The 144179-nt window shown below is 40.9% G+C and overlaps 2 protein-coding genes across 20 annotated transcripts; one reads left to right on the top strand and one right to left on the bottom strand.

Annotated features, from left to right (window-relative positions):
• The first annotated feature begins 42573 nt into the window (after nucleotides 1-42573).
• MAP7D3 (MAP7 domain containing 3) lies at nucleotides 42574-72988 on the top strand. Of its 9 annotated transcripts, none has more exons than XM_019714694.3 (19): nucleotides 42574-42732; nucleotides 47848-47946; nucleotides 48036-48119; nucleotides 49222-49385; nucleotides 53162-53276; nucleotides 53809-53913; nucleotides 56874-56969; nucleotides 58041-58169; nucleotides 60952-61685; nucleotides 62250-62374; nucleotides 62636-62844; nucleotides 64077-64206; nucleotides 66006-66144; nucleotides 67141-67245; nucleotides 68266-68319; nucleotides 69521-69626; nucleotides 70780-70975; nucleotides 71874-72148; nucleotides 72754-72988. In XM_019714694.3, exons 1-19 carry the CDS (start codon nucleotides 42672-42674, stop codon nucleotides 72759-72761), a joined length of 2934 nt encoding a protein of 977 aa, XP_019570253.2. In that variant the 5' UTR covers nucleotides 42574-42671; the 3' UTR covers nucleotides 72762-72988. The 9 variants fall into 9 exon arrangements, with proteins under 9 accessions (XP_019570253.2, XP_019570255.2, XP_019570256.2 ...); XM_019714696.3 differs by having other exon boundaries at nucleotides 42575-42732; nucleotides 56874-56966; XM_019714697.3 differs by having other exon boundaries at nucleotides 42575-42732; nucleotides 62639-62844.
• Nucleotides 72989-77564: 4576 nt separating this feature from the next.
• FHL1 (four and a half LIM domains 1) lies at nucleotides 77565-137112 on the bottom strand. Of its 11 annotated transcripts, none has more exons than XM_019714673.2 (8): nucleotides 136878-137017; nucleotides 116572-116641; nucleotides 82270-82451; nucleotides 81653-81827; nucleotides 80872-81041; nucleotides 80220-80406; nucleotides 79455-79654; nucleotides 77565-79078 (listed from the first exon to the last, which is right to left on the bottom strand). In XM_019714673.2, exons 3-8 carry the CDS (start codon nucleotides 82423-82425, stop codon nucleotides 78995-78997), a joined length of 972 nt encoding a protein of 323 aa, XP_019570232.1. In that variant the 5' UTR covers nucleotides 82426-82451; nucleotides 116572-116641; nucleotides 136878-137017; the 3' UTR covers nucleotides 77565-78994. The 11 variants fall into 11 exon arrangements, with proteins under 11 accessions (XP_019570232.1, XP_074180226.1, XP_019570235.1 ...); XM_074324125.1 differs by lacking the exon at nucleotides 136878-137017 and adding an exon at nucleotides 136654-136797; XM_019714676.2 differs by lacking the exon at nucleotides 79455-79654 and having other exon boundaries at nucleotides 136878-137112.
• Between the last annotated feature and the right edge of the window lie 7067 nt (nucleotides 137113-144179).

The following is a 144179-nucleotide window of genomic DNA, read 5'->3' as shown; positions in this document are numbered from 1 at the left end:
AAGATGAAATGCAACTTAAATTTACAGTGCTGTAAGAGGGCCAGAGTGAGAATCCGTAACTAGCTTTGAGACTGTATTTCTGTTTCTTCATTTCCCTGGGCCTCAGTTTCCTTATCTGTAAAAATGGAGATAATAATCTGCCTATTTCCCAGAACTGCTATAGAAGAGGATCGAATGAGGTGATTTCAAAGGTAATTTTCAAAGTATAAAGTGCTATAGAAATGGATATGATTACTATCTATAAAATGGGATTTTCAGCAGCAAACGATCCAACTTACATTTTCTTGCATTTTCTCTAAACTTTTATAACAATTCCAAGGTATGTTTCAAAAAGTTACCTGGCACTTAATAAATAAATCATGGGGCATTCACACTACAGAATATTATGCAGCCATTAAAAGGAATAAGGTAAATCTATATGCCTGTCAGGCATGAAAAGGTGGATTGAGGAAGGGGGTGGGTACTGAGGATCTTTCATTTTTGTGCCGTGCAATTCTCTATTTCTTGATTATTTTAAAATTATCATATGTTACCTATGTAATTTTTTAAAAATGAAAGAAAGGAAGAAAGGGAGGGCTGGAAGAGGGGACAGAAGGCAGTAAGGAAGGGGACAAGAAACATAGGAAGGAAGGATGGGAATTAAATAAGTTTCCTTTACACCTCATACCATTCTGTACTGTTTGATTATTTTACAATGAGCATGCATTCCTTTTATAATTTTTCAGAAATGAAAGAAATAAGGACAGGAGGAAAAGAAAGAAATAGAGAAAGGAGAGTAAAGATTAAGAACTTTTATATTATACCTCATACAATTATATGCAATTTGGCCCTTTTATGATGACTATTTGTTACTTTTATAATTTAAAAAAATAAAGGAAGGAAGGAAAGAGGGAGGGAGGGAAGCAGAAAGGATGGGAGAAAGGGAGGAAGAGAAGAAGAAAGGCACTCACCTGAGAATTGGATTCCTTTAACTTCCCACCTCCGTGTCACTGTGGGATCCAGAAGAAGAGTTTGCTTTACAAATAAGCAGATCTGGTCTCTAAACCCCTAGGTTTGATGTGAAATGGAACGAGTGAAAAGCAGCAGGCTCATTATTTGCTGGCCATGCCTCAGTCACCTCCTGTTCTGGATCAAACCAGCGTCTCTGCTCTTTGCTTTATGGGGCTTATTGACCAGGGCAGATCCTCTTTTTGTGGCTCACAGCACGTCATGAGATTGCTCTCCCGAGCATGAAATCAGCATGAGCAAAGTTCTCAGATTATTACATACCTGCAACAACCCATTAATTTGAGGACTCTTTCCCAGTTTTTATTAAGAATTATCTTCGGTTGCTAGCTGATTATCACTTTAATTCAACTGGATGTGTTAAGTGGGTACTTGCTCAATTAACTAAGGCTCATTTCACTTTATTGAGAAAACGGGGAGGAGGGGAGTGTTCAGAACTAAGAACAGAAAGCAGAGGCCAAGGAAGTATTAACATGTTCACATCTCACACTGTCAACAAGGTGAAGCCAGCTGTTTACATTCACTGTAGATCCATTCTTCAAATTGCTTTCAAAATAAATAGTTATCGAACTGGTTTTGTGTCATTCTCAGGAGGGGGGGTGTAGTTTTAGCTCCAGAAGGTGTCATTACAGTCCTTTTGGGATGATTGAAACATCATCAAATCCCACCAAGCATCCAGAGATGATCCCTGCCAGCCTCTGCATTTCCAAGAGCAGGATCCTGAGGTCCCAAGGGTGGAACGACTTGCTCAAGGTCATAGAGCTTATGAGAGACAGAGCAGAAAGTAGGACTGAGGGCTCCTAACTCCCAGACCAATATGATTTCCTCTCCATGTCACATCTTAAATGGAAAAATTCAGTCTAATAAAAGGCTGAGAGTGAAACTATTATCTGTAGGCCAGCGATTCTCCAGGGGGGAGGAGGGATGGAGGAGGTGTATCAGAATCACCCATTACTCAACCCTAAGCCCAGAAACTGTCATCAGTATGGTGGATGAGAGACCAGGCTTTACAGAAAGATGTATTTGAGTTTGAATCTCAGTTGTGTGATTTAGGGCCAGTCCCGTAACATCTCTGGAGCCCCCCGTGTCCTCGTTTGTAAAATGTAGATAATGACACTCACTTCATATCACTGTGAATATTACGTGGGACAGTGGGTATAAACGACTTAGCCTATGGCCTGGCACAGGTTCCAGTGCCACTGCTCCTGCCTAGAATTCCACTGCTGTCCTTTCCCACTAGGTGCCAGGCTTAGCTTTTGTGACCTGCTCCCCTCATGGGGTCACACAAATTACAAGGAGATATGGGGCAATTGCCAAGAATCACCTTGTCACTTTCCTGGCATTGGTTTATATTTCTCACCATGCCTGCTCATTGGTCTGCCCATACCCCCCATAACACGATAAGCTCTGGAAGGGCAGGAGCTTGGTGTTATTCAGCGGTTCACACAATTCCTGGCACATAGAGAGTGTTCAATCAATATTTGATAAATGAATGGCTATGACTTTCTCCCCTATTAAAGCGTGCACTTACTGAAGACAGGGAAACTCATCTCTGTTCTCCTCGTGCCCTGCCCCAGGAGTTAACACAATGCCTGGCATGCAGTAAGTGCTAAGTGAATATTTGCTGAATAGAAAAAGAATATAGAGGAAAATATATTCATATGTAGGTGGATACATTAAGAAAATCTTCTAAATAAGTCAGACAGAAAAAGTAGAGAACCATATGATTTCACTGATATGTGGTATATAAAACTGAAAACAACAAAAGAACAAGACAAAAAAAATGAAGGAACAAAAACTCACAGACACAGACAATAGTTTAGGGGTTACCAGAGGGTAAGGGGGGAAGGGGATTGTAGAAGAGGGTAAACGGGGTCAAATATATGGTGATGGAAGGAGAACTGACTCTGGGTGGTGAACACACAATGGGATTTATAGATGATGTAATACAGACTTGTACACCTGAAATCTATGTAACTTTACTAATAATTGTCACTCCAATAAACTTTAATTTTTTAAAAAAAGGAAGATCTTCTGGAATGAGACCCTGGTGAGAATAGCTCATTTGAGAAAAAGAGACTGAGAGGTCTTGGATGGGAAGGAAACTTACTTTTCTCTGCATATGCTTTTGTACTGTTCGAATTTTAATTATCTGCATGTGTTACTTTTTCAAAGAAAAGCACTGTGTTTATTTTTTTAAATCCAATGTAGTACGAATAATTGGAAAATGAAACGTGCAGAAAAATGAAGAGGTTGGAATTCTGGTCAGGAAAAAATACCACCTGAAGAGTGAGGGCTTCAATGGGTATCTTCCATTCTCTGAAAGGTCATAAGGAGAATGTTGACCATCTGTTCTCCATATCTACAGAGTAATAGGAAATGGACTGAAATTGCAATGAGAGATGTGAGTTAAACATAAATAAGTCATTATTGACGATAGGAGCTGGTAAACACCAGAAAAGGCTATCACGGGATGTTATGAGCCATCCAGCCCTGGAAACTCAAAGGTCTAGATAGCCATATGGCTCTGCTGATTGATGTGTCCTCCCACAGAGAGAGAGGGGGCAGAACTTGTTGAGATTCTGTCCTGCTTTCTGACACTAGAAGAAACCCTTAACCTGGTGACAGTCCAGGTTATCACCGTTCCTTCTTCTCTTTCCTGGTGTGAGCATCCCACCAGGCCAAATGGGAGTCTGATGACTTCCACACAACATGGCCTCCAACTGCAAGCCCACTATTGAATGCAGAGATCAATGTGAATTCAGTGAAAGGATCTGATACTAGAGGGAAATTCATCTGTGTTGGTGACTTCCTAAGAGCTCTTCAAGGACAATTTTGATTATATTTGATTGCCACCCTAAACTCTACCAACCATCCAATTTCTTGCTGGTTGTCATTACCATGCATAATTTCATACCCTTGCTGCATATGTGGGCATCCCTTAACAATATTTTGTATAATAATACTACATGTTCTTAAATATCACACAAGTGTGCATGCTTTTAAATGTGATATAAAAGATATCATACTACAAGAGAGGCAGCACGGCATAGTAGCTAATAAGATAGACTCTGAAGCCAGACTGTTTGTGTTCCTTCATGGCTCAATGTCTCAGCTTCTTCATCTGCAAAATGGGCGTGATGATGATGATGATGACGATGATGATGATGATGATGATAAAGGTATCCACCTATAGTGCTGTTATGGTACAAATAAGATAATATATGTAAAGCGCTTAGAACATTGCATGGTGCATAATAAATGTATAAGTATTAGCTATTAATAGGTGTTCTTTTGCAACTTATTTAGTCAGAAATATTTGATAATTCTAAGATGCTGGGGATTCAGCAGTGAACAAAACAGATAACGCTCTCTCCTCATAAAGTTTATGTTCTGATGGAAGAAGACAAACAGCAAGCAAGAAAAATAAAACATATATTAGAAGGTGATAAATGCCATAGAGAAAAATGGAGTTGGAAAGGATTTCTGGAAGAAGGGTGGAGAAAGCAACTGCAAATAAGATGATCAAGGATGTCCTCACTGATAAAATAACTTTTTTTTTAAATACACTTGAATAGAACCTTCTCCAGATGAGACACACAAGTGGTCAACAAGCACAGTAAGATGTTCCATATCCTCAGTCCTGATGCAAATGCGAATGAAAACCACAGTGTGATCCCCCCTCACACACACTACCATCACTATAAATCCAGAAAACTAAAACTAACAAGGTGCAGCAACAATGTAGAGAAATCAGAACCCTAAAACATTGCTTGAAAAAAATTAAAATGGTGTGGCCTCTGCATACAATACTTTGAAATTTCCACCGCGCCAAAAAAAAAAAAATCCCAATGTGGTTCAATAAATCCACTTCTAGGAATATACCCCCCTAGACACAGATTGAAAATAGGGTGAAAAGCTAATACCTGAATCCGCAGCAACGCTGTCCACAGCAGCAAAGACATGTAAGCAACCCAAATGTCTAGCTTAATCTGTAGTGAAAACTAAGCAAGCAATTGTGCAGTGACACCAGGATTCTTTACATTGATATAATTATGAATATATTTAATAATTTCTAGAAATATGTTTCCCCATAGCACACAAAAAATTGAAATGTGGCAGAAGACATGTTTACTAATACACCCAAATATATTTAGCTCCTCTACAATAGCAAAAAGTTGATAAATTTATGTTCAGTAATTAGTGTTTCATTATTCTCCTAGATAAAATAACATTTAAACAGAGACCTGAAGGAAACGAGAGAGTGAGCCAGGGGGACACCTGACGAAAGAACATTCCAGACAGGGAGAAATACCCAGAGTACTACAGACAGAGCACGTGAAACCTTTCTGGAAACAGTACTGACGTCAATGTGCCAGGAGCAGACTGAGCTAAGGAGAAGACAGTGAGAGAGGAGGTACGAGACTTCATGAAGGGCCAAATCACACGGGGTCTGGTGGACCATTTTAAGAAACATGGCATACTCTGGAGAAATGGGGAGCCATTGCAGGGTTTTAAAAAACTCTTTTAATTTTGAAATATCATCAAACTTACAGAAGAGTTATAAGAAAAGTCCAAAGAACTCTCACCACATCGGGACACACATGATGTCAGTTTGTCCCATTATTGCAAATGTTAACTTTGATTACTTGGTTAAGGTGAAGTCCACCAGAATTTTTCACTGTAAAGATACAATTTTTCCATTTGTAATTCATAAGTGATCTGTGGGAAAATAATTAAAGTCTGTGTAAATAACCTCTTCCTCCTTGTTTTAGTTCATTTGAGCTGCTATAACAAATTACCATAGACCTGGTGGCTTAAACAACAAACATTTATTTCTCACAGTTCTGGAGGCTGGACAGTCTAAGATCAAGGTACCGGGCAATTCGGTGTCTGGTGAGGACCAGCTTCCTGGTTTATGGCTGTCTTCTCTCCGTGTCCTCACATGACAGAAGCGGTGAGAAAGCTCTCCAAGGGCACTACTCCACTGATGAGGGCTCCATTCCCATGACATAAGCACCTCCCCAAAACCTCACCTCCAAATACCATCACATTGGAGACTAGGTTTCAACATATAAATTTTGCGTGTACACAAATATTCAGTGTATAGCACTCCTCAAACCTTGAACTAATAATAGTTTTAGTAGTCACTGCCAAACTTTGCCTGATGGTTAGTTATCTGTTTCTATCAGTTTTCCTACATTTATTAGTCAGCTTTCTACAAAAAAGAGTTTTCCCTTCTCCCACATTTGTTAGTTCATGCATTTTTGTCAGTATGGACATCTGGATTCTTATTTTATTCAGTGGGTTACAATCTATTATTATTATTACTTTTAAGCTCCAACTGTCTGAGATGTAACAAATTGTCCAACAGGAACCCTTTCAAGCTGGCTTTCGTGTCCTTTTGTCACATCCCCATGATTCTTTGAGTACTTCCTTACTTTCTTGCACAAGACAGCCCAGGTTTATCTTGAATTTTCCATTCCTCATACCTAGAATCCACTATTTCTCCTAGGACCCCTGGTTCTATTTAGTGGATAATGGTGTCTGGAAACCAAGATCTGGGTCATGACAGAGTTTTGAGCATAAGAATAACGTGATCTGACATGTTTTAAAAGGCTCACTCAGGCTGCCGTGCTAAAAATCGACTCTAAAAGGACTGAGGAGAAAGTAGGAAGATGCATCAGTGCTGACAGAGTTCTTTCTCTGCAAATCTAACCATGTGGTTCTTCCACCAAAACTTTTAAACAGATAGTGTCATTTATAGTTAAAACCCTGTTGCCTTGCAAAGAAAGCTCTTCCACGGCCTGGTCCCTGCAGACTTCTTTTTCATCCCCCACTGATCAAAATGTCCTTTGGTAGATGAATGAATAAAGAAATTGTGGTATATGTACACAATGGAATACTATTTGGCGGTAAGAAAAGATGAAATAGGAACATTTGTGACAATGTGGATGGATCTTGAGAGTATAATGCTAAGCGAAATAAGTCAGAAAGAAGAAGCAGGGAACCATATGATTTCACTGATATGTGGTATATAAACCAAAAACAACAAAAGAACAAGACAAACAAATGAGAAACAAAAACTCATAGACACAGACAATAGTTTAGTGGTTGTCAGAGGGTAATGGGGGAGAGGGAAGATAGATGAGGGTAAAGGGGATAAGTTTATGGTGATGGAAGGAGAACTGACTCTGGGTGGTGAACACACAATGGGATTTATAGATGATGTAATACAGAATTGTACACCTGAAATCTATGCAACTTTACTAACAGTTGTCACCCCAATAAACTAATTTTTTTTAAAAAATTCGTGAACTCAACCTAGAAAAAAAAAATCCTATATTTTGCCCATAGTGAACCATTTCAAGTTCCCAAAATGCACCATTCTGTTTCATCCTTCGGTGCTTTTGCAAATGTTCTTCCTTTTCCCTAAAATATTCTTTCCACAGACTGCCCCTCATCCCTTGACTATCTCACAATTTTCTACTCATCGTTCAAGACTCAACACAGCTACTTTTTTTTCCTCTGTGAAGACTTCCCTGAGCAATTCCTTCCACTTACATTCCATCCCAGGTATAAGTCATCATTCAAGCCATTGTAGGAAGATATCACCTCTCCTTCATCGTGGGAACATAATACCTCTCCTTCAGTCACCTTTCTGGATTCCTAAGAGCGATAAAATCACCTTTCAGTTTCCTTTTGTCCTAATGTGTCAAGGGTAATGATTGGCCCTGTTGGTATGAGGCCCTAGGAAGCTCAGGTTCCCTAAGGCCTGTCCCCATCACACAAGGAAGCCCCAAGGTTGAGGTACCAGAGTCCTTGAGACTAAACAGGGGTAGTAGAACTTCCGGGAGAGCAGAGGCCCCCAGACAACCCTGGGGATATGGGTAGGCCAGAATTCAAAGAACCTGGGGCAAGGGAAGAGAGAAGTAGGCTTGGCTAACTAGAAGACACAACTAAGTTGAATTTTGAGGCTTCTATAAGAATGTGCCCCTTCCCTTAGTGCCCTCCAAATCTTATTGAAGCCCACAATAATCTCTTTTTTCTTATCTGACAGTGAGCTAAGGTAGTCCAAGTAGGTCATACCCTTTAAGCTGGAAAATTGTATAAGATACCTTAACTTAGTCCTCCTGCAAAGGTCTAGCTTTCTGAAACATTTCCTTCAGGGTCTTGGAGATGAGTCTCATGAGCAACTCTTGGGTCCCATTGAAGTTCTCTAGTGTCAACACCCTCCAGTCAAAGAGCACCAGGAATACATTTATAGTTGAACAAGTTGAGTTTATTATTTGCTACAACAAAAGAGAACACACAGCATGGGAAACCATGAGGTATCTCAGAAAGAGGAAATTATTACTTATGACTGGATTTGGGCTTTGACTGGGTAATTTGGAGAGGGTTTAAGGAAGCAAGGGTTTGCTTTAGATTAGGTGCTGGCAAAAAGCAGGGCAATTTTATCATTGGGCATCTCAGTAAATCTTATCTATAGGGAGAACAGACTAGAAGGAGGATAAAGCTGTAACTGGTAAAAAAGCAGCAGTCACTCATATTAGCCAGGAGAGGGAGATGTTTGGCATTCTGTGGGCTGCACGATGACCTTGTATTTGTCTGCACTTAACAAAATTATGAAGTGACCTTGTTTTGCCTTACTTTATCATGGTCTTGGAGTAATCTTGTCTGACACTGGTGTTCTGTAACACTGTTTATGTCTAACAGGGACATAACATGATCTAGCTGTGAGTACCAAGCCAGCTTTTACCAACACTGAGACCTATCTGTGAGCATCAGACCACTTCCTGGATGTCAGGGCTGCTTCTTTTCAGTTTCTTTTGGCCAGGGACAGATAAAGTCAGACTGCAAGACATTACTCCATGATATTCAAGTTTCCCCATTGCTGTTTAGAAAACAGTCTGGGAGTGACCAGTTAGCTCACTTGGTTAGAGCGCGATGCTCGGAACACCAGGGTTGCCGGTTCGTTCCCCACATGGGCCACCGTGAGCTGCGCCCTCCTAAAAAAGAAGGAATCAGTTATCCCTTTCGGAAGTTCTCTTGAATAACCTGTGTTTACCTCATCTTGGAGGCTTCTCAAGGTATAAGGCTGATGTCCACATAAGAAATAGTACCCTTAGAGCACAGATTATGTTAGAAATATAACTATTATTTACTACAATAGCAGCGAGTTAATTTGTGTCTCTCAGGATGGACAAATCCCATTAGTGGAGTTCCTGTGAACAGTTCCTGTGAAGCAGGTTGAAGAGAACAAACAGACCATTGCAACCAGGATATCCCCAATATCAGTGTCTACTCCTGATTGACTCGGCCTTGCTGATAGTATTATAATGACTTCAGCAAAAGCATTTTGTTGATGTGAGGTCAAGGTCCAATTTTTACAAGACTAAAGGTTGAGGTTAACACTGTGAGGGAAACGAGTACCAGAAGGGACCTGTAAAAGGGAATCTGCCTCCTGAAGTGTTTAAACGAACAGCTATTAAATTTTTGTCAGCAAGATTAGGTAAGGGGTAACAGCTGCAGCAGTCAGTTAAATTCAAAGCAGTGGTTACACGAAAAACACATAAGAGAATTTTGCTTTTTCTTAAGTGGTAGAAGGAAACACAGGGAGACAAAAATAATTGGAAGGAGATATGGGATGTCACATTAGTATTCTAGAGGGCTTCAAAGTAGAAAAATAGGCAAGATTAGTGGAAGAGTAAAGGAACAGAAAAGAGTGTTGAACAATCAGAAAATTAATCTTGTTCTGTCGTCTTGGGCAGAAGTCATTCACTTTTGAGGTCAGTGGCTTTTTCTGTCACCTTGAGCAGAAGCTGTTCACCTCTGACATCAGCAGCCTCTGGAGGATTCCTAACAATCCGAAGTTTAAAGTCCCCAAAGATGTCAGTAATCAAGTGAAGTGGCATATATCTTTTGAGTTGGGAACTATGAATCCACGGATATGTACCTTGGCGCTATACTGCTCTGACAGTTAACAGTACCTGATACAGTCCTTTCCGTTGGGGCTCAAGAGCAGTTCTCTAGTGTCTTTCCAGAAGATAAAATCTCAAGAGTGCAGCATGCACAGGCTATTTAAGTAGATATTTTAGAAATGCGGCTGGTACCTGTTGATGATAAACCCGGAGATATTATATGAGTCTCTTGTATTAACTAATCATATCTGTTTGTGATAGGGTAGAATCTAAGGCTGAGGGTGAAATTCCCAACCACAAAAGAACACATAGGTTTATTTTGTCAACCCTTATTAATACATAAGATGACTTGTGTGTCCCAGAGGGGATTGATTTTACAGACATTAAAACTAATGGCAATCCTTTGGGCCATAGAAGTTTTAGGGTTTCTAGGAGCATTGGTAGTTTTACTTTTAGAATTCCATTAATTCTCTCTACTTTTTATGAAACCTCTGGATGATAAGGACAGTGGGATTTCTGGGTAAAAGGGAGAAGCTTCCAGAGCTTGTTAATAACAGTGCTGGTAAAGTGAGTTACCCTGTCAGTAGAGATATAAGTTGGAATTCCCAAGAAAGAGGGTAAAAAAAATCAAGATTTTATTTTTGCCAGAGTTAGCACCTATTATATGTTGAATTACGTACCCCCAAAATTCATATGTTGAAGTCCTAACCCCCAGTACCTCTTTTTTGGAGACAGGGTCTTTGCAGATGTAATTAGTTAAGTTAAAATGAGGTCATTAGAGTGATCCCTAATCCACTATGACTAGTGTCCTTATAAAAAGGAGAAATTTGGACACAGAAAGGGAAATTGATGTGAAGAAACACAGGAAGAAGATGGCCATCTACAAGCCAAGGAGAAAGGCCTTGAACAGATCCTTCCCTCACAACTTTCAGAAAAGAAGCAACCCTGCTCACACCTTGATTTTGGACTTCTAGCCTCCAGAACTGTGAGACAATCAATTTCTGTTGTTTAAGCCCCCTTGTTTGTGGTACTTTACTACAGCAATCCTAGCAAACAAATGCAGGGTTGTAGCCCTCTGACAGGAAAAGCTTTAACCCGCTCTGAAAACAAACAATAACCAGACATATTTATAGCTTATTGAGGAGACATTTGTACTGAAGAGTTTCAGAACAAGCCTCCCCAAGATGTGCCACTTTGGCACGTGAATTATTTTGAGCTGAAGGCAACTGAGACCTTGTGGGTTCATGAAAAACTGTCACCTCTCCCTTAAAGAATTTAAATTAGAGGTCTTGCCGACAAAAAGAGCTATCACCAGAAATAACTTTTTATGAGCTATCTATAGGGTAGGGCAAACCTCTAATTACTGAACATCTGCTCTTCTTATCATCCTGCAAATGACCTGTCTCTCCTCTGAAGCCTCGATGTGCCTTATCTCATCCTTAGCTCAGAATATTATATACACCTCATTTTCCCTCTCTGTCTCTGAACCTCTCTCATGTATGTGGGGTCTCTACTCTCTCATTACATGGGGTTCCCATACATATGTATGTAATTAAATTTGGTGATTTTGTCTTATTAATCTAATCTGTCTCATGTAGATATAATTATTAGACCAGCCGAAAGAACTGAGGTAAGTAGAAGAAAGTTTCTTCCTCCCCCACATTTTCAAGTCTATTTGGAGGTGTTCAAAGGGTCCTCCAGGCTTTGATTCTGTCCATGACCCATCTTGATAGTTTAACCAGGATTGTGTCATTAGCAGGTAAGCCAGGTTTTAGAAACATCTTTGACAATACTTCTAAAATTACTGCAATAATGTTAGTGTAATATCATAGCCAATTTATCTTCCCTGTTGTGGATAATATCATGAGGAATTCTTGCTAAAATCCATTTTAAAAGATTTGGCACTACCAATTAGCCATACTGAGAGTGCTAAATATTATTTTTATGCCTTCAAATTTTCCCCAGATATCTATTTTCCAAATTAGGGCCTTATCTCTGACAGTTAACAACAATCATGGACAGTTAATAACAGTCTTAGAAGAATCTATCAATTCCCCTGAGAGTTCTCCTTTCTGAGTGATTACAAGAGCAATTATCTTGGCGAAAGTTGCTTGTTCAACATAGTGGTCAGCTAAGGTTTTATCATGAGATTCTGGGTCCTTGTGCTTTGAATGATGCTCCAGCTTTATTATAGCTATTTCCTTAAGGTAAAAACATCTAAAAGTTCTTTAATTTATCCATTTTTACAAGTGTTTGAATCAAGGTCAGAAAGTCTCTTTGTTTCAAAGCACTTTGATTAAACTAAAGCTGTGTACTTACTATCAATATAAATATTTATTCTATCTTTTGTCAGTTGGTAAGCTCAGGCAAAGGCAATCAATTAAGTCATCTAAACTGATTTAATTTCTGTGAGTTTGTATTTTAAGAGTAAATTTAAATTTGTGATAGCATATCCTGTTTGTCAATTTTTGGTTTTACTTTTTATGTATGAACAATTAACAAGCATAAGCACAATTAAATTAGCATTACTCAAGGTAGTCTCTAGAAGGTCTGTGCAGTGTATGGATTTTTTAAAGAGGTAAGCAAATTATGGAGTTTTTCAGGCAAAAGAAAGAGGTTGGGTTTACAGTGTTGCAGCAATGGACGGTGATGTTCAAAAGAAAATACTTTATAGGAGGTAGTTAACAAGCTAACAAGTGATAAGCATTGTTTGTTAAATACAAGAGGTTTGACAGCATGAAGAACTGTTAACTTTAGTTACAACGAAACTAACTAAAGTTTTCACATGTTTTGTTACTGCTGTTATACAGCTCTTAAATAAAGGGGGTATGTTTTGGCTACTGGGTCTAATGAAAGACTGAAATAAGCAATAGGTCTCTGATGATTTTCACATAACTAAGGCAGGATTCCTAGTGCCTGTTCACACATTATGAACAAAAGGGGATGTGACCTTGTGAATCTAGAATTCTGGAAAAATTTTGTGGTAAACAGTTACTGTACCAGTCTTTGTACTTGTACATAAATATGTTTCTTCTACCTTGAATAGTCATCAATCATTGAAATATATTAATGCATAACCTAGTCCTAGTGCATTTATGTCATAATTCATGCCACATCATAGTAGGTTGATTAACACACAGTAGTGCAACTTGGGTGAGGCCAGGGTATAAATACAGAGGCACTCCCTGGAATAGCTCAGACACTGGAGAAGAACCTAGATAAAGACATCAGAAACCCACCTCCCGTGGCAAGGCTCACATCCAGAGAATTACCAACAGTCATCCACCCACCAGGTCAGTGCTTTCACCTGATATCAATCAAGTCCCATCAGAAGTAACAGGCTTGACTAAAAAGAGAAAAAGAACAAGGTAATGGGAGGTGCAGTGGATGGGGTACATAGAACAAGTAGTAGAGTGGCCACCAAGCTAGGGCTTAGAGGTGAAACTCTTTGAGAGAGACTATTTATTTATTTATTTGTTTGTTTGTTTATTTATTTAATTTTATTTGCTCCAACAAGAATTAGAGACAGTATATAAGGATCCACTCAATATAACAATCTAAACAAATTTTAAATAAAGTAAGAAATAGAGGGCAAAGGGATAAGAGTAGGTAATCTAATCCAGGAACAAGGTAAAGGTCCAGTTTTGATACAGGGTCCTAATTCAAACTAGCAACAAAGGGAAAGCATTAAGCTAGGAGGGAAAAGGATTCAAAGGAGAAAACGAACTGGGACTTTGAAAGATAAGTATGGGTGGGGGTGACAGATCACACATTTTGGCCAAGGGCGAGCATTCATGCCTATGCTAGGCCTGGGTAAAGTAGCTAGAGTGGAGACTATGGAGAGGAGCCATGGGAAATGGGTGGGAAGATGGGGGTCCTTTAAAATCATCCTTTGCAATCACCCTTCAGGTTTCAAAGGTTCTGGCATGTGAAAAACTTAAAATATATCTTAGAAACTATGTTGGGTAAAAAGACAAGTATTGTGATTCAGTGGAACTGTACATAAATCCCTATGTATGGGAATAACAAGGACGAGTGTCTTTAACAAGGGTTACCTGGTTACTGCAATGTAAGGAGGTGATGACACCACAAAATAGCAGCAGACAGACTGGGTGGAGATACAAGGGGACAAGGATGAGGAAATGGGATCAACAGAGACACCAGGGACCATCTAGCTAAAAACAGATTTCTGTATTTGCATTTCTGCCAAGGGGAGGAGTTCAGAGGGAAAGGAACATTCCGTGACATGGAAGGAAGGAGCCATGATGCTGCCATTGTGTGGTATTGTTGCCCTGGCAAATGAAGATCTTTCATTTCTGGGAGATGGCCAATGGCTGCCTCCTACTTAATGAAGACTTCTATATCAGCAGCCAATGGGCTTGTTTCCAATAGCAGCACCCCATTTCATAGTCAGGCCATTAGGAGCAATAGAGGTGACCTGGGAAGAAGATGGTTCCCATGACACATCCATTTCCATTTACTAGACCTTGTCTTAGAAGAAAGACCTGGGAGGGTAGAAATAGTCATCTTTGACATCACTATTCACATGTCAGAACAAGGTGCCCCATGAGTGGCTGAGGGACCAACAGGGTGGGGGTTTAATGGGAGAGGAGGAGAAAGGAGAGAGGAGCCATGATGCCTCCATTATGATGCGTTCATGGCCTGTGGCAAACTAAGGTCCCCCATTGGTGGGAGCTGGCCAATGGCTGCCTTTCTACTTAATCACATAATCTATCAGCTGCCAATGTGCTCATTTTCTACACAAGCACCCCAAATCATAGGATCTGACCATTAGGAGAAATAAGAGTAGCTTTGGAAGCAGGCAGCTCCCCATGACACATCCACTCCCATTCACTAGAATATGTCTTAGGAGAAAGACCTGAGAGGGTAGCAATAGTCATCTCTGAGATCACTATTCACATGTCAGCACAAGATGCTTCCTGAGTGTCTGAGGGACCCAAATGGTGGGTGTTTAAATGGGGAGTGAGAAGAAAGAAGCCCTGATGCCTCCATTGTGAGGCGTTCATGGTCTGGCCAACTAAGGTCTCCCATTGATGGGAGCTGGCCCAGTGGTGCATCCTACTTAATCAAGGCCTCTATATCAGTAGCCAGTGTGCTTGATTCCAATCTCAATACCTCATTTAATATGCCATTAGGAGCAATAGGGGTGACCTTGGAAGCTAGTATTCCCCCATGATATATCTAATTCCATTCAACAGACTTGTCCTAGGAAAAGGACCCGAGAGGGTAACATTAGTCATCCCTGACATCACTATTCACATGTCAGCACAAGGTGCCCCCTGAGTGGCTGAGGGACCCTCAGAGGGGCTTAAGGGGGGAGGAGGGAGAAGAGAGGAGCCATGATGCCTCCATTGTGAGGCGCTCATGGCCTGGCAAACCAAGGTCTCCCATTGGTGGGAGCTAGCCAATGGCTGCCTCCTACTTAATCACACCCTCTTTATCAGCATTCAACGTACTTCATTCACACCTCAGCATCCATATCATAAGATGTGGCAGTTAAGAGGAGTAGGGATGGCCCTAGAAGGTAGTGCTGGTCCCTATCACTTCTGTATTTGCATACTGCACCCTGACTTAGGGAAAGGAATAGAGGGAGGCATAAAACATCCCCTGACATCACTATTCACATGTCAGCATAAGGTGTTCTCTGAGTCACTGATGGACCCATGATTGGGTGATAAGAGAGAAAGGAGGAGCCATGACTCCTCCACTGTGAAGAGTTCACGGCCTGGCAAACTAAGGTCTCTCATTGGTGGGAACTGATCAGTGGCTGCCTCCCACTTAATCACATTCACAATATCAGAAGCCAAGGTGTTTGTTTACTACCACAGCACCCCAAATCATCAGATCTCACCATTAAAACAATTAGAGGTGGTGTTGAAAAGTAGTATTCCCCTATGACACCTCCACCTTGGGCAATCCACCCTGGGGAAGTGGTTCAGAGTATTCCAGAAGTCATCCCTGACATTACTATTCACATATCTGACCAAGGTGTTCTCTAATTGCCTGAAGTGGCCCATGGGCAGAAGAGCCATGATGCCTCCATTCTGAGGTATTAACTGTCCTCTGAAGCTCCATATTCCCATTGGTGGAAGCTGAGCCAATAGCTACCCTTCTACTTAATAATAGTCTTTCTCTGCCAACCACAGTGGGGGTTCGTGTTAGATCTAAAGGTGAAAAGGTCTCTTCCCCATTACCACTCTCTTGAGTATGTGAAAAGCATAAGCAAGTTTTAATGAAGGGATTATTATGTCTTGAGACATTAAGTGATAAATGTCGCTGAGAGTTTATGGAATAGGGTAGACAGTATTACACAAAGTAAGAAAGGAATTTTTAAATCTTTCTGAGTAATTGTATGTAAATATATACATGATCTATATAATGTACATACTATATAAAAATGGAATGTAAAAACATTGCCTATCAGAAAATGTATGGGCCTTTTCCTGACCCCAGTTGAATCTTTTTAAACTCATTTTAATTTGCTTTTGGGATATATATATGAATTGGGCCATGGTTGCTATGGAGATCTCAAAGCTCATCCTAACTTCTCTGTGGTTATGTCTGAAATGATGTCTTTGGGGAGATTTAAATTATGAGAATGAGGGCTGTGGGTGTCTGCCTCTCAAGATGCCACTTGCTATCAGCTACCATCATCTACTAAACTAGAAAGACTCATAGATTCCCAATCTTAATAGATGATTACATTTCATCGTAGATCTTTTATCCTGTCAACCTTCCTGAATAACACACCAAATTAATTTGGGGGCATAAATGGATGTGCTTTTTAGGAGAGTTTGACTCTATTTTCAGCTATGAATTATGCATTAGCAAGAATTATTTGGACAGCATTCATCATCATTTCCGAAGTTAATGAAATTCCATTACACTTCAGTGCATTTTCATTTCACCCAGTGGTAAATTAATTCTCCTTCATTCTTTCTGTCTCTGTCTCTCACTTCTCTTTTGCATCATATACAGTAGTTACAGAATGAGAACACGGAAAGGGTACATAACTAGAACAAGTAAAGTAAGGGCCAGGAAAAGCAAATGTTGCTGGTTCCCTCTGCAACGATGATGTGCTCTATAATTCAATAACAAGGTGAGAAGGGCTGCTTGTTTCTACAGCTCTCACTGCTTTTTTCTGCTGCTCAAGAACTCGGGGCAGGGTCCCAGTTCCGGGTTTAGCTGGGCTATACAAGAAGTCTGGCATGCATCTCATCTTAACACACAGCTCCCACTTGCGAGCTGCATGCAGCAGCAGCATATGCCACCCAGTCACATCGCTGAATAGATTGCTTGACCTGGGAAAGTTCCTTGGAAAAATGAGAGGGTCAATACCATTGCCAGGTCCAGCTTTGCTCCACTGAGGAGAAGCAAACCTGGAGCTCTCCTAGGTGCTGGATATTTCCCTTTATTATTGGCCTTGTCCTTCCCTGGTGCCACCCTTCTTACAATCCTAGTCACGACTCAAGCCAAATCCAGCTTCCACAGGTCCCCTGCCCAGTGGGCATGAGATCTCTCTCGCCTGTCTGGTTCTTTAGCAACTGACCAAAGTGCACCCTAGAAGCTACTTTGCCCCCCACTCACAAGAGATTCCGCATGTTTTCAGTCTCTTCATCCAGTAGTGGTTAAAAAGGAGTTCTGGCTCTGAATTCAGAAAGACCAGCATTAGACTGCCTTGGACTTCTGTGGGAACACTGCCAAATTCTGTGCCAACTTGAGTCCTAGTTTCCACAGCATGAAACAGAGATAATACCCCTCTCACCGACACATTATGAGGAAGACATGAGATAATATATGGGAAAGTATTGAGCACAGGGCCTGAAACTTGGTAAATGGAAGTTATTATGATTATTACTAGCTCATTATAATGATGCTCACTGACTGCTTTCCAATTTCCCTGCACCTTTTCCCTTCTATTTGCTGTTGTGCATAGCCTTCTTCCCATCCCCCATGAGGCTTAGAGGGATAATGATAGCACTAAAGTGTGACGGGTCCAGCCCCACTCATGCTAATACACCTGGCTTCCTAGTCTAGGCTAATCTAGGCCAGCCTAAGCATACTATTTGCTTCCTTCCCCATACCCCCATTCTCATAAATATGTCCATACACTTTTGTTTACATCGACTATTTTGATGTTGGTATTCTGCCTATAGAAAGTTTGGAAAGGGTAGGGCTTCTCAGCTTAGCATTGAGTCCCATCAGGCACTGTACTAGGCAAAGAACTATTCACTGAGAGCCTGTTCTAGTCCAGGCACCACACTAAATACTAAAGATTTAATAATGAGCAAAATTAGACATGGTCCCTGTTCTCATGGAACTTAGTCTACTAGGGGAGGAAGATATTAATAAAATAGATACATTAATTATTTCATTACTCAAAAAACTAAGATAGGTGCCCTGTAGAGAGAGTTTTACTATAAAGCTAAAGAAGCTAGTGAAGCTTCGGGTAAACCTCAGGGCCCCTCATTTGAACAGGCCCCTATAAATTCTGGAAGTTGTTGGGAGTCATAGAGTGTTCTTGATGGGGAATGAGATAGATATTAAAGTCACCCCCAAGATCATGCAGGACTTTAAAGGAAGATCATTTTCAGAGTGTTTAGTGATTTGATTATACAAATAACATGTGACATATTATAAACTTTCAGCTTTCAGGCAGATGTGTGTTTTATTTAAGGAAAAGAATGGAACTTTTGAATCGTTTATCAAGGGAAAGGGATCCAAATTCCCAAATATCAAAACCATACAAAAACAAGTCTGTTTCCACGGCTGAGAAAGTCCTCAATCAATTCTGTCAGAAAAATTAGAAATGACCACAGTCGGCTGGATTGTTTTCTGGTGGATGGTATTCAGTCTAACTAACCGGAATAAAATCAACCAGATGGCAGTCCCATTGATTATACAATCATCGGTCATTTTCTAGTCCAAAAAATGACCTCCACATGAGCAATTCCGGCATGTAATAACAACACGGACTCTTGCTTACACATAGTAGTCATCACTTTAGATTAGTCTGTAGGTTGATTTAGTTGCCTGTGTAACATGATGTATATTTATTCTAAATTATTTGATACTCTCTGTTTCAATTAACTCCAGACAGGTCCTCTCCAGAAGTAAAAGGCAAAGAGCAGAAGTTTATTTGCCTACATTAACCAAATTGGTGGGTAGTCTGGCAAACATAAACATAGCAATATCTGTCTGGTAAGCTGCCCAGAGCTCCCAAGCCAGGAGGGTGATTTGAGTCAGGTGGAGATAAGAGGGTAACCATGGTTGTAACTCATAATTGTCAGGGAAATGACAGAACTGGGGAGGTACACTACTCTTGCTGAAAGCAGAAGCCATTAATGAAGAAAAGTAATCAGTATCAATTGTGAAAGGTACAGTAAATCCTGTGAGCACATGCATCCCCTTATCAGATGTTCTGCAGGAGTCACCAATCCTGGGACTCTCAGGTTGCTAGGACTAATTTGGAACACAGCAAATCTGTACACAAACCTGAGGACTAAAAGGCAGCATGATGCAGTCATTAGCGGAAGTTCTGAATGAGACTGGGCTCCCAGAGGCCCAGGAGCTGGTCCTGCCCCCACCACAGTGTAACCTTAGGCAAGACCTTTCTCCTCTCCTCTGGGCCTCACTACTGTGTTTCCCCAAAAATAAGACAGGGTCTTATATTAAGTTTTGCTCCAAAAGGTGCATTAGGGCTTATGTTCAGAGGATGTCATCCTGGAAAAATCATGCTAGGACTTATTTTCTGGTTAGGTCTTATTTTCGGGGAAGCACAGTAGGTCCGTCTACGAAAGTTACACCACAAAATCACCAAAGATTCTCTCTCTCTCTCTCTCTCTCTCTCTCTCTCTCTCTCTCTCTCTCTCTCTCTCTCTCTCTCCAAACTCCTCTCTACTAGGAAAGATCTAGAGAGGTGATCAGTTTCTTAAAATTGAAAGATGTATATTCTCTCAGTGGTGGAAAGTAGGTTTCCAGAAGTATGTAATTTTAATAGAAAGAATGCCAAACAAACCCTCCTCTTTGGACCAGGCTTCCAGCTGAGATGAAGGTCTTAGCCTTTCTCCAGGGTTCTCCATTTTACTCTGGAGTGATTTAGTCACCATCTAACATGTGGTCACTACTGGTTTTAGCTACTGCCCCTGTCAGGACCTGCTTATAACAATACTTTATTTCAGTGCCTGACAAGAAAACTCCGTTCTAGACAAGAGACCAAATTATTACACATTTTCACCTTGCTTTCCTTGAAGAGTTCTCATTTCAGCAGCAATATGTGAGAGGTCCAAACACTCAGCATCTTTGCTAGCATTTGAAAGCATATGGTTTGGTTTGGTTTGGTTTGGTTTGGTTTGGTTTGGTTTGGTTTGGTTTGGTTTGGTTTTTGGTTTGGTTTGGTTTGGTTTGGTTTGGTTTGGTTTTGGTTTTAGCCATCCTAATGGGTATGCAGGGGTGTCTCACTGTGGCTTTCATTTGCATTTCCCTAGCAACTAATGAAGTTGAGCATCTTTTCATGTGCATCTTTGCCTGACATATAACAACTGCTCCCTTCCAAGTTTTCAGGTGGTTTCTTCTCCCTTCTTCCCAAATATAACAAAGGACATTGAGACACAAAACCTTACCTCCCCTCTCAGAATTTTTTTTAACTTTTATTTATTTTAAGTGTGTTTTTCCAGGACCCATCAGCTCCAAGTCAAGTAGTTGTTTCAATCTAGTTGTGGAGGGTGCAGCTCACAGGGGCCCATGTGGGGATCGAACTGGCAACCTTGTTGTTAAGAGCACCGTGCTCTAACCAACTGAACTAACCGGCCGCCCCCCCTCCCAGGGATTTTAAGTAGCAGTCACACACTTGAGGTTAAAGGCACGGGGGTAGTGAGCTACACAGAAACAAAGGGGGTGTCTGTGGGAACTTCTCACACACCACAGCATGTAAGTGACCACAGACTTCTTTTTTTTTTTTTTTTTTTTTTTTGTATTCGATTTGCTAGAATTTTATTTAGGATTTTTGCATCTGTATTCATCAGAGATATTGGTCTGCAGTTTTCTTTTTTTGTGCTGTCCTTACCAGGTTTTGGTATCAGGGTGATGTTGGCCTCATAGAATGAGTTAAGGAGTACTGTCTCTTCTTCAATTTTTTGGAGGAGTTTGTGCAGGATTGGTATTAGATCCTCTTTGAAGGTTTCGTAGAATTCACTAGTGAAGCCATCTGGTCCCGGACTTTTGTTTTTGGGAAGGTTTTGGATGATTGATTCAATTTCGTTACTGGTGATCGGTCTGTTTAGATTTTCCAGTTCTTCATGGTTCAGCCTTGGAAGGCTATATGTTTCTAAGAACTTGTCCATTTCTTCTAGGTTGTTGAATTTGGTGGCATATAGTCCTTCATAGTATTCTTGGATGATCCTTTGTATTTCTGTGGTGTCCGTGATAACTTCCCCTTTTACGTTTCTGATTTTGTTAATCAGTGTCTTCTCTCTTTTTATCTTAGTAAGTGTAGCCAAGGGTTTGTCAATTTTGTTAATGTTTTCAAAGAACCAGCTCTTTGTCACATTAATTTTTTCTATTGTCTTTTTGTTCTCTATTTCATTTATTTCTGCTCTAATTTTTGTTATTTCCTTTCTTCTGCTGACCTTGGGTTTTACTTGTTCTTCTTTATCTAGTTCTTTAAGGTGTAAAATGAGGTTATTTATTTGGGAGTTTTCTTGTTTCTTGAGATAGGCCTGTAATGAGATAAATTTCCCTCTTAAAATTGCTTTCGCTGCATCCCAAAAATTTTGGTAGGATGTATTTTCATTGTCATTTGTTTCTATGTATCTTTTGATCTCTCTTCTAACTTCTTCTTTGACCCAGTCGTTCTTTAAAAGTATGTTGTTTAATCTGCATGTATTTGTGTTTTCTCCCGCTTTCTTTTTGCAGTTGATATTCAATTTCAAAGCCTTGTGATCATAGAATATGCATGGTATGATTTCAATCTTCTTAAATTTGTTGAGACTGATTTTATGTCCCAATATATGGTCTATCCTTGAGAATGTTCCATGTACACTTGAAAAGAATGTGTAGTCTGATGTTTTAGGATGAAGTGCTCTATAAATGTCAATTATGTCCATTTCATCTAATGTGTCATTTAAGGCTACTATTTTGTTATTTATTTTCTGTTTGGATGCTCTATCCATAGCTGTCAATGGTGTATTTAAGTCCCCTAGTATAATTGTGTTTTGGTCAATTTCTCCCTTTAGTTCTGTTAGTAGTTGCTTGGTGTATTTCGGTGCTCCCTGATTGGGGGCATAAATATTGATGACTGTTATGTCTTCTCGTTGTACAGTCCCCTTCACCATTATGAAATGTCCATCTTTGTCTCTCGTTATCTTTTTCACCTTGAAGTCTGTTTCATCTGATATCATTATGGCTACACCTGATTTTCTCTGGGTACATTTGCTTGGAGTGTCAATTTCCACCCTTTCACTTTGAGTCTATGCTTGTCCTTGTAGCTGAGATGTGTCTCTTGGAGACAGCATATGGTTGGGTTTAGTTTTTTGATCCAATCTGCTACTCTCTGCCTTTTTATTGGTGAGTTCAGTCCATTTACATTTAGGGTGATTATTGATATGTGAGGATTTCCTGTCATTCTATCCTTAGTTTTCTGGTAAGGTTGTGTCTCCATTGTTTCTTTGCCTTTTTGTTGTTGTCTATTACTTCTGTGTGGTGGTATTCTATGATGTTTCCCTTTGTTTCTTCTTTTATTTCAGTATATATTTTAATTCTGGATTTATTTTGAGTGGTTACCCTTAAGTTTATGTAAAAGAAAGTTTGATATTTAGAGTATTCCATTATCTTCAGCACGCTTACTTTCTCCATTCCCATATTCCGGTTCAGGCCTTTACTCTCCCCCTTTTTGAGTTGTGATTGACACAAATTGTCCCTGTTGATGGTGGTCGAATAGCCTCCTTTAGTATTTCTTGTAGTGCAGGTCGTGTATTAGAAAATTCCCTCAGCTTCTGTATGTCTGGAAAGGTCTTTATTCCTCCTTCATATCTAAAGGATATCTTTGCTGGATATATTATTCTTGGCTCATGGTTTCTCTCTTTCAATAGTTTGAATATTTGGTTCCACTCCCTCCTGGCTTGTAGAGTTTCTGCTGAAAAATCTGATGATAATCTAATGGGCTTTCCTTTGTAAGTTACCGTCTTCTTTTCCCTGGCTGCCTTGAGGATTCTTTCTTTGTCGTTGATTTTAGACAGCTTCAATACAATGTGCCTTGGAGAAGGCCTGTTGGGATTGAGGTAACTAGGTGTTCTATTTGCTTCTTGGATTCGAGGGTCCAGTTCTGTCCACAAATTTGGGAAGTTCTCATCGACAATTTGTTTGAATATATTCTCTGTTCCCTTCTCTCTTTCTTCTCCTGCTGGTATGCCCATTATTCTTATATTGCTCTTTCTGATGGAGTCAGAAAGTTCTTGTAGAGTTCTTTCATTTCTTTTAAGTCTCAAGTCTCTTTCTTCTTCTATTTGTTTCATTTCCAGGTTTCTATCTTCGATGTCACTGATTCTTTGCTCCATCTGGTCAACTCTACTACCTAAACTGGTTATTTCATTCTTAATTTCTTCTATTGAGTTCTTAATCTCCAGAAATTCTATTTGGTTCTTTTTTAAGATTTCAATCTCTTTCGTAAAATGCTCATGCTGTTCTTTGATTGAGTTTCTGAGTTCCTTTAACTGCCTATCTGTGTTTTCTTGTATCTCATTGAGTTTTTTCAGAACTGTAATCTTGAATTCTCTGTCATTTAAGTCACATATTTCTGTATCTTTAAGTGCCTTTTCTGGAGATTTTTCACTTTCTTTCTGAGCTATCTTGTTGCCTTGGTTATTCATGGCGATTACTGGTTTACTATTTCTCTTCCTAGACATCTACAGGAATGACTTCTGCAACAGGTTGATAGAAAGCGGTCTTTCTTTTGTTTGCCAGTACTTCTTGGTAGAATGTTTTATTATTTCTCCAACTGCAACTTATTTTTCTTCTCCCACACAGTAGTGCTATGTTTTCTCTGCACTATTCCAGCTTCTCACACAATGGGGGGATTCCCTGGGAGACGGGCTTCTCCTCTGTTAATAGTTCATCTAGGTCACAGGGCGCAGTGTCCCGGTGGGTATGCGGAGATCTTTTGATGTTCCAAAGCTCTTCCAGCTCCTGAGTCAGAGCCCGTATTTTTCAGCAGTTCTGTTTACTCCTGCAGGGATCCGCCCAGATAGGTGGGGTCAGGGGCGGGGTGAGTTGTGAGAGGTGGCCCAGAGCAATGGCGGCGACCACCACCACAGCCGGTCCTGCTTCCACAGCTCTCCCCTCTTTGCTGGAACTAGTTGGGCTGTGAATTTGTGTTTGCAGTCCACAATTCTCAAAACAGCAAATTTTCTGTTGTTTTGATCTGACACTGCTACTGTTTCGCTTCTAGCACCGGGCAGGTGGGGGCGGGGCGAGCTCTGGGAGGGGTGGGAGGGGGCGGCTAGTCTCAGTGCCTAAGGCTCCGTCTCTGCTCGGCAGTGCGGGCTTAAACCACCGTTTTCAGCCTTTTTCCCTCAGTCTTTTCTCCGAGGTCTCTGCCGTGAGCGTTGGGTTCAGCCGTGTTATATGCTGTCCCCTCAGCCCTGTGGAGCCCTGGCGGAGCCCTAGCAGTCCGATCTCCCGCAGCTGCGGTGGTTCCGGGAAGCAGCAAGCTCGGCGCACTGAGCCAGGTCTGCGTCCTGCGCCCGGCGGCTCCGTCTCCGCGCGCTTCTCCCTTTCCTCCTCCCTCCACTCGCGCGAATCTCCCACCTGTAGGTGATTTCAGTCAGTAGTGGGCCTCTTCGTGTTGCCTGTCTGCTGTGCAGGGAGTCCTTTTTCAAAATTTCTTATGTTTTTATTTATTGTCACATCAGTGGGAGTGAAGAGTCTTCATAGTGTCCAGGCACCATCTCTCTTCCTGTTCAGATCCAGGGACGATTTTTTGTGTGTTCTTTTCCACAGACTTCTGATAGTAAGAATTGCCCTGATTCTAAAAATTCTTTTCAATACCAGCTTCTCTGGGTTACACACACACACACACACACACACACACACACACACGCACAGAGTTTACTTTTTTTGATTAAAAAATTGTTTCGGTAAATTGTACAGGAAAGGTAGACAGCTAGATTAGAAGGTGGCTGCACCAAGTCTCTGAAGAACTGCCTATATGTACTGCTGGTTGCATTATTACAGTTATGATTCATATAAAATGAGACGAGAACATTTACTATCTTTATAGTCTCCCCTTCACATTCTGAAATAGTTTCCATCGCCTCACATTTCTGTTGCTGTTTAACAACGACAAAAACAACAACAAAAGGCTTGATTCTTAAAGCCTGGAACCTGTTTACAACGTCCATTTGACTCACTAAATATTAAGTATCTAAAACATGGGGGGATTTAATGATATATAAGATAGAATCTCAAGCCATAGATTGAAACTTATGGTCTCCTGTGCCTTGGGATTATTTCGGGACACAGCTGAAAAAGCTGCCTATAGTCCAGACTTGGTGCCTGGAGTCTAGGCATGAGGTGAGGCTTTTTTTTCATTTTTTTTTATAAATAGGCCTTTTCCTTTTTGATGACTCTCGGAACAGAAAACTTCCTGTAGTCCCCGACTCACTTCCGCTTGTTTAGCAGCATTCTTGGCTTGTATTCAACTATTTCCTGTTCACATTTTCTAAATGTCCTTGTTTATTATTCTCTATCTTTAAAAAAAAACTATAAAGAGACAGCATAAAATTTTATATAAGCCTTACCATGTATTCTTAGGCTCAGAAACCAAAAGAAAAGTCAAAAGTGGAGAGGGTTGGGGCAAGAGTAAAATTACTGTTGTGTATATTCTGTTCCTATTACATAGATATATATGTAATAGATGCTAGGAGATAGATAGATAGATAGATAGATAGATAGATAGATAGATAGATATAGATTCTTGTTTAAGGAAGCTCTTCACTTAATTGATAATTTAATGGAAAGAAAAGGAGATCATATTTGACAACAAACACTGTTAAGAGGCTCATACCTTTCAGTGAATAATTCCGCACATGCTTGTTTATTACTGAAGAGAGTTTTGTGTGTGAGAGGAAACTTTGAATCACTTAACTACATAGTCAATTCTCAATTATCCATGTTAATAGAGAGAAGCAATTGCTCTGATAAGCTGAAACAGCACATAATCAACAATTCTTCCCCTTAATTAGTCACCTGTCCTCCTACAGTCTGTCTCCCCCTCCACCCCAGCCCAGCAAACAATTTATTGTAAATTAGGGAAAATGTTTTCCTGAGGTAATCTCTCCCCCTACAGGCAACAAGCCTACCAAGCTGGTAGATGAGTTCCCCAAGGAGAGGTGAGATTACTAGAATGCCTCTGTACCCATTAACAATGGGATCTGTGGTGACGAGGCAGAAATCCTTTCCTAGAGATAGAAATATACCTGTCCACTAGCAGGGGTGTACACACGCACCACCTGCTCCCCAATATTAGAATATTTGGGAGGCCAAGCTTTCAGGGAGGAGGTGGTACATGGTAGTGATTAAGGGCTGAGATAGTCGGGGGGAGCTGTGGGACTCTGGGTAAACTGATCTCCAAGCCTCAGCTGTAAAATGCCCTCATTTTACACAATCACAATAATGATTCCCTCATTGGGCTTTTGTCAGATGTAAATCAGATAATGAATGTAAAGCCCCTGACTCAATGGATGCCCTGGGTGATGTCAACCATTATTATTATAAAAGGTTGTTGACTTACAAAGAATCATTAAAGAATAAGTGGATCATCTCAACTACACGCTGTGAGTTTGCTGCAAGTGATTTATTGTAATACCGTGTTTCCCCGAAAATAAGACCGGGTCTTATACCAATTTTTGCTCCAAAGGACACATTAGGGCGTATTTTCAGGGGATGTCTTATTTTTTCATGTACAACAATCTACATTTATTCAAATACAGTCATGTCATCTTCTTCTGGAACATCGTCATAACATACTAAATGTGTCCGTCTGGCTGACCGTCTTAACTGGGGTTTATTTTCAGGGCAGGACTTATTTTCAGGGAAACACGGTAGTAAAAGCTTTTGATTTTTAAAAATACATTCTAGCAGATGCAAACTAGCCCGCAATAACCTTTGCTTTCACTCTCACTTCTGATATTCTTTCCTGCTGGTAGAGGAACATGTAAGATGACACCTGGTGCACTGGGAGCCCTGGACACTCCCCAGGGGTGGGCATGTCTTTCAGGAAGATTATGATTCCCTGGCTGGGGGCCTCCAGGAGCCCCTGTGAGTGAGCCCTTTCCTCATCCCACCACAGAGCGCCTTCTAGTGCTTACAGCTCCCAAGAGCAATTCCTCAAGGTTTCTGGACAGACCAGCCATTCCTTCCCCCACCGGAAAGACTAAGGTTTCCTTTAAATATGAAAATATCAGGGGCAGTTGGTTAGCTCAGTTGGTTAGAGCGCAGTGCTCTTAACAACAAGGTTGCTGGTTGGATCCCCACATGGGCCACTGTGAGCTGCGCCCTCCACAACTAGATTGAAACAACTACTTGACTTGGACCTGATGGGTCCTGGAAAAACACACTTAAATAAATAAAAGTTAAAACAACTTAAATATGGAAATATTGTTGATTACGGCTCCTTGGGCAGAAGCAAGGAGCTCTTATTTGCTTCTGAAGGTGATTTTGCAAAGCACTAATCTCATCCATTCTGGGTGAGCTTTCAGATTTCTGGGACCCATCTACTGTCACCCCTGCCCGTGTTAACTACCTGTGTGACGTTGGTCAAAAGACTTTTCCTCTGTACTGTGAAATGGGTTGCCCTAGAAATTCTCTGCGAATGGTATCTTCCTCCTCAGACCTTCTAGGGTTTGGGGATTCCAGCAGGGAGAGGGAGAGGACCATGGGAAAGGACATAGCACATACACATTTAGAGGAGGCCAAAGAGGGGTCAGGTCTACTTAGTAATAACACCCAGAGAAGCTCTTCTTGTCAGAGGGAAGGAAACTGGCTTGCAAAAAACACTATAAGATTTAACATATCTATGAAATCCCATAAATTATCTGGTCAAGAGGATGGTTTTTGATAGTTACTCCCTAAGCTGCCACAGAAGAATCAGATCTTGCATGGAAGCCATGCTCCTTTTCCTCACTAGGTGGCAGCAACACTTAGCTTTGCCAAGTAGAAAAATGACCTGTCTATTGTCATTTCTATGACCATCTCCATCATCTATTTGTTTGATTTGGGAGCACCTGAATCCTTTTTGTTTCTATTTTCCTGAACAACTGAACAAGTTTCACTCCAATTACAAGTAACCACAAATAATGGTACAGATTTCAGAAAAAAGCATAGAATGTAAAGTCAGGAAAGAACTAAAACAATAACTGAGTAGGACCCTTTAATTTGTAGAGAATGAAACAAAACTGGAGTGACTTGCCCAAGGTCATACACATAGCTAGTGGCAGAATGGGAACTAGAACTCAAGTCTCTTAACTCTCAATCTCAATCACTTCCCCTTTCCTTCTTTTGGGAGGTAATGTTCAATAGTTTCATTTACTAACTGTGTACCTTGGGGCAGATTACTTAGCCTCTCTGGACCTCAAGTTCCTCATCTGTAATATGGGCATAATAATAGTATCCACCTCATAGGGTTTTACTAGAATTAGAGGCCATGTATGTAAGGGACAGGAAGACACATCACACTCAGGGGGACGAGCCGTAGGCGAGCAGGTGCCTCACACGCAGGCATGCCTTAAGACATTTTGCTCCCCAATTTCCCATAATAGAGTCTAATACAACACACTACATGCACAGTTTTCCTTCTTTTTAACCCAAACAGGACAACATATGCATTTTTGAACAAAACAATAAAGCTATATTCAGGAAATAAGAAATGGGAGGTGTCAGTGTCCAATGAGAGAATATCTAAGGCCCCTTTCAATGCTACCAGTTTCCCAACATTCTTTGATTCAGTTATTGAGGTGAACTGTGTCTAACTCCAGGTTTCTCCCTTAGGAAAAGCAGTGAGAGGCAGTGAGAGACAGTAGCTTTTTCAGTTTTTATCCTCGCCTTCGTCACTCACCCACAACAATGAGACTGGAGGTAGAAGAGTTGGACTTGGCCCAAAGACATGCCTTCTGCGCACCATGCCCAGTCTAGTTCATTTGACTCCTTTTGAAACATGCGTAAGAACACCAACGTCATCACAGGTGAGTCTCATCTTTCTCTTTACGGCTCTATTGTGGGGAAGCACTGCATTTGCAAATATCATAGTGTAATTATTATCGAGGACCCCCTTCTCAGAAATCGTTTGTAGGATAGAAACTACTGAATCTCTCCGGAAAGCCTAGGGCTGGACCACATTTTGGGATTTTTTAATCTCATTTGATCCTTGAAACAACACTGGAGTCAGTGTGGCAGGTATGAGACGGAGTCACCATCTCATAAATGAGAGTAGAGAAGACAGGATAAGTTCAAGCATAAAGGACTTTGAATAAAACAGACCTGGCACTTCCTAGCTGTGTGACTCTGGGCAAGTGAAATAATCTTTCTAAGTCTCAGTTTCCTCATCTGTAAAATGGGCATGATATAATAGTGTCTACTCCAAGGGTTGTTTTGAGAATTAAATAAGATGATGCATGGAAAAAAAGGGCCTTAACACTCAAAAATATTACTTATTATTATTAAATCATTGACAATTTCTAAGTGACAGAAGTCAGAATAGGCAACCCAAGTCCAGTGGGCCAAATATTCAAATTCAAGCACATAGACATATAGACCCACAGTTACACTTTTCTTTCTGAAATGGCAGGCTTTTCTTATCAGATGCACTTGATGAAACACTTGGGATAGTCACACTTCCATGTGTTGCTTTTGTTAGATTTTGCCTCGTATTGATACAGACTTTTCATCCTGTTCTGTATTAGCGTGGTCACTTCTGCTCCAAGACTGAGCAGAAGGCGAAAGTTAGAAAAAGGCCGGGAAAGCACTAACACTGCCAAGGGTACAGGGGTGGGGTGAGCGGGGATGGGGGAGGAAGTTTCAGCCAAGAATCTCCAAGTTTCTTTTCTACACCTAGAGAGAAGAGTTAAACCACACTTTTCCCCAATGATATAGTCTCCCATCACTAGTGACACACAAACACAGTAAATGGGTGGTATTTCTCTGGAGAGCATTCTGGTTTGAAAGTTCTTTCTATGTCTCATTCCATTTTTGAGAACATATTCCAAAGAAACAACCCCAAAAGGAGCACAGGGGGTGGGAAGGTGGAAGGCTATGTAAGGCTGTTCCAAGCTCCCCTATTTATAACGGTGGAAAAAACTAGAAACAACCCAAATGTTCAATAATGGTAGAGTGTCTTTAAAAAGTAGAGCTTAAAGCCAGATAAAATGTTGTTTAGGCATTAAAATGGTAAGTACTCAGGCTGTGTTAAGTGATAAAAGGGGATCACAATGTGGTATGATGTCACCCTTTGTGAATGACCGGGGGTTAATTCCACACCGCGACAGTATAGACACAAATATTATAACTCTGTAAACCTAAAATACATGTGAACATGAATATAAAGAAAATGTGTAATGAATAGGACATTTTGATTTAGTTCTATTTAGCTACTGCCCATGCCACTTTACAGATGTTATCTCATTTAATCCTCATGACAACTAATCATTTTGTCAATTCCTACATGATAAAAGTGCCCCTGCTGGGATTGTAATTTGGATTGTGTATAACAGCATTCTGAAAATGGGACTTTAAAATATATGGCGCTGCCATTAGCTAGCTGTGTGACTTTGAACAAGTCACTCCCTCTAAGTTGCTTTCTTTGTAAAATGAAGAGGAAACTAAATTTTAAATCTCTAGCTCTCAAAATTGAGTGTCTTTGAGTTAAATAAGTCATAATTTGAATTTTTCCGTCTCTGGTGCTTCTGGGAACCCCTGCTTAGAATGCCTACTCTGAAGTGTCCTTAACATGTTGTTTTGAAAAGTATGGCGCAAAATGCCCCTGGGGAAAAATATAACCGACTTGCCTATTTTAAAACAATACGCGATTCAAAATATTACATTACTGTCATTCGTATTTCCATGAATTTTGGAGACCAGACTGAAAGTACTTCCTTTCTACCACACCCAGAGAACTGGCAGAGACGGCAGGGAGGGGGAAACCACTCAGAAAGAATTTGGAATCATGCACAGATAGTATAAGTGAAAAAATGTCGAAGTTTGTACTGTGGCATCCCCGAGGCCAAAAGAAAACTTGAATTCAGTTTGCAGTAAAATAACCTCAAGGAGGAGGCACTGTTTCCCCCGCAAGTGCAGCTGTCCTTCAGAGGTGGGTGGAGCAGTGATTTTGGCCACGTGACCTGGATTAACCCCCTCCTAGACCTGGTGCTCTTCAAAGCCCTTGAGCTTCTCTCTTTGCCTAAACTGCTGAGGCTGACTGTGGTCTTCTGGTCTGGATTCTTATTTGGTGGGGCTTCAGCTTCTGCCTTACTCCTCAGAGAGACATTCTCTTGCAAGATCTATCTTCCCATAAGCCCACTTCCATTTGTAAGAAATCAGAGTACAAGCATCGCAGTGGCGGCATCTATGGTATCAGTTCAGACCTTGTCTGCTCTTACCTTCTGGTTTCCCCACAGGCACAGATGTGCCTGGTGTTCGGGGTGGGTGGGTCGGTGCCTGCAGGACATGCTTTGCTGCCACCTAGAGGGAATAGACCCTACCTTTTCCCCTTCTGAAACAGGCCTTCTCCTCCCCCAGCAGCTGAAGGAAGTGGAGAAGGAAGGGGAGGAGGAATAGAAACACAAAGAGAAATGACACCGGGTGAAGCTCCATATTATGGTTTTAAAAGATTTCAAGTATGTGAACAACTCCTTGTGTTTCCCCCAAAACAAGCCTCTTTGTTAGATAGTTAGACACTATGATTATTCTTCACATGAAAACTTGGTCTCTTCTGTCTCTCTGTAAGCCCCGCTTCCAGCATTTGAGTTGCAAATGCTTGTTTTCTTGGACTCCTTGTCTTGATTCTCATATCACCTGGTGAAACTTCTCCAGCCCTATGGCCACAAATCTCGGCGTGGGGAAAGGTGTGGGAGCGAAATGAGGGAGAAAAAGCAGGCTTAAGAAGCTTGGAATTATCTATTCCAATCTGAGCTGTGTGGCATATTATTAATAGTATGAGGCGCTTTAGGAGGATAATTCTACTCACCTCGTAGCATTATTATAAGGACTAAGTGAGACAATGTAACAAAAGTGCATAACTCACTGTCTGGCTTATAGTGCGTGCCTCTGAAATGTTAGCTATTGTTATTACTGCTAACTTTTATATTGAGCTCATACTGCATATTGAGCAATGTACCTGACACTTCATATCAACGGATTCAAAGATCAATACAACAGTTTTAAGCTATTGTTATTAGCCCCATTTTACTGATGAGGACAGTGAGACTCAAGGGTCAAATAATCTTTCTTTTATTAGTTTCAGGTGTACAAAACAGCCTAGTGATTAGACATTTCTATACCTCACAAAGTGATCACCCCAGTAAGTCTATTACCCATCTGACACCATACATAGTTATTACAGTATTATTGACTATATTCCTTGTGCTGTACTTTATATCCCCATGACTATTTTTTTAATTATAGTTGACATTCAGTATTATTTTATATTTCAAATAGTGTTTAAGTGGCAGGACTGGGACCCAGGTCCACATGTATTGAACTCCAAAGCCCACTCTCTTTTCACCACACTGCAATAGGTAAAGGGCATGTTGGGGTCCTTCACAAGTTAGCCAATCTGTTACTCTCTAGCCAGTCAGTTACTAAATTCTGAATGTTTATATAATGACAGCATTTCTCCCTGAACGAATTTTCTCCAAATATCATTTCCTCCTTCTATAAACAGACCAAACACATCCCTGACTCACATTTGAACGAAGTCATTTCACATTTTGAATTTTCTTTCCCCTGCAGTCAGCCCAATGGCAATTCCACAGGCTCAGGGCCACATTCCAGCTCATAGTGGAGGATGTGTGAATACCGTAGGCTAAGAAAATAGCATGAGACCAACTGACAGCAGTCCCCAAAGTGCTATCTTACCCAGCTATTTCCCAGCAGGCTGTGGATTAAGATATAAATGAAACATATGGAGATGGGAAAAAGCATATGTCAGGCCTGCTGTGGCCCATGTTCCTGTCAAGTACACGCACCGGGTCATTTTTATCATGAAAACATCACCAAGCAGGCTCCCCAAATATTTCTACAGAACTAAAATTGAAATCAGTGCTTTATTTCTCACACCTTCCTTCTGAAGTCAGCCTCATTTGCTGTAGCCCAGTGTACACACATCCAGAAGGAACCAAAATTTGGTTCACTTTCTCCTCCTCCCAGAAAGAGAAAAGAACTGGTTAGTTCCAGAAGCCTGAACAGTTCCTCCTGGGTATGTTTCAAGTGAATAAATTATTCCTAGGCATAATAATAAATATTATCATCAACAAAAATACCTACTGATCATAAATCCTCTACAGAGTACTGTGTAGAGTTCTGAGGCTAACACAAGAATTTATATACCGTGTTTCCCTGAAAATAAGACCTAACTGGAAAATAAGCCCTAGCATGATTTTTCAGGATGACATCCCCTGAACATTAGCCCTAATGCATCTTTTGGAGCAAAAAATTAATATAAGACCCGGTGTTATTTTCAGGGGAACACGGTAACAACCATTTAAGAAGCCTGGTTTTAGGAGCTGCTTCTTCCATGAAGCTTCTCAGGCTTGCCAGTGCTTGGCCATCTCCCCTATTCCCACCCCACTCCCAGATTCAAATAGCAATTTGATTTTGCCACTCTTTTCCTGCGGCATAGGCTGCCAGGCACTGTTTCTAGCGAAACTCTCTGCTCTGGCTCCTCATACCTCTGGAAAGCTGGAGAACTCTGGAGTCAAATTCTCCTGAATTTGAATCATGCTTCTGTGAGGTGGGGGGAGAATAAAGATCAAGAAGTTGCGTGAGCCAAGGTGTTTGCCTGTTTTGTTGCTGCAGAAAAGTGTTCCTGGGAGGGAGTAGAACAAATTGAGGTTGGAGCAGCAGGTAGGGGCTAACTCATTGGACCCTTCACAAAAACATGTTGTTAAACATCCTTTAAGTGCACCGTTCCCAACTTAGTGGTATCTCCATCTATTTCCTTTCCATCTCCGCTTCAGTTTCATTGGGAGGATATAGGTCAAATTCCAGCTGGATTACATAATGGTTCCCAGCACTGGATCAGCAATTCTCTTTTTTTTTTCCTCCAAAAGATTGTTTGGACAGCCTTTCGTGTGTGTAGAGCAGGGGTGTCCAAGCTGTTTTCAACGTTTTTCACCAAGGGCCATATGCGGTAAAATACACAAACAGCCAGGCCACTCACTCGAGGTGAAGTACGTATTGCCTCACCTGGTTTATTTAAGTAAACTAAATATATTTTTGGAATTTGCTGTGGGCCAATAAAAAATGGATTGCGGGCCGCAGTTTTGACACCCTGGTGTAGAGGGAAGAGCATTCAATAGGGTGTTAGGAGACCTGGGTTCCAGCTGTGAGAACTTGAGTCAACACCCCTCTCTGAGCCTCAGGGGAAAATGAGAAGACGAAACTAAGTGGCCTTGACAGTCCTTCCTAGCTCTCACATTCCGTGATCTGTCCTCAACAGTACTATCTGGAAACAAAAGCAAAGTGAAAGGTATGCATCTCTCATGGGAACAGAGAAACATGGTCTATTTACCCATTGGCCTCAGGGAAATCCTGTCCTTTTTCTTTTCTCCTCCCCATCTACCCCAAGAGTCTTCTCTGAAAACTCTCCTTGGGGGCATGGAGGGGCTGGATTTGGGGCTAACCTGACCTTTAGAAGTTTTGCTCTGTGTTGCCGAGTCCTTCACCTCAGCTGCATGCAGACATGATGGGAACCCACTGGCAAAAACTGCTCTGGCCCTTGGCTGCCCGTATGTGCATTCCGATAGACCCACGTGCCCTGAAGAGTGTGCACACAGGTCCCTTTGTACTCTCAAGCCTTTTTTTCTCTCAAAATACACACTCTCTAAATAGATCTGGAGCTGGCCATGAAGAAACAATGAGGTTTACAGTACAGTTTTTGGACTACACAACCGTATTGCCCATTGACAAACAATTGAGTTTTTGCAAAGGGAAAGTCTCAAGAAGAGCCTGAGTAAGGACAGATTTTTTAGCCACTGGAAACAGTTTCAGCTTGAGTCTCAACGTCTTAAAGACCTACGACATTTTAGAATACCATATAGTCCCAGATAGAACTTGATTCATGAAGTGCAGTGTGTAAATATGGGTGAGATTCCTTCCATCTACACAGCTTTCAAACATCTTGATCCATACCCAAAGCAACCCTCTGAGGCATCTGAGTTTGCAGCAGGATAAACTGGGGGCTGGGTGCAGTGAGTGAAAGGACTCGGACTCAATCTGCCCTAAGTCTGACCAGAGTTCCCTCAGAAACGTCTCTCCTGGGGCGTGAGACGAGGGGTCTCTTATGCATTTCACTTCCTGTGTGTGAAGTGGATGCCTCTACTTTCCCCTCCTTCATCTAACTTGCTCCTTTTAAAAGGTGGGTGTGGATGTGCGGCGCTGTCCTGGGGGAGGTGGGCGAAGAGAAGGAAACCTCTGTTTATAGTGTGTTGTATCGGACTCTGTTGCAGGAAATTGTCCAGAATGCCCTTAGGCACCGTCCTGCACGTGAGGCTCCGCCCTCCATTGTGATGGCCCTCCTCTTGTGTGATGCTCACAGGCAAGGCGAAAGCGACACCTTCGCTTTCAATGCACATTAGGGCAAAGCATCTGCCTGTCCTTAGTGAAAAAAAAAAAAGTATCAGGATGTACACGACACTCCATCTGTATTAGGATTTTTAGTATTTATCATCAGTAAAATGTGATGATATTAAGTACTCAGTTGTAATTGGCTTCGCACTAGACATTATTTGGTACATTTCCTTAGAGGTATACGTTATACAGCCAATACCACTTAGAGAATCAGAAACTGGGAATGGGGCCCAGCAATCTGTGTTTTAACAAACCATCCTGACTCTTCTTCCATCTGGATTTTACCAATTTTTAGCTCTATTAGCAATTCCAAACTGTCTTTAAAGGGCAAGCCTTGATATTTTATGTTTTTTGGCACCCTCTGAAGTTTCCTTTATATTAAAAACCTGTATTTAGAATGAGAAGGCATAGCCTATGTTTGCTCTACTTTATTTTAAGTCAGGGGAACAAAATGAGGACATTTTCTTGCCCTTTAATAATTTTAAGTCTAGACCTTTTCAACACCCTGGTAGCCATTCAAAATATTTTCATTTCTTCTTCTTTCAGTACTGTGAAAGCTTTTAGTACTCTCTTTCATTCATTCAACAAATATTCATTGTAGAATAAACAGTGCAATAGCTATGGCACGTTTTCCTTTACACATGCCATTTGAAGTCAGTCCTTGAGTACTCAGCACTTATTGACTTTTCTGAGCCTTTCTAGAAGGAAGGCTACTTAAGAGGAGTCATACTCATCTCCACTGCAAAACATCCATTTTTAATGGTTTCTTACCAAATAGTTTGTCAATTCTATTAAAGGCTTAAGGGACAGCTATACTGATCCTTGGGTTAGGATATACAGTTGTAGGAAGACCTTACCAATTATAGATAGTACAACTTTGAAAAGGCTCAGTAGCCTGAGTGTGGGGACTGGATCAATGAAGAAGAGGAAGATATTAGTTAGGAATTAAGAGTGGACTAGGATTCATCATCTGATAATTGGAAGGCACAGTGGAAGGAGTACTAGATATACATGGGCTTGTGTGGGGTCAGAGCCAGGAGTGCAGTTTCCAGGCTCTCGGCATCAGTGGAAAGGTGCTGGCTCAAGTAGTAAATGGTCATCAACTGTGATTGGATGGCCATCAGCTGTGGCCAGTTGGCGTCAGCTGTAACCAGCGAGCCATTGGCCACTAATATAACTGCCGTGGCTACGCTAGCAAAAATGGGGGCTAGCAAGAAGATGGTGGCTGGGCTAGGAAGAGTGGATTGCAGTTAGCATGGTGGATTGCAGCTAGCAAGTGAGGTTGGTTGGCAGAGAGAAGTGGTTGCGGATAGTGTGGCTCCTGTCTCCTGTGTCTCCAACCCAGCCGCCAGCGAGACTATAGTGATATGACTCCTCTATCTATGACTCCGTGGGTGTTCCTTTTTGGCCTCGCCACGTCATGCATTCTTATGTGGGGAGCGGGACTAGAAACCTCAGAAGAGACCCCGCCTGACATGCCACATGACAGCTTGAATCCTGGCTCTGCCACTTCCTAGCTGTGCTAACCTGGGGCAGGTCAGTTAACCTCCCTGTGCCTGTTTCCTCATCTGTAAAATGAGAAAGTAGATGTTCTCATAAACTTGTGGTGAGGATTATATGAAATAATCCATGTAAAACCTTTAACACTGTGCCTGTCATTGGGTAGGCAAAGGACAAATGGCAGCTCTTACTACCGACCCATAAATACCCGTCTCAGGCACTGCTCCAAGCAGATCACCACTGCTGCTGCCACACCCTTCCTCTCTGAGGCTGGTCTGAATTTCCAGTTTGAAGAGCAGTTCCCTCCAAACTGGTGGTAGTAGCCTCTTCCTCTCCTCAGAAGCTCACTGCCCTGACCCTGGTGAATTTAGGTCATGAGAATCATCCCCCTACCCTACCCCAGGAAAGATCAGGGACTCCCTAAAAGGAGAGGGTACAGAGAGCAAGGTCACTCTGGTCCTTCATGCAAAGGGAAGGGAGAAGGAGGGAGGGAGGAACGGGAGGCAGGGAGGAGTGCTGAAGGGTCACTGGGGTGGGGGTGGGGTACATGGTGCTGCAGTGGGAATTCTGGAACTGGGAAGGCTGCCATTACCCAAGAGAGAAATGACCAGAACCTGAGGTAAATCTGTAACTTAGGAGAAAAGAAAAGTACAGATTTGGGAAAAGAAAGGAAAATGTGAGTAGCTTTGGCCAGTGATGAGTCCAGAATGAAACATCACTCTTCCCCCTGCATCACAGCCAACCAAGCTGCAACAGATTCAAGGTAAGAGTCAGAAATGACAGGAGAAGGAACACAAAACCAGAACCCTGCCTCCACTGTGGGCATGATGCATGAATCTAATAGGTAGTTCAGGATGGAGAGGAAGAGCCAGCTCATGGCTGTGAAGCTTGAAACATAGTACAGAGCTGTGGTGGTGGCAGTTTAAATACAAATTTGTTAGACTTGGTAAGTCTAAGTATTTATTACATGTGAATTCAATTTTTAAAAATTTCATCACTTAATAGGGAATAAAAAGACCTGACAATACCTAGACCTACCGTGTTTTCCCAAAAATAAGACCGGGTCTTATATTAAGTTTTGCTCCAAAGGACGCATTAGGGCTTTTGTTCAGGGGATGTCATCCTGAAAAATCATGCTAGGGCTTATTTTCCGGTTAAGTCTTATTTTCGGGAAAACACGGTATTATGACTGTGGTTTCTGAATATTTTTCCTGTTGGTCTCAGGTTTAAGTTGGGGGGGGGGGAAGGCAGGGAGGAGCCAGCTAGGGAAAAAAAAGTGAGGATTCCAGCTCTTTTTACTTTTTCTTTTTCTCTTTTTTTTTTCTTTTTTTTCTTTTTTTTTTTTGCTCCCTGGGGAACATAGGCTTTCCAAATACTGGAGGAGAGGGGAGGGGCCGCCTGGGTTCTTTCCCAGCTTTGAGTCTCCGTTGGCTCCAGGATAGACACGCTCTCCTCAAGCTAGCAACCTTCAGTTCCAATATTTTTCTGAGAAATGTACAGTATCATGGGGGCGCCTTAGGGAGCGGCTCTGGCCCCAAGCAAACATCTAAAGGGTCCTGACGTCTAATCATTAGTTTAGAATTAATGGAGGGTAGGGCTTCTTCCTTGTCTCTGTCTCCCCCACCTGCCACGCACAGAGGAGGTGGTCAGTAAAAGTTTAATTGAATGACTTGAATGACTTACTGAATGAATGGATGGATGAGTGCTAAACTTCACAGTGATCTATCAGAGATGTTAGAAAGCAGGGTTTATCTATAGATTAAAAGACACTTAAAAAGCATATCAATTAATGCCACATGTGGACCTTGTTAGGATTTTTATTCAAACACAAAAAATGAGACAATTGGGAAACTTGAACATTGATTATTTGATCATCTTATTTGCCCTGCACCATGTTTTTCAAAACATTTTATGTTGTCATCATTTTAAAAACAAGAGATTTTACGTTAAAATCCAGATTTCCAGCTTATTTTGAAAAATGGGAAGATCTGACCACAGACAGGCCCATCTCTTTACTCAGCTATCATGGGCTGGAATTAAGGAGAGATTGCTTCTTTTGGGCATCAGGTCTAGAATAAGTGCCAACTCTTCCACGATGGCTTTTCTGATCACCCCAACAGGAGTAATTTCTCATTCTGCTGAGCCCTTGGAACACATTTTAATTTCTCACCCAGTTCCCAGCACATGCTGCCAGTATTTGTTTTGTTTGTTTGTTTGTTTGTTTATTTTTATTGTTTTTTGGGTTTTTTTTTGCAGACTGCTTATTGCCCTTGCTCCCCCACACCTAGGCGGGAGTAAGGCCTTTAGTGGCTCTAAATACTGAAAAGATTACGGAGGGTGCATTCCCACATGTAATTCCAAATCAAATTTTATTTTTCAAAGTGCTGTTATTTCCAAGTAAGCTGAAGACAAACTTTCTAGATTAAAAAATTTCTCCAACTTTTTGCCCCTTTTTTCTTTCCTTTTTGAAAATTAAAGTTTATTGGGATGACAGTGGTTAGTAACGTTACATAGGTTTCAAGAGTACAATTCTGTAATACATCATCTATATATCACATTGTGTGTTTTCCACCCACAGTTCTCCTTCCATCATCATACATTTGATCCCATTTACCCTCATCTACCACCCTCCTCCCCCTTCTCCAACTTCTTATTTTGAAAAATTTCAAACGCACAGAATAGTTTAAAGAGTAGTAAAATGAACATCTCTGTAACCATTTAGATTCACCAATTTTTAACATTTTGTGATATTTGCTGTTCCTTCCTCTGAACTATTCACCAGTATTTCAGACATTCTGATGCTTTACCCCTAAATTCTTCAGCATTTATTTCTTAAGAAAAATGATATTTTCCTACATGACCAAAATATCATTCTCACACCCAAGAAATTTGACCTTGATACAATAAAATAATCTAATATGCAGTTTGTATTCAAATTTCCCCAATTGTCCCAATAATGAATGCCCCCTATTTTTTTTAAAAAAATCTTGGTCTCTTTAACCTCCTCTGATCTGGAACGCTTCCCTGATGTTTGTTTTTAATCTTTCATGACGTTAACATTTTGAAGCATCCAGGCCCAGTTGTTTTGTAGAATATGCCACAGTCTGCATGTGTCTGAATGTTGCCACATTATTGGATGCATTCAACAACTAACAATAGCTTGAATATTTTCAATATTTTTGCAAGAAATTCCAAAAGTAATGTTGCATTTTTCTAGATTTTCTGTTTATGAAGTTCCAGATAAATTCATCAAAGTGGAATTCGTGTGTGTGTGTGTGTGCGTGTAGAGTATATGCTTTGCTAGCACCCTAATCACATGTGTGCCATATTAATAATCGTGGTTACCATCATATAGCTCATGCAAAGCATTGGTCTCTGTATATAGGAGCTGGGTTTGGGCGCACTAGAATGCCAAACTTTTTCCCCTACTAGTATTAATCTGCATCTTCACCAGAACTTACTGTCTACTCTTTAATATTTGCCAAATCTGTAGGTATAACATGATACCTTGTGGTTTTCCTTTGTATTCTTTTGACTGCTAAAGAGTTTGAGCCTCTTCTGTTTTCCTTTTTTTAGGTTCTTTTATTTATTAATTTTTGCCTTTTTTAAAAACATGTTTTAAAGATTTATAATTTTTTTTGACTTTTATATATTTTAAGTGTGTTTTTCCAGGACCCATTAGCTCCAAGTCAAGTAGTTGTTTCAATCTAGTTGTGGACAGTGGCCCATGTGGGGATCGAACTGGCAACCTTGTTGTTAAGAGCATCGCGCTCTAACCAACTGAGCTAACCAGTCACCCCCTTAATTTTTGCCTTTTAATTTAAAAAAATCATTTATTTTGTCAGTTACAGTTGACATTCAATATTATTTTATATTAATTTCAGGTGTACAGCATAGTGGTTAGACATTTACATAATTTATGCAGTGATTTCCCCCCCCCATTAGTCTGGGGCTCACCTGGCACCATATATAGTTGTTGCAACATTATTGACTACATTCTCTACGCTGTACTTTGCATCTCAGTGACTTGAGCATCTTTTCTTATGTCAATTGGCCATTTGTGTTTTCTCTCCTGTGAAATGCTTGTTTATGCCTTTTGCTCACTTTTTGGAGGTTAGCTCTTTCTTACATATTTTTAGATCTTTATGCATTCTGGATACTAATCACTTATTATGTAGTATATATCTCAACTCATTAGACAGTATCATAAAGCTAAAGCTAAATATATGGATACTGTTGTCAGATGTTTTGCATTCAAATTATAGTTCTGTTACTTATAACTGTGTGACTCTGGATAAATTATGTAACCTTGCTCTGCTTTATTTTTCTCATCTATAAAATGGGGGTGATAATGGCACCAACCTCATAGGATAATAGAGTGATTAAATGAGTTAATAAATGTAACGCAGTTAGAACAGTGCCTGACACATAGTTAGAGTCAATAAGTGTTTGCTGTTATTAGCTTTTACCATTTATAGCTCCCATGTAATTTTGAGACACAGTGGGCTCATCAAAGTGTTTATCCTACAAGTGGTCTCCTGCCCCATTCGGGGGTCTCCTGCACCATATCTACAGTCCCATCCATAAACTGCTCCCTATAGCCGTGCGCCAAACCAAACTAATAATGGGGGTGACTCCACGTTGCACAGACTAGCTTACACATTAAGTGATGCCTGCCCCTCAAAGGTGCATCCGGCCGGTGAAGTTTTTCCTGGTGAATGGGAAAAACATTCTGCAAACTCGAAGGGCCTCCTCCAAAATCTGGAGAGATTAATGCCAGTAAATCCTCTCCCTCACTTTACAGACCCACAAGCATCGTAAAAATAATTCACACAACTTTGAAACCTAACAGTGTCCTGATTTATTCTGCAACAATTTAAGAAAGAGATAGGACCCCTAGCATCTCAAAGGAACCTCTCTCCCAACCTGTCCCTGCGCCTCTTTCCCCAACTTGGGCCTTTCTTTGTGTAGTGTTTCAAAGACTAGCAAACTCGTGATATAAGCGCTCCCAGTAAAAGCTCCCTAAGTGAACGAATGAATGAAGGAAGGAATGTTACTACGTTGCCAGGTAGAAGTGATATGAGGTGAAAAGGAATGTTGCATGGCCAAGCTGCGTGATGATTGGCTGGCCCACAATAGGGTGCGGGGAGAGCGAGGAACGTAGAAGAGGGTTTCTTTAGACAAGGTGGTCTCTGCCCAACTAGTCACGACGTGGCGGGTGGAGAGCAGCGAGGCCCAGTTTGCGGGTCTCAGGTGGGCGGGGCGGCCCCTTCGGGCCCCGCCCTATCCCGCCCACCGGCGCCACGGCCAAGGCCTGAGCAGCGACCGCGCCAGAGCCTGCGCACTGTGGCCGCAGCGCTAGCTGCTCCTCCGGGCTCGTCTGCTCGGAAGATGGCGGAGCGTGCCGGCGCTGGCGGTAGCACATCCCTGAGGGGGCTGAGGGAACGCATGGGTGAGCGGGCGGAGGCTCCTGGGGCGGGGGCAGGGGAGCTCGGGCCGTGTGGGAGGCGGGATCCCCGTAGCCCCCCAAGACCGTTGGAGCGGCGCGACGGGCGGCAGAAAACTTTACTTCGGAGTCTCCTCGAGCCGTCCGTTCCTCCCCTCACCCTCGCTGGAGCCCCATGGGGATGGGGAGCCGTGTTGGGACAGGGACGCGAGGGGAAACGGCCGGCCAGTACCGCCAATGGCTGAAGTCTCGCAGCCAACGGCCCAACTGCCACCGCCAACGGCCGAACCCCCGCGGGCGGGGCGCGACGGAACTAACGGGCGCTGCTTGGGCGGGGGAGGCTGGAACCCCAGACCCAGCGGCCGGACCAGAGCCCAGCCTGCCGTTGGGGGGCGACCGGCGTCCGTGCAACCGCCAGAACAGACGCGCCGCTGCCCGGGATGTCCGGGCACCAGCTGGGACCCCGCGCTCCCTGACCGCCTCTCCCGGCCGGGGGGCAGCCCTTCCAGGCACCGGGTGGTTGGAGTTTTCCCTCTGCCGCGGGCGCTCGCGCTCTAATTCTTTCCCACGGTCGCAATCCTTGCCTCTCCCAGAGGCTTACCTCCGCACCCTCCTGGTCAGGGTGCAATGAGGAAGGAGCCGAAGTTGGGATGAAACTTGGCTCTCTGTTCCTCCACATACGCCTGCTGTAGCATTTGACTTCGCCAAGATGTCACCTTCCCTGGGACGTCTTGCAGACCGTATTGCTGAACTGATTCAGAGTGCTTCTCCTAAATTGGTCCCGTCGCCAAAAAGTCTCCCCTCCCCCCCAAAAAAATAGTTAATTTTGTAAAATTTGGCAGTACATTGCATAGCCCATGAGACTGCTCCAGTACTACGTGAGCAAGATAGTGTTTCTTGCTTGTGGGAGGTTGCTTTTAGCTAGTTCTGGCTAGTTTCCTCCTACATGAACTTAAATAAAACGATCTTACTGGTTTTTATTGAAATCCTTAGAGATTTTTTTCATTCGCAGTTGAAAATTAATTTAGATTGGCTGCGATTGGGAGGCTTTATGTTACTTCAGAATGCTTCGAATCACCTCCCCAAATAAAGTCAGAAGCAAATACACTTTCATCGTTCCTTTGGGAGAAAAGCTCAGTCTCTAGTTTATTTATGGTTCACCTAGAGAGTTTGCAAGAAATTCAGATTGTTTTATTGCTTATTGACACCTAAGTCTTTCTGACATTGGTTTATTTCAGTGATTTAAATTAACCAGCATTCCTGATAACCCCCCAAAACGTTTGTATATTGAACGTTGGAAAAGTATTTAAATTTTTAAAAATTTTATGTAGGATAGTTGCTTGAATTCACAGTATTTCAAACCAACTTGAAAAGCCATTCAAAAAGGCTTAACCCAGAACCATAGCTGACATCCTTGCTGCCCATATCATGTTAGAAATTGAAAACATCACATGCTAGCCCAGAACTGCCCTCATGGTCTCAGCCCTTCATGAAGGGGACAAGGGGACAAAGACTCCCCCTTTGTCCCCTTTGAAATGTTTTGCCACTTTGTGGCACTTGCTTCTTTTTATTCTGTTGTCCAAATAACAGTGAGTAGCACTAAATCTATTAATCTGTAACAATTAGTTTCATAGTATGGTTCTTCTCTGCCCACACAACCATAGCTCTTTTTATAACAATAATAAAACTGTTCAGTCATTTTTTGCAATCTATGCCGTTTCCTACTCATAGAAAATTCTGGTTTATGTGATCAAATATTTCTCATGAGTAGAGAAGAAAGGATCTTGGTGAAGAAAGGTCATGGATAGGTGGGGTTACAGATTTTATGTTGAATTCTGAATGTGATTTCAAGAGCAATATCAGTGGCAGACGATACAGAATTGCCGAATAAGTATGGGAATGAGTATTTATCATTGACATCTCATAAGATTAAGCATTTTAGTGTGATTGTGCTTTGGTGCAGCCGTAGGCAGATTATTACCATTCTTGAACTAGTTGTCATGGAGTGTTCTTTCTGTCTTGCATTTATTTTGTCCTAGTGGAGCAGAGTTCTAGTGACACATGTCGTGTGTGTGTTGAGGAACGGGGGTGGGGGACAGAGAGAAGCAGAGATTTTCCACTGTATTGAAGTCAGTAATGAGCTAAAGTGTTTTATGTCCAAAAGGGGCTTCAAAATTTCAATGACATCTTTTTAAAACCTATTAAGCGTAAAGTATGCCTATTTTTGGTTCATTTCATTCTGAGGCTTTTACTGGGCTGGGTAGGATTATTGATTGTAAGTTTTCCCCTCATAGGAGGAGAATGGTTTTCTTCTTGTAATGTCTTACACTTTTTCTTTAAATTTAGGCCTTTCTTAGCCACAGCATAATAGCACTTTGTTTAAAAAAAAGAATGGTAAATGCTTTATTTAAAAATCATTCCGTTGCTGTATTTTCAAAGTATATTTTAAACCAAAACCCATATATGTAATTTATTTATCGTTGAATCAACTTTGTACATTTGGATCTTAATTCCTTTTTTGTGATATTTTAAATAGAAATAACCTTAGAAAGTAGCTGAAGTGAGAATAATGAACTAACACATATAAAGGTTAAGTGGGTTATATATAGTCTGGTCCTTGATAATTATATAATATTTCAAAGTGTAGTTGCTTCTTAATCTACAATTCAGTCAAGTTCTGGCTTCACCATTACTACCTGTGTGATCCAGGAAAGTTACGTGTAGCTTCAGTCTTATCTGTAAAAAAAGAGAAAAAAAAAGTGGAAAACAATGATATCCAATTTGTAGGATTGTGACGAGAATTTAATGAGGTAATACAAATGAAAAGAACTTCATATATGGTAAAGTGATGTACATTATTTGTTATGGCAATTTTTAGGAAAGTACCATACATATAAATTAAGATTCATAATTCAGTTTTAGTAATAAACTACAAATTTTTGTATTTAATCTCCAAGCAAAGGTAACTTTTAACCTTACTTTGGGATTTAGAATTAGTATAAGAACTACAGAAATACTGTGGTATACTTCTTGCACCTTACTGTTGCTTTAAAATTAATGGTAAATAAATTCCCTCATTCTATGGAGTTGAATAAAACATTCACTCTCTTAAGTCCAGACATAAAGGCTTTCTTCCATTGCATGGATATTTTAAATAATTTTTAGAGCCTGCCCTTTTGGTGAATGTATTTTTTGCCAGTAGGAATTTTGATATAAAGGTCTAAAAATCAGATTTGATATTATATGACCACATTAACCTTTATATGATTTTATATTCCCACCACAGCTAATTCTAAGGTTTCTTCTGTTTAATAAGATCTTTAAATTTGGTAAATTGTACATTTTGAGACAAATTGTTGCCCTTATGGTCAGCTAAATTGTGCCAAAATATAGACTTTCCTTAGGACTTCTAAGCAAGAAAACCAAATGTGCAAAAACAGCTTGTTTGCTCACATAGAAATGTTGCGAGTGGGAGGGGGGATATATAGGAAGGCTTAATTAATTTATAGAGCATAGTTAAGAGTGTTTCTTAATACACTGGTATTCAAATTCAGAGGATTATTGTGGTCTACAAAATTGCCAGTAGTTGAATTATTAAGGAAGCTGGGAAGAGTCTAATCTTCAAATTTAGCTAGGTCATGGATTAGCTGAGCTGTTAGGTCTCTGGGGTAAAAAAAAAAAATCCTTTTTCCCTTTTGAAATGGTGATCCCTGTGGCGCCATTGTGATGTCACTTTCAAGGTTACTTTGTAAAATGACTCCCAGATATCATTCCTCAGCGGCAACTAACATCTCAGAGTCCTTTCATTCTATGAGTACAACGACAGCCCCTCTATTCCCTTAATTATTTTAACTGCCCATCATCAGCTGTTATATTTTCCTTGATATATAAAAACCAGAATTGTATACAGAACCCCCGGATCATATTTCTTGTGCTTTTATACCAGGGTAGAAGAGAGTTTTCAGTGTTATTCTCCAGATTCTTCCTGAAGATGACCATTATTGTGGGGCATTTTAGAAACAGCAATACATGGTATTAAAGGTTTCAGGGAAAACCCTATAATAATGTGTGTGTGTATCATCTAGAATTTTAGTTTTTCTTTCCCTCAAATTGTGCTGCCATTATATTTCACCTTTATTGAAGTTTATTTATTAAATGTAAGTAGTTGGTATACAATGTTAAATTAGTTTCAGGTGTACAGTATAGTAATTTGACATTTATATACCTTACAATGTGATCACCACACTAAGTCAAGTAATCATCTGTCACCATGTAAACTTATCACAATATTATTAACTATATTCCTCATCCCCCAACCCCCTATTGAAGTTTATTTACCACTCTTCTGCCTGCTTATACAAGACATATGTAAGTTCGTATTGTGTAATTTATATTTGCTTGACATTTTTCTACCTAGAACAATACCATCTAATAGGAAATTCCTTGAGTGGTCTTCCACCTTCACTGTGCATTAGAATAGAGCTTTTAGCATCTGCAAAGGCCTGGGCCCCACCACCGGAGAGTGGGGGCAGGGAGGGGCAGGCATTGCTAATTTTTTAAAAGCAATTTAGGAGACTAGTGTGCCACCGGGGTAGAAAGCCTCTGCTAGGTCATTTATAAATGAATGTACTCCTTAATATGGGGCCCTGTCTCTGAAGATCTCACTGTTGACACTTTGCTTCCAAATTAAGATCCATAAATTCCACATCTTTCCTAAATTCTCAATCTATGGCGAAACATTTTTTCCAGTTCCTTGCCAGCTCAGTTTTTCTAGTAGTAGGCGCAGTGTCTTGTCTGAGGCATTTTTGAAAGCTGTTAATCATTAGCACCTACTCATCCACAGACTTGTTCTGCTATTGCCTCTAACAAATCTCGCTGTGTCCACAGATATGCTGGCACATCCACAGCACACACTTTCAATTCTTTGTGAAATTATTGTTGAACATCATGAACTCAGTATGTCTTTTGTTGTGGACCCTGATTAACACCCCATGACTTGTCTTACAGAAGAGATGGTATCCTTTCTCATCAAAAACACAATTGGCTATGCTTTGCCACCCCCGTATTAGCTGTTTGTATTCTTAATATCTAATCCCTTTCCTTTATCTCCCTGTATGTTAGTTGCTGCCGCTCAGGCCATTGCTAAAGAAAGACGGAATCAGAGTGGCTCTAGCTCTCTTCCATCCCAATCCTCAAGTACAAGATCAGCATTTAAACCAGGTATAATTTCTGGAATGCTTTGAAAAATGTCAAAGTGTCATATCATTAACATTTGATACCCTATTAATCTCTGTTCTTTTTTTTTTTAGTAATAGATGGATCTGTGCTTAAAAATGACATAAAGCAAAAATTAGCAAAGGAGCGCAGGGAAGAAATGAGACGACAGCAAGATGGTATATTTTAGACTTTTTTAAGAAAATCAGAATGAATTTTATATTGAGGTTATATGTTTCCAAAGTGGTTTTACTTAATTTTCCCAATCTGTTTATATGATAGATTATACTTTTTATAATATGCATTACATGAGACTAAATGCTTCTACTAAATCAGATCAAGAAGGCCCATGATGTTTGACTAAATTGTTTCATTTTTGAAGTAGTAGTTTCTGTTAGCTTTAATTTTCTGAAAACTAAAGTACGAAAATTTCTTCAACATTTGTAGGAACAAGTAGAATGGGATTTCAGTAGAAATGATACTAAACATGAAAATGAAATTGCTAAGAATCCTAACAGATAAGGTATCTTTCACTGATTGGTATGCTTCTCTAGTGTAACTTTGTATCAATTAGGATGTAAAAGAGTAATCTTTCTACACCTTGAGAGAATGCTTTCTCAACTATGTATTTTTCTCCCCTGGTCTTGTAAATCCACTTACAATGCTAGTGCTTAACTTCATTCAAATGGAATATCAATTACCTTTGTTTTGGTGAGAAGCTGTTTCTTCCGAGCTCTTAGTAGGAGGGTATTTTACAATTGCATAGATGCTCTCCAGGCTTAAGCGAGGGGAAATTTGAATATAGGAAAACAAAGTGTGGTATGTGACTAAGTCCATGAACTGGCATGTTTAATTTGGTCTGTATAGATGAGCCCTTTGACAGAAGTTTCCTAGTAGAAGGAAAAAATATATATATATTCTGGCCATGTATTACTTTTAATTCTTATTTTAAGTATAGCATGTTAAGCTGGTGGGGTTTGACTTTTTAGCTCAAATCAGCAGAAACATCACATGAGCGAAACTATTCTTAATTTGGAAGTTTGGTTCAGACAGGATGAGAGTCATCTATCTAAGCTAATTTAGTTCTCTGGAGTTAAATGAACACCCAGTGAAAATGAGTGTTTAGTGACCATCTCTGTTCACTTATGTAATAAATCCTTAGATATTAGCACAGGTTATTTTTAAGAAAGAGAATGAGATATATTAAGTTTTTCCTTTTGTAATGTGGAAAGCTTAAATATTTTATTGGCTCTTACACACCTTGTATTTGGAATATTTCAGCTAATAAAGAAATACAGCTACTTGAAAAAGAAAGAAAGGCCAAGATCCAGTATGAAAAACAGATGGAAGAAAAACAACGAAAGCTCCGAGAACAAAAAGAAAAAGATGAACAGAGGAGAATATCCGCAGAAGAAAAAAGAAAACAAAAATTACAGGAAGAAAAGGTACATATTTTTCTAGCCTGTTAATCAGATGATACAGTGTGTTGCCTGGGTCTGGAATACTTTTTTTAAGCCCTTCTCTGCCTTTATTTGTCCAACCTGTGGAAAGGGAACCAATCCCATTTCTTCCTTTCTTCTTCCCTGAAACATTAGAGTCTCTTGCCCCTGTCTGGTCAGATCCCGGAAGTTTAGACCCACTGGCTGAGGTTAAAGGAACCTTGCAGATCCAGGAAGAGAGAGCCCTGTCCACCTTCAGGATGTGGCACGCGGGGTGCCTGAGGCGTGGGGTTTGCTCTGAGTGGCTCTCTCTCCTACGAAAAAGCTTTCAGTGTTGGCCCAATTCCTAATACTCACAGACCCACCGTCTGGTCCTCCTTGACAGTCCCCCATCTGACAGGCTCACTTCTCACAGCTCCTCTAATTGCGTGACTGAGTCCCAGACTTTGAGTCCCAGCCAAATGCGGGGCACTGCTCTCCCTTCCACATTCTCCTGGCCTCCTCTTGTGTGCACTCACTCTCTCCTCCCTCTTCCTCGCCCTCCTGTTCCTCACGTTCTCTTCTTTCTTGGTGTTGTTTTGTGGCCCACTGCTCTCTTTTCCTTTCCGGACTCTTTGTTGGTGTTTGGCACTCTCTTGGTATGAGTCGCTCCCTTTGTGATGCCCTCTCTTCGGTCCCTTCTGTCCCTCTTCAGTCAGTTTGCCTTTATTGCATCTGGCTACCTGTCTCATTCTGTATGATTCTGACACCAAATTTTTCACCTGTAGGTCATTCCACTACTTTACTCTGATTATCCTTGACTCTTTCTTCTGAATCCAGCACATTCTGTGTGACACAATTCTCTTTCTTGCTGGCATTCTCTAGACTCCAGTATCCCTAAATAAATTTTAGTTTGTGTTCTGGTTCTCTGACTCTGGTCTTTTTGTGCCTGAGGTGCCTCACTTTTCTTTTTGCTTTCTTTGTTTTATCTTCTTTCTTTTTCTCTCCCCATCTTTGAACTTTCTGCCTGTTCTCTCAGTACGTGTGTTTTTATCTTTCTCTCTTTTTTTTCTGTTGCTCTAATTTTTAAATTTCTTTTTCTCTCTTTTCTCTTTGGTTCCATTCCTCCCCACGAGACTTCTTCTCTGTGTTTTTCTCTGCTGCTCACTTTTCCTCCTGCCTGGTGCACACAGTTGCTCTGGCACATGCCTCAGCCCCAGCTCCTACCTCCATCTGTGGATCTTCCTTATTCTAGGACTGCCCTGTGACATTACCTCCCCATCCATTATCCAGTACCACTTTTTCTGTCCTTTTGAACCTTTTTCCTTTCTTTTTTAATTTTTTTAAATTGGAGAATATTGGGGAACAGTGTGTTTCTCCAGGGCCCATCAGCTCCAAGTCGTTGCCCTTCAATCTAGCTGTGGAGGGCGCAGCTCAGCTCCAAGTCCAGTTGCCATTTTCATTGTTCAGTTGCAGGGGCCACAGCGCACCATCCCATGAGGGAATTGAACCGGGAACCTTGTTGTTGAGTGCTCACCCTCTAACCAACTGAGCCATCCGGGTGCCACTCCGGCAGCTCACTGTCTTCAATTTAGTTGTGGAGGGCGCAGCCCATCATCCCATGTGGGAATCAAACCGGGAACCTTGTTGTTGAGAGCTTGCGCTCTAACCAACTGAGCCATCCGGCCACCGCCTGAACCTTTTTCTATGGTTGTTTATGTCTGTCTTTTTTCACAAGTTCAGTATTTGATGGACTCTCAGAATTTCTGTCACTCTCCATTTTCCTCTGTGAAACATCACCTTAATTTATGTTAAATAGAATGAGAGAGAGAGAGAGAGAAAGAGAGAGAGAACTAAGACAGAAAACCAAAGAAAGCAAAACAAAACTGTGTGTGCAAAGTGGGGGAGGGTCCCTGGAGCAGAGAGATACTCCTAGGGACTGAGAGAAAAAAATACCATCTTAGAGAAAGAGGAATCCGAGACACAGAATGCAGCAAAATGATACTGCAGACAGAAAGGAAGCCAGAGACGTGGCAGGAGAAGAAGCAGAAAGACAAAGAGAAAAGGCCTAGAGAGCTGGGAAGTCCCAGCAGAGCAGGGGCCATGGGACACTAAGGCTGGGGCAGGGAGGTGGGGGGCTACAGTGGGAGATACATCTGAGCCACAGATGCTGGAAGGAACCTCGGAGCACAGAGGGTCAGTGCATTTAAAAACAGCGGTATAGAATTCTTAGGAATCAGAAATATTTTATAATACAAAATTAATCTCTGTCTTTAGTCTTTCTAGGTTTCTAAGTAATTTAGAACAACTTTCTGTTAGAAAATATAATTTTTTAATTAAAGTTTATTGGGGTGACAATGTTAGTAAGGTTACATAGGTTTCAGGTGTACAATTCTGTAATACATCATCTATATATCACATTGTACATTCACCACCCAGAGTCAGTTCTCCTTCCAGAAAATACAATTTTAAAATATTACCTACTGTTAGATAAATTTTATTTTAAGAATTACAATTGCTATTCTCCGCAGAGGATATGGATGATTCCATTTTCCTGGTGTGTTTACCCTCATCGCCCTCAGAGAAACAGAGAACCGGTGGGGACATTGTAAGGATGATGTTGCTAAGAAACGGGCGTTGTCAAGGAAAAATAGAAAACCTTCTGGCCCTGAAGTTGATTTGCTTACCTGAGTATAGCCTATGGTATGCTACAGCACAGGGATGAAAAATATCTAAGAAAAGAAAACCACCTCATTTCTGGAAGTGGAGTTGTTTTGCCATAGTGTGACATTCACGTTTGTATAGCTGTTATCCTGAGCAGTTTAAATTGAAGTTGAGGTCAAGACAAACACATGGATTATTTTTTTAAAAACTGTATTAGTTAACACCAGAATTTAAGATGTTATAAGTGTGGGTATAATAGATGACCCTGGAATAGATTTCACTTCTATGTGTGTTAGTTGACTTTTTTCCTGCCTCATTCTAAAAAGAATTTCAGGTATATTTTAAAAAATACATACCATACCAGATGATAAATGCTTGAGGAAGTCAAGCAGAGGGGGACATTAAAGTAGGAAAGTAATAAAACTTAAGGTATTATTAGCAAACACAAAAGTGGACCACTCAGTCTTTATATAGTTGCTAGAAATAGGCTACAAATTTGGTTCTAAATATCCTAATGATATAAGCAGAGGGAGGTACGGTCAGTTCCTCGATTCTGATTCATAAGATTAAAACCTAGTTATTCAGGAGAAGCACTGATAACTGAAACATCTCTGTTTTTTTAAATTTTATTGGGGAATATTGGGGAACAGTGTGTCTCTCCAGGGTCCATCAGCTCCAAGTCGTCGTCCTTCAATCTAGTTGTGGATGGCACAGCTCAGCTCCCAGTCCAGTCGCCGTTTTCAATCTTTAGTTGCAGGGGGCGCAGCCCACCATCCCATGTGGGAGTTGAACCAGCAACCTTGTTGTTGAGAGCTCGCGCTCTAACAAACTGAGCCATCCGGCCGCCCCTCCAGAAGCTCAGCGACAGCTCGTTGTCTTCTATCTAGTTGTGGAGGGCGCAGCTCACTGACGCATGTGGGAATGGTACCGGCAACCCTGTTGTTCAGAGCTGGTGCTCTAACCAACTGAGCTATCAGGCTACCCCAACATGTATCTATTTTTTAACTTTTACCTGATACAAAAGATTTTTTGCCTGATGTAAAAATTTGATGATGGTGTTGTTTTGTAACCCACATATCAAAATTATACTAACCACTATAAGGAGTATCTAAAAATTGTTGGGAATATATTTTAAATAGGAAAGATTCAAAGCTGTTCTCTGTCGTACTTTGGAGCGGAGTAACACTGTTGATCAACGCCAAAAAAGATGGTCTTGGGAAGGCTCGATGACAGTGACCTCCGAAAGTAAAACTGGTAATTAATATAGCTATTAAAGTTCATTCATGCTCGTATTTAAATGCTGGTTATTAATATGAGGTTGTTTTTACAACAACGTTTTGAGTTTTGCATCTTAAATGAAAGTCCTGCCATGTATTCTTTGGTAGGTACAGTTTTTCACCCGTGTTATGAGATTGCAAAAGAAACAGGTGAAAATTTTAAAATTTTATTTTATCCAGTATATCCGAAATCTTACCATTTAAACTTATAATCAGTATAAAAATGATTAATAATAAGCTTTATAAATGCATATTTTAAAAATAAATTAAATCTGCCTTATTTACAATTGATGTGCTGTAAATTTTCCTGTATATGGATATATTTCTATACAATTTCATAAAACATAAGTTAAATATATATATAGCTTTTTAAGGAATGACTGACAGTGAACATTGTGTACCTAATTAATGCATGTTTATGCTCCATGGAACTACATCATGAACTCATGTTGTTTCAGCTAATGATGCTTTCTTAAAATATGAGTACAGTAAATGTTATCTTTTCTCAGTTAAGAAACGATCTGTATCTACTGAAAAACTCGAACAGGAGACTTCTGGTTTACACAAACAAACAACTGTGTCATCTGCAGGTCTTCAGAATTCTGTTGCCAAAAGTGAGTAGTTATATCACGTATTCCGCTGAATTTCAAATCAATGAAATTAGTTCTTTATATGTATTTTTATAGTATCACTTATTATTTTAGATTGTGGAACATTTAGATTTCTTTCAGAAGAGCACCACATTGTTTTACAGTAGGTGGAGTGGTCATTAACATTTCGTATTTTCAATATACCAATATAAATGTCAATATATGTATATACAGTGGTACCTTGGTTTTTGAATGTCTCCGTTGACGAACATTTTGGTTTATGAACACTGTAAACCCGGAAGTAAATGCTTCGGTTTTCGAACATGACTCAGAAGTCGAACATGTCACATGGCTTCCGCTGAGTGCAAGATCCTGAGGCCTAACTGTCGGCTGTTTTCCAACGTTTCAGAACTCATGCATTACGTTAGAAAACCGAGGTACCACTGTATATAAAATCAATATATAAGTATCAATATAAATCCTCATTTTGTGGTTTGTGTATTAATCATATCACATGGGTTTGTTGGGCTCAGGTAGCCCAAACCAAAACATATTTTGACCAAAAGATATTGCCATTAAATGGCACAATAATTTATTTTAAAATTAATTCATATTCTTTCTAACCTATGAATGAAATAGTTTTTTCTAGGGACTAGTTAAACTAGTTGTTCAATTTTCATTAAGTTTCTTGAATATTACCTCATTTAAGGAAAATAATAGCATATATGTAACAGTGGACATATTGATCTGCTTCACATATTTGTTATTCACAACCTTGCAAAATTGACAGGCAAGTATAATTACCTTTCTGGTTTTGTAGTTAAGATCCCAATGAAGTTACCTACTATGGATACTTCAAATACCTTTTGCTCTTGGTGTTTGCCCTTTTAATTAGTGTTCCTTATTTAAAAAAATTGTTAACTCAATGTGTGTCAGTAACCATTTCTGGCTTGTAACACATGGTGCTTCTCTCACTGATAATTGAAATGGATTAGGTAACCATACCCATCAATCAAAAAAAATCCTTTTTCTTTCTGGAGATGAAAATAGAACTGATCTTGGCAGGAAAAAGACATGGCCAACATTCCACAGCATTCCCTCAAACTTAGCTATTAAAAAGAAGAAATACAATTTTTGTGCTTTATGGACTGAGAAAAAAGGAATAATTATAGTTTGAATTTAAAAAGTGTATTTTTTTTTATTATTTTTTTTTTAGTATTAGGTGCCTTGACATTTTTTTGGAGCAATGCTGATTGCTATAAAATTCCAGTAGAGCAAAAGATTCTGGATCTCATTTAAATTATAATTAATTGTAGCAGTGGTTAACTTAGTGGGAAAGATTTCCATTTTTTTCTAAATATTATAGTTTCAATATGTTGAAATTATTTTTGTTTTGCTCATACTGCATTATGTTATTTGTGCTTTTAGGACTCATACAATTTCCAATGATGAGCTTGCAAGGTCTTTTGTCAGTCTGGGTGCATCACATTTTCTCTTGTAATGGTCTCATAAAAGTTGATCCACTTACCATTGTTGTCCTCAATATGATTTCCCAAAGCACTTTTATGTATAGCCCAGGTCCATTCATAGATTAATATAGGAAGATTTTCTCTAGCACCTTGCTTTTATCGTATAATAAAATTAATTTTTTTCCACCAACTCAGTCCTTTAGAAAAATTAGATAATATTTGTTGCAATGACATGTTTATATACTTTCATTTTAATATATCTTAATATTTTCACAAGTCTTGACTATGTTTTACTATCTAATTGCTTTGAGGAATTAGCAAAGATTTTTCCAGAGGGACAATACATTTTTTAATATAATGAGCAAACACTAGTATGATTGCATTAATGTCTACTCGCCATATTAATGATACTTGTAAAGAGACCGGACAGGTGATGACTTTCAAGGTAATGATTGGTTGTTGCACTAAAGGAGCAATTCCAAGTAACTCTTTAAATGATTTCTTTACTAGTTTTTAATACAAGAAGGTATGTGTCAAAGATACTTTGTGAAATAATTTGCTTAAAGGTACCGTATCTTGCACACCCAGACATGATAAATGTTGTAATTAATGATTTCAGGAAAAGTAAAATTAATATTGGCAGTGGCTTGCCTTTGTAAAATCCCTTCAAATTGAAATGAAACCTGTTCAACCTGGAGAGATGAGCATTTCAGACCCAAATGAAGTTCATAATTTAACCTGTAATATTTTTAAATAACCCTATTTTAAGTCTTAGCTGATTCAAATAGTCTATTTTTCTTCTCATTACTGACTCATAATAACTGTTTGTACCATTTTGTCATTTCTTGTAGTATGATCATAAAGGATGTGTGATTTAATCACCTGATTAAATCAATTACACCTCTGTAGTTCATGATGCTGGATTATATTATCAATTCAAGAATTTTCAAATGACGATAGATTGTCAATATGCACTTTAATTTGCAGGTCCCCAAAAAAGAAGTTATTCTTTAAAAAGACATTGTTTAATATTTTGAACCAGAATATTTCAAGTGAAATGGAGATGTATCTACACAAAACAGATTATTTCCCCTATTAATGGTTTGGGTTGCTAACACTGTACATCTATACCATATGTTAATGATCATTTTTGTTTAAAAAAATACTAGTTACAACTAAAGTGTAAGTTACTTTAATAATAGATGTCATTGATTGTGTCTAAAATAAAAGGTTGTATACGTCTAATTTGGGAACTTTGATGTTGTCAGGTAGTAACAGACATTTTCCCTCTTAATTTTTACCATTTTTCTAAATAATTTTCAGATAACTTAAAAGAGAAAACTAGTTTTAAGTTTGGGGATGTAGAATCTCTACATAATATTTGGAATTTAAAGACATTTTTACAAGTAAGTGCAGAGAAGATGGAGAATGTTTGAAAAAAGGAGTGGCTCGCTTCTGAAATAATATATTTAAACAGTTTGTAAAAAATAATATTCCTTTGCCCTTGATCTCCAGAAAAAACAGAAAAGAGGATAAACTCACCTTTGAATAGAAGAAATAGCAAACAGCATTCACCTACGGAAACAGAACCAGTGGAAAGAGAATCAGGTGGTTAGTTATTTCTAAGTACCAATCTTAACTAGTGGTTTAAAAGAGATATATATGTCAACATTCAGTTGCTTGAAAAGTCATTCCTAAAATTGAAAGCCAAAATATCCCTTATTTAACTAAAAGTGCTTTGGTGCCATGCTTATTTGGGTGAAGCCAGAAGAGTCTCTTTAAATGAAATAATTCTGCCATCATCTGAGCAAGTGGTCTTTAATGAAGCTGACAAACTAGATGACAGGTGTTGGAAGAGATAGATTTGTAACAGAGGACTTGATTCGCTTCAGTCATTTCATCGATTTGTATTTCGAAGTTCTAAATTACTGGCCACATTTGGAACTTCAAAGCTTTGCTCTGTTGCTTCATAGCATCACCCCACATCTGTCCTTTGTTCATGTTTTCCTTGCTGATGATTGCACACAGAATTTTGCAGTTTTTACTGAAGTACTTCACTTAAGGTAATTTCTTTCTGACACTTTTCCCACTAACTTTTCCCTGTCAGACATGATTGTTGCTTTGAACCATTCACTTACAGAAGACTCTCCACTTCATTGATTTGGGTCACATCCTATTACAACAAATGTCATTGTCACAGGGATCTTTATGACCATAAAAACTTATTGGAGCTAAATATTTACAACAAGATTTCACTTTTAGCAAAAGAATTATGTCAGTCCCTTAGAGCTTTTGGCAATGGACTTGACCAGTATGACCATCGGTGGCACATATCTGTAGGAATCCATGTCAAAGTTGTTATGTCATGTACAATTTCTTTTTCTATATGTGGGTTCCTCCATAGAGACTCCATCCATTGCATATGGTCTGTTAAATATATTACCTAGATTCCTTCATTGGGGTTATTGTGGTTTGTTGGGGCCTTTCCACCTTTATCCAGGTATTCTCTTCCCTAACAATACAGTCTGGTCAGGTGGCAGCATTCACTAGTTATGTATGTGTTATTCTCATTGCCTCTGTTTATTGGCTGAGAAAGTTATTTGCAGCAGCTCACATTGATCTTTATTTCCAATATTTTTGAGGCCTCAAATTGAATCCTTTTTGTCTGTTCTCATCATTTAGTTCAGCACCTGTACACCGATGTTTGGGAGAATGATTTAATCATGCGCCTGATCGCCCCAACAAAAGCATCAATAGCCAGGAGCAAAAGTGCTGCTTCATTGTCAGTCCCTGGAAAAGTATCTCCTGCAGGTAACAGGCATGGTAGAAAGCTGGAAAGTGTTAGTTTTTGCACTTAAAGAGTAGGTTGTATCACTTAATTCATTGCAGTAATGCATGAATATAATTTGAATCAATAGTTTTCCAAATGAGTGATTTTACCCAACATTTTATGTTGCATATTTATTTTATGACTTCTAGCATGGTAGAGCAGTTATCTGGGTAATATCATAGGTGATATACAGGATGAGATAGGCAATTTTGGTGGTTAAATTTTTAAGCTCTATGAGTTTCTTGACCTGTACTTAAATGTGTCACAGTACTGTAAAAAGTACTGGATTTTAAAAGTATAGAAAAACTTAATATCAAAGGAGAAAGTTTCCTACTCCACCTTCCTTTTTTCCCTAAAATATGGAAGAATAATATTGAGCTGTTCTTTAGCTTTTAATTAAGAACATATTGTTAGTAAAATAAAACAAATCTTCAGGGTTTTGTGGATTTTCTCATTTATAGTTTACATATAGTGTTAGACATGCCTGTAGGTACTTAGAAGTCCTCAGTAATGGAGAGCTCTAATGCACTCTTACCATCATTTGTTTTCCCTTTTTTTCTCTCCACTTTTTCCTTTCCAGAATATATCTCACTCCTTTGGATTTTTTTCTGTCAATATTCATATGATTAGTAAAATAAATCAAAATGCTCTCGTAGGCTTTCTGGTAGTGCAGTTTTACTTCTGTCGGTTTGAATCCCTGACTTTGTTTATGCCCAGTTATATGTATGTCAGACTATTTTCTGCCAGTCTCCCTGTAATCTATTGTAAGATATTTATAATTACTTTCATTTTAGTTTTTTTAATTCAAGTTTATTGGGGTGACAATTGTTAGTAAAGTTACATAGATTTCAGGTGTACAATTCTGTATTACATCACCTATAAATCACATTGTGTGTTCACCACCCAGAGTCAGTTCTCTTTCCATCACCATATGTTTGACATTTTAGTTTAATGTATTACTCCCATCAAAATACTTAATATTTTGTCTTAAATTTCTATAGTTAAAAGAAATCTAGTTATTATACTTACTATATTTTCTGTAGCACAAGCTGTCAGTGTTAAATAATGTAAATATTTAGGCACATACAGATATGTGAATAAAATGCTTTCTCCACCAAAGGTGAGGGACTAAAAAATAACAATTTAGTCAAATTTTTAAATTCTTAAGTAGTCAGTCTTTGGTAATTTGTTCTTTTTTATTATTTGATGAGATCGTCTAAAAATGTGCCACCCATATTTAAAGATAATATGACAAGTTTACCAAATCTTAAGAAGCCAGCACCAAATACCCTTTTTAAAATGTTTATTTTCTTTATTATATAAGCAATAAATATTTAGTGTAGAAAATTTTAAATATAATTTCCTATTATTACAATACCCACTGACCACTGATAAATGAATATTTTTCTTTTGTGTTCATATTTTTTTTTCATGAAATGGGATCATGTCCTGCTTTTCTTTAAACTTAATATATAATATTTTTTTGTACATAAGTTGCATATTATTACCCTTAATGACTGCCTTAGTGTAGTCCATATTTTCTGTTAAATACTTGGATTATATTTTCAATTGTTCCAGTATTATAAACAATGCTATAATAAGTAACTTGGCACATTTTCATTTATTTATCCGATTTTTTTTGCTAAGGATAAATCTGAAAGTTAAATTGCTGCAACAAAGAATATGTACTTTTTAAAATGGCTTTTGATAACATTATTGCCAAAATGCCCTCCGAGGAGGAGCATATGCAAATCCACACTCCCACCAGCAGTTTATAAAGTTGCCTGGTTCCCAACACTGGTACTAAGTATTATCATTTTTTTTCCATGTATTAGGCAAAAAACATTTAGATTGTTAAAGCTTTTGAGGAGATTGCGGAGATCCAGCCCATTGTGATTAATGTCTTATTACAGTTTTTTAAATTAAGTTTATTGGGGTGACATTGGTTAATAAGATTATTTCAAGTGTACATTTCTATAATACATCATCTGTATATTGCATTGTATTCTCATCACCCAAAGTTTAGTCTCTTTCTTTTACCATATACTTGGCCCCCTTTATTTACCCTTTTATACCCCTCTCCTCCGTTACCCTTTGGTAACCACCATACTGTTGCCTGTGTCAGTGAGTTTTTTTGTTTCTTTGTTACTTTCTCTTTTATATCCCACATATGAGTGAAATAATATGGTCCTTGACCTTTTCTGTTTGACTATTCCGCATAGCATGGTATTCTCCAGATCCATCCATGTTTCCGCAAATGTATAATTTTTAGTATGGGAGAGAAAATGCTCTGTTTTACATTATATTCTTAAACAATCATGTACAGAGTATCTTACATTATCACCAGTAATGGTAAGTTCTCTGGCCTTGGTGAAGTTGTTTAGATTACTTTTAAAAAGTGTTGAAGATCTTGTAATTTTCTGTGAAAATCATTCTTAACTATATATAGTGTGATTAAAATAGAAATGGCTTATTGCGAACATCAAATTTGGAGAAACATCTTAAGGATCATCTGCAGTGGATTATTGCTTTCCCAATGTCTCTATTGGTGGTGGTGTTTCTGAAATACCAATTTCGCTGTGCTTCTGTTCTGTGTCTGATTCATGGCACTAAACACATCTGTGTTGTATGTAATCCCTGTCGTGTCCTAATAAACACAGTCTCTCTCTCCTCTCTCTCTCTGTTTTTATGCTGTTTCATTGTGCATTTCTGTCTTGTCAGATTTCTAACTATGGAATTTCATTCTCTCTCATTCACCCACAGGCATCCACAACCCTATAATACGGTATATAAACATGCCCTTGCTTAGCCGTAATGGTGATGAATTGAAGAATACCCCAGTGCCTCGCAAGTCAACAGTAGCAGTGCCTCCCCAGGAGAAAGTAGAAACACCCCTCAAGGTGAGCCTAGAAGCATCCCCTGGGCCAAGCGTGGAAGGGTCCCCCGGGCCAAGTGTGGAAGGGCCCCCCAGGCCGAGCGTGGAAGGCACCCCCGGGCCGAGCGTGGAAGAGCCCCCCGGGCCAAGTGTGGAAGGGCTCCCTGGGCCGAGCATGGAAGCAGCCCTTGAGGTGAGCGTGGAAGCGCCCCCCAAGGTAAACGTGGAAGAAGCCCCTGGGCTGAGCGAGGAAACGCTCCCTGAGAGTGTGGAAACATCACCTGAGGGGAGCGATGATGTATCCCTCGTGAGTGTGGATCCATCCCCCGAGGTGAGCACGGACTCATCTCTCGACTCAAGCGTGGACCCATCCCCTGAGGTGAGCACGGACTCATCTGCTGAGGTGGGCATGGAAGTGTCATCATCTGAGGCAAATGTGGACGGGTTCCATGAGCCTAGCATGGAAGCGTTTTATGAGGCGAGCATGGAAACAATCCCTGAGGAGAGCACAGAAGTTTCCCCTAAGGAGAGTGTGGAAGCGTCCCCTGAGTCATCTCCCAAGTCATCCCCCGATGTGAGCGTGGAAACATCTTCTGAGGTGAAAGTGAGAAACATTCCACAGGTTTGTCAAATGCCTTTTATTGACCAACCTTCTATTAAAATCTGTATATTTAATTTTGTATAGCTTGTGTGGTAGGTCCCATTTCCAATACAAACAACTTATTCATAGCATTCTGCAATAAAAATAAAATAGGCTAAGTCATTTTAATGATTTAAAATTATCTGATACTCATTGTACCAGAATTTTCTCCAAAGCTGAGTTATTAATTTTTAGTAGAAGGGAGAAAATGTAGCAGTTTATATGAACTACGCTTCTAAACTCTGAAGAGAATTTTATTGAGAAATATTGCAAACCCTTCATTAGGATTTAGAAATAGAATTAGATTTTGAAGTAAAATATTTCTTTCAAATTAATTATTTCTTTGACCTGCTTAAATTGTGTATTATGAATTGTTAGCCTGGAAGAACGTATTTTTTGTACCTGAATTTCATGCATGAAAGGAAAATTGGGAGTTGAAGGAGCTATAATTGTGTATTATTCAGAACGTTTTCTCTTAAAAAGAAAAGCCAGCTTCAGTAAGGTAAATGCTAGTAATTTCTTATCTGATTGTATTGCTCTGTTCAGAGATCACAAATGGACATACAGGCCTCAAACCGTGTTACTGAGACGCAACCGTCATCACACTTACCGTGTTATAAATGGCCATCTTCTGCAAGTGGATGGCGTCCACCCTCTCCTGTCAGTGCTAAGTAAGTAGCTTATTTGCAGCTGTTCCTGATATGTGTTTTACCAGGATAAATTTTACATCAGTGTTTCATAATTGAAATAATGCAGTATGCATGGTAATGTAAATGTAAAGAAAAAACCTTTAATAGACAAAGGACTTACCTTTGTCTATTATAAAATATTATGGTCTCATATTTTATGAAATAGTGCACTAAAAATTAATTGGCACATATTTATTACAAAACCATATCAGACTTCCCCCATTAACTATTACTTCTTCTCAGCAGGCAAATCCAAAAGAATCGGTCCCCATCGCTTTCACCGGTCATGTCAAAACAATCAACACAATGTTCTCTTTCAAGTAAAATAATTCCTGATCAGGGTACTGAGTTTACACAAAGTGCATTAGGTATTATTGGAAAGAAAAAAGAGGCTGTTTCTAAAACCACTAAAAGCTCTGAGGCTGTGACCCGAAAGCATATGACCTATGATGGTAAGTTTCTTCACTGAGACGTTAATATTTTGGCAACACAGAAAATGTTAAGGTATGGGAATGGTCAACTTCTCTTTATTCCGTAATTCAGAGACTTTAGGGAACGAACTCTCTTTTAGGTAAAGAGAATTTAAACACTGGCATAGTGTTTACTTGTCATCATCAGAGCTTTTTACCCCCACTCCCTTGTTTTGAAAAATTCATTTTTGGAACTGATGTTAAAAGTACCAGTTGAATGGTATATCGGTTTAGGGGATCCCTACGGGCCCTTCCAGCAATGATAGTGGATGGTTCTATGAATGGCCCTAAGCTATTTTTCATCCTTGGAGAGAGCACATGTGGCCATTTGTGGCTGAGTGGGCTTCCATCAGGAGCTATATGTAGGTCAGATGCCGTACATAGGCCATAACGTGTGGCAGTATGTGGGTACCTGAAAGTACCATATTGGTATTTTGTCTGTCATATGTGTTCTTAGTAATATCCATGGACATTATATAATTTTAAATACTCTGGGGAATTTTGCTTTTGAAAGAATTCCACAATGAATTCTTTGTAACAGGAACAATATTTTAAATTATTCATTCCTGATGGCTTAAAATCCTCATTTTCATATGTGGTTTATTTAAAATAAAGAAATTAGTCACATGGACTAAAATATTATAATATGCCTTCATGTGATCATCTTATTTTGCTGATAGTCTTGGTTTCTTTGGTTATCTACAGTTAGCCATTTTATGATCAACCAAATATTGTAATACACTTATCAATGGTTAGCTAAACAAAAATTATTTACTAAAAATGCTGCACAAAATTTAAACTGTATGCTGGATATATTTTTGTTTAGTCGAGTATTTAAGATTTGTGCACTTCCTTTGTACCACATATAAGCTTGTTTTCCTCTATTTCAGTATAACTTAATCTTTTTCCCCATAAGATCAGTTTAGTCAGGCATCTCAAAACCACTAAACCAAAGTAGGAGGGAGGAGTACATTATTTCATTTTGGAAAAAGTAGTTGTTAAAAAGAAACAAACTACTTCTGTTGTTGAGGGGGGGACATTGTGGTTTTAAACAAAATCTGTTATATATAATCATTTATAGATTGCTTTTTATACATTTTAGACCATGTACATATTGTTTGTTTTTTATGTTGTTGGTTGTCTTACACCTCTTTGTTGAACTGAGAGGCACTAAGTTGCCTAAACTAACTATTTCACATGTTAATTTAACCTAGAGTCTGGTAATAAAAGTACACAAGGGACTATGAATGCCAAGGAGGCAACAAAAATTTTGGCAGAAAAACGACGCCTTGCTCGTGAACAAAGAGAGAAGGAAGAAAGACTACAAAAAGAAATGGAGCAAAGGTTGGCACTAAATCATCCTTTCTATACTGAGAATCTTGATCGGGGCCCAAAGTTTGAAAGTCAGAACTTATCCTCAAATTAAATTTGTTATAAATTCTCAAAGAGTAGTTGACTTTCTTCAGAAATGAGTCACTCAGTGCCTTCTAAACAAATCTGGGAAGCATGTCAAACAGAAAAGACACTGGTATGTAGATGGGTATAGGTCCCTTTCGTGTTCATGTGTTATGTGCCCTGAAGGTATGCTATCAAGATGCATAAAGAGACCCTAACTCCTGTCAGGTTCCTGGCTCAGCGGTAGCACCTCCGTGATCACACAAGCCCTTTGCTGTTGGCATTCCCTGGTGTCAGCCCCTATCTTTATTCCAAAGGTCTTTTGTAACTTTAGAATTTGTAGAAGTAAAAAGTATACTTCCTCATGTTTTACTAAGGGTGCTTTCCAGTGACCTTTGGGATACCTGAATCTCTTCAGTTGTTGCTGGAAGGGTTTCCTGTGGGCAGCAAATCTCATGTACAGTTGTATGCATTCTAACTTGATCCAAAGGTTTCTTGATCCTCCATCTTTTTCTTTTTTCTGAAAAGGTTTTATTACACACAGAGGTGATAGGGCTTGGTCCTCCTTGACTGCTGCCTTCCTCATGGCTGCAAGGACATTGCTCAGCTCCTCTCTCTTCCTCTTGGCATGGATGTGTGTCTCCGCCCTTTTCTTAATGAACTTCAGGGCCACTTGTCCTTAGACACCTTGAGCAGCCCCATGGCATGCCACTCAGAGGGGCAAAGCCACACACACACACCTCTCGGATCATGTCCTGCATGAACTTGGTATGCTTGGTGAGGCGCCCGTGGCGGCGGCTATGTCTTGGCTTGCTCACGTGCCTGGTCATCTCGTGGCCCTTGTTGAGGCCCATGGCCATGGGGTAGTGCAGAGCCATGGCTGCTGCTCCTCAATGGCTGCTGTGGGTTATCTCTTGATTCTCCATCGTAAGGCCAATTTGAGTCGGGGCCCTATCATGTAAACCTCTGTCCACTGCCTGCAAACAATAACTGTAGTCTTCACTTTGATTTAACTATTAAGTGTTTTTTGAAATACAGTCACATGTTTTTCATATACTTTATATGAAACCTTTGGATCAAGTTTGGGAGAAAGGAGGAGAAGGGGATATTGTGAATAGCAAAAAACTATAATTTGAAGAATATGATTCTTTGCTTCATGTAAACAGAACTTATTTAGCATTTTAAAAGCCCTGAATTAAAAGCCCTGAATTTAAAAGGTCATTGTGGACTGGGCTTTCTCCTCTGGGTACTACCAGACCCTCCTCTAAATTATCCGTATCACACTCCCGTGTGAGATGGGGTGTGAGCATGTGTAAGTAAGGCTTTTTGGAGAGTCCCACATGTCTAAAATGGTTAAAAAGAAGTGATTCATTCTCTCTCTCTCTCTCTCTCTCTCTCTCTCTCTCTCTCTCTCTCTCTTTCTCTCTTTCTGTCTCTGTCTCTGTCTCTCTCTCATGTTTTAAAATGTACAGTAGCCCACCACACGATAGAAATCTTTTTCTACTCCCAAGTGCTAGTTTCCCCCATATAAAAAGGGTGAAAATGTGCAAATCTTGTATATTAATAACACAGAAAATGTAGTGAATCTGCTGTAAATATAAATTGTGCTTATTGCAAGCTACATATATATATATATATATATATATATATATATATATATATATATATATATATATATATATATATATATATATATGGTAGCGACCAAGACAAATACTAAGAGTTATTTAAATATTCTGTGTCATTAGGAAAGAGAAAGACATGGCAAAGAAAGCAGCTGACGACCAAGAAGAAGAGTTTTCAAAATTTGACGATAGGCAACAACTAAAGGAAATGGAAAAGAAGACAGAATGTCAGGATCAAGAAGACCAGAAAATGTTACAACAGGTTTGCTCGCTCTTTATCATGGGATGAGGACCAGGTTACAATATTCAGTTGAAACCCAAAGCAAAAATCTGTTTCTCCAATAAAGAAGATGAACAGATGCTGCCCTGTCCTCCCTGGGTGCATTTTTACATCACAGTCTAGCTAATACCCCACACCTCTGCAAGTCATGCTCGGCCACTCTTGGCAAATCCTACAATGTTTTCCAACTGAAACAAAAGCAGAAAACAGCAAATTTTAGATTAGCAGTCCTTTAGTTTGCCTACATAAACAACATTGCAGCTTGGTTTCAGGAAATCCAAACCGCTCACACAGATTAAACATCCTGTGTGAATTTTCCCAATCCCGCATTCTATGGTGACACAGCTGCACCCCACACATGTCCCAACAGATGAGATAAAAATTATGAATACCTCTAAAACTTTAAAGTCATCAAACGCACCAGTAAGAATGTCTCACCCACGTAAATTCAAATCACCAGGTAAATAAATCCCCAAACTGAGCTCAGACTGACTATACTCAGTTTAAATAGCCTAATTGATATTCCAGTTTTAGTGTATCATTCATCAAAATCAGTTATATGTTACATAAATAATTGTATGCATTTGCATTCCTGGAGAAGGTACCTTTAAGAATCCTCTCGGTGCTTTTGAGAGTTGTAAGACTTTTGGCTCTTGTTGCTATGTTAATGGATAGCTACACAATCACTTATATACTTTGAAACTGTAGTGGTCTGAGAACCACTATTAATGATAACCCTGAGGTCCTGGAGGGGACTAACATGATTTCTAAATCCTCAAGATAATCGTTAGCTTGGTTTTGTACATTTTAGCTAATACTTTGAAAACCGATAATCCTTATATGTTTTATATATAGGTACTCACAATCAAAATATTACATTCTTTATGTTGGATAACGTTTTACTGTTTAACTTTTTAAAGTGTTGTCTGATGTCATTCAGATATATTGAAATGAACCAATTTTGTACAAATTTCCTAGAAAGGGGATGCCAAAATGAAAGCTCAGGAAGAGGCCGAGAAACGCAAGAAGGAGCGGGAAAGAATTATGTTACAGAATTTACAAGAGAGGTTAGAAAGAAAAAAGGTACATTTCTCTCTCTGTTTTGGGGGTTTGGGTCTTTGTTTACAATAATGTTAGCCACATGATATCAAAACATGGTTTTGAAAATCACAAATAAATGATATGCTAGCCCCAGGTTGTTTTCCCACTCTACCCTCCTCTTACTTAGCCAGAGATCTGCCCTCTCCTACCTAGAAGGGTCTCTTTTATTGACCATACCTTTCCGTCATGGACCACTGGTGGCCATTACAGTGTTGCCTCAATATAGCAAAGCTCTGGGAACAAAGCTCCCTTGAACATAATTACTCAGGGCAGGGTAGGGATTGGTGGAAGTTTCTTGTAAACCGGGCTAGAAATTGCAGCCACTGAGTGGGAGGGAGCAGAAAGTGCAGTTCTCTCTGAAAGGTGCAGGCTGTTAGTAAGGTAGGACCTCACTTTGTGTAACACATGTGGCTTGTCTGGGATTAAGGAAGGGCCCCAGTCCTGGCTGAGGTGCTGCAAGGCCTCTGTCAGATCAGTCACCCGAGGAGGCCAGAGAGCTACAGCTCTCCACACTTTCAGGGAAAGAAGTGTATACCGGGAAAGGAATTTTTATCCCTCCTATGTGCGTGTTCTTTCTAGTAACAAAACCTCTGACACTGTTGCAACATTGGGGTACATTCTTTTCATTAATATTGACTTCAATCATGGTGTACTCAGACTAAAATTATGTGAATAAATTCTAACTGGTTTGCAATAATATGTGCTTAATCTACGTAATGAATTTCGAAGTCTGCAAAATTAAGAGCGAGAAATCGTTTGGATAACAAGTACAATAACAGGTACAACTGTCACCACTCAAGGCATTTTCTAGATAACTGTAAGACCGGGACTGGAAGAAGGAGCCCAGCTGCCACCTAAGGTCTTGTGTCGGTTAAGTCTGTGGCTTTGGAGCAGTCGCTGATATTGTTCCCTTCTGGAAAATGGAAATAGTCAACTTCTTCAGGACCACTGTTTTGTTTTTTATTTGTTTTCATGTTTGATATTTTGTTTTCTTTTAAATAGAGAATTGAGGAAATTATGAAGCGGACGAGAAAGACAGATTCGAATGCCTCAAAGGTAGTCTCCGTGCTCCTACCAACAGTGCATAAGAATTCCTGTTGCTTCACATTCTTGCCGACTTTCTAAGTTTTGCCAATATGGTGGTAATGAAATAAAGTATTACATTGCATTTCCCTGATTATTAAAAAGGTTGAGCATGTTTTCATATCTTTAGTTAGCTTTATTATTTTTGCTTGTGTAGGTCTTTTGTCCAGAACTTTGAGGCTGATTTGTCTTTTTCTTACTAATTTATAGTTCTTTAAAGGTTCTAGATACTGCTTCTTTCTTGGTTACGTGTGTTGCAGATAGCTTCTCCCATCTCATGGCTTTGTTTGTTCTGAAAGCTATCTTCTGCTGGATATTTTCACATTGTTGAATTTATCAGTATTTTTTAATGACTGATGGATTTGGGTGTGTTTTCATATGCTTTTTGGCCATTGGGAGATTTGGGTTGGGGAAGTGCCTTTTTAGATCCTTTGCCTGTGTTTCTATTGAGTCGCCTGCCTTTCTTTGGTTATGAGCCCTTTGGATTGCATTGCAGGTATCAGCCCCCAGACTGCAGTTTGTCTCACACTCTCATAATGTGATGGACAAGTTCATTTGAATGAACTCAAATTTAGTCATTTTTTCCCCTATGGCTACTGCTTTGGGGGTCTGTCTCATAAGTATTTGCTTACCTCAGTGTCCTGTCTTTTCAGGACACTCTTTCTCCAGATTCTGTGTTCTTTACCCTCTGTGCTACAAAACTGATATTTTGCCGGTTTACAATTGCCCAGTTGTGGTCATTCATATGATTATGAAAATTTAGAATAGAAATGTCAATTCTGAAAAGTTTTGGGAGTCACCATCTCAAAGATCATATAGCTCATTGGCCTATGAAGTTTTACTTCAAGTAGCAGCCAAGAAGTTTTTTAGCTATTCACCAATTGGCCCCACCTTCACTTAGTTAGGACTCCGAGTGGGCATATACCGTGTGGTGCCAACCCAAAATTCTTGTCCCCTGGCTCCCAATCAGGGAAGTCTTTCATTCTTGAGTGCCTTTCCCTAGGTGACAGACACCACTAAGACTTGTCCCCTGTAAATTCTTGGCGCCAAAGAGGTTAGATTTTTTTATTTTAATTGAAAGTTAGCCATCAATCCGTGAAATCTGTCTTTGGAATAACTAAGTCGGGATGATTGAATATTTAGATGGAACCATGATTTTCTTTTTTCATCATAGGCTGTGGAAACATCCACCAAGGACATATATGAGGAGGACGAGGCAGATGATGAGGACGAGTCAGAAAGTGACGACGAGGATTCCTTCGATGGCTTACATCCATCAGGTTTTCTTGTCATTTGCATTTTGTTAGTCACTATTTAAGAGCTAGACTTCCTAGGTTCATCCAGGGGCTCCTCCCCTTCTGAGCTGTGTGGCTTTTGGCAAGTTACTTAACCTCTCTGTATGCTCAGTTTTCCTGTCTGAAAAGGGGGAAGTTGTTGTGTCCTCCTAAGGTGGGCAAGAGATTTCAATGAGACAATCTGTGTAATGCTAAGAGAACAGTGCCTGACACATAGTAAACTTGCAGTAAATATTAGCTGCTAGTGCAGCTGTTATTTTATAGGTTGTGTTGAAAGACTGCAGATGGCAGCTCTTTCTCAGCTGAAGGTGAGGCTTACTAGCATTTCATAGTTCAGGGCCTCCTATGGCATCCATGATTGACCACAGATGGAATGCCACTTTCCACCGCATTGAGAAAAATTAAAATGATGATTATGAGTGTCCTCTAAAATACACTGTTGATTCCCTTATGAGTAGGGACCACTTTATGGCAGCAGTAATTGGCATCTGAGAAAACACTATTTGTCCACCCTTTGTCCCACAAGTCACGTGCTCTATTAGGTACTGGGATACAGAGATGAAGAGACGGGGCCCTCAGCCTTGAGGAACCATAGCCAGTGGGGAGGTAGACATATGAGTAAGCAGTGATATTGCCACAAGCTGGTTGCATTAAAAGAAGTTTGGCCAAGATGCAATGAGAACATAGCAGTAGGAGCAGGGTAGGTGTAGGGTCTGCCTCAGGGCACTGGAAAGGTTAAGGTCGAAGGTAGCATTGGAAACGAGACTGAAATAAGAGGCAGAATTGGCTAGGTGGGTAATTGGAAGGAAGGGTAAGAAGCATGGTGCAGTCCTGTGCTCGGCCTGGCATACTTTCCTGGCAAAGGAGTGAGGGCCAGTTCCTTAAAGGTGGCCCCTTTGTGCTTTGCAGGCAGGGCAGGAAGGCAGGCAGGTGTGCTAGACTGTGGCCTGGGCCATGGCTGTGGGAAGTACAGCAGCTTAGGGGCTGCCGGACCTGCCTCCCCAGAGTACTTCCTGTGACTTCCTGCCTTCAGACAGGTTTCCCTCCCCCACAGCCTGTGAAGATGACAGACTCTGCTCTTCTTTTCTTTGTTGTAGAAACTCCAGTTATAATTAATCTTGTTCCTTTTTTCCTCTAGCTTTTGTAAATGGCATGGATTCATCTACAGACTTCAAGACAAATTTTAGAAATGTGAAGAACACCCCCAAGCTGGTGTTTTTAGACCCCAGTTCTGGCCAAGTCCATAAGGAAACAAAAGCATCTTTTAAAAAAAGTGACATGAAAAGCTTCAGACAAAACGTGAAAGACCCTTTGGCTAAGGCCAAGGGTACCAGGTGAATCACTCGGCAAGCTTATCAGAATAAACTTGGTGGCATTATGATTGACATTTTTAGAGTGATACATGAAATTAATTGAGCTCTTAGTTTATACCAAACACTATGTCAGGCACTTGACTTACAGAAACAAACTAATCCCCACAACAGCCTTGCTAGGTAAGGATGAGCATCCCCATCTTTACAGATGAGGAAACTGAGGCATGGAGAAGCTATGGGCCATATTTGCCTAACATCCCACTATTAAAGGGCAGAGCCCAAATTCACTTCCAGATACATCTGACTCCAAACTCTGTTTTGTTTACACTAGTTAATGGTGTCTCATGAAATCAGGTCATTGATTGACTGCTGAATACCAGGCCATTTACGTTACCTCTTTTAGTTCTCATTGCACCTCTGAGTTCAGTATTAATGTCCTCGTTTGACATGTGGGGAAACAGAGTCACATTAGGTCAGAAGAGTAGGAAAAGCCTTAGAAAGGAAGACTCTTTGGGCGATTGCCTGAAAGACATTAACCTACAAGGTCCATGGAAACGCTCCACCGAGAGGCACAGTGATGGTGTGGAAAGAGCACTGGAGCTTGAAAACCCACGTTTGTCCTCTGTTTTGCTGGCCATGTCCCGGGGGCAGCCTGAAGTAGGGGACAGGGTCAGTGGAGCCTTCCTGCTTCACTGCTCCTAGCCCCTCAGCATGTCAGTGGAACCTAGGTCTCTGTAGGACACAATTTGAAAACCAGTGTGTTCTGTGATGTTCAGGGCACCTTCCCCCTTTCCCATTTTATGAAAGTTCATTTACTTCCAAGGTATTTTGTAGAAGTTAATTAAAGTATAAAGTTTCTTTCAGGACAAAGCTTTGGTTTTGGGATAATCAGGATTCTAAGCAAAACATCTCTTTCCAGACTGTCTACCGAAAGAATGACCAATCAAGCAGCAAAAACCAGAGAGACAATCGAAACCAGCAACACCATGGGACCTTCCAAGAGTGTATGTTCAAGGGTACAGGGATGGACCTATGACAAGATCCTAGATATTGAAAGTGAGAGCGAGCCACTTATGTCCAGTGTCCTTCCTGATAGCCAAAAACACCATCTGAAAGGTTCCACGACATTCCACCAAAGTCCCCAGACAACTTTAGATAGCCAGAAGAGAAACAAATCTGATTCTGCTCAGTCGGGTAAGGCTTCATCCCATCTTCACTTTGCTTGAAAGGCAGTTGGCCTTGAACCCTCTTGTGCTTCCTGCTGTTCCAGGGTCATCTTGGTACCATGTAACTTTGGAGGGGAGGGAGAAGACAGTGGGTCTAAAAGCTAGGTTAGTGTCAAAGAGTCTTCCATCAAGTTAGTTTTGAGAGAGTCAATGACTTGATTCTAAGTTTTACATCCTGCATTTCCTGCCATATAATACAAAGTAGGTTCTTTTCACACCTCAGATCCCTCAAATTCCTCTGAGCTGACCCACTGGCTGCTTTACAGCACGCCAGTTATCATTTGGGGCAGAAGGTTAGTGAAGTCGGAATTCGCCTCTCAACCTCTTTCCAAAACAAAAAGGCTTTTGTTTTTCTTGACTTGAGAAGCTCTCTTTGAAATTGAGAGGCAGCATGGGCTCATTTGGGGGTTTAGGGATGTGGGGAACATGACATACTGAGCACCAGTGTGTCAGCAACTCCAGGGGGGCTGCCGAGGGTCCGGGCCCGCCCTGAAGGAAAGGCGGCCAGGGCCCAGTTACTGTGAGACCAGCATCTTCTCTACTAATCTTTCTTTTCTTTATCTTTCTGGTCAGATACGTAAACTTCATGCAGCCTGGAAGAGAATTTATCCTCCACTCTGGGTTTCAACTTCCAGGCCCATCCCCAAATTTCTCCACCTCTGACTTGAGCCAGGCAAAGAAAATGACCATCAAAAAAGGGGGAAATATCAAAAAGTCATTTTAACAGATCTCAGAAGATGCTCGTATCATCTTGACTCTTGCCCACAAGCAAGGGTTCTGAGTAAAGTGTTTCGTTTTCCTGTAAAAATCTCCATTATCTCTCATTCTTGTGTTTTCCTGCCACATGCGTGAGTGTACATCAAGGGTGTCTTTATAAAATAGTAACTCTTGAGCTTTTAAAAGAATCTCTACTGAAAGAATAATTTTCTCTCAGTATATATTTGAAATATTAATGTTTATTTAATAATTACATCAACAGCAATTGAAAACTCACATTTGATCTTGTAGAAAACTCAGTGGGTTATGGAAGGGACTCAGCATTGTTCACAGGAGCTTTGTTAGATGGTTCCTAATATACCAATACCGAAGGGTGCAAAAAATGGTAAAGCACATTTACCGTTATGTATGTAAATATGTGTATGTTGACCTCTGCCGTAGCCTGCCAGCTGAGTGCACAAGTACTGATACCCCCAATGCTGTGATCCTAGAAAGCATGATCTTGGAACAGTTAGCATCTTTTGTGCTCTTGTCAGTATTTCCTTTTGAACTACATAATGGGGTTGGTCTACAAAAACTTATTATTTTTGTTGTGTACATAAGGCAGTATTTGGCCATTGTCTGGCGGGGTATGTTTAATTCCTTTAAATGTTTACTGTGTACAATCTTTCTATTTGTGCCCTCACAGTCCTGCCCTTCAATATACACTCCAGCTTGGGGCAGGGCATTGAATCCTGCTTAAAACCATGGACTAAAACTTGAATGCAGATTAGTTGTCCTAATGCTAGTGAGTTTTCTGATGAGTCACAAATAGTTTGAAGCAGGCCAACGTTCCTTTCTAATCACCATTCTTGGGTTAGTAAAAGGGAGTAATTATTCTTTCTGATCCCCTAGTTCTTTGCTATTCAGAGTACTGTACCTTTGTTACCGGTTAGAGCTTGGTGCCTTAGGTTTAAAAGTTATTTTTATACACTAGTTCTTTTATGTAGAAAGCAGAGACAATCATCCGAACACAGATATTTCTGATATTTTTCTGCACAAATGTCACATGTTGAAACACTATTACACCTCCATATAAATGTGTGCTCCACGAAATAAACTTTGCAGGTAAAGCCAAGTTTTCTTTTTATTATAATAACACAAAATGTACTGGTAGTAGTATAAAGGTGACACCAATTGTTAACCAGGCTATGAACACAGGCAACTGGCAAGTTCAAGAAATACAGAGGGTGCCAAAAAAAAGTATACACATTTTAAGAAAGGGAAACTATAAAATTGTAATCCTGAATATAACAAAAGATGAGTACAAGTCACGTGTGACTTCTGCAATTACAAGAGGTGTTCATAGTGGTTACCATTAGCACCCAGACACTTCTGATTAAGGGGAACTACTGCTTGAGCAACGTTGAACAAACTTAACATCTCTTAAAATGTGTAGATATTTTTTTTGGGCACCCCCAGTAATAATCAGATACTCTGACGCACCTCTTCAGCTAGTAGTTGATTTGGCAGTTCCACGTGTGGGACAGTGAGATGTGAATTTTCAAACTGGTCGTCCTGCTTTTTATTCTTCCCCGTAATGGCTCCGGCTTATACCTGACACCAGTGATTAAAGTACCTTTGTTTTTACTGTGGTATAATTCACATAAGTCACCATTCAGTGGCATTTAGTACATTGTTCACTGTTGTGGAACCATCAATTCTACCTAGTTCAGAACTTTTTCATCACCCTACAAAGAAACCCTAGACCTTTTAAACCTCACATTGGGTGCTTGCCATAAATGAGGAAAACACATTTGCTTTTCTCCCCCTATTTATTCATTTCAGGTGTACAACACAATGTAATAGACATTTACACCCCTCACAAAGTGAAAAACCCCTTCCCCAATCTACTACCCTCTGACGTTTGCTTTTTAAAGTGTGAGTATGTGCTCAGGTGGTAATTGTGCTCCGTTACAGACACATCTCTTCATGACTTCACTCATTGTGCGTGGCAGAACACGTGTTCTGATCTCCCTGGAAATGTTTAGTTTCCAGTCTTGAGATGTGTTCTACTCCACCAGTTACTGGTTTTGATAAGGCAAGGTCCTGTTCATCCCGTCTTTGGAGTCTTGTGCTTACGAGAATGAAAGGTGGCAGCCATTCCCCACTTAGTATTCCATTCTGTTGGTCCTTTAGTTGGAGCGATTGAATAGGACATCCCCTGGCACGCACACCACCTGAAACTCGTCAAAGCACCCTGTTTATAGCTGCAAAGTGATGGGCACCGACCCTCCTGCCCTGGACTGGTACTCGTCGCCTCCAGTTTCCCTTCCTCCCTGGATAGGCTCTTGGTGTCCTCTCCCAAGAGGAACAGGGCCCTGGCCTTACCAGTAGATTCTGAGGACTGCACATTTCCTCCACCTGTGTCATGGATATTGTGTGGAATGAGGTCTTAAAGGCTCCAATCGCTGACCACCACAAAAGTGTACTGTGGGAGACTACAAGGGATGCTAGACAGGGATCTGAAGACCTGAGTCCTAGCTGAGGAGGCTGTGACTTTGAGGACATTATGACCCCTCTGAGTCCTCATATCCGGCAAGGGGGGCTTCACTACAATCTGTGAGGGCCCTTTAGTTCTGAGGACTAAGTTGTGGCAGGAGCCAGAGAGGATCAGGACTCGGGTATAAAACAGGAGGTGGTGCCAAGAAACAAGCCTGGAAGCAGACTCACACCGGGTCAATTAACCTGTGTCACGTTCAGTGCTCCCCCCCCCCCCCCCCCGCCCAGGCTTGGTGTGTTTCCATGGCAATGCAGTGATGGGATAGAGGTGTGCCTGGGATGGTGATTTGTTGCTTGCTAACTGTGACCTTAGGCAAACCTCTGAACTTCAGTTCTCATCTGGAAAATGGGGCGAGAGTGCCAGTGCATAGAAGGTGCTTCTCACCATGCTCACGTGTTAAGAGCAGGCAGCACGTGTTAATAGCTTGTTTTCCTGGGTGAGGAAGGTGGAGGAAGTCTGTTGGGAATGTGGAGGAAGCGCTGGAGCGGTGAGACAGGCTTGAGGGCCTGGCAGGAGTGCGTGCAGTGCTGGTGTAGTCGGTAATTGTGTGGCTTTTCCTGAGCAGAGTTCCTTGGCCCTGGTGTGGCCTGTGGTTTTGCAGGCCACGTGGACTAGGAAGGCAAAAAGGTAACAGTACTGAGTGGGGGATAAGAGTGGTCGAAGTGATACCGTGTTTCCCTGAAAATAAGACTGGGTCTTATATTAATTTTTTGCTCCAAAAGATGCATTAGGGCTTATGTTCAGGGGATGTCATCCTGAAAAATCATGCTGGGGCTTATTTTCCAATTAGGTCTTATTTTCGAGGAAATGCGGGAGGGCATAGAATCTAGAGCAGATAGGGAAGTAAGGCCAGGAAGGGGCTGAGAGAAGAAACTGGAGCAGCTGGTGGACTGGAGGGCGAAGATTGAGCTCAGCGAGGCTAGGAGGACCAGGAGCGGGAGGATGTGTGCTTAGGTGGACAGGTGAGTCTGGATGCTGCGAAGGTCCAGGCTTTGCTGAAGTGGAGCGAGCAGAGGTGCAGGGCAATAGAGATGCATCATGGTCTCTTCCTAAGGAGAGGAGCGTAAGCTGGTGTCCAAGACCTGAGTGAAGGGGGTAGTGCTCCCTCTCTATCCCAGGCGTGTTCCCTCTGGGCTCCATCTCTGGCTAGAGCCTCAGAAGCAGAAGGGTTCCATCTTAATTCCCCACCTGCCCCTGCTTCCTTGGGGTCCCAGATGACCAGATACTCTTTTTCAGTTTTAAGGGTTTTAACTGCTAATTTCTCTAGGGAAACACAGGGCATGTTCCCCATTCATAAAAATGCTTATGGTTTCTTGCTGACAGGTTCCAATTCCCTTCTAACACAGTAAACATTAGCACCCAAGGGGTTCTGCCCTTTGCTTTTAATACCCTGGGCCTGAGGCTCATCAGATTACCTACCAACCTCTCCTGACTCTGCCTTGAGCTGTAGTTTCACTAGGTGCCCTTATGGCCTGGTGACCCTTCCTTCGGAGAAGGCAGTGTTTCTGTTTCACTGGGCCTCCAGTGCCATCCTGCAACAACCATGTGGGGGTGGGGGGTGGGTTGAATGGCTCAAGAGCACAAATCTCAGGTGTGTGGCGATAATCTAGAAGCTGCAACCTCTGCCCACCCCATCCCTGCCACCCCTCACTGAAGTCAAACGAGCAGCCTCCCAAATAAGCACTGTCCACAAGGGGGTGGGAGGTTCTCCTGAGGGCCCCACCGTGGAGGGCGGCAGTTCATTGGGGCCAGCGGCTCCAGAGGGCACAGGGAAAGGGCAGCCAACAGACTGGGGACTGGGAGGATTTCTCAGCGACACACTTTAGCGTTAGTTCCCTTCCCAGCTTCACCCCACCTCCCGGCCAAAACCAAGCAATTTGCCCTTTTGAAGGGATGGAAACAACTAGGAAATGCTATTTTGGGTCAGAATGGGTTTTTGTTTTTGTTTTCAACTGGATCCAAGTGCTGTTACAGGTCTGTCTTGTTTGTAATTCCTGTGTCCTGTGCAATTGCACTTCACTGAGGATGTCCTGAAGGAAGGAAAAAAAACCATTCAGGTTTCTGGATCAGTAGTTATCGCCTTAACAGCAATTGTACCGGGCAGAATTAAAAGACAGGAGGCAAGTTATTTATATGCTGCTTTATTTCTGTAAGGATACACTGAAACATCAGATGATAATAGCTAATGACAAAATGTAGAAATGAGGCATCAGCTTCTGTAACCACGGCTACGAGAATGTTAATATGTATTGTCATTACATGTTCACTTTTGATATCGTCTCATTCTACTATGTAATATAACAACGGAGATAGAATACAGTAAGTAGGTGATCCTGCGTCTCAGCTAAACACTACATGGAAATCCGATGCTGCCTGTGAGCATGGTGGCCTCCCCACTCCCCCGGAGATCCAGCTAAGCTCTTGAGGAACGATCCTAAGAATCACAAGAGAAGGGACGTGGTGGGCCTCTTTAACACAAGGACAAAGAGCAGACAGCTATTATGTTACAAGGAATTCAACCTGTCACTGTTTGGAAATGTCACATCCGTGCCAATGACAGTCCTGGTGCCTGCTCAGCTACCCCTCTAGAGTTTTATGGTTACTTCTGTAGGATGATTTCAAAACTGCAGGAACGTTTGAGGGGGCTAAAACGTTTTCATGCAAGTCTCCAAACCCATAAACTATGTTGCTATTAATTAAAACAAAACTATTAATTAAAAAAAAAAAGGGACAGCTGAGTTAGTTTTGTTAAGCTTCCAGAAGTATTTGCTGTGACGATGTTCCTCTGAAACAGGCTCATTTTCTCAGATCTGCCTACTTTCCAAATCACCTGCATGTTCCATGCTTGACAGTAGGAACATTCAGAAAACATGCCACACTGGGAACTCAAACATTAGTACAGGGAAAAGGTCAGTTTAGAATCACAGCTAAGTTCAAAAATTATTTTTTCTGGAAATTCTTTTTACTCATTCAAAAGCACAAAAAGAACAGAAGGAAGGTTTTGATGAGAAAGTTAAACCATGCATTTCGGTAAGTTCTCCTTCAGCTCACAGAACAGGGTGAGCAGTGAGTTGGAGCAGCCGCTACAACTCGTGTGTCATGTGACGACACGATGGGTCCCAGCTGAGCCACGAAGGGCACGTCAGTAGGGGCTTTATCTCTTAGGCTTCTTGCTCATATTACTAAGCAGCTAAATGGTTAGCACTTTTCTGCTCTATGATAAACATGCAGAAGAGTCAATCTAAGTGTTTTTTTTTACTGTGGCCATTACGAAATTAATTTTGCCGCAGTTGGTTTTTGCTAAATCCTAATATGATCACTGTGTGCCCTTATTTGAGTAGTACTGTAAAATGGGAGAAAAGACAGAGGAGCAACTTCAAAGAGGTGAAAGGCCACTCTTTCCCTATAGTTGTTGCAGGGCAGAGGGCGAGGACACAAAGAACAAGACTCAATTCCATTTTACAGGACAGGAGCCCCTGTCACTTTACAGCTTTTTGGCACAGTCGGGGCAATACACTTGTTCCTGATGGAAAACAAAGCGCTTGTTGGCCAGGTTCACGGAGCATTTTTTGCAGTGGAAGCAGTAGTCGTGCCAGGATTGTCCTTCATAGGCCACCACACTGGAGCCTTTACCAAACCCTATGGAAAACACAAAAGAGAACAAAAAAGACAGCTGAGTGAATACAGGTGAAAGATACGCCAGCGCCTTGCCCGTTCCAAGAGCCAACAAGCACGCAGGGGCAGCATCTGCCCGGCTCCCAGGCCACCCCTCTCCATCGTGCACTGTCCCCCACGCCACGCCGCCGTGACCCTGCTACGGCTCTCAAGGACCTGAGAAGATGCCAGAGCTCAGCCAAGGGCTTCCCTGATTTAAAGAACCCACATGCCACCGCGATCGCCCTGTGACGCGCACCGACCTCCCAGCATAACCAGTTTCTTTCATTTAGGTCAGGGCCATGGCATCAAATTGGCCACCAGGAGGCAAACTTGGGCTGTTGGTGGGGTGTGCACTTACCGGGCCTCGAGGAGCTGCTAAGCTTCGATTTTTTCTATAAAGAACCACCACCCATGAGGGACAAGTCCTCTCTCCACCCGGATGCCTGCCCCGGAGGTTGGCGCTGGGAAACAGGGTGAGAGGCAAGCGTTTCCCGTGGCACACTGGGGGCTTCCTAGCTTTAGAGACTGGGTGGCTCACTCTTGACACAGTCCTTTTCCCTGAGGATGGCAAAAGTCTTCTCAAATGTACATTTCAAGGCTCCCCGGGGAGATGGGAAGAGTGGAGGTGGGGAAAGGGCCCAGGGCACGTGGATCGCGGCCGCGAGATGAGGAATGAAGTGATTAGCTTGGCTTCTGATCGCAATATAGGTGCCCACAGGCACCTCTGAGCTAGCCTTCCGCTATGGGGTGTTATGGCAGCCTATGGCTTTCCAGCCTCCGCTCCCCTCCCCCTTTCCTCTCCCCTCCGCTTCCCCACCCCTCCGCCCCAGAATCCCGCGCACACGCAGTGCCTGCCCGTGGCCGTGGGTCTCAGGCTCGTGAACTCCTCAGCACAGCATCATTAGTTAGTCAGCAGCAGTCAGGAAGTGTTCTGTATTGCAAAGGGCTAACCAGGCCTGGGGAAGAATCCAAACTATTTGGGGGCCTTCGGGACCACAATGGCAAGGGAAGAGGGCATTCTTTGGGGACCTTTGTGGATGAAACCGACGACGTAGGAAAATGAGAGATGGTTACCATGCGCAAAACCTAGCCTGGCCGACTTAGCAAGGACTCTTTAGCCTACCAGTGATGGGGTTCTTGCATCCAGCACACTTCTTGGCCACAAAGTTCTTGTAGCAATCCACGCAGTAATACTGGTCCTCCACAGCGGTGAAACGCTGCCCAGCCAGCTTCTTAGAGCAGGTAACACACACAAAGCACTCGGCATGCCAGGGCTGATCCTGGTAAGTGATTCCTCCAGATGTGATGGCCTAGACCAGGGAGTGTAGCACCGGATTCAGATTCAACAACCATTTTGTTGAATGCCTACTATGTGCCAGGCACTGTGCTGGGCGCTTTGGTCTACAGTATCTCATTTAATCGCCACAACGGCCATGGGAGGCAGGTGCTATTATTATGCCCGAGTTACAGATGAAGACACCGAGGCTCAGAGAAGGCGAGCCCCCATGCGAGGTTACACAGTGACTAGGTGGTGGAGACAGGCCTCTAGAGCCAGGGCCGCCCGTGCCTCCGGGGTGAGCGCCGTCAGACAGCCTGACTCGGCTGGGCACTGCTCTCTACTACCACAGTCTCCTCATCTGTCAAACGAGCATAATAATTCCCACGTCACAGGGCTGTCGTGGGGATGGAATGGGATAGTGTGTGTGCAAGTGCTCTGCCAACTGTCAAACGCTTCTAGAAACAACAGTTCACACAGAACTCCCTTGACAACCTACCTTGTTGCACTTCACGCAATGCTTGGCAAATTTGGTCTCGTGGCAAGTCGTGCAGTAGAAGTCCTCCCCTTTAGGGAAGAAGCTTCCAGTCCCGATCACTTGCTTGCAGTTGCTGCAGGTGAAACAGTCTTTGTGCCAGACGATCCCCTTGTACTCCACGTTCTGATCTCCTGCGGGGGGGAAGCAGTCGGATAGCCCCACTGACAGTGCTCTGCAGGGGGCTGCATCCACTCAGCTCCCAGCCTGGGCCCTCCAGACGTGAGGGAATGCAGGCCCTGCAGTTACTGGCCTCACACTTCACATGAACCTGCCCGTGGGGGGTTCTCAACAATTGCCTACTTGTGGGTGTGCCAACCCAGAGCTGTCAGGGAGGGGACCCCAGCTGTAGTGTTTGAGGAGTAAATGCCTGAGTCCCCACTCCCACTCCCATGCCCTTCATGGACTTAGAGATTCCCTAGGGGACTGGCTGACCCAGAGTTACACCCTAAGGAGGAAGCATGCTTCGATCACTTACTATACCCAAATGAGAAAGCGCTACATACTTTTCACTTCCTTCTCTTGCCACAGACAGTTCTCTCCAGTGGTCTTTAGTTTCCGAGTGTGTGCGTGTGTGCGAGCATATATGTGTACGCATGTATACATGTATATATATGCGTGCATATATACGCTAAAAGCTAAGAGCAGCTCACAGCAGCATTAGCCCCATCGTCATAAGTAACCCCCATCATCTCTGCCCTCAGGCCTCCTCCCTGGCCACCCCGGGGGTGAGTGTGGGCAGTACCTGGCACAATTGGCTTGAAGCAGCCCTTGCACTTGAGGGATTCCTCCCGCGTAGTGCACTTGTTGCACAGGATCTTGTTGTCCTTGGCCACAAAGGTCTCATTGGCCAAGGGGTGAAGGCACTTGGAGCAGCGAAAGCAGGTATCGTGCCAGTAGCGGTTCTTGTAGTGCACCTCCTGGAAACCAAGGAGAAGGGGACGGGCTGCTGTGTGTGATACCGGGGGGCGCAAGGGGCGGGGGACACCGCCCTTCACACCCCGGGGCTAGCCCCAGGTGAATGTCCTTGTGAGTAACATGAGGGACATGGAGGTGAGGATGGAAGACTCACAGCTCCTGAAACAAGGGTACGAGTACAACCAAAGAGCTGGCGTGGGCCTTGGCGCCAGCCAGTCCAAGTCCGGCATAGACAGCTTGGGGTGCTGTCAAGGCAATGAATGCTAGGCAAGGGTGGCCAGCTCCTGGGCTAGGGCCTCGGTTTCCTCATCTCCATGCCACTGCCTGCCCTGCCTTCCACACAGGTGACTGCGGTGATGAGGAGAACTCAGGAGAAGGTGGGCTTTTGTTGTCTCAGCTGCAGGAAAGCCACCCTGTCCCGTCCCCATGTGGGGACCACTTTACCTTGCTGTCCGCACTGATGGGCTTGCGGCAGTCCACGCAGGTGTTGGCGCAGAACTTGTCAAAGCACTTCAGGCAGGAGTGGTGGCCATCCTTCTCCACATACTTCTTCCCCTGCAGGGGGTCCCTGCAGTAGTGGCAGTCAAACTTCTCAGCCATGGTGCCCACCCTATACCTAGAGGGACCTGTGGAGGCAAGCAGATAGAACAAATGACCAATGGAAAGGCCAGCGCGCTCTGCTGCACAAGCTCACGGGGACAGCTGCATGATGTCGTGTGGGGCTTGCAGGCACCAAGTTAACAGATACTTCGCTATGACTCCTGGGAAGAAAGCACCCCAGAGGGTAGCTCCCTAGGGGCCAGAAGGCCAATGGCCAGTGAGTCCCTGGGGACTTGGGAGAAAACCCTGCTGGGATATCCCGTTGTGCTGCTTCCCAGAACCCTGAGAGGGACAAGTGGACCAGAGCTTGCGTTGGCCGGACAGGGACTCAGGGCTGTGTGGTGGCTGTTGGTAGTGATGTGAATAGTGCAGGAGTTGACGGAGCAGGCAAGAGAGGAGGACTTGTTTTACACAAAGCGACACACAGCTTTGGGTACCGTCTGCATGCAGCAGCTGCTTGGAGGAGACATGCTTGCTGGCTACGCCAGCTGCGGAAGAAGGAGGTGCCTAGACCCTCTGCTTTAAGGGCTGCGTTCTAGATAGTGAGCCAGAAACCTCTTTGCCAGCTTCCGGCTCCCCCTTTGGTACTTCTTGGTGTGTGTGTGTGTGTGTGTGTGTGTGTGTGTGTGTGTGTGTGGAGGGGGACAGCATCCTCCAGAGGCCTCACGTTCCTCTTGTCTGTAAAATTCAGTTCATCTGAACAAAAACTTACTGCTGACTCTAGACTACGCTAGGCATGCAAGCAATCCTTATTAGTTTGTGTAAAATGTCTGCATTTACTTTAAATCTGGCAGAACACTTTTTAATCCCTGAATGGATACTTAAGCAGTTTTGTCCAAGATAGTTTACTGACTTTTGAGATCTGAGCAATCAAGCAAGAGAGGATTTCGTAAAAGTGGCTTTCTCAATTGGTACCGGCAAGTTCTGCAACTGAATTACTTGTCACCGGGATGTACAATTCTGTGACATGCCAAAATCAAATCTCCCTCTTTGTTCAAGCAAGTGAGGGTCCATACAGTTAATGAAGTGTTACTAGTTAGGACATTTGCTGTTTTAAAAATTGCACTTTTAAAGTAAAATCGGGGGTGGGGTGATGGTGTCACTTTTAAAAGGTCTTAAGCTGATTATTCCAAGCACCCCTTCCATTACCTTCATATGAACAACTCCCCTTGTCCCCCTCCCCTACACCCCACCACCGGCACCCTAAACCACCAGCCGGCATCACAAGCTAAGGCACTCTGCTAATCCTGCCACCAAAAAGGTACCAAATGTGAGTATCTATTGACTCTCAACTTCTTTAAACATATATATAACTTGTTCCTCTCTCTCTGAAAAAGAAACTTACATGGGCAAATACACAGCAATTATTTAATTTGTGCGGAAACACAAGAATGGAGACTATTTTCTCCAACTACCCACAAACATGGTTATTGTGCTAGCAGACATTCCTCACGTAATTTAGAGAGAAAGAACGAGGGAAAAGCAAAGAGCAGTTGCTCGGTACTCACCGCAGCTCTTCCACTCACTGAACGGCCCCAAACTCCCACTTTGGGTCCCATTCCCAGTCTTTTTTTTTTTTTTTTTTTTTTTTTTTTTTTTTTTTTTTTACAGAAACACATGTCCAAGTTATTTGAATCCTGTTGCCACAGGCAACCAAATAGCAGAGTGTGAGCTAAGGAAACCACACCCTGTGTCTCAGACCCCGCCTTGGCGAAGGCCAGTGAACTGTCACTCAGAACTGGGTCAGTTTCTGAAGCCAGTCCCCAAACAGGGAATCGGACTACTGACAAGCATCATGTTCTGGACCAGCCCAGCTCCTGCCCCTGCTGGCACACAGACAGACCCCCTCCTCTCTAAAGAACTAATGACTGAAGCAAGTAACTGACATTCTTAGACAAGGACAACTGCTCGACACAGTAGTGTCACAGTTCAGAGCTTTATCGAGACCAGAGAATGGTTCTTACTGGCACTTTCCCCCAAAAGAAAAGCAGGATGTTCCCTTACATAATTGGGTTGGAAATGAAAAGTAGAGACATGGTGAAAGCAGGGTCTGTCTCCTTGAACTACACACTATTTACGTAAGGCAGCTTTTAAACTGCCTTTTGCCTCTGATAGAAAAAAAACAGTCTGTCACAGTGATAGTATGTTGGAAATCACTCTCCTTAATTCATCCTTGCTGGTCTTTCACATGTCACATAAAATCCTTGTCTTATTAGCTTTTCCACATTGAAACTGTGCACTCAACAAAGATTCACTTTGTTGTCAAGAGCTCAGTAGAGAAACCAAATAAATCTCCAGTAGCAGCAAATGCCAGGAAATTAAATTATCAGTGGCTCCTAAATGCCATTTGGCAGGAAATCAGAATCGATAAGAAGCACTGGCTTCCTGCATGGCTACTAACCTCAGCTGATTTAGCCCTTCAGAGACTATTTTCTTCGACCATATTTGAAAATCCCTCCTTCTCCCTTACCAAACTCTCTATTTAGAGTAGAACTTAGAACCCTACTTATTATTTTTTTAAAAGATTTTATTGGGGAAGAGGAACAGGACTTTATTGGGGAACAGTGTGTACTTCCAGGACTTTTTTCCAAGTCAAGTTGTTGTCCTTTCAGTCATAGTTGTGGAGGGAGCAGCTCGGTTCTAGGTCCAGTTGCCATTGCTAGTTGGAGGGGGCACAGCCCACCATCCCTTGCGGGAGTCGAACCGGCAACCTTGTGGTTGAGAGGACGCGCTCCAACCAACTGAGCCATCCGGGAGCTCAGTGGCAGCTCAGCTCAAGGTGCCGTGTTCAATCTTTAGTTGCAGGGGGCGCTGCCCACCATCCCTTGCGGGAGTCGAGGAATTGAGCTGGCAACCTTGTGGTTGAGAGCCCACTGGCCCATGTGGGAATCGAACCGGCAGCCTTCAGAGTTAGGAGCATGGAGCTCCAACCGCCTGAGTCACCGCACTGGCCCCTGAACCCTGCTCATTTGAATATCACTCTGTTTTGGTGTATTTCGAAGAAGAAATGGATTCCAAATATATCTATATTAAAGTACCATATGGAGTCCCCGCTAAGGGGAGTCCCATCTCATGCTATTTCTGAATCCTAGCTTTACGGTCAAAATACAGGTATAAGTGTCATACAAAAAAGAAACCACTGGAAAACACAGTGAATTCTATTTAGAGGTATTCAGAGGTTTTGGCTCACAGTACCAGAGAGATCTTACCTGCCATGCCTTTACCATTTTAAAACCATGTACATTCAAACCGTTAATGTTACCAAAGCCAAGTTCTTCATTGGTTACTTTCATATTTCTAGAACATGACTTGCTCAGGGTTTCTAGGCATCCATATGAGGAAATAATTCATGGCTCAACAATGAACATGGAAGTACCAGAGTGTGTTGAATGTGGAGTCAGTCAATGGAGTTGCTCACCACTTTATCATTCCTATAGTGCAGGGTCTTAAACCAAGCAATAGGAAAATTAAATGAATCCAATGCAAGTTAATGGCACCACTATGGAGAGTCCAACCTCTTGGGGTTTGGGCATCCTGGCTGAAGGCATTATCATTTTTTTTCTTTCTGCAGTGTGAAAAATTCAGTCATCTTATATTCCCCACCACTGTACACTTAAACCCAAAGAGTCTGTGTCCGGGTGGAGAGACAGATTTCCAAGGGCATATCCGTTTAGAACTGATTTCCACCGTGGACTCAAATCTTTCTCATGTGTATGGAAACGCTTATTTGTCAAGACAAAATAGGCACTTCTAGGAATACTGGCTTTATTGCCTAATAAGTAAACAGGCTGGAAATACTGAAAGCATGTTAACAATGTCGATGACAAATTCATGAACTCTAGTACTCTTTTGCAATAAATCCAATTAAGTGGAACTTGGGGCAACCTGAATCAGCTTACCTCGTGTTTTTCTAACCTTATGATTATTTGATCCCAAACTATTCCGAACCGCCACACACTGTGCTAGGAGGAAGCTGGAGTAATACATTCCTGCTGACAAGATAGTTATCATGTCAAAACTTTGTATAAAATATGGACGATGTGTACAAGAGCAAAATATTTTGTTACTACTCATCTTCAGAGATGTTAACAATGCTAAGTTAACAGCTTATAAATGACAATGCTGAGGTTCCAAAGAGAACAGATACCCCGATGTGTGGGCTCCACCAAAATGAGCCATAGTTAAGCTCTGACTTCAAGAGGAGAGAAAAGCTTTGCACTTTCCTTTCTTTCCCATTGTTGGAAATAAGAGGTCAGAGAATGAAGATGGCATTTACCTCTTCTTTGGGACTTGCTTTAATCTTACTGAATGACATATACTTAGGTGTTTATCTCTTAGGGAATAATTTTTACTCTCTTAGCAATTTCTAAGTAGATGAAATCCGAAGCTTTTAACCTTCCAAAACTTCCAGATCTGTTTGCCTTGACCTATTGCTGTTATCTGGGAAAGGGCATGTCATCAATCATTAAGTGAAACCTGGATACATATAATTACAGTGCTGCTTCCCTTCCCGCCCATCACTGTCTAAGCCATGTTTTCCCTAAGGTAGCTCTTCGACTAATTTTAACCTCACAGTGTGGCCCTCATCTGTATGTAGTACAGAGGTTTCTCTGTCACAGAAAAGTTTGCCAATACACTAGGAGCCCCCGGGACCTAATCCAGGGCCTTGCATGCAGGAGTCACACAGTACATGCCTGTTGATTGACAGATGGAAGTAAGTCACCACCGGTAACCTTCTAAAACTTCTTTTATTAAAAGCCTTTTATAACAAAGATTCCTGTTTTAGAAAAGTAGGGGACATCTCCTGTGACCTTAAGGGGCTGACATCTAAACCAGCTGTCCTGAATAGACTTAGTAGGTTAGAATGCAATTGGAAATGTGACTGAGTGATCAAATTTTAGATATTTATTCCAAGATGGTAGCCTGACTTTCTTGCTATGCCTGTTTCAAAAGACACATCACTCTTCATTTAATAAAGAAGCTTCTTCTTTCAGAAAATCCCTGAACTACATCCAACATGCTATAAGGTGCCTACATAAACCTCAGTATCTCAATAAAAAGTTTTGGCTTTTCATTATGGAAGGCAGTGTGGAGGTTCCTCAAAAAATTACGAATAGAATTGCCATATGACCCAGCAATCCCTCTCCTGGGTATCTACCCAAAAAATCTGAAAACATTTAGAGATAAAGACACGTGTGCTCCAATGTTCATTGCAGCTTTGTTTACGATGGCCAAGACATGGAAACAACCAAAATGTCCTTCGATAGATGAATGGATAAAGAAGTTGTGGTATATATACACAATGGAATACTATTCGGCAGTAAGAAAAGATGATATAGGAACATTTGTGACAACATGGATGGATCTTGAGAGAGTAATGCTGAGCGAAACAAGTCAGACAGAAAAAGCAGAGAACCATGTGATTTCACTGATATGTGGTATATAAACAAAAAACAACAAAAGAACAAGACAAACAAATGAGAAACAGAAACTCATAGACACAGACAATAGTTTAGTGGTTGCCAGAGGGTAAGGGGGGTGGGGGTGGGGGGTGGGAGATGAGGGTAAGGGGGATCGAATATATGGTGATGGAAGGAGAACTGACTCTGGGTGATGAACACACAATGGGATTTATAGATGATGTAATACAGAATTGTACACCTGAAATCTATGTAATTTTACTAACAATTGTCACCCCAATAAATTTAATAAAATAAAATTAAAAAAAAAAAAGTTTTGGCTTTTGATTTAATCCTGTATATATATGAGTAATATAACATCGCAGCCCTTTTTTTTTTTACGATCAACCTCTCATTAGAGAAGATTCAATTTGAATTTGATCATCTGGCTTGTATTTTTATGTGTATTTTCTCATGTATTTCTTGCTAACGTTCATTTTTCGCCTCATGCCTAAGGAAAAAGTGAGTCTTATGACTAGGTAGCATTTTTCTAACTATGTGCTTTCCCTGAATGGTATACATAACGTACATTGTAAACAATGAACAGCAACCCAAATGGAAAAAAAAATCAGGTTATTTCTGATCTGTTCATTGCTAAGTCCAACATGCCAGTCTGTTAGTCACTCCATGTATAAATATTGGCTTCTAAAGAAAGGGTATATTGCTTTCCTGCAATATACAACAAATGGAACATTCAACAAATAGAATGGAGCCTTAGCTGATGAATAGGACACTTGTGTAACAGTTATGCTCGTGCACCTGGAGGTGTCGTCAGACATTTGGGAATAAATACCTAAATAGTTGCCATGAGACGGAGTTCATGAGTCACGGCTGAAAAGTAGTCTTTCATTGAATTTCCTAGAAAATCAGAAAGTGTTTTTTTCCCTTAAAAATAGAACATGTACAGAATGATTCAATGTTATTAGCAACATCATTTGTACGCGGCATTTAGGGGAAAAAAACCATATATATCTCTTGTGGATCACTGATAGACAGGTAACACAGTTTACATTATACCTGGTATTAGGAGGGTTGGATAGAGATTATTAAAGAAAAAATTATGTGCCACTGAACTTCCACTGGGCCAGATTCTATTCTAGTGCTATTTTGTGCATAGTAAAAGCTTTTCATAATGTTGCACATATTATGTGCAGCACGTTCCATCTTCCATATAGGAAAACAGCGCTTCCAACCCGGCAGCAATAAAACCTGTGTTTTCAGTTTCTCTAGTTGTGGTGAAGTACCATAGTAGGTGGTCGTTTGGTGGTCATTAAAAGTACAAAAAACCTGAAACTAAAATTTAAAAAAGTACAAAACGTTCAGTTTCATCCTCCACCAAATCTTCTGACTACTATTTTTCAGTTATTTTAAAAAAGCCAATCCAGTTTGATTACGCCCTCTCACCCCACTGTTTCATTTTCCATGGCACCCGGAAAAAACTGTCGGGCGTGTGTAACCCACTGGGCAATGGCTGGTGAAGGGAATCAATGGCTGAATAACATGGCAAGTGATCTTCCCTCCCACCGCACCCCCACACCAGACCTCAACTTGAAAGAGAAAAAAACATATAAAGGGTAAAGGATTTGCGTACACACAATTTTGCAGACTGCAAGTGTTCAGTAACAAAAGTATAATTTCTTGTACTTGAAATGTCCTCTCAGTACATGGATAGTCACTAAAATTGGATTCTGATCCAATTCTGTCCATACAAAGGCAATTTGGGGGCAATGTGGATTTTCTTTCTGTGAGGAAAGAAAATTCTGTGAGGATTTTCTTTCTCTTTCATCTTCTTCCATGGATCTATGAACCTAATGCAATACAAAACAATAGTTCCCGATTTAAAAACTCATCTAAAAGGTGTCAATTAATTTGTCTAATTTAGTCACAGTTATAGCCTCCAGATTTATATTAATATAAGCAAGAATAACGTCAGGATTTGGTACAATTTAAAACCCAAGGTTGGGTATGCTGTAATTATGTCACCTTTTAAATATATCATTTTCCTATTCTGTCACTTAGTAAGTAAAATGGGGAGTTCCTTTACCAGTTAACATGCATTCAAGGTCCATTGGAACAACTAGTATAGCTGAATAGTTTGCCTCTGCCCAGAGAATGTGTATGTTGGCTGATTACCACAATCTCAGGCATGTGGTACCATGTTGGTAAAGTGGCTCCTGGGAAACAGAGACAGTGCTTGAACACTTGGGAAGAAGGAAGACATTGCATTGAGGCAGCGAATTCCATTGCAGCATACTTGTTTTAAAACACCCAAGGAGAACACTTCCAAAAGTATTCCCATTGTTTAAGTATCGGCAGGCAATTATAAGTTTCAAAAATAATTTTTCCAAAAGACTGCCACTAACAATTACTTTGTCCCTTAATCTAAAAGGTAGGCAGCAGGACCAAGTGCCCAGCTTCTAAGAAAGGGGACCGTTATTTAGGCAGAGGGCAAAGAGCAGCAGCAGCATTCCTGGCTTCGGAGGAGAGATTGGCAGCAGGCTGACTTGAGAGAACCGGGCTTTCCGGGGAGACTGCCTGACCTTCAGTCCTTTGACCCCTATTCCGCAGTGTCTTGTCCACAGCCAAAGGGCTTCCTTAATGTCAGTTTACAAAACAAGAGGAAGGCTCTTATGGTAATGACAGTCCAGAGATTCCGAAAATTTGCCCCTTTTCTTGATAAGAACAATTAACAACCCAAGTGTCATATCAAAAGGATCATAGTTGTTTTTTCAGGAAGACTGAAAAGATTATTCAGAAAAAGGGAAGATATGTGGTAAGTCATTATGGACTGTCTTAGTTATAAATATTCCTCCTTCCAGCTCCATATTTGATTGACCTTTTCTAAACACCTTAAGTTCAATTTAAAGCACTATCAAGAAAACATTTGTATCTTATAAATAACCAAAGAAAACCAGAAGTTTCTAACCAAAGAAAACCTCTTTCTTCACACAACCTCTTACAGTTTCATAAGCTGTCCTAAAAAATGTACAATATAGTAAAAGGCTTACATACATTTTAAAAATAAGCCACTCAAACTGCTAATTTTTCTTGAGTAAGAATAACCTTTTATCTTTGAAACAGCATTAAAGGGGCAGAATAGAGATGAGCTGTCTTATTACCTACTTAGACAAGACTAAAATCATTTCATCAAAAAGTATCTTTTAGGCAAATGATGGATTCAGTGCCCTAACAAACTTATGCTCAAATAGAAGATAAAGAATATGAAGCTTTTACCTGAGTGTCTATGGGAAGCCATGGCTCAGAGACCAAGTTCAGGAGCAGCACCTAGACCAGTCCTCCCTCGACCCCACCTGAGAAGGCTGTGGCTCATTTGTGAACATACATTTAAGGGGAAGCAGCTAACACAAAAATAACCGAGAGCAGATGGCCCACCCCTCCCCAGAGATCACAACCTTAATCCCACTAGAAAATTCTTAACCATTTTAGGTGATCCAAGGGAGAAGAATAGGACCCAGTAAAAATACCAAACACTACATATAAATACCTGTGGTGCTACTCAGCATCCAAATTAGCTCCAGAGCCAGAGAGGCCACATAGAAAGTTATCCCTGTACCGGAATAAAATTTGGACTCAGCTCTGGCATAGCTTAACGCTGAGCCACCCTTGTTAACTCACTTTATATGCCTAAGGAGCTTGCATTTGGCCCTATGAAGAATTCATTTTTGTGCCATTCATGATAAAACTAACTGTAAGAGAAAGCCTTATGTTACCAGTATAATCAAAAGGGATTAGACACTATGAATATAGAGATCAAGGGCATTATGTATGTCCTCCTTGGTATGTACCACAGAGCAGCAGAATTACTGAAAAGAGCAATTCTAGCCATATATCTCCTTAGTGCTGGACAGAGCAGGACAGGACACAGACATACATGCCTAAACCCACTATGTAGACAAGGAAGAGACTCTGTCCCACAAACAAAATCTCTTCTCACCGTCAGGGACGATAAAAATAAAAATATGGGGCGGCTGGCTTGCTCAGTGGTTAGAGCGCAGTGCTCATAACACCAGGGTTGCTGGTTCGATTCCCCCATGGGCCAGCAAGCTGCGCCCTCCACAACTAGACTGAAAACAACAACTTGACATGGAGCTAATGGGTTCTGGAGAAACACACTGTTCCCCCATATTCCCCAGTAAAAAAAAAAAAAAAGAAAGTAAAAATATGGACCAAAATGAAGATGGTCACGTATCATGCTGTAACAGCTCAACAGGCTGCCCAATGGCTGGAGACTGCTCATCAGGAAGAAGCTCTAGGAAAAGCCGAGGTCCTCAAGATGACCTCTAAACCCCCTGCCCTGTTCATTCTCTAGCCTCATCCCTGTCCCAATTGCCCTCGCTCCCTTCATCTCCAGCCTCACTGGCATCTGCACCCTTCAGACACACCCACCTCAGGGCCCCAACACCGATTCCCTCAGCACCGAGCCTCTTGATTGCGCCTCTACTTCCTTCAAGGCTTTACTCCAAGTCCCTTTTTCAGTGATGTCTTCTTTAACCACCCTATTTAAAATTGCAACTATGCTCCCCATGCCCCACACTCCCTAGCCCCTGCCCCAATTTGATCCCCACAGTAACTATTTGTTGAAAAACAATGAATTAAAAGAAGCAAAAAGGCTTAATCAAGCCTCATATAAAACCAAAACACAGTCCCACCTGGAACCCTAAAAGTGGCTTTGGCCACTGAACTTCAAGGAAGGCATCCGACTTTCACTCCGGGACAGGCGCTGGGCTCAGTACCTTATAGACGCTGCCTTGTCTAGTGCATGTCAGTGGTTTTGGCACTATTCACACATCTCCCCTACCAGGCTGAGGGCTGGGAACATGCTTTACTTGTTTTGCTATTCCCAACAGATAGTAGGTAAGCAATATATGCTTCATGGATAAATGAATGAATGAGTTTCACAACTTTTATGCTTTTCTAATGTTTAGAAAAGCTATTCTAAAAGATAGCTGAAATTGTAACTCCTAGTTTGCTGGGAAAATGATGTAACAATAAAAGCCAGGATGTTACAGGCTTATTACATGATAATGTCCAAAAAAATAAGCCTGAGGAAAAAGGGAAGTGACACTGTGCACTCCTGCACGCCTCTCTAGCCTTTCTTATCCAGCCTGATTACATTATGGCAGGGAGATTGGCCAGTCTGAACAATACTACACCCCTAAAATAAACTTAAACTTTCACCCCTAGGAAATGCTCCTAATTTATTCGATGATCAACCTTTATGAACCCCAAATTTTAGATTTCAGTGAGGTGTATTTTTAGGTAGAGCCAAGGCCTCTAAAACACCTCTTGTAGTGCTGTGAACAATAAACTTAGATTGCCAAGTGCTTTCCTCGAGGAAGTCAATTCTAGTTTCAAGCCATGTATCAGGAGGTGTTTTGTTTTTTAAATTAAAGTTTATTGGGGTGACAATGGTTAGCAAAGTTACCTAGGTTTCAAGTGTACAATTCTGTAATACATCATCTATATATCACATTGTGTGTTCACCACCCAGAATCAGTTCTCCCTCCATCACCATATATTTGATCCCATTCTTTTACCAAGTTCCATTAGCTATCTGATCATTTTGAAAAGCAACAATGGAATACAGACAGACTGATAGCCTTATGAAGTTAGCAAGTAAACATAAATCTATTTTGTCTGAAACACAAGAACAAGAGAATTACTCCTGACCATTAATTAATTAGTCGGCTACAAGCCAGCGTGAGCTGGGAGCTTGGCCCGACAACAGCATTTATTCCATCTGCAGTTTATTTCAACCAGGTTAACTCTGCCTTCCTATAAACTTCATGAAGCATGACCACTGCCTGCTCTGACATTTGTCCCCATGCCCATGTCAAGTCACAAAACCACAACTTTCACAAAACCCAAACAGAACGGGCTCTTTGTGAGGTGAAACACAATTTCTCAGTAAGAATCGCTGGTGATTTAATCCTGCCTTGGATCAGTGGTTCAGAAACCTTGACGGTTATTTAGCACACACCCAAACAATCAGTGGTTTCATTAGTGTCCGAGCCAACTTCATTACATATTAACAGTATGATGTTAATAATATCCTTAATAATCACTGTACTGTTTACAAAGCGCCTTTATATACTGTTTGTGGAGCTGGTTGGTGTTTGATTAACAAATCTCTTTAGTGTCTGAAGGCCACATTTCAGACCTTTTAGTCTTTCACACTCCAGTGTACATCAGGATGATTTTTCAGTGAGTTAGGCATCACAAGTCCTAAGCTCCCTCTTGCATGTGGTCCTCTGGGAGCCATTTACTTCAGAGGTTATCTACGGATTCTTATCTTCCACCTACTCAGCAGTTACATTTTAACCTACCCACTGGCCCCACTTGTAGATGATACCACCCCATCTATTCATTTATTGTGGAGGATGAATACTTATTAAACAGATGTCCTACTATGTGGTGTAGAATATTTTGCTGTTCATAAAGAGTGAGATACAGTCCTTCCTTCCAAGTGTATCAAGATCAATATACAAATGACTGTCACGCAAGGCATAGCATGGTGAGTACTACAAGAGATATAAAGTGGTATAGATTTATCATAGGCAGCGATCGTATCAGGTTTGGAGGGATCAGAGAAGACTTGATGAATGTGATACTATTTGACCTGGTCCCTGAAAAATGGGTAAGGCTTTAGCACAAGGAGAAGAGGAGAGGGAATTCCAAGAAAAGGCACATTATGAACAAAAAATACGAGAACACAGGGCCGCCTCCCAAAGCAGGATGCAGCCCAGTGGGGGCAGGAGCACAGGATACATCTGAAGTGGCACATCAAGCTAGAAAGAAAGGGAAAGCCAGAGCTCGGAGGGTCTTTTTGCAATTGGTGCAAGAGAAGGGTGAGATCAGGGAAATATGAGCAGTGATAAGAAGAGTCAGTCTTAGGGAATGGAGTCTGGAAGCAGGGAAAGTCTAGAAGGGTATTGCTGTTGTCCAGATGAGACATGAGGGGAAATTGAATGAGAGCAACAATGGCAACAGGCATGAAAGGGAAAGGAGATGGAAGGCACACCGTGGGGCAGGACTCAAAGGACTCGTTAGATGTGTCAGAGGAGAAGGAGCTGGCAATCCTTCTGATGTGGCGATTCTGGGTGATCAGGAAATAATGGGGAATTTGGGAGGCAGCACTGGTGTGGGGAAGAGTGGCACTTTATTTGGAGCTTTACAGTGAGGTTCTCCTGAGATGTCAATAACTAACCCCCTTTAATGGGATCCAGTTGTCAAGTCGAGAGAGAACTAGGGCTAACAGTGCAGTTAACATGGAATCACGTTTATGGGAATTCTCACCCTGCAATCTAATCCCAGACTCTACCTCAGAAACACCGCTGGGAGGATCAAACTTCCAAAGTTCAAAGTGGTGCAACCTAAGAGTCAAACACGGCAAATTCAGTGACCTAGTTGGCCTACACCTCGGGAGTTCCTGGTTCACAGCTTGGCTTGTGGTCGCCCTTTTCCCTTTACTATAGTTTTTCTTTTACTGAAGAAATTTCCAAATGGTTGAAAAGTTATTCAGACATTTATTGGCCATTAGTCTTGGCCAGAGGCAAGAGGCTTATGACAATCTGGAATGGAGCCTTTGTGGATTTATCAGAGGTCTGATCTTCTTTTTCTTTTTTTGATTCTTCTTTTCTCCACCTGCCTACTACTAATAAATTAACACACTGCAAGTTTTTTCTCAGTATAACTTTGTCAGGCTACTAGTCCCTCCGCCAACAATTTTACTGAGTGACTCCAACTGCAATCTTAAGGCATCCAGTCATGCACTGTGATATGATGGGATTCGATGTTGAGCTCTCCCGAGTATTTCTTGTCCTATGAGTTCCTGCCAGAAAAAGGACAGTACAGCTTCAGCCATCTCATGTTCCTGTCAATCGTTAGGGTGGGAAGAGTACTTTTCCTTACTGACAAGTCAAATCTTGCAAAGTCACTGCTTAAATGTCACACAATTCAGGGCATACCCATCTGAATAAAACAAGGGAGCCCCCGTCCCCAAAACCACCTGAGGGGCGATTTCAGCATCCAAGATCCAAATGGAAGCAAAGCTGGAATTCTTCCTCCCCAAAGGGTCTCTATGAGTTTCAGAGCAAACGAAAGGGAGGCTACGAAAGGGGAAGACCTGCTATAAATGAGGTAAGATGCATGAAACTGAGGACCCTGTAAATAGCAACGCACCTGGGAAATGCTAATTCCCTCCAGAGAAGACCTGTTCATTTCACAATTAACCAGGGCTTAGGTTTCCTTGCAATTTTCACTCAGAGATTAAGAATTTAAACACATGCCATGGCCTCTGCCATTTGATTTTTGGAAATGTCATCCCATGATTCATAACAGTTTTAAATGTCTCTTGTCCCCAAAGTCAGCCCCTTCTTACACTGCTACAAGACTCTCACCAAGATGTATGAACTATCCCAAACACGTCCTATAGATATTTTGATGGGCCTCTAACCAGAAATCACCATCAGGACAACAATGAACAGATGACTTTCACAGCAAGCCACTATGATGATCTCAGATTTTTAAAAAAAAATTGAAGTGGCATTTAAAAGAGAAAATAATTTCACACAGTGTGAGGGATATAAATGATAAACGTCTAAGTATTGCTGTGTCTTGTGCACCTGAAACTAATAAAATTTTAAAAAGAGAAAAAATGACAGAAGAATTAGAAAGAGTTTTAGAAGAAAATATATAATACAAACACAGAATCTCAGATCAAGGGAAAATGAATGCATCATGAAACTGAGAAGCTGGTAGGGATAAATCTTTGTCATATTTTAGGTGTTAAACTTCTCTTCCATTCTATTTCTACCACCTACTTGTGACATATCTGTTTTATTTCCATGTTGCCATGTGCCATGATTCAAAACACCCTTTCAATCATGTTAAGTCCTGGCAGTCACCAAGCCCAGCTGTTATGGACATTTCAAGCCTCTGATAGATGCTTGAGAGCTAAACATGCCATAACCCTAGTCTCTAATCTACTCAGCTGATTAATATCCATCACAGGGAAAACCCAGCAAATCAAATAAGCTATTTCTTTATTCTTAAAGCTGCTAATGGAGATTGACTGCCTTAACCAGAGATGTTATCACAATACCTCATGAGCCCTGCTTCTTGGTGTGAGATCTCAACTAGTTAATTTGTCATTTACCAAAGGACTGTAATTAGGACATTACCTTATTATGCATTGATGTTTTCAACTCCTCAATAGGGGATAGCCCTGGAATTCAGGGCGAAAGTTGGAAACACTCATGAGTGGTTCTGCGGGGCTTGGTCATGGTACACAGAGATGGGAGTGGGAGCACAAGAGGCGGAAAGGGATCAAGCAGTGATGGGGTGTCACTCAGAAAGTCTAGATTTGGTTAGGTAACAGGGTTGACTGATAGCAGGGGCAATCGGATTTCTAGAGGATTGAAATAGCCTAAGGTGCAACCTCATTTGGTCCCCACCTGCCACGTTTCCCCGAGGGTCATTATCTGTCTGCCTGAGCTGTGTCTCAGTCTGGATTCGAAGCAGATACTCACAGGAGGACCCAGGAGGGTAGTGATCCACAGTGCTTCATAGCTGAGAGAGCAAACACAAATAACTTTCTGTGAAAAGAGCTATTCTGTTTGCAAGGGCCAGAGGGAAGGCCAGTGTGATCTTGTGTGTGGCCTGACATGAGTTCACTGCCCCAAAGCGTAGCTTGTTTTCTCTCTGTCTGTGCATGGTCAGGACAGAGTATAACAGGCGGAGTCTCTGGGTGCTTCCAACTTTATAATGATTGCATAATGGTAGAGTTGGAAATGACCTTAGATACCGTGTAGTCCAACCACCTCATTTTACAAACGGGGAAACTAAGGCCCAGAGTGGAGATGACTTGCTTCACAACATTAACAGCAGCCCCAGGTCTAGAACCTGAGTGTGCAGACGCCCAAGGCGCTATTCCTGGCACCGTATCAAGCTGCTTCCAACCAGGGCTCTTTACTCATGACAACGCAAAACCTGGGAATGCGATTTATGGTAAATGGGGCTCATGGTCCCTTGGTTTTTGATAATCAGCAGCAGAGGCTAGGTGTCCGGGTTACAGATCTGGAGACTAAGGGACAGTTGTATGATTTGTAGATGACCACTTTGTACATTCTCTCATGCTACAGTAAGAGTGGGGTCAAAGAGACCATAAACTTCAGCTGAGGTAACTGGAAAGTGGCAGTTGATACAGAGCCATGAGAGATAAGGACCAGGTTGATGGAAGAACAGAGGGTCTGCCTATAGCAGCTGACACTCAAGGAGCACGAGTGAGTGGTCTCAAAGCTCTTGAAGTCAAGCAGTACGTTCACCATGCCAGAAGGGGAGTACATGAACAGAACTACAGGAACAAGAAGTTTGGCAAACAGAATGTGAAAAGGAGTCTGCAGCTAGAGTGGCAGGAGCCACCAAAGGTCATTCAATTGAAAAGATCACATCACATTTACCTCAAATCCCAACCCTTCTGGTTCACTTCCAAGCAGTGTGATACTCAAGAAAACAAACACATGAATATGTACCTGGTGTTATTTACCAGACTGCCTAAGGTATGGAAAACTAAACAAAGAGTGATGGTGATTGTTGCATCCAATGGAACTCAAATAAAATGGTTCCGACTGGATCATAGCTATTTTTGAAGATTTCCACGAAAGAAATTGAAGTCTAATTTTACATGAGACTGTTTGAACATCATTGTTCTAAGACAGATAATATGGAATTTGCCCTAAGTTTAACATGATTATATCTATTTTATAAAGTTTCAAGGGAATACAGTGCTGTGGCTAAGGGCATGGACTCTGGAGCCAGAATGTCTAAATTGAATCCTGCCTCCACCACTTACTAGTTGTGTGCAAGCAAGATCTACTTAACTTCTCTGTGACTCACTTTGCTCACCTGTAGAATGGGGATAACAATAATACCTATATTAATAGGGTTGTTGGGAAAAATAAAGTAGTAAATATTTGCAATATTTAGAACAGTGGCTGGCACAAAGGAAGCAAAACATATTATTTATGCAATTACACTCTAAAAATGTGGATGTCCCAAGTAGCACAGTCCTGCAAAAGAAGAATTTATCTTCAAGTTCACCAGTTCAAGGGGATATGTGGAAAAGAGATAAGAGCGCAGGATGTTGGCCAAGAGTTCAGCTGTAAGGATTATGGGCGTGAGAATGCTTGGGGCACCAGAGAGCAATTCTAAGTCCTAGGAACTCAGAGGAATCAGCCTCCGGCAGAGAGACAGCCCAGAGAGAGCTCTATACCCCACATGGATAAGGAGGGTTTAGGAGCAAATGATGGACACCTAGGAAGAACAAAACACTGCTCTTGATCCTCTCCTGCAAATAAAAGACCTGCTAGATCTAGGGCAGCTGCTCAGTCTTAGGGTGAGGAGGGCTCTTCCCTACATCCCTCCTGCCAAGTAAGGGCCCAGTACGCCCAGTGGATGATTAGATTTTCCAACACGATGAACAAGGGCTCGCTATGATGTGACTAATTAATGAGACAGGCCACCTGTGGTTCACACCTTTGATCTTACGTGGGCCTATGAAGATCAACAACGAAAAGCAGCTACGTAGACCATCAGAACAGCAGCTCCAGCCAGAACATCGGTTACTTTTGTATTGTGTGAGTTAATTCTGAACAAATGCCAAGGACGTGGATCTGAAAGACCCCGTCTTATTAGGTGAGGTAAGGCTGCTTGTGGGGAGACTTAGCTTCAGTGAGTACAGGAATAGTGCCTAAGGTCTCAGGGGTGGCAAACTGAAATATGCATCTTGTACCCCACTTCTGACCAAAGATCCATTGTGGTCATGCACACTCCAAGGTGAATTCAAGTTAAGACACCTGGAGTTGGTAAGACTGGTATCCAACCAACCCGTGGACAGGCCATGTGCTATGATGGCAATTGTTCTGCTAGACCAAAGCCGCAATGACCCAGCACCTATGAACAGTTAGTGACTATGGGAAGAGAAGCTGTATTGTCAGGTCCACCAATCTCACCACAGAACCCCGAAGCCAATCCCCTATCAGAAAGGACTCCTTAAACTCTGTGATTCAGCTCTACCCAGGAGAACACAGGGAAGGGAACAGTGGCGGCTGACCAGCCCAGGGAGGCAGGATAGGGGTAGGGGCATCTCTGGGATCAGCTGTGGCCAGAGAAAGGACATACTGGTCCAAAAGATTCTCGGAGGCTCCTTCAAAAACTCCGAGAGCCTTCTCTCCTAGTGGCAGGGTTTAGGGAAAGCCTGCAGCCACAACATCTCAATCCCATAGAATTCAAACTCCTTTATTTGCTTATGTTGCCCCAAATTCCATCAATCCGTGCTTCATTTGGGTTAACAATATTCCCCTAAAATGAAAAGATCACTACTGAGTGTTAGTGAAAGGAGCTAAAGGATCTGAAGTCCTCTGGCGCCATCAGAGAAGTATTTACAATGGAAATACTTCTTAGGTGGAAACTTAAGGTGTTCATTGCTTTGTATGTTCACAGCGATTCTTCAAGTGACCATGTTCGTGACTTCACCAAGTTGTTTTTATTTACAGAGATACAGTTTACACAACATAAAATCCACCCTTTTAAAGTACACACTTCAGTAGTTTTTGGTATATTCATAATGTTGGGTAACCATCACCCCTATCTAATTCCAGAACATTTTCATCACCAAAAAAGAAACCCTGGACCTCTCAGCTATCACTCTCTATCCCCCTTCCCCCAGCCCCTGGCAACCACTAATCTACTTTCTTTCTCTACAGATTTGCCTATTTCACACATTGCATGTAAATGGGATCATACAAGCTGTGACCTCTTGTGGTTGATTTCTTTAACTTAGCATGTTTTCAAGGCTCGTGCATGTTGTAGGTGCTCAGCACGTCATTCCTTTTTATAACTAAATAATATTTCATTGTATGGATACACCACATCCTGTTTACCTACTCATCAGTTAATGGATGGACATGAGTTGTTGCTACTTTTTAGCCATTATGAATAATGCTATGTGAACGTTCTTTTTTGGGGTGTGAATTGATTTCTTAAATATGTATTTTTGGAAAGGCACAAGAGTATACAGTGAAAAGTCTTCCTCCTCTGCCTGTGCCCAGACACCCACTTCCCTCTCTCCAACCAAGGATACCAGTGTCTTCTTATGTTCCCAGAGATACTGGGTATATGAAAAATAGGTAGATATATACATTTTTGTCTTTTTCCTTTTTTAAAAACCATAATAGTGATACACTATACATACTCTTCTGCACCTTGTCTTTTCTATTTAATGTATTGTAGAGAATTTTCCATGGTAGTATATAAAGAGTTTCTTCTTTTGTTAACATGTACATAGTATCCAACTGTATATATGCCACAATTCACTTAGTCAGTCCCTTACTGACAGAGTTAAGTTGCTTACAGTCTGTTATTATAAACAATGCTGCAAGAAATATACAAAGTTTAAAACGATGGAATGAACCAACTAAAAAAAGGAGTAAGTTAATCAGATTGCCTTCCTCCAACACCCAACAGGGGTCAGCTGCACTAAAAGAACAAGACTTGTGATTTACAAGGGAAGGAAGAGAGAAAAAGGAAAAACGATGAAAGGATTTCAAGTGGATCAGGTAGCACCCACCAAAGCTTACTGAAATGGCAGATTATTTCTGTTCATGCAGAGATGATGCCATCTGGAATTCCTATGCCAACTATGCTACGGTTACCCTCAGTTAATAAGCCACCCAGACAGGAAGTGGCTTTTGATTCTAAGGCTAGTGCTCTTTGCACTAAACCACAGTGCCTCACCAACGAATTACAAAACAATAAACTTAGTAATACACTCATCCTGACAAAGTACACATATGCTCATGCAGTGCTGGACCATGACAGATTAGTGGCAATGGAGGATTATCTCTCAAAACTAAAGAGGGACTTAGGGTTCATCAATTTTTAGGCTGAAAAGCTGTAAAGTATATATGGTATCTGACTTTCAAATATTCATGTTCTCCTCTTTATCTATTTTTTAAAAAATGAAAGGTAGCTTCTCAGCTGGGGATAATGGAGCAACCTGAGCTGGGCACAAGCCCTTTTGGATGATTAGAATGGCAACATGTCAACGATGCCTATCACCAACCAAGTACATGGCTCTGAGTTACAGTTCTGACCTTAAAACTGCCTGCTGGGAGAACAAAACACCATACTCGTTCGTTATAGAAACCTGTCAGGGATGTTTTTTCAACTCTATCTGGATCAGAGTTTTAAATTAACCCTGTAAGTGTTCCTTCTTTAAAGCAGAAGTGTAGCTCAATGTCTGTAATCTCAAAATCAGCCTTTTCTGAAATGTGCACTGTATTTTAAAGGTAGCAGCATAACTAACTGAAGCCAGATGACTCATGTTCTATTTGTCACTGATTTACCAACTTAGATTGTAACTCCCTGTTTATATGGACAAACAAGAAAAAGAAATGTCACCAGCACCCTCGCTCCAATTTCACAGCTAACATGTAAAAATATTAACTCTTTGGATTTCAGGAAAAGGGGTTGAGGTTTGTAAATTAGCTTAATATATGCAAATCATTTGAAAAGTATATCTACCAGCTATTTTTGTTAGGATCTTCAGTCACAGTGTTGTGGCAATTCAGTGTGGTGAACCAGGAGTATGATAAAAATCACAAAACTGAATCAATTTCCATTCGCTTCCAATGGTCTACTCATTTAATGTCACAAGTAAATGCTAAAGCCTATACAAATGATCATATTGAACAAGGAAGTGTACAGAGAAGAGACTAATTCAGGAGCTCTGAAACAGGACATTTAATTTTAAAACATTTTGAGCAAGTACAAAATCAATTACAACTTTGTAAAAATAGTTTCAGAAAACAGTATAAGAGGTAAATGAATTTTAAGTTTTTGTTTAATGAACAGTGAATGTTTGGTTGACTTCACTCTTTTGTAACTCAAGGAATGAGCAATAGACATGGAATCAAAAACCCCAGATGGAATCCTTGACTTTGGTGAGCTGCTCACTAGCCAAGTTAATTTTTCTTCCTCATTGATAAAACGGGAACATAAATACCTATCTTCCTTTCCCTATAGAATTGCTGTAGGAATGAAATTAAATAACATGTCCAAGTACTGTATGAACTGAAAAATATCAAAATATATTTGTAAAAGAAAAAATATATACATACAGTTGACCCTTAAACAATGCAGGGGTTAGGGATGCTGGCCCCCCACACAGTCAAAAATCCAAGTAGGACTTTTGACTCCCCCAAAACTTTACTATGAATAGCCTACTGTTGACCAGAAGCCTTACTGATAACATAAACAGTTGATTAGCACATGTTTTGTAGGCTATATGTACTATATACTTACAATATAAGATTATATTCTTACAATAAAGTAAGCTAGAGAAAAGAAAATGTTATTAAGAAAATCGTAAGAGAAAATATATTTACCGTTATTTATTGAAAAAAAAAAATCCACCTATAAATGGACCCATGCAGTTCAAACCCATGTTGTTTGAGAGTAAATGTATATAAATCAGGCTTTATACATAAGTAGGTAGTGTCTTCTAATTTTTCAAGTGGGTTTAATTTTTCACGTGACTCACACAATTTTCACAATAAACATACACCATTTATAATGCACCATAAAAATATAGTAGCAGATCATTGTGAAAAGACTGACAATCTCCATGATAGGGATTCTCTCTCAATTTAGCCCAAACTTTGAAGGATGTAGAATTGATAAAATAGTCATAGGGCTTTTTCAGCTTTACTCAGGATCTAGCTATTTAATCCTCTTGATAGTCAGTTAATACTTAATAGTTTACAGAGGCACAAGTAAGTAGCTGGGAACAAATGTATAATAAGCAAGTGCCACATAATCTTAGTTCTTTGCTTTGATCTAAAAATTAAAAGCATACTCCTCTCTACATATTTGTAGAGGGTGATTTTAGTTGCTTTAAGTAACTGGCATGGTTTATCCTTCATTCTTTACAAAGAGAGTAACTTGAAAAGCCCTCAACAAAAGAAAAAAAAATAAGGTTAGTCAGAAGAGTTTTATTCCAGAAAAATTAAGTAAAACAAGGAGTACTTTTTTATTTCTGTTGTCGAAAGGGCTGGCAATTTAGTAACAACTTGAAGAAGTGAGTTAATCCCTTTGTAACACATCCAAGACAGAGTTTATTTTCCTACTGTTATGATGGTAACTTAGAGCACACAGGACAACAATATCAAATATCAATTCCCTCCAGAGCTGTAACTTTCTAAATGTAGTAATTACTAATTTGTCAAGATTATCATTCAACATCCAAATAACCTCTACCTCGTAATTTGAACGTCCATGCCACTTTCTGCATCAAGCCCTCAAAAGCTATCAAACAAAAACCAGGGACTATTTTCATGAAATAAAACTATAGGTGTTATAGGTGGATAAACTGAGACATTGAAAGATTAAGTGTCTTGCCTCAAGAGAGGGGGGCAAGGTCAAACTAAGAATAGAAGCTCAAGCACTGTCACCTGTCCTAATCATAAATCTAGGACACTTTCCACCTTCCTGCTTAGCAATAAGTACAAAGTCTGATCAATTTCTACGTGTCTTAAACACATTTTCCAATAAGAAAATGTATCTTCCACAAAGTGATTTGTGGAAATATCATTTTAGTAAGGGTGGTACCACGTAGATAAACTACAGAATATAAAGTATTCATACACAAAACAACTTTTTCAAATAATATTAAATTGATAAATGTTAATATCTAAAAATTTAATGACATAATGCCAAAAACTCGAGGCCTAATAGCAAATAGATACAGTCTTAAACTTCTCTATTATACTATATGCACTAAATCAGTTTTATTATCGGTGCTTATGAAACCATCACAGAACAAGTCAGTTACATTCCGAGATCAAAGAGTAAGTCAGTGGTAGAGGAATCAAACTTTAGCGACCTCATAGTCCCTTCCAAGACCAAAATACATATTATTCCATGGTGTCAAGGACTTCTTATGGGTTTTAAATGACAGTGTGTCTGTCTGAGGGGGTTGGTAATTTTTTTACAACTCCCTATATGTAATTTTTTAAAAATCATGTTCTACTGACACATTTAAAATATATCTAATCACCAAGTTCTCCACCCATATCCCCCACCTAACCCCTGCCCCCAAAGATTTTTCTGTTCTAACTTTTTGTGGTTACACGTTAAATTTTCTTGGAAGGTCCAGAGATTGGGAACATAGTGGAGAACTGTTTTGACCCAAGCAACGGCAGCTGACATTGAAGTGGAAATTGCAAGATTAGCCCCTATAGGGGGTGGGAAACACTGCTTGGAAATGCTTTTAAAGGATCTCCTGCCAGCTAACTCAAGAGTGCAAGTGAAGACTTCCAGAAGGAAATATACCCAGCCAACCCCCTGGGCCAAGGGACAGTGTTAGGACATGACTCCAGGGATTGAGAATAAAGAGAAGAACAACATAGCTTTGCAAGAACGTAGGGAGTGCTTTCCACAAAAATAGGGGCAAAAGCCATACACTAATATCTTTCATCTCCATCCCGGTCTCACTGTTCCAATGGTAATGAGAGTGTTTTTTAATAAATTGCACTTAACACCCTGACACCAGGGTTTGGGATCGGATCCAGCATAGACCAATTTAGTCCTCAGTTAACTGCTCCTCTGCTTTCCAAATGCAATAGATTTTGCTGGAGTGACCAACACTTGATGTTTATAACACTTTTAAAGATCCTGTCTCTCTAGAAGAACTGGAAGTTATTTGGCTCCTGTCTCAATGATGAAAACAAAATTTACAAGTATACCCCCCTTTTTATTAGGGGTCAGCAATGTCTGAGTCACAAAAAAGTTCAGATTTAAAAATAAGCCAGTATTCTTCTCCAACTTCATGCCAGAATTCCAGAAAAATCTGTTACTTTTAAAATAAGTTTCCTAAATTTTTCCCCCCAGTAAAACAGGTATTTATTTTACAATTTTCACAGGACTCTATAACAAGTTAGGCACATTTGTGTAATGTTTGAACAGCCAGAGTCAAAGTATGTAAAATATATGAAGTTAACTGGTGAAATCTACTACATTTACTTTGAAATGAATCCGAAAATAATGTGGATTGAGGGAGAGTGAGAGATGGATAGATATGTGATTAAACACATAGAGTAAATGCTTTGAATGGCAGGCTCTTAATGATGGGTGTGTTCACTGCAAAATCATATCAACTTTGAAAATACTCGTAATAAAATGTTAGGGGGAAAATAAAATATAGATGAGCATACACACACACACACACACACACACGTGTGTGTGTGTGTGTGTGTGTATGTTTTGTTTTGTTTTTTAAATCAACTGCAGTTACACACAAACAGGTACCAGCTTCCAAAAGGCATTTCAGACTATGGGCACAGAATGTGGTATGATCTGCAATGAAGGAACCAAAGTGAGCACCACAGACTCCAAGTGAAAAAAATCTGCCAAAAAGCCATTTGTAAGGCTTTCCAGGCATAATCAAAGAAACCCTGAAAATGTCATAATGAACTGCAATATCACACACATACATTTTCAGATTTACGTTGAGCAGTTAGAGCTATCGGCTAAGAGAAAGACCTTTTTGGAGCTTCCCTAATCCATTCACACAGCCCCATCTGAGGGATGACACTGGAGCCAGCCTCTGGCCTCTTAACTACCTTTCCCCTTTTATGGTCCTTTCAAGTTGAAAGCATATACTCATCTGTTTCCAGATTTCTAAAGGTACTAGAAAAAAATATCTAAATATAACAGATGGATAAGTGCTCATGGTAATCGGAAACCAAAATGTAATATCAGCTTTTGCAGGCCAGTGTCTTAACACCATGGCTTTTGTGTAATGGTCTCACTGAAGACCTTTTGTCTTTATTCACACAACAGAAATATTATCCTGGCTTTGATGGAAGATAGATACGTGTTATTCAACATTTTATTTTAAGTTGACATTAATAACCTTTACTTATTTTAAAGTCAACCAGTAAGTGTTCTCCAGTATGTTAAAATTTACTACAAAACACTTAACGGCCCGAGGTGACTATGTATGTCATTTTTCAAAGTTTTTAAAAACAGTTCAATACACTTTAAAAGTCTAATTCAAACGTTGGTGAAACTTCAGAAACACTCTATGAATTCTAGTGTTCTATGGAATGTAATGTGAAAACCACTAGACTAGAAGGACCCTCTATTTGTATGGTTAGTGTTTACTAAATCTGTCACCCTCAGGTAATATAAACAGCCACTAAACCCCCTCTAGACTTACATGTATAAGTAACTGGTATCCCGCCAGTAAATTATTGATTCTGAATCTCTATCCCCCTCCCCTATAGTACCCACTCCCCCACTAGGCTCAACTCTAATTCTCATATAAACAAGATCCTCAACTCTATTTCCTAGGCTGGCCTTCCAAGTTTCAACCATACAAACAATGTGACCGTGTAATGTGGGGGGAAAGGGGCAGCGATAGATATGTGTTTGTGCACTTGCTGGTAATCAGAAACAAAAACTCCCCGAGTCTGAAAACAGAGCTTATTTCACATTCAACTTACCATCTCGTCTAAGCCACCAGAAAAGTCAGTGTCAGAATCTTAGCAAATCTGACAGCAGGCATGCTGAAGTGTTTAGAGGTGAAATGTATGGCAGCCTGCAGCTTACTTTGAAATGCGTCCAAAAAATTTAAATGGACCAATGGATGGATGGATACGTGATCAAGCAAATACAGCAAACTGTTTAATTGTAGAATCTAGGTGGTGGGAATGTGAATGTTCACTATATAACTTAAACTTTTTTGTCTGTTTGAGGGACTGTTCCATTCAAGAATATGCTCCAGTGATGTCAGGAATACTGATATTAGGGAAACAGGAGTCAAACAAAGACACTAAGATTGCCCTGAGTGATGCTATGGTTTGTAATTTATAAAATGCCTTTCACTCAATTAATTATATCTCTAGTAAATGCCTACTAAGCCTGTGGCACTAAATAATAAATGATATGAAGGACACCAGAGAAGACATCAGAAGACATTCTTGCTCCCAAGGAGCTTCCAGTTTCCCGGAGAAAGCTGGGTATGACTTAAAACAGTGACCCCAACCAAATCCTTGACTCTCTTTGTGTCTTAGATTGTCCCTGTGATAAAAATGGACAATACCCAGGAGAGGACCAAACAGATTGGGTCAAGATCCTATGTAAAGTCTATGAGAACTGACAATACAGAGGATATGGCTGGGAACATAAGGATGAGCTAAAATATAATGGAACATATTGTAGTGTTTCCAGGTTCAAACCCATCATGTGAGCCCAACGACAAGGGTGGAACTCATCTTCTCCAATTTGTCAGCATTTGAATCACTTTGGTGAGCAAAAGACACTATGGATTATGAACCCCCTAGCCCATGTATACTGACAACTATGTAGGCAAACTCTCATAGAATCCATAGAAAATGCTCCACTGGTTCTGGGAAAGAAACACTTGGAAGATCTTCAGAAAATTATTAATTTGCAATCCTGAATAATGCATAAAAATGGCCCTATAACATGGTTTAAGAGATATCGACAGGCTCGCAAATACCACAAGTTCTCACCAAACTACCTAAGGACCACACCACTGCTTTACTACTTAGGTGAAGAACTGTTAAAGAAACTAACTGTTCATCCAATAAATGGATATCCTTCATTGAGAGATACTGTACAAAGTATGAACAGGAGAATGAGGTGACTATTCTAAACACATTTTTATATATTGCATCCTTTTTTATTTAAATTGATTTGCTCCTTAGAGCTGTTTAAACAAAATCAAAACATTAACAATTAAAGAAATAGTAAAATAAATTATAACTACCATTATTACCACAGTTTTCCATACTGGGCTTTTAACACATGAGGTTGATAAGAAAATAATCATGATGATGATAAATGTGCTACTCTTTCTCAAGCATTATTAAGGGCTTTGGGCCTTAATATTTTAATTTCTGTAAGTTCTGACCTCAGCTATGCTTATTGTACTGGCCATAATAAAATTTGTATGATTTAGCTATGACTGTGACCTAATATATTTTCTAAGTTCACAGTTATAAGACACATCAGGCAAAGTTTCAGACCCAGAACTTAATGAGTATCCAACATTCATCTTACAAGTATGGATCTTCTCTGCAAGTGAGCATCTGCTGTTGGCTTCTCAACACTTCGTTCTATTAATAGAAGAGCTGACGATGGAGAAAATCTTACAACAACTTCCATATCCATTGAGTTTTATGATGTTAAAAAATCTGAATAAAAACATTAAGTATTCACAAGTTCCTATTAGACTTGAACTGAATTTGATGGAAGATCTGAACTCTAATATTTTATTGGGGAATAAGGATGTAGGGGCACTTACGTTGCTTCCCTTGTCTCAGCCTTTGTGTAGTCCTTATCATTTACTGACTCCTTGTTCTGATTTTAAAGAAAATTCACATATGTGAGTTTGCTCCTAGAGAAGATAAAAGGACTTGCAAATAAATAAATTATCCATGAGTAAACTAACAAAGTACCCACTAATCTTAAATAAAGCACTCGACTCAATTTTGGATAAATTATTAGTGGTTACCAGAGGGTAAGGGGGGTGGGGGGTGGGAGGAGAGGGTAAGGGGGATCAAATATATGGTGATGGAAGGAAGACTGACTCTGGGTGATGAACACACAATGGGATTTATAGATGATGTAATACAGAATTGTACACCTGAAATCTATGTAACTTTACTAACAATTGTCACCCCAATAAATTAAAAAAAAATGTCCTAAAACTGATGTATCCTGGTAAATCTCAAAGGATCATGTGGGAGAGGATAACAAAGTTTTAAAGGGTCATTTGAACCAACTGAAGTCCAAGATGGTTTGACTCTGGCTACCTTAGAGGTCAGATATCCGTGTCTTCATTTCACATCAATTGGGTATAGATAGAACACTAGATTTGAATTTCACTGTCCAGATCTGACTTCTTCCATGGGAATCCTAGTCAAACCCAACCTTTATTGTGGACTTCCATGGCAGTTTAATACACTTGAACTCTAAAATATGGTTTAAACATCTATATGCAAGCAAATTCACAATCTTGTAATGGATAAAGGAGATACTTTCAAAAATTAAAAAAAATGTAATATCAATGTTCCCATTGATTTAATATTCTTATACAAGGTTCTCTTATAAAAACTTCTCATATATAGCTCATTCACATTAACTAAATATGTTATTTGACTGATAAGAAAATTATTTCCTAGGGCCATTAGCAATGTTGTATGTATGTGTGTGTTTACCTAAAAGACCTAGTTTTCTTTAACAGTGCTATATGAACTCTGATCGAAGATGGCATAAGAATTGAAGACCCTGGAGATTCCACTTTTCAAGAGTCCAGTTAGGACCCTTTCCCTAAGTGGGGCAGTTTCTCTCCTAAAGTGAAAATGAATTCCTTCTGTATCAGAGGCTGGGAAAGTTAGGAAATGTACAAGAGGTCAAAATTAAGTCCATTAAATCCCAGCCCTGGATTTAGTCACCATAGAGACAGGGGAGATAAATAAACCAGTAACCTTAACAAATGTGCTGCACCTTTGCCAGACATATCTCTGACTTACCATTATTTTTACTTAAGTATCTTTCAGTCCAAACAAAATTGATGATGAAGACTACAAACCAAACAGAACTAGGCCCAAAAGAAACAGGAACGCTCAAGCAGGCAAAGAGCAGGCAAAGAGTCAAGAGCTACCCCCTTCGTAATGTGCTCTCTGTTCCCCTTGAAAAACGATTGCAACATGAAGCTCCAGAGGCAATGACATATGGGGAAAATATGTGGTGCTAAAGCCAGAGGAAACCATGTCAAAAAAGAAAAACAGACATGAAGTAACTGACCTAATTAAAGGAGAAAAGTATACTTACAGCAGGGAAACAAGTATATCTGACTGAAACAGGGAGGGGATGCTAAAAGAAGGCAGCTCATGACACAAAAGTGAATTTTTGTTACTTACCTAATGAAACCAGAAGATGAAATAGGCATTGCCCTTGAATTACAGCCCTGTTAAGGTTCTACTTCAGTGTACACTGAGCCTTTAGACGTAAGAGTCACTCTCTGGCACCTCTGTACATTAATGAAAAGCTCTGAGACAAATATTTATACTTTCTCATGTGGGACACCCACATGCCTCTGTACCAACCACAGGAAACAGAAGAAAGAAAAATGGGAGCTCAGGATGGTGGAACAAAGCAGCAAGTAGGAACTGTACCACTGGAACTCCACGTTTAGGCTCTGGGCAGCAGTCCTCATCGTGTTTCATAGTTATTTACTAAACACCTACTGTGTGACCAGTAGGAATACTGCTGCTTGTGATGATGATATGGAGTTGATTTAAGTAGGTGAAAAAAAAAAAAGCTGAAGGTCCTCAACCTCTAAGTGACCATATACTTAACAGTGAAATGTACAAACAATAGGAGAAAATATAAATAAAACCTCAAATAAGGTATTACTTACATTTGTCCATGTGCCTTCTAGTTCTTGTCCATATGTACATATCTCTTTAGAAGGTTATAATCACAGCACATATGCAATTTTGCGTCCTGCATTTTTTAGTAGGGCTATATTATATAAATTCTTTCACATTGCTCTGATGCTTGCAGATAATTTTGAACATATTCATGGAATTCCACTGCATAGAGGTATCACAATTACTTAATCCAAAAGGTTTGTTGAATAAATGAACCATTACTCTATTGTTGGATGTTTATGTCCTTACAAATAACACTGTGATGAACACCCATAACGTATAGCTTTTTTCTTCTTTTCTTAGAACAGTTTCTTAGAACACATTTCCCAAAACAGGATTACTGGATCAAGGGGTACCAATCTTTGGGACTTTTGCTATATATTGCCAAATAATATTCCAAAGGCATTTTACCAACTTACCATGATACCAGCAATGAGTCAGTGTTTATCAATTTCAAGGTAACCATATTAGGATAGGATTTTCTTTTTGTTTTTGCTGATTTAATAGTTGAAAAATGTACTTTGTTGCCATTTGAATATGCTTGTTTTTGCACACCAGAGTGGCTGAATAGTTCTTCCATGCATTTGTTTACTTTGTGATATAACTCGTCTTTTGCCTATCTACCTACTGCAGAATTCATTTAGCCAACAGTTATGGCACATCTACCTCATGCCAGGCCTGTGTCAGGCCTTACAATCTATATGAGCTCTATGCATAATGTGGGAATTAATTATCTTGTCAAATTCACCAAACATTTCCTAGTGTGTTTTCCTTTTCTTTAGTTGTTTTTTTCCATCGTTGTTGAGGTATAATTCACAAAAATTGTACATATTTAAGGTGTACAATGTGATGATGACATACATATACATAGTGAAATGATCATCACAATCAATTTAATTAACACCTCCATCACCTCAGAGTTACCATTTGTGTGTGTGTGTTTGTGTGTGTGTGTGTGTGTGGTGAGAACAGTTAAGATCCACTCAGCAAATTTTTATATATTTGAATCTGTTGATCTTTCCTGGACTTCTATCATTTTACCTTCTAACCTTACAATATTATCATATATCCAGAGATTTGATAATTATCCAATTTTCTGTGGTCTTATTTGTAAGTTTTTTAAGAGTCTCATAAATATATTCTCCTATAATTATAAAATGAAAATCTCTAATCCCTATTTCATGATTCTTGAGATTTAACATATCTAGCTTTTTTTTTTTTACTAGCAGCACTTAAAACAAGTTTTAAAATAAAAGTTTGGGTTATTGTTTACATAGGCCATGCTGTATTACAAATAATTGATTTTTTTAACTTACCCTGCTGCAACTAGAAGGGAATACAGGTTTATCTACGAAAGATTCAACCACAAATAGCCTGGGTAAAATCTCCTTCTCGTTCTCAGGCCAAAGAAAAAGATATTTAGAACCATCACTACATGACTTCCTTTTCTTAGAATTGCTTTAGAGTAGAGTCCCCTTGCCACTCAAAGAGAGATAGGTCCGCAGACCAGTGCTTGTTGTAATAGCAGAATCTCACACCCTACCCCAGACGTGCTTCATCAGAATCTATACATTACAGTCTGACAAGCACTGGGGTAGACCCCAGGAATCCTCCAAACTCTGTTAATGCTCCTTCTCTTAATCAGGCACCACCAGAAGGCATCCCTCCCCTCAAATGTTTACCCTCAACCCTTTCAATGCATTCCCTTAAAATGAACATCACCTAACACCACGTGCCTGAAAAGTAACAAGCTGATATTTTGAGGAAAGGATGGATCTAAGTTTGCAGCCTCAATTTCATCTAGACCTGGGGCAAAAACACACGTAAGAGCCAAGCAGGTCTTATAAATGACCACAACATTCAGATAATGGCAACTGCCCTTGTCCTTAGTGTCAAGGAGATAATAAAGTGGTGGAGACTCTAGCAAATTTCAGAGTTCATGTTCCATCTAAAGATACAGCAGCTATTTGGCTCCTGCTTAGTGTCACCACACAGGAATGCAGCCTCAATGTTGCCAGATCTTCTGATATTTCAAGAGAAGCTAAAAATCTGGATTTTTTTTAAAACGTGAAATCTCTCGATTTTTAAATGCTGGCAATTCACTTAAACATTTAAAAGAACACCGCTGCATGCCAGATCCAGCCCACCAGTTTGAGACCTTGGCTCTAGACTGATGATTTCCAAACTCTTTAAGTTTGTGTAACCCATCTGTGCTGATTTTCACGCTTACTGCTAGTGCACCAAGGAGAGAGGTCACATCAATATAAATGATACAAGTCAAACCACTCTGACTCTCCTATAGTTTAAAATTTTGTGTTTTGTGATGATCAAAAACTGCCACATCAATAATGAAATCACTGACCATATGTCAGTGATAACAAATATTTCCTAGATGTGAAATACATGTTTAATTAACAATATTGTCCCTCCGACAGAAGCAAATACATAGATCACCAAGCTCACATATGCATTAAGAATTATGTTTTGTTCAAGTTTTTGTTCCAAATAATTCCATAACTGAAAGGTGGCCAAACGTAAGAATTTCAAGTTCTTGAATTATAAAAACTACCTGTGATAAATGCTATGTTAAACACAAAATGGGATATATTATCACTTAAACACACACACACACACACACACACACACACACACACACACACACACAGAATATCCTCCTGTGAAAACTGCAAAGTCCATTTTCCTAAACTGTTCGATTATTCCAAACAAACTTTTAGAGTGTGAAATACACAGTTTACATTTGTTTTCATTTTGGGGGCATTTGGTCCCAGGCACAGCTGCATCCCCAGCAATTCCTGCATACTTTATTATTTGCACATGCACCTACAGAGGTGGCATACATCACAGGCTCAAAGAGCAGACGAGATACAGGGATTCTGAACTACATCCCTGAACTCCAACTGGTCTCCTCAATACTGGGCAATTTTATTTAAAAAGGCAAACCAATTTTCAGTTTCCTCATCTGCAAAAGGGAAAATAATCTAGGGGTGTCCCACATTTGAAGAATATATCAGACCAAAATGTATTATTCTTTTTGTTTTGCTCACTCCTACACTCCTGGCCTGGTACATCGTAGGGCTGAATGAATGAAAGAAAGGAAGAAAGATCACAAGGTACAACTAACTACAGTATGACTGTTGAACTGTTTTACATCAATCCTATATATTTCTGTCATGGTGAAACAGAATTTAACAGATGCTATTTAATAACTCACCTGAGAAACTCAGTGCTCTAAAAGAAAACTCAAGTTCTGATCAAATTAAAGATGTCATTGGGGTATTCTTAATATCACAAACCACTTCGTATATGTGTTCGAAAAGCTTCAATTAAAAGGTTCCGTTTTAAGAACACGGTCTTGTACACAGAGTTTCTATCGAAGTTTGATAATGATGAAGCTTGTCGGAGTGGCAGATTGCTGTCGAATGACTGAGGACAAACACTGCATGTGAATGGCCAAGTTTCACCCGGCCAGCATTTCCAACTAAGTTGATGAGAGGACCCTTTACTCCTATGTATAGCTCCTTAAACAATCTAGTCTCTGTTCCTGCAGGAAAATAAAAATAAGAGCCAAGAAAGGGCTCAGAGCTAAAAATCTCTGTTCTTTAGACATAGCCCCGTGCTTTCCAACTGCCCTAGGAATGGCTCCTCAGAGGAGGGAGAGAGAGAGTCACAGCCTGCTACTTGAGCCAAAGCAATTCTGCTTTGGTGTTCTCTATTGGGGTTAGACTTAAGATTTTATTTGAAAACCGGTTTCTATCATTTAAAAAAAAAGTTTGAAAACACCTGTTTTAGGTAAAGCCCAAGGATGATAGCTATTCCAGGGCTTAGACTCAAAGATGGAAGAACCCATCTCTGGCAGCTGAGAGAAACTGTTGGAGCTTCTGTCATCACACCAGTGTGAAGCCCCAGGCCCTGGGAAGGACTCCTGACCTCCACCATAATTGATGAAATTGATCAAATTCAGATGAAACACTTCTAAAAAGTCTGTCCTACTTTTATTAACCCTTTAAGGTTCAACATGTTTAGGTATTTAAGTACATATATTTTTTTAAGTAAAGTTTATTGGGATGACAATTGTTAGTAAAGTTACATAGGTTCCAGGTATACAACTCTGTAATACATTTTTAAATCTGTGAATTATTCTGCCGCAGGTAGGTGTAACAAAGGCAACTATCGCCACCTAGCGAGCGTCTACCCTAACTGAAATGAAAGGACCTCCACTGAATGTGGGACTTGTGCATGGAGGCGGGGCAGGGCGGCAGGGGAAGACAAAAACCTGTTGATGGAGGAAACTGGAAATCCTGGCTGGTCCCATGAAGGCAAATGTTACATGCCCTCTTGTAAATGCATGGAGACTGGGGCACAGAAAACAGAAAGACTGGGGCCCCTTCCGTTGTGCCTTGATGAATCATCTTTGAGATCCCTCCTTTCATTATTTTCAAAGGTGAATGCCCACCCAATCTCTCAAAGAGATAAATGGGTAACCCTGGAGTAGACATAAGCCACTGTGGCTAAAGGAACAGGACAGAGGATGCCTAGCCAATGTGTGTTAAACGACAGGGCTGGGCAATCAAGCTCTCACAGCAGTGCAGCAGTGCTCTGAACTTTAGCACTAAACAGACAAAAATCGGCTGGCCCACGTCAGTGCAACCCAGTGGAAGCGTCTTTTGGCGTTCCTATCACCAGATTAACAGCGGCACCCTGTACCTCGGCTCCTTGGCTCACAGTTGACTGGTTCAGTCCTACCTCCTCCGAGTTGTCAGCAAGCGTCTCCGCCCTCGACCCCAGGATTTGCTCCATGCAGCTTTCCTGCTCCCTACTGTTCATGCTGTGACATGAACAGATCTTTATTTGCAAGCAGACCTTCTAGCAGTTCTGTTGTGCTTGGCACATTCACTTTTCATGCCCCCAAATTAAAAGCAAATGATACTTTTTTCCCCTCAAAAAGGCATTCCCCACAAAGCTAATATTTAGGGTAAGCAGTCATAATGGTTGAGTCAATTAAAATGAACCCTCTGAAATCTACTGTACAAATAAAGCTCTTTGTACAATGTCGACCCTAACACCACAAATTGGAAGGCTGGAGATCAGTGTATTAATTTGTGGCAATTAGTAAAACTTACCTCACACTGGATGTGTGGAGAACGGATGTGTTCAGCAAGGGCTGGATATGGTTGTCAACTTCCAATGTGCCTAAGTTAGGAAAAAATGAGAATCAAGAGGCAAAGTTACCCTTTCAGAAGAAAAGTTGGAAAATCTTAAAAAAAAAAAAAAAAAAAGGCAACTTCCTTTGAAATGGCTCCTGATAACCCATTCTACTTTGTATTTACAACCCTTTAAAGTTAAAGGAAAACTGCCAAAATGTTCTGCATATTTCCCCAAATGTCTGTTTATCATATAACATTCTCACCGGCAGTGGATCTGGCCGCCTCATTATCAAGCTGTATTAGCTCAAACACTCAGCATTGTTAGTAGAGTGAGCTCATGGCCTATTTCGGTTTTAAATTAACATTTGGCAATCACCCGGGTAATCAAAACAAATGACTCAGTCGTTTAGAATAGATTTATTAGTCGAGACTTCTCGCCCCACCCCCCCGTTCTAACATCTTTAGAATATTTTGCCACAGGAGGCTCTGAGATCCAGACAAAATGTGGAGCACAAGTCACCAGAGGAATATTTAGAGGTGTTGCCATGGAGATGAGGTGCCTGTGACCACTGAAGTTATCTCCAATCAACAGCAGGATTAGGATGTAGGCTGGTGGGCTGGCTCATCCAGGTGAGGATGGTTCCACATCGCTAGGAAACAGGTGTGCCCTGTGCTTTTCTCATCACCACGGGGACAGTACACCCTGACCCGCTGTCCTCCCCACAGGCATAGCTCACACCCATTATTACCCGCACCCCTCCTCCCCCAACCCCCGTTATTCAGAAAGGACTGGCTGGGGCTAAGGAGAAAGGAAGTGTGATCACTGTATTATCCCCAATGTGTGAAATCCTGAAACTCATACCAGAAAGCACTTTTATATCAACTGTGAAATGTACACGAGCAAATAAAACCTGAGAGAAAGACAGCTCCCTGAGAGGAGGCCCCGTCTGTTCTGTTCACTGCTCTAGCCCCATGCCCAAAACAGCACCTGGCACACAGGAGGCTCTCCTCAAGTATCTACCAAATGAAACAGGGGAAACATAAACCAAGGATTATAACCAGGCTCTTAATTGCCCCCCTGCCCACCACCAACCGTTTCCAGGCTGACCATCAAACAAGCAGTGGTTAGAGATTTAAGAAATGTTAACCTACTGGAAAATAAATAGCCGGTCCAGTTAGCTCAATAGGTTAATGGGATCATCTGCTTAGAGAGTTTAATGACAGCTACCATAATTGAAGATAACTCTTCCGGACTCAAAATGGACAAGTCTACATAGATGGGGTTTTTGTCTGTCAAGTCAAAAGCCCAGAGGCAAGTGAATTTGTGCCAGTGGTGAAGAGCTAACTTTCAAAAGTGAATGTTTGAAAAGTGACGGACTTCAAAGGAACCTCTTCTAGTCCTCTTCCCACTGATACTTAAAGAGAGATAATATTTTCATTTCCTATCATATGAATATGTATGACTTGTTTTCTGTTATGTTTCATTTGTCCTACAGGACTTCATGTTTCTTGGTGGCAGGGACAGAAATCCCCTATTTCTCTTCTATCTTCAAGTACTTAACATGGTAGTTATACACAAAAGTCTTTGCTCAGTCTCATCGCTCATCACCCACACCCCACTCATATGGAACTCACTGTTTCCTGAAGGTGGTACCACACCCTTTCCTGCAGGTGCGGTGAGAATGCAGCATGGTACAGCTGTTCACAGAAAAGGCTCCACACTGCCTGGGTTCAAATAGTGGTCCCACCTCATATGAGCTGTATAGCCTCTCTTTGCCTCATACTGGTCACCTATCTCACAAAGAGGCTGTAAGGCTGTAAGGTGGCAAGAGGGCAGTGCGTGTAACAGCACTTAACAGTACTCACACATAAAAGGTACTTACTGAATATCAGATATATAATTAGCACTGTAATTATAACAGGTGCAGAGTAAAAATGTTATCAAATTTGGATAACTATTTCCTATGCTGCCACAAATGCTTCGCCTAAATATACCCCTCTTTAGATTCAACCCAACTTAAACTTCAAACGTGAATCCATCACACTGTAGCCTTAATATACTATTTCACTTTACTCACCCTTCTGGAATCGATTTTTCCTGGAGATGGATTTGATACATCTTGGGCTCTACTTGAAGGAAATCTGGTTTTCTGCTTAAAGAACCAGAATACCTTCCTCCCTAAGACCCCAACCCTGCCAGTACCTTCCCTGCCTTATCACTGTCTGCTTCCCACTTCTGCAAGTTCAGGCTTTGAGCACCCCTACCCCACCCTGCCCGGCCCAGGCGGGGTGGCAGAGAACTTGTCTTCCAAGACTGACTCTCCCTTTCAGAGGAAGTCCTTGCATGTCATGCTCCGTGACACCCTCCAGAGGGCAGAAGAGGGAAAGGCCCAAAGGCTGAGCAAGCAGAGCTCTCACATTGGGGTCCAACTTGGGCTCCTGCCAGGGGAGTCTTTGGTTCCATAGTTCGTGATTTCACCATCAAGAACTAGACCACAAAGAACGATAACAATGCATAGTGAGATTTTAACAGCTTCTGTAGCTCTGTTCCACTTTATTGTCTGTGCTAGTGTGTCTCACTTAACATTTAGTTGGAGTGAGGAGGAGGAAGTCACTCATGGCAGGTAGGGTTGTATATACTTTTGAATCTGCAGTGTATAACTGTGCCTCTGACCAGACATAATACAAAGTGTGTTGATGATATTGCACAAGTCAAAGAAAAGGAAAAAAAAAAAAAACAGAACAGCAGCCAAACACACTGGGTGCAATGTGATGACAGTGAAGTAATCCAAAATAAAACCCAAACACTGTAGGGTCAGTCATGCTTTAAAATAAATCATGTTAATCTCATCCCACCCTGACAGAATTACTAAGTAAAAATTAGACAAACCATTTGTGTGATTCCAGAAGAAGCCAGTAGCTATGTTCTTGTGACATTTAACATACACAATCATTCTCCTTCAGATTTAACAATAGTATTGTGGTCACAGACACTGGCGACCCCATCACTACTGTCAGCCAAGCTTAAATGATCCCCAAATCACCAATCAATTGGGTGAATTGTGTGGAAAACTAAAATCCAGAGACAGCAGCCATCTGAATGAGCCTAAAAGAACGGTTGAATCAATCAAAATGGATGAGCCCCACAGATTCATTGTCTCCTTTAAATTCTTTGAATGTGATTGTCATGGTAACCATTCCTTAATCATGTTGTTCAGAATATTCTCTCCTACCTAAGAAACCAACGAGCGGTGAACCCCAAATATCTTCTTAATTAGGTACCCTTGTAATGGTAACAGGCAGCTGCAGCATAGACTTCTCATTTATCCTCTTTTATTCAAATGCTTACACTGCTATGGTAGCCAGAAACGTTGGCATAGACACCATTCAAAACACATTTTAAATGTTACCATAAAATGCAGTAATAAATACAAATGAGATGCCACTGGCTCATTTCTTTTAGCAGAAGAACTGATAAACTGGCTCTCATTCAGCAAAATAATTTATTGGTATAAATAAATGGGTTAGATGAAAGATGCCTCATTTAAAATAATTTCAACATAATCAAGGTCTGGAAAATAATCAAATCTTTAACAATATCTTAAATTAATAAACAAAAACCAACAGGATATTACATTATAGAAATAAACTAAAATATAATTCTGTGTCATTCTATCTGGTGATGTGTATCTGGTGATATACTCTATACTATGTCTAGAAGATCATTTACTCTGCACAAGTTTCTACATTTATTTTATATGATATAATCATAATATTCTTCACAATTTGGAAGAGAAAGGTTTACCCTTATTTGATTTGGGAAAGATAGGTTATATATTTTAAAGGTATCTACTAGATATACTACATGTTTAAAAAGTTGTGATCAGGGGTGGCCAGGTAGCTCAGTTAGTTAGTGTGGTGCTGGTAGCCACCCATCCCCGCATGGGCCACTGTGAGCTGTGCCCTCCTTAAAAAGAAAAGAAAAAGTTGTGATCAGTCTAGATTTCCCCCTAGATTTTTACAGTTCCTTCAGAAACTAAAAAGTGCACAGCTTTACCAAAGTTAGAGAATGGTAAGCCATTCTAAAACCTTGCACCTGAATATAGGTAACTCTTTAAAATATTGAATTTGCTTTTATGGGTTCCCAAATTAGTAAATAAAATGTCTTTCCTCCTGAATATGGCACAACCTATAAACTCATTAAAGGTAGGTGGAAAGATGAGCAGTGCCCCTACCATGCCTCAACTAAACACTATGGAGCACTTTTTATGGGCCATTTCTGGATGCGAATTTAAAGAATTTTTGTCATAAGGGGGGGATAAGAAATAAAAATATACTTATTTTTGACTGGAGTATGAAAACATTGAGAATACTTTTGCAACAAAAGCAAAAATAAATAAGTGGCTTCTGTACAGCAAAGGAAACCATCAACAAAATGAAAAAGCAACCTACTGGATGGGAGAAAATATTTGCAAATCATGTATCTGATAAAGTGCTAATATCCAAAATATATGAAGAACTCATATGACTCAGTGGCAAAAAAAGGAGGGGGGGACTAATCTGATTTTAAACAATGGGTTAAAGGTCTAAACAGACATTTTTTCAAAAAGACATACAAATGGCCAACAGGTACATCAAAAGATGCTCAACATCACTCATCATCAATGAAATGCAAATGAAAACCACAATGACATCACCTCACCCCAGTTAGAATGGCTATCATCAACAAGACAAATAATAACAAGTGTTGGAGAGGCTGTGGAGAAAAAGGAACCCTCATACACTGTTGGTGGGAATGCAGACTGGTGCAGCCGCTATGGAAAATGGTACAGAGGTTGCTCAAAAAATTAAAAATAGAACTACCATATGACCTAGCTATTGCACTTATTTATCAAAAGAAAATGAAAATGCTAACTTGAAAAGATACATGTACCTCTATGTTCACTGAAGCATTATTTACAATAGCCAAGATACAGAAATAACCTAAGTATCCATCAAGGGATAAATGGATAAAGAAGAGGTGGTACACACACACACACACACACACACACACACACACACACACACACAATGTTATTCAGCCACAAAAATGGATGAAATCTTGCCATTTTCGACATCATAGATGGACTATGAGGGCATTATGCTAAGTGAAATTCATCATAAAGACAAATACCATATGATCTTTCTTATATGTGGAATCTAAAACAAAACAACAACAAAATCCAAACTCAGCTGAGCCGCCAGTGGGCAGCCAGTTGCTCCGTGGTTAGAGCGCAGTGCTCATAACACTAAAGTTGCTGGTAGGATTCCCACATGGGCCAGTGAGCTGCACCCTCCACAACTAGATTGAAAACAACATGACTTGCAGCTGAGCTGCGCCCCCCACAACTAGGTTGAAAACAATGACTTGACATGGAGCTGATGAGTCCTGGAAAAGCACACTGTTCCCCAATATTCCCCAACGGAAAAAAAAAATCCAAGCTCATAGATACAGAGAACAGATTTGTACTTGCCAGAGGCAGGGGATAGGAGAAATGGGTGGAGGGGGTGAATGGTTTATAAAAAAGACTATAGCTATTTTCTGTGTATATTGTTGCATAATTGTTGGCTAATGAGCTTTATGAGAACAAAGAAAAGAAAGTAAAAACTAATAAAATGTTAAGAATACTTAATAAAAAAAGCCATCAACAACAGAACAGAGGAAGCTAAAATTATCAGGCATTAGGAACAAATGGGAAAAATGCAAAAAAAAAAAAAATCGAATGGCAAACTCCAGCAAGAAAAATGCAGCAGCAAATATTTGCTAAAGTCAAAAGGTAAAACCTTGAAATTCTTGTCCTTTGCCCTAATGTTCAATGGTATTTTTGTTTTGTTTTAAAAACACAGAGATTGATGTCCTTTCAATGACAGTTTACAACAGCTCCCAAATAAAACAAATGATAAAATAAAAATTCACTTAATTGACGGATAGGCTTGAATTAGTCATTGCCAAGTTTACAACTTTCCCACAACTCCAAGCATTCTTTCATTAAGAGAAACAGGGTTTTTCCCCTGCCATGATGACCATGAGTAGCTTTCTGGGTGACTACAATTCTGCATTTTTATACACTCACCGGGGAATACCTGTTCCCCCAATTAGAACTCCTAAATCAAAGCAAGGGGGGACTAAAAATGAGTACAGATCCATAAAATGTGAGAATTCTGACAGATGCATCGAGAGTGTACATGCTGTCTCAGAAGTCTGAGAGGAACTCCTGAGCCAAAGACATTCTAACACTGTCCCTCAGTCCCACAACCACCACAAACCTTTCCATGTATCCTGCAAAAGAGCTTTCATACTTTTTCTTCCATATAATCTCATTTCTACAATTGTAATTTGGCCCATTACCACTTCACACCTAGACTACTTCATCAGACTCAACTATGGACATGCACCCTCCCTTCTTCACGTAGCTGTCAGAATAACCTTTCAAACGTTATCATTCCCTTTCCCTTAGATAGGCCAAATTTCTAGCATGAAATTCATGGCCTTCCAATCAGATCCGAATCCACTTTTCACTTTCCCCATACTCAACTCTGGCTTTGGTTGACTCCATGCCTCTGAGGTTTGTCACCACTGGAGAATAACAGGTGCTGTGGCTGATGCCACCCTTCCCTAAACCAGTGATTCCCAAATTGGCTGTACCTGGGGAGCCAGAACAACTAGTGATGTCTGGGTGCCCCCCAAGTTCTCCCAGATGAATCTAATGTGCAGCCAAGTTTGAGAATCACTGCCCCAAATTCCTATAGCCTGTAGTTGTCAAAGTCTAGTGGGCATCAGAATCTCCTGCGAGCAAGGAGGTTGTTAAAACAGATTGCTGGGCAGTACCCCTAGGGTTTCTGATTCAGTAGGTCTGAGGTGGGCCCATGAATTGGCATTTCTAACAGCTCCCAGGTGGTGCCCAAGGACCCTACTTTGAGAACTGGTGGTCTATAGTCGTAATTAGTATAACTATATAGTATAAACATATGTACCACATACAGCAGGTTCTCGAATAATGTCATTCTTTCAGCGTTGTTTCCTTATAACATTGATGAGATGCTGTAGGAACCTAACTCTTGTTTCTATCAATTAGCCTATGGCAAAATTGGTTTCGCTATTATGTTATTTCTCTTAAAGTCACAGAACCTATTGACAACATTAATTGAGGACTTACTGCACCATTTGGCAAGAGGGAATGTACGATCTTCTGGAATCTCTTCTATTATTGCCTTGTACTGTTACTTTAGCTTTTTAACACATTTGTTTATGAACCAATCCTCAGAATGTTTTAGAGATTATGTAGTCCAATTCCCTTTTTATAAACCGAGACCCCAGAGAGAAGTGATTTTCCCAAGGGATCAGATGCTTATTGGCAGAACTTGGGCTAGGATTCAAAACTCCCAACTCTCTCCACCTCCCTCTCAGTTCAATATTCTTTCCACCACATCTTTAATGTATCTCTAACAGCTTCTCCAATTAGAATGGACATTCGTTGCTTGAAGAGATCACTTTTGATTTTAATATTCCCCACAGCAGCTAGCAAGCCTAGCAAAGTGCCTTGCACATAGAGTCAGCACTCAATAAACATTTGCAGATTTCATTTTATGAAGTACTCAGCCTCATACTTTATAAGCTGGGTTTAGCACAGTGCTGGCAATTGGGCAGCTCTGCTCCAATCAATTAGCCACAGAGTAAATCCTTCACATCATCACACACATTGCCCGTATCTGCTATAGGGTCAGTAATAAACACATAAAGACAAATTATAGGGGTTTTAAAAGTGGAAGGAATGATAAGTTTATAAGGTGACACAATTCAACTTTCAAGTTATGGGTCAGAAGACACTTACAAAGTACTCTAAGTTCCGTGTTACACCTAACAAAGCAGTGCAGCAGTGAAAATATGACAGGGAAGTCTAAAGTACACTGCTCTTAGGCCAACAGTCCCCAGCTTCTTTGTGGTGAGGCCCTCCCTGTTCCTTAACAGAAAATCCACAAGTAACTGAATTACAGGTAAAGAGGAGCTAGAGAGGGAGGGAGACCAAGAGGAGCCAGAGGGCTGTGAGAGGAAGCTGGGTGAGCAGCAAGGGGTAAGACGATGTTGTCACACATCCTGCCTTGCATGCCATTGCTACTACACCTCCCCAGACCTTCCAGCAGCTTCACTGGGAGGAGCATGACCATGCTAGGCCTCATGACTGACTAAGACTGTCTATACCGTACAATTTGATCACTGATGCTTTTGCCATCTCTACAATGGACAAGAATTGCTGTACAATCAAGCCAGCTGCAGCACTTGTTATTAATTGTGAAGGTGACCACAGGAATGTATTGGCTGTGCCACCATTTGGTTCACCACTGGCACAGAGTAACCTGGGATCTTGGCAACAGAACTGGAATCCCCAGCTTCCGTCATAGATTGTGACTCGAGGAAGAGTTACTCCTGTCCCCGCTCTTCCCCCTTCCCCCTGATAAAATCTGCTGCTTCCAACAGAGGTAGGACCACATGCACAGGATAGTCAATCAGGCAAGCAATGAAGCCAATAAAAATACGTAAACATTTGTGCAATAACAGGTGTAACAATGAGTATACATAAGTCATATGTAAAAATTACTTCTGATATACAAAATAAATTTTAATAGGTTAAATAAGTGAACTCTATAACCAACTGCCCCTTTTATTAGTATGTTTTTCAGGTAACTGTAGAAGTTTTCCATCCTGGGTCTAATCCCAGAATTGATAGACACATTCAGTGAACCAAGACATCTCGTATTCCTTGAGTGATCACTCTCACCTATGTTCTAATCCTTGATATTTTGTCAGTTTTTTCTCTTCCAGTGACTTTAACGTCAGCACGTTTGCTTGTCTCCCTCACATCTCAATGTCCCTCTCAGACCCAATCTCCCCGACCCTGCACTGACTGCTGCCTACCATAAAATGTTCGGTTTCACAGCCAACTCAAGAAAGCAACACATAACTTGTTGTTGCTCATAATAATTACCCAGTTCCAATTTATAGAAACCATTTACAATAAGACCTAAAAATCGAATCTTTTCACACAGTTTTACTGGCGACACACTGAGTGTTAGGTCAATGCTTCGACAAGCCATGCAACAGCCTTTGGCCCAAAGCAATCAAACTCTGACCTGGATATTGGCTCAGAGTTGGCATGAGTTTACCAAATGTCACTGTTGCTAGTGACACCACAAAGGTCAAAAAAGGACTCAGTGGGTTATAGGGCAGGGAACTTGACAAGTCTGGGGCTCCACTACATCTCAAAGATGGCACAATGCCCCAGTGGTGGCAAAGCCCCAACCCAATACTAAACACTAACCAGTCCAGTAACTACTGTGCAACCAGATGGTGGTTAGCAGTTCTGGGGAGCTCTTTGGGAAGCTCATGCTTTCACTTTTCAGGGGACCCAAGACACAAGTTATGTCACTCATGGAGAAGCACTTCTTTTATACTACTAATACTTAAAAACAAACAAAGCACTTTCATCTACAAGTTAATAATAAAAAGTACCTGATGTATTCTTTGTATTTCTGAACCCCAAATGTACAAAGTTTTCTTTTTTTTTTTTAAATTTATAGTTGTTTATTTTTAGGAGTTTTAGATTACAGAAAAATTGAGAGGAAAGTACAGATTCCATATACCTCAAAGACCCCTCCCAGTTTCCTCTATTATTAATATCTTGTATTACTGTGGCATATTTGTCACAACTGATGAGCCAATACTGATACATTATTATTAACTAAAGTCCATAGTTTACATTAGGGTTCACTCTTTGTGTTGTGCATTCTATAGATTTTGACAAATGTTGAAGATTTTTTTATTAAATCCTTACAGTGTATTCTGAGGAGCAATAAATCACCTTACCTCAAGACAATTTTAATTGCTTTTGCTTTGGAAAAGGAAGTTTCACAGGGTTATAATGTAAATCACTCATTTCTTTTTAATGATTCATAGTTTCAAAAACTGTCTATAACATAACCCTGCAAACATATTTGACTCTGATTATCTGAAAACCGAATGTTCACAACTCTCAAACCTCCAGCATGGCTCCAAACTTGAAAGGAGTCTGAAGAAATTATTGGATCACAAAACAAAGAGTAAGACAACAGCCTGCAAGATGATATCTGACATGGGGGAATTAGTCAGTCTATTGATGACTCGGTCTGGAGATGTTTATACAAAAACAGCTGTATCACGAGAAAGCAGAGCAGTGTAAGGGGTAGCATCAGAAGACAGAAAAGAGGAGGAAGAAAATCGGGGAAGGAAGACAGTAGAAATCAGAAGTGCAGATACAGACTGGATGCAAGACAGAGCGAAAGCAATGGAACAGAGAGCCAGCTAGACATAAAGCACAGTGACATGAAGTTTTTTGAGGGGATGAGTGAGGAAGGGGCAAACTGCATCTCAATACTGTGGCCCTTAAACTGCCTAATAACTGTTCAATTGAATATGCCAATGGGAAAGTAACATTTAGCATATTAAAAGTTCGCTTCGCATTTAAGTACGTAAAGATGATACACCTATGCACAGAAAATTCTCTCTGAAATCTGTTTCAAAATTTTTGGAAAGCTCAAGGGATAGGGTAATTCCTGCATAAGTATATACATACGAGTACATTAGCTGGAGGTGTGTGTGTGTGTAATATTTATTCTCATTTTTTATTTTTACTTTACAAATAAACATGAAGTAAAATTCAAATTTTTTATCTGTCCTGTTCTTGAGGAATTTCACATCTCACTATAACTACTTCAGAAGAACAAATACTGCTTTTCTGTTTTATCAGAACTGTTTCTGTCTTGGCTGTAATTTCCCTTCAATCCAAGTATGTAATGAGACTATTTAATAAGGATGCTATAGTTTACTTGCATGCAAAATTCTTAAGTACTCATCTTTAGGCAATCTGGATAGTATTATCTTAAACACGAAGAAGAAAATTGTGTTTTGGATATAAATCTGGTCTGGCTAGAGAAGGGTCCACAAATTTTCAAACCTAAGTTTAGAAAGTGGCCCTCACACAAAAGCACCTCAGTGGTTGCCTGGGGACATGGACACAGAGAAGAACGTACTGTAAAAGGGGCCTAAAGAAACTTTTGCGGGAGTGATAAAAATATTCTACATCCTGATTTTGGCAGTGGTTTCATGGTTTCATACATCTGCCCAAACTCATCAAATTATATGCCTTAAGGGGATACAGTTTACTGTATGTAAACAATATTCAATAACCTTGATATTAAATTATCTTGATAATCATTCCACAATGTATATGTATATCAAATCATATTGTACCCTTTAAATATATAGTTATATTTGTTAATTATTCTTTAATAAAGTGGAGAAAAAAAGTTGATGTTAAAAAAGTGGCTCTAACAAAGGATGACTGCTTCATCTATAGACGCAAACTTTCGCCTCTGATTGGTTTGGCCACTTGGTTTCTTAGTGTGGTTAGATGTGCTTAACTACATTGGAAAATTCCTTCCCAGTTCCTTCCTTAAAGAGGCAGAGCTTCTTGTGGACTAGAAGGGAACAGTCCTAGGATCTGAAAACCTGAATTGACCCTGGCATCTGGAGATGGTAGAATCTTTGCCAAAGGACTTAACAGTGGTCTCCTTAGCTTCCAGAAGCTACCTGGCTGAGGACTTCATCATTTCAAGTCCTTGAAACTACAATTATTTACAGGGTATTTCTTAGAAACTGCTGAAAAATTTTTGTTAATTCAAATGTCTAAATCCACTACTACGGCTTGGTGATATGAAATGAACACCTGTCACTTCAGTTCACCTGGCCACCTGAGAGTCCAGATAATTATGTTTATAGGCAGACAAGACACAAGTAATCAGTTTCACAGGCAAGAATGATGTATACAGCTAGACCTTGAGAGAATCACTGAAAAAAACAATCCTTAATGTCTTCCGCATAAATCACACATTTTAAGTTTGACAGGAGTCAAGCAGCCTTATCCACACTCTAAAACTTGAAGTAAATGACAAAAGTTATTAGTTAATGGAGCATAGAAATTTAGTTTTGTACCATCCTTGTCAAAACAACCTTGATGATAAAACCTCTGTACCCTCAGCTATCATTTTCTTATTATTGAAAAGTAAACGTAAAGCCTTGTGGATATTACAAATTTTTGTAATTAGAGTAGCGATGGACCATTTTATGTCTTAGAATATATATAAAATCCAGAGAGTTTTTATGTGGGTAAATCAAATATAAATTTTATAAGCAGTAAAGTCCTGACCAAAAAGACTTATTTTGAATTTTTTTTAACGTTTCACTGCATTAAAAAAAAAAAAGTACACACATATCTTCTATCTGTGCATTTTATACCTACAGTAGTTCAAAAATGAAGTATGAGCAAATCTCATTGGTTTAATTAAATACAGGGGAAAATCCATTTTCTAAGAGGCATACAGTGTGCTACAGGAAGCTGGAAGAGCTAGTTGCTCAATGACAATGCACACACTCATTAGCAGGCAATAATAAGGAATAGGCTCAAAAACTACTTAAGAACACACCCCTAGGCAAGGGTACAATTTGCTCATTTGTTCAAATAGTAGGTCCTTGGCAATGAATATCCATATTCATTATTTCATGTAGCGTTAGCCTTTGCTGGGGCCCTAGCTGCAGAGAAGGAATGATTTCGTGTTCACAGGTTTACGTGTATATGCAGCCTATTAAACTCTGGTAGAGTTTTAATTCTATTCTATCAATGACATTTCTGTATCTAGTGACTCCAGCTCTTCTCAGCCCACACCTGCACCAAAGAGCAGCTTCCCTGCCCATCCTAGGCTGAAAAATGGACCTCAACCAGTCCAGGATGGGGTAACTACTGGCAAATGGGGTGAGGGGGAGACACAGCGGCAGGTGAACTTGAGGATGTGGATACACTGAAAGTCCTGAAAAAGGAAAGTGAGCAGAGTCTGCTGAACTGAAAAAAGAGTCACCCTAAGAATGAAAATACACACACAGGCAAAGGAGACACAAAGAGAGAGTGAACCACACAGCTACAAATAGAAATGAAGAGGGCAGGGAAAGAGAGGGAGGAAAGCTGAAGAACTCATTTTTTAAAAGTGCCAGATTAAAACGTGTGTGTGTGTGTGTGTGTGTGTGTGTGTGTGTGTGTAACACCATACTGCCAGCATTTGTTACAATTTGTTAACTTCCTACCTAAGTTTGGAAGCAGATGCAATCTTTAAAATTTCTTTCCCACAATTTTAACTGGTATCTCATTTTATAAAGGAAAAAAATAATTTTGTGCAGCAATAGCTCTAATTGTGGTCTTCCAGGCTACTAGGTATAAAGACTCATACAAAGTTATTTTTCATTTCTGTGACTACAGGCATGTTTGATATGCCTTGGTACTTGGTACTTGCCCCATAGGCCAGGGGAAAATAAACTGAGTGCCAGATGTACAAAAGAGGTTCCCCATCACTAATCTTCAATTTCAATAAAGCAAATAATATGAAAAATTCCTGTACTGCTCACAACTATTTTCATCATTTTCTGAAGTTAGGAAATACTTGGTCTTTGCGGGAAGTTAATATACTTCCACCATAAAAGCTTGTTCTTTTGAGGGACAGGCCAACAAAAAGTTCTTGACTGTGAGAAGTTCATACTTAGGAAATAAAAACTTACCTACTATGGAGGACCTAAAACGTCAAACTGGACCTCCGACATGAACATATTATATGACCTTGGGTCAGGTGTTTGACCTCTTTGAGCCTCCGTTTCCTCATCTGTAAAATGAAGGGGAGTGGGTACCAACAACTTTTTCTAGCACTAAGATTCTATCACTGAAGCTTGAGGAGGAGAAATGTTAAGGGGACCATGAAGAGGAAGCCACAGGATAGTCTTCCAACTCCCTGGCAAGGTTCTCATTTCACTCCTTATGACCATGATTTCTACCTAGAGACGCAACAATAATTCAGAAAATCTTCCGGTAAAGTTTTTAAAAAATAACTTAGACTACATTTATAGATTGGAGATTCTGCAATGGACTTGAGTCCACCAGTTAAAAAAATTGCTGTATTTTAAAAAGAAATATAAGATGTCACAATTTCTGGGTGGATCATAACTGATTTTTAATTTCTTCTTTAGGCATCTCTGTATTTTCTGAATTTCTCTATAATGAAAAAGTACCACTATTATCATTAAAAAATTAGATTTTCAAAAGGATTAGTGTATTTTTACAAATTTGATCAGATCTCTGAAGTCTACTCTGAAATCATTGTGGGGAGGGGGTACAAAATCAGGCAGTATCACAATCCGTGCCCATATACACTGGCTAATTACCCAAGTGGCTGATTGCTGTAGGCAGAATCATGACATTATGATTACAATCAGAATCTGCACCTCACCGTCCTATGTAGAAATCAAAATGTGCATTTTTATCTAAATAACATTTATCCCCCCCCCAGCATCCTGGCCCTTGAGAATCATGGTTAAAATTCCGTTCCAATTTAAAATAAGTGAAATGAAACATGAGGTCCTTGTTCTACCCACAAAAAAAGTTTTCCAGACAAAATATGATTGCTAATGGGCTGTTTCTTATTTTTCCTTTTTATGCTCTAAAATACATCGAAAGTTAAAATAAATATTTAGCTGTCAAAACAAAACACCCCCCCATATGGAAAACACATATGAATTTGATGACTTTTTTTATAAAACAACTTCCATAGCAAAAACAAATGTTTAAATTGTATAAAAAGACAACAAAACCAAATGCTGCCATTACTAAGTTCTATACAACAGTCCTAGGGAAGGTAGAAGGTGAGCTGCAGAAAGGATCTAAACACAATTTGGTAACTTCCACTTTAATGATTATTGAATAAGTGTTTTAAAAAATTCAAGTAAGATAGAAAATGAAGTTTTCCAAAATGACAATGACAGGCTCAGTATGGGTGGATCTCCAGAACAAAGTCCATGTTGAACTTCGTTCTCATCAGTTGAGGAAGGTACAGTAATTCACCTTTCCATTCTCTACCTGAATATAATCCATTGTCTACAACACGTTATCTGTGAAATTACTGTATATAGGACCACTTACTCACCTCTCTGCAGCTGGCTCCCTCAACTGATCCCCTTCATTAATCCCAAGCTTTAGAGCAAGGAGCAGGGGACAATGGCTTAGTCATGGGAACTAAGTTGACATCCCAACTCTGCCACTTATTAGTTGTACAATCTTAGACAAGTTACTTAACTAACCTTGGTGAGATGTGCACCATAACTACTTTTCAGTGTTGCTGTGAGGATCAAATTACATATGGGTATAAATTCAACTCGAGCATTGTCTAGAATTATAGGTCTTCAAATAATGTTGGTTCCCTTTCTCCCCCTACTTCTGGGTCACTTACTCCAAACATGATCACACTTAACATTTGTGGTTTTAATTACTTTCAAGCAAGCTCAGTGGTATATAGGACATGTAGTAATTTTAATTTTGTTAAGTAATATTTTGAATGGAGCATGCCACAAGGGAGACAGTATGGCATTGTGTTTAAAACCATGAACTTCTGCAGAGTAAGGCGATCTTAATTTTGATGTCTACTTCCAACCTTGACTAGCTGTGAGACCTAAGGCAAGTTACTTTACCTTTCTGAGCTTAGCTCCTCACTTATAAAATGAAGAAAATATACCACCCATACAAGTGCCTGGCACAGAGTAATTACCATAAATGGTAGCTGTTATTGGTCTTTTAATTATTCAGGTCCATGTATGGGAACTAGTCACTTTTAAGACTAGTAAAGTGAGCTCAGCCAACTACTCAAGTCACATCAAGACACTGTCATTGTTCTCTATTCTCCTGAAGTTATGTTTTATTGCATTTTGTAGAGGAAATTACATCAGCCTCAGAACTATTAACTTTTCAGGTCAGGTCATTCTTTGTTGTGGGGATTGCCCGATGTGCTGTTGAATGTTAAAGCAGCATCCCTGGCCTCTCAGTGGCATGCCGGTGCCCCAAGGTGTGACAGCCAAAAATGTCTCTGGACACTGTTCAATGTCCCCTGGGGGCAAAACTGCCCCAGTTAAAAACCACTGGTCTAGCAACATCCACAAACGGGAATTCTCAAAGATCCCAGGAGGTAGCCCTGCAGGAGGATGAAGGTTTACTCTAGCTACTGTTTAATATTATCCGTCCTCCGGGCCTCCACCATTCCTTATTATCCGTAATTCAAAACTTACCACAGAAAAAGACTGTTTTGCGGGGGCGGGGGGGGGGGCAATTAACTGTCAGAAGATTCTTTAAGTCACAGGAAGGAATGCTGGTCTGGCTGTCTTCTCACTATACAGTGATACAAAACGCTGAACTTAAATATCAAGAAATCTGCTACGTTCACTTTATTTTATATAAAGCTTATCTTTTTTTTTTCTTTCTTTTTTTTTTTTGAAGGAGGGCGTAGCTCACAGTGGCCCATGCGGGGATCGAACAGGCAACCTTGGCGCTACCAGCACCATGCTCTAACCAACTGAGCTAACCGGCCACCCCCATAAGGCTTATCTTTTTTTAAAAAAAGGCCACGGACCTTAAGACGACTGATGAACCACATTTTTACTCCAAATGAAAAGTATGTCTTACTTGGGGAGGTGAGATAAAATTTATGCAGTGAATAACTCCCTGGAAACCAATGACTCCACTGTTTGCATGGCTGAAGCATGGTTAATGTATATAAAGTGCTATGTTACTGTCCAAAGGAGACCAGACAACTCTTGATTATTCACAGCAAATTCATTGTCTATCTTTCATTTAATAATTGCACCACAAGAGAGGAGTCATTTCTTATCCACTGTGTACCCCTGCACCTAGCACAGAGCCTCCGACAGAGGTGGTCGGTAACTCAGTAAAATGTTTGTTGAATAAATGTATGGTTGTATATTGTGCTTAATTAAGTACTCCATTGACAAAACAAGAAAAGAGAAACTTTCTTTGCTCTGGTCCAACAGTAGCTGAAAGAAAAGATCTTTTAAGAGAAAATAATTACAGCCTACTCCCTTTTACCCCAAATCCAAACAACTGGGAAGTTGAATTAACCAAAAACAATTTTGTAGGCAAGTTGGGGAAAGCAGCCAAATAGATAAGGCTTCAAGTTCAAGCCAGTGCCAACATTTGTTCAACTCCCACAAGGTTATAAAAGCCAATGTTGCTGGCACCGGAGGGGAAAAAGGGAGGGGTGTGGGGAAGCAGGGAACCGGGAAGTGGAGGGCTGGAAAACAGGGATCAGTCTCAAAAGGTTAACTTCCATTCCTTCACCAAACTGATTTTTTTAATGTCAAAACTTTAAGGGTGAGGGTCAATTTCTTACACAAAAGTCTTGATTTACAAATTACTTTAGAAATGGATGCTAGCAAAATCTTTAAGGGTACTTAGAAAGATATTTGATCATATATTAATTTCTGAAATGTCTTCATCTTTTTTTCCCCTCCAGTCCCGCAAGGGCAAACAAAAGGTTCTCAAAAAGCTGGGTGAAAGACACTCCATTTACTCTTTTGTCTACAGAAACTTGAGGCCCACCACCTATCAACATGCTTCTCTTCTCAAAAGATTTTACTTCTCTCAGCGTTCTACTCATAAGAGAAAAAAAAATTAGACTTACATTATATTTTTAAATGTACAGTTGACCTTTGAACAACCCACGGATCATGAGTGCTGAGCTCTGTGCAGTCAGAAACTCCACATGTAACTTCTGACTCCCTAAAGACTTAAATTGTTCCTGGGTATGGGGGAATTGATTCCAGCACCCCCACAAATACCCAAATCCGCAGAAGCTCAAGGCTCCTATATAAGATAACATAGATCAATGCATACAGTCGGCCCTCCACATCTGCAGACTCCCAATGGCAGATGGGCAGATGGAAAACAGTGCAGGTATTTATTGAAAAAACCAATCCACGTATTTAAGTAGAACCCCTGCAGTTCAAACCTGTGTTGTTCCAGGGTCAACTGCACTAATTTTAGATTGTTGCATATGCATAGAACGTATATCACATTAACATTAGAAATGGTGCATATAATGGTGTTTATTTAAATGTGTTTTCATCAATCTTTGAGACCAAAACCTCTATTTCCACTTAACATTTCCAGTGTAGCATTTCCAGGAAACAAAGTAATTATCTTAGTTAAGTGGTCCATTAGTTTGATACTTATTAAGTTAGCTCCAATATACTGGGTATGATACAAAAGGAATTTTACCAACTGAAATCTTATACAGTGTTTTTTAATGTTTCACTCAAAAATCTAGACTTGGTTGGGAAAAAACCCGCTTTCCTTCTCCAAAAATTCAATGTGGGAATGGTAAATTAGAATTTCAAAAACCAGATATGGCTACAGAACCTATATGGTAGTATTAGACTATATACTTATTGGGAGGTGGTTTGTACAAATCATGGCCTATCTGACCAATTTCCTGTTGCATAAAGATTTTATTTGCTCTTAAAAATGTTAAATAAACATTTTTAAAGACTGAAGGTAAAGACTAGATTGGAACCTTATGTAACCAGAATGGGAAAGCACGTACCGTGCCTCACCACATTAAAGGCCTATTGGCTCTTTAATATGTATTCTTCCTAAACAAATAAGAGCATGAGTTTCCAAAGGCAAAGCTACCATCCCAGAAGCCCTTGCTTCTTCAGTGTAAAAAATGGGGAGGGTTCTGTTCCGGGAGAACAGAAGCTGGGTGGGAAAGGCTTTGCAAAATTCCAAGGGGCCCATAATTTAAACTTATGCTATTCTACAAATGTTCACATTTCCAAGGAACAACATAAAACTTACATTAAAACTGTCTTAATCAAGATAACAGAAAAAAATTATTCCTGCTGCTCTATAAGCTTGCCATAGATTTGATAACCCAGAGAAGAATTACAGGCAATTACAAAATGATGGCTCCAATTAGGAAAACTGGATCTATTCCAAATTCAAATCAAAGGGGGCTCAGATAATCCCGACAGAATAATTTAAATGAATATAGGGGACTTCCAGCAAAGACATACGTTTATTCTATTTCTACCTCTTTTAAAAGGCAGGCAAAATGCTACAACGACGGATCTCTTGCCCTCCAGAAAATTAATTAAAAAAAGAAAAAAGAAAAACCAAACCTGGAGTCCCCTTAATAAACCTTGTTCTCTTCTGTTCCCAAGGGGTCTCCCTGGTACAGGGTTTTCATTGTAAAGGGCAATCAAAACAACCCCGAGAAACTCGCACAGTCCCAAATGCAGAAAATAATATAGCACTGAACCCGAAACACAGTCTTGCCTTGCTAATTTCCAAATGTCTAACTAGTCCTGGACGACAGGAAGCCGCGAGGAATGGGAGAGAAACTTCGAAAGCAGAAAGCGCTCTCCCAGAGCCTAGAACAGACGGCACCTTGTAGAGATTTCACGCTTTTTGAGACGGAAGGTCACACCCTGCAGTTTTGAAAATCCACCTTCTAAGGCTCAACCCGTGTGATAGAACGTTCCTCTTGCTTTTCAAGGTTCCACGCTGGAGCTGAAATCCCCCACTCCCCCACCCTCATTTGCCAATACCCCCCCTCGCGCCATCCCATTAGGGAGCAGCACACTGGGCTCTTCACCCTCTTCATTCTCCCTCTGCACCCCCCACTCCTCCAGCATCCCCCGTGAAAAAAATCCAGGCGAGCCCCTCACCTCCACTCCCTCGCATCCCCACCCCCGCCACCCTCGTTGGGCAAACCAAGGCAGGTCCCCCCTCTTTACCTCCCCAACCCCCTCCATCCTTGAGAAAAGCAAAGAGAGGCGCCCGCTTCATCTTCACCCGCTCCCCACAACCCTGCTAGCTATCTTTGTGGAGAAAACCAAGAGGGGCCCCCACCTCGCCCCACCCCCACTGCCCGCCATCCTGGGTGAGAAAACCAAGGACCCCCCCTTCCCTCCCTCCTCCCTCCCCACCATTCTGCTGAAGCAAACATGGAGAGACCCTCTTTCGCTCCCGCTCCCTCCCCAGTAGCTCGCCATCCCCAATGCCCGCCACCCCCTTAGCGAAAGCCCAGGGAGACCGAGGCACGCACCAGAGGGGACCCCCCAGTCGGCGTCCCGCAGCCCGGTGCGGCCCCAGTCCCCACCCCTGGCCAGCGGCCGAGGCCCGAGGCCGCAGGTAGCCGGCAGCAGAAGGCCAGATAGCCCCGACTGGCGGTGGCGGCGGTGGCGGCAGGGCAGGAGGGCAGCGGATCCCGGGGGATCCCGCTGGCGGGAGGCATACACGGACGCACACGCGGAGAGAAAGCGGGCTTACTGCCTGGGGATGCTCGGCAGCGCAGCTGTCCTGGCGGCGGCCGCTGCCTGCACCGACACCGAGACGCGGCGGTGGCGGTGGCGACAGCGGTGGCGGCGGCAGTGGCGGACTGAGCCCCCTCGGCCGGGCGCAAGATGTAGGGCGCGGGAGGGGCGTGAGAGGAGGGGCGCGCGCGGGGGGCGGGGAGGGGAGAGAGCGCGCGCGGGGGCGGGCGCGGGCGCGGCTGGCCCGGGGCGGGGCGGGGCGGGGCGGGGCGCGCGCCAGGCGGGGCTCTGCCCGCGGGGGCTGCGATGTGGGGCGCGCGCACGGGGGCCGGTGTGGCAGGGAGCTAGGGGAGGGAGCGCCACGCACCCTGCGCTCCCATGTGCCCCCGTCTCGGGAGCGGCGGCGCTGCCTGCAAGGCGCGGGCGCGCGGTGAAGGTGGCTGCGGGGAGGCGGTGGCGAGCGCTTCTCCAGAGGGCCTGGAGAGGTGGGCGGGCTGGGGGCGCCGGGGGCCCTCATCCCTCGCGCCGCAGCCTTCGAGCCCGGCGGGGAGTCACGAGTCACTGCAGGCGGTCTCGCCCTGGGCAGGGGAAATGGGAGTGACAAAGGAGTAGCGCGAAGGTGGCCTCACCAGGGGCCTCCACTAACCTGCGTACTGCATGCAAAGCGGCCCGGAACCGAAACGCACCCCTTTTAGCCCTGGACTGCGCAATCCCGTGGTTCGGAGGGCGCCAAAGGACCCACTGGCGACCTTTCCCTTGGTAACAAGCAGGAGAGAACGGAGTCCCATCCATAAACCCACTGCCACTCCATAGGGCTTTATATCACTCAGAAAAGCACTGATGGCAGCGGCACCTGGCTACTCATTCACTCGACATTCAGTTTACTGAACACTTACCATGTGCCAAGCACTGTGCCAGGCGCTGGGGAGACAGCGCAGTCATACAGAACACTATCCACCCTGCCCTGGGAGCTCGCAATCTAGTCGGCGAGACAGATGATAAAGAAGTGAGAAAATAATCAAATCTGGGATAAGACCTGTGCTGGGAAAAGAAGAGGGTGCAAATTGTGTGGTTAGGAAGTAGGAGGTGGCATTTAAGCTGAGCCCTGAAAGTTATGAAAGAATCAACCATAAGAAGAGCCGGAGAAAAGCCTTCTAGAAAGAGGGAGTCGATGTAGGAAAGCCAGAAGGAGGGGGCGAATCTTGATGTCTTAGAACTAAGGTGGTGATAGTGATGGGCACCAAAAGAGCTGGGGAAAGGAGTATAAGGCTGGACATGTTGACGGGGAGCAGATGGTGGGCTGCATCCTAGTCAATGGAAAGAGCGTTTTATTCCAAAATAAATGGGAGGCCTTTGAATGAATGGCTTTACCCTGGGGCACGACATGATTTGATTTATATTTCTTTTTTCTTTTGGGGTGACTGTAGATTCACATGCATTTGTAAGAAATAAAGCAGAGATCCTATGTACCCCTTATCCATTTGTCTCCAATGCAAACTATGATAGAAGATCACCACCAGAATACTGACAGTAGTACAATCTACCAATCTTACTCACATTTCCCTGGATTCATTTGCATTCCATACAATTTTATCACATGTGTAAACTCGTGTATCCACCACCACAGTCAAGATATAAAATAATTCCATCATTACAAGGATTCATCCTGTTGCTCTTTTATAACCACAGCTATCTCCCGAGTCCCCCAATCCCTCACCATTGGTGACCATTAAATTGTCCTCTATTTCTACAATTTTGTCATTTCAAGAATGTTATGTAAATGAATCATACAGTATGTAACCTTTGAGGATTGGCTATTTTCACTCAGCTTCTTTTTTTATTACTGAGTAGTCTTCTAGGTCTGACATATTTTTAAAAGACCACCTTGACTGCAGTGTAGAGAAACGTTCAGAGGAGACTGAGAATTGAAACACAAGGACAGGTTAGGAGGATTTCTCAATAGTCCCTGTCAAAACTGATGGTGGTTTAGATGAAGATGGTGGCTGTGGAGGGAAGTGGAAGGGTTTGATGAAACAGATTTGAAGAGGGAATTGGAATTGAAGTAGAGACCGCATAGTGTAGACAATTGTTTTGAGACCTTTCACTGTTAGGGGGAACAGAAGTAGAGTGAAACAGGAGGGACAAGTAAGGACAAAAGGTTTCTTTCTCCCTTTTTTAATTTGAGAGATGAGAGTGTGTTTAGCAATAATCAGTAGGGAGGGATTGCTGATGAGAGAAAAGGGCTTACTAAAGGAGTCAAGTCCTTGCCTAGGCAAGATGAAGAGAGAGCTGGATTCCACATGGAGGATGGGCCCTCCACCTGCTGAAAGGCCTTCCCCATTGTAAAGACCGTGGAAGTATATGCTGATCGGGGGTGGGCTAGGGGACAGCCAGCTATATGTAGAGATCAAGCAAATCCAGTCTGATGACTCCTATTCCCCACCCCCACCCCACCGAGGTGTACAAACTGGGTGCCGGCCCCCCTTAGAAGAGAGCATAAACCCTTGCAAAGTTCCCTTCTCTCTTCCTGGCACCAGGGGCTTCGGCTATCCCTTTTCCCATTCCAAGCCCTCAGAAGCACTGACGTTTGGTCTTTCTGGGTAGTCAGAAAGGCTCTAGCTTCACACTTGCTAGGAAAAGAAGGAGCTGGTCTGCCCCACCCTGATCCCAAGAACAATCAGCTCCGGAGCAGGCAACTCCTCAAATATAATATCAGCCCAGCACCCAGCCCCCAAATAGCCAAGAGGCACCCAAGCTGGACAGCTCTGGATGGAAGGCCCTCTCCTAAGGAAGCTTCTGGCTATCCTTCGGCCCTCGATCAGTGTTAGTTGTGGTTCATTCCTCACAAGACCCCTTTCTTCCTCCCCGCTTCCTTTCTCCATCTTACCTTCCCCTCCTTTCTGCCCCCAACTTTCTTGCCCACCTCACCCACTTCTTTCCTTCCTTCCTCCCTTCTGCCGATATTCGTGATGTGCTCCTATTAGGTGCAAGGAACGGATCTCTCACATTGCCCGGTTTGGTCTGCACCCAACGTCAGTACTGCCTGCCTCTTAACACTTCATCAACTTGGATTTGAACTCAACTTTTGTGGGTCATGGGAACACATTATTCCACTTAAAAGAGGTGGGGGACGGTGTTGCAGAATAAGCAAAATGGACAAAAGGAAAGTGGCTGCCCAAATTGTGAACATGTATGCTACAGTCAGGTAATGTTTCCAGTAACAAGAAGCAAAAATAAATTGTTTAAATTTTTGTTTTTAGGATGACTAGATTCAGATGGTATGATCTCAGATCTGATCTTTTCCATTTCTGTTTGAGTAAGGAAATAGGCATGTGGAGAAGGGTCTTAGATTTCAAAAGAATTTAAAGCACTCTTGGAAGGAAACATGAAGCATTTATCAGCATATACAAAGTAATGAAGTCCTTTGCCTTCTCTTCAAAAAGTACCATTATGACTAGTGATTCTAAGTTACTGAAAGTGTAATACATACCAGACAGTTTACGTGTATCATTTTATTTACTCTTCACATTAGATACTATTATCCCCACTGTTACAGATACCATTATCCCCATTGTAAGAAGCTCAAATGGGTTAAGCAACTTTGGAACCAAGTTTTGAAACCAAGCAGTGTGTCTCAGGAGCCCACAATCTAAACCAGTATACTATACTTCCGAAACAATGACAGAAGAGAGTTAATCGCTCTTACTATGGTCATCCAAAGTGGCCGCTTCTTTCCGGTTAGTGACACTGCCCCCCCCCCCAAAGTGATGCTGAGTCCTTCATCTCCATGACTTTTCCCTATTAATGGAAACCACAGAGTTCAAGTGTCTCCTTCTACAAGAGGCCTCAAGCCTCCAGACAACTGCTCCACTCCATGATCATTACACATCATGGCAATGGTGGAGCCTGCCCCAATTCCCAATGAGCACTTCTACCTCTCCGGACAGCTTTACCTCCCACCTCTTCCCTCTTGGTCCCTGTGTGTCACCAGCCTAGGGTCTAGAAGGATCTTGAAACACATCCTGTGCATTCCTCTCTGGAAGCCTTTGTTACTGTGGTTCCTTCTGCCTAGAACACAGTTTCAATGACTTTCTGGACATCTCTACATTTAACAGGTATCTCCCTTCTGCCTGCCCCCACCCTGACCTATTTCTCTTCCTGTATTCCCTGTCTCTGTTAATGGCATGCTACCCACCCCAACCCCCTACAGGTGCCCAAGATGAAAGCTGCCTTCCTTACTTTTGACTCCTTCATGTCCAATAGGTCGCCAAGCCCTATAAATTCTATGTGTGAAATAGTCAAATCTCACCTCTTCTTCCAAGGCATCCCAGGCAAACTTGGGCAGAATCAGTTACTGTCACGGTACTTGGTTTATACTGTCAGTACAGCATGTGACTGTTTTCAACCCTGATGGTTTCAGGGGTCTACTTCCCCCACCGGATGATAGACATCTTGAGGGCAGACAATATGTCTTTCCTGTTTATACCTCCAGTTTCTTGGAACATGGTAAGCATTAAGTTAATATTTCTTTTTAAAAATATTTCATTTTGGTAAAATATAAACATATGCAAGATAGAGAATGTAGTATAATGAACTTACATGTACCCAACACCCAGCTTCAGCAATTATCAACACACCCAATCTTGTTTCGATTACATTCACCCACCCATTCCCTCAACACACACACACTGGACTACTTTTTTTTAGATTTTATTGGGGAAGGGGAACAGGACTTTATTGGGGAACAGTGTGTACTTCCAGGACTTTTTTCCAAGTCAAGTTGTTGTCCTTTCGATCTTAGTTGTGGAGGGTGCCGTTCAGCTTCAAGTTGTTGTCCTTTCAGTCTTAGTTGTGGAGGGCACAGCTCAGCTCCAGGTCCACACACTGGACTATTTTAAAGCAGATGCAACACATCCTATCAGTCGAGCCAGGAACACTTCAGTACATATTGCTAAAAAATAAAGACTCTTCTTTCTTGAACGTAAGTGTAATGTCAATATCACACCCCAAAGCAACGAACTAAAATTCCTTAATATCAACAAACACCCAGTCAGGATTCAGAATTCCCCAATGTCTCCCAAATGTTTTCTACAGTTTGTTTATTCCAACTTTTAAAGGCTCGTTTACTATATTTTGTTGCTATGTCTCCAGTTAATGATTCTTGGATGGATGGATGGATGGATGGATGGATGGATCCTCCCCACCTTCTCTCACCCACTGTCTCCCGTAGTCCAAAATCTGCCCATTTACATCTCTATCTGATGCTAGCACCTGCTTGAGCTCCTCCAATACCCTAGCTAAAAGTAACCTCTCCCTTTTCTCATAGCATTTTTCAAGATGTCTCTTGCTATTATTACATTTAATCTTATATAAAGATTTTGTGAAGACAGTCTATCTATCGCTCCTATAAAGTTTTCAGCTCCTTAAAGTAAGTAAAATGCCTTAATCACTATTGTGTACGTAATGGCACCGAGCAGAGGGCCTTGTTCATATTGGGCAACCAAATAAATTTGTTAAAATTGAATGGAGTTTAATCAAGACCAACATTCATAGACTCCTTTGTCTCCCTTGGGTATAGTCAAAGGACCACAAGCTTTGGAATCTTGCAGACCTGGGTTGAAGTTCGAGCTTGGTCACTTATTTATTGTGTGGCCCACGGCAAATTATAAACTCAGGTGCCTTCAAACTTTTTTGCTGGTGACTGTTGTGAAGGAGGGAGGGGAGATTTAAAAATATATGGTGACAGAAGGAGAATTTGGGTGGTGAACACAATGCAATACACAGAAGGTGTATTATAGACTTGTACACTTAAAACCTGTATAATCTTGTTAACCAATGTTACCTAATAAATTTAATACAATTTTTTTAAAAAAGTTTTAAAAAGATTAAAAACAAAAAAAGTGCTTGCTCGCATGCTCCCTAAGATAATTTTGAAAACCTGTTTATCCCCTTACATATTGTAGGTTGATATCTAAAGGTTTTCATCCCATGCTTTAATAGTTACACAGGAAGTTATTTTTGTTATATAGTGAATATTGACATTCTAAAATAAAGTGGTTACATTCCTTTTTTGAGTCTGTTCAATTGAATATGAATACAATAACCATTTCATGCCCAACACCAGCTATTTATAAAATGCATGTTTAATATATATTTAACCACTGGAATTTTTACATTGTTCCTTTTTCTTCCTTAAACTCGTATCTCCATTCTACTTTACCCACAGAATTTTGTCCTAATGTAATATATTTTATGCTTGTAAATTTGTTTTTGATCACTCTATATACTTTTGTGCAACAAAAATATGAACATAAATCAAATTTTTTTTCTTTTTTCCTTTTGACCCCTTCACCCATTTCTCCCATCCTCCACCCCGTGCTACTGGCAACCACCAAACTGTTCTCTGTATCTATCAGCTTGGTTTTTATCTATCTCTCTCTATCTATCTATCTATCTATCTATCTATCTATCTATCTATCTATCTATCTTAGATTCCACATATAAGAGAGACCATATTTGTCTTTCTTGGTCTGATTTACTTCACTTAGCTTAACATCTTCTAGGTCCATCCATCGTTGTCCCGAATGGTAGCATTTCATTCTTTTTTTTATGGCTGAAAAATATTTCATTGTTTTGTGTGTGTGTGTGTGTGTGTGTGTGTGTGTGTGTGTGTGTTTGTGACATCTTCTTTATCCATTCATCTGGGGATGGACAGTCACGTTGTTTCTATATCTTGGCTATTGTAAATAATGCTGCAACTAATATGCAGGTACAAATATCTTTTCGAATTAGTGTTTTTGTTTATTTCGGATAAATACCCAGAAGTAGAATTACTAAATCATAAGGTAGTTCTATTTTTAATTTTTTGAGGCACGTCCACACTGTTTTCCATAGTGGCTGTACCAATTTACAATCCCACCAATAGCCATAGCAATTAAAATTAATTTTTAAAATTTCTTATCACCATAACGCTGTATGTGTTTAAGAAAAACGTTTTCTAAATGGAATTATCCTTAGTACACAAATGATGAAAAACTCTTAAATATTCTATAAAACTTGAAATATAATTTAAATGGACAATGTAAAACACATTTTGGAAATGTAGCTCTTAAAGATGAACGAGGTGTTCTCAATTAGTTCATGCATTTGTGAATAAATATTCCTATTGCTTAAATGAGACAGGTTTAGGTATTGATTTTATTTTGATTCTCTTTTTACTTTTTAAATATGTAAATGCTGAGAAGGTTTGTTCACAGAAATAAGTAGAAGGAGAAGGAAATGAAAACAATTTTCTCACAGCATTGCCACACAATTCTTT

This window comes from Rhinolophus sinicus, chromosome 18 (assembly GCF_057876585.1).
Source record: "Rhinolophus sinicus isolate RSI-liver-muscle chromosome 18, RSI-T2T, whole genome shotgun sequence".
Classification (NCBI taxonomy): Eukaryota; Metazoa; Chordata; class Mammalia; order Chiroptera; family Rhinolophidae; genus Rhinolophus; species Rhinolophus sinicus.
Note: the sequence above shows the minus strand (reverse complement) of the source record. Positions and strands in the feature narration are given on the sequence as shown.

Coding starts and splice junctions, on each gene's coding strand:
- MAP7D3 (XM_019714694.3), top strand. CDS start 42,672: ATGGCGGAGCGTGCCGGCGCTGGCGGTAGCACATCCCTGAGGGGGCTG. Junction 69,627..70,779: donor CGATGGCTTACATCCATCAG/GTTTTCTTGTCA, acceptor TTTTTCCTCTAG/CTTTTGTAAATGGCATGGAT. Junction 70,976..71,873: donor GCTAAGGCCAAGGGTACCAG/GTGAATCACTCG, acceptor ATCTCTTTCCAG/ACTGTCTACCGAAAGAATGA.
- FHL1 (XM_019714672.3), bottom strand. CDS start 91,140: ATGGCTTCCCATAGACACTCAG. Junction 82,452..91,118: donor GGCTTCCCATAGACACTCAG/GTAAAAGCTTCA, acceptor TTGCCTCCACAG/GTCCCTCTAGGTATAGGGTG. Junction 80,407..80,871: donor ATTGCGTGAAGTGCAACAAG/GTAGGTTGTCAA, acceptor TCCCTGGTCTAG/GCCATCACATCTGGAGGAAT.